The 144,179-nt window shown below is 42.0% G+C and overlaps 2 protein-coding genes across 3 annotated transcripts; one reads left to right on the forward strand and one right to left on the reverse strand.

Moving 5' to 3' along the window:
• The first annotated feature begins 10,111 nt into the window (after positions 1-10,111).
• LOC147640405 (organellar oligopeptidase A, chloroplastic/mitochondrial-like) lies at positions 10,112-95,016 on the forward strand. 2 transcript variants are annotated; one of them, XM_086780188.1, is made up of 18 exons: positions 10,712-11,308; positions 11,526-11,620; positions 25,535-25,702; positions 52,655-52,778; positions 52,953-53,029; positions 54,289-54,432; positions 54,561-54,791; positions 54,910-55,000; positions 55,167-55,288; positions 55,605-55,712; positions 55,848-56,093; positions 56,184-56,329; positions 67,101-67,218; positions 93,082-93,241; positions 93,351-93,382; positions 93,544-93,609; positions 94,381-94,452; positions 94,733-95,016. In XM_086780188.1, the coding sequence occupies exons 2-18, from the start codon at positions 11,546-11,548 to the stop codon at positions 94,811-94,813; spliced, it is 2,061 nt and encodes a 686-aa protein (XP_086636314.1). In that variant the 5' UTR covers positions 10,712-11,308; positions 11,526-11,545; the 3' UTR covers positions 94,814-95,016. The 2 variants fall into 2 exon arrangements, with proteins under 2 accessions (XP_086636305.1, XP_086636314.1); XM_086780179.1 differs by lacking the exons at positions 10,712-11,308; positions 11,526-11,620 and adding an exon at positions 10,112-10,561.
• LOC147640406 (uncharacterized) lies at positions 86,854-88,151 on the reverse strand. The gene is made up of 3 exons (XM_086781852.1): positions 87,986-88,151; positions 87,146-87,893; positions 86,854-87,058 (listed from the first exon to the last, which is right to left on the reverse strand). The coding sequence occupies exons 1-3, from the start codon at positions 88,149-88,151 to the stop codon at positions 86,854-86,856; spliced, it is 1,119 nt and encodes a 372-aa protein (XP_086637978.1).
• Positions 95,017-144,179: the final 49,163 nt, after the last annotated feature.

Genomic DNA, 144,179 nt, shown 5'->3' on the forward strand with positions numbered 1-144,179 from the left:
GAAAATGTGGACCCTTAGACTAAGGCCTTTAATACACATATTTAATTAATTCCTAATGCACATTGGAAAGTTTATTTTGAATTTATGTTTTAGGAAAATTCATCTTAGATATTAGAAGAAGTTTTATATCTAAAAATATCTCAATTCTAAATTATCTCTCTCTAGAATATTTTCTCTCTCTAGAACATTTCCTCTCTCTGGGCCAAAAACAAGGAAAAACAATATTTTCTTACATTCTGAAATAGGGGATGATTACAGGGGATTGAGGTAAAAGCTTATGCATTATTCAAGGCTGAGGAGAAATCTTACAATGTGGCTCCTCCACATGTACCACCAGTACCCTCCCACTACTCAAATGAGATTGGATGGAAGTGATGCACAAGCACATGCATTGCTTGCACTTTCTGTGAAGCGAAGCATTATTCCTCATATTCAGTCATGTAAGACTTCAAAACAGGCATGGGATGCATTTGCTGCAGTATACCAAGTGCGCAATGAAGCATGTGTTGCATGCATATCTACGCAAACAGTTGGAGTCTAAGCACATGAATGAGGGAGACTCAATGGACAGCTTCTTGACCAAGATCAAAGATATTAAAGAGCAGCTTGCTAGCATGAATGAGATATATCCTGATAGTACATTGGTGACCATAGTTCTCAATACATTGCCGGATTCTTATCAGAGTTTTGCCTCTACCCTTAGACTCATAATGAAGGGAAATCCAAATGCCCTTACATTTGATAAGCTAGTTTCAGTACTCTTGCAAGAAGAGTAGTTTAGGCAAAACATATCTGTTATGCGAGTTGGTGACCAAGATTTTATTGCCAGTCAGAAAAGCAAAGGTAAAGCTTCTTCACATGATGGCTATAAGCCAAAATCAGAATCCTCAGGTAAGGATGCAGAGAAAGAAGGCGATAAGCCTAAAAGGAAGGGCAAGTGTCACTATTGCAAGAAACGAGGGCACTACATGAATGAGTGCAAGAAAAGGCTAAAAAGGAGAAAAATAAAGAATGAGGCATGGTTGTGGTGGCTGATGCATCTACACCAAGTGCAGAGAAGAAGGAATCTGCAAGTTTTGCTCAAGATGATTGGGCATGAACAGTACATTGCAGTTATGACCGTTCTGTTCATGATGTATACATGTCAGTGGGCAAAATCAAATGCTTGGTACTTTGACAGTGGTGCTAGTAAGCACATTACTCACAAAAAAATTATTCTCATCTCTGGAATCTATTCTAAGTGTAGGAACCATCACATGTGCAAATGGTTTCTCATATCCTGTTAAAGGAGTTGGTAGAGTTGTGCTCACTGCTGCAAATGGGGGCGCATTTACTCTTTCTAAAGTTTTATATGTGGCAGGCATTATGGAGAACTTGCTGTCAGTTTCAACCTTAGCCTTGTCAGGCTTGATGGTGAAATTTGAGGATGACAGATGTACAGTTCAGGATAGAAATGATGGTTATTCTATCATTGCCTCAGGTACTTTGTTTCATGGCCTATACAAGATGGATGTATTTGAGAAGTTGCAGCATGATGCTTGCTATGACTCATGCTATGAGTGAAATTTATGGATGACAGATGTACAGTTCAGGATAGAAATGATGGTTATTCTATCATTGCCTCAGGTACCTTGTTTCATAGCCTATACAAGATGTATTTGAGAAGTTGCAGCATGATGCTTGCTCAGTCTCTATATATACGACTCATGCTATGAGTGACGCAGAATCATGGCATGCACAATTTGGCCATCTGAATTATGGCAATTTGTTATGTCTTCGAAGGCATGATATGGTGTCTGAGTAGCCAACTCTTGAGACCCCTACTAGACATGTAAGTGAGGGGTGTATTCTTGGTAAAATTCATTGAGCATCATTTCCAAAGGATGGATCTATGAGAGCTGTTAAGAAATTACAGCTTATACATAATGATACATGTGGTCCTATGAGGACACCATCTATTGGAGGATATCTCTACTTCATTACTTTTATTGATGATTACTCCATATATAGCTAGGTGTATCCATTAAAGTAGAAGTCAGAGGTTTTTATGTGCTTTAAGCACTTCGTATCCATGGCTGAAAATACATGTGAATGTAAAGTTGACACTCTTCATTGAGATTGAGGGGGAGAGTATATGTCCAAGGAATTTCATACATATATGGCTGGAAAAGGCATAAGGCATCAGTGTACAATGCCATACACACCTCAGCTAAATGGTGTGCTGAAGGAAGAACAGGTCTCTCATGGAGATGGCACGATGTATGGTGAAAGCCCAAGATTTACCTCATGGTTTTTGGTTAGAGGCAACTATGTGCGCAAACTATATGTTGAACAAATGCCCTACCAAGGCCTTGCAGTCTAAAACTCCTTATGAAGCTGCCATGGTAGGAAGCCTTATGTGGATCATTTGTGTGTTTTGGGTTGTCTTGCTTATGCTCTTATGCCTGAGCAACAACGTGGTAAGCTTGATGATGAGTTATATCTTTGTGGGATACATTTCAGAAAGCAAGGGATATAGACTCTACCATCTGGCCTCAATGCGGATTTTGGTAAGTAAAGATGTATTTTTATTGAAAACTCAGTTCAACCCATGCTTTCATGTAAAAAACAGCAGAATATATGCTCACAGGACATGTTTGATTCGCTCCTACCTTTGTTTAATGGAGGGAAGCCATATGTAGAGAAATTGAATGCTCAACCAAGTGCTGAAATTCAGCCTTTGCAGGTGCAAAATTAGCCTACAAATCAACCTTTTGATGAGGCAATTATTGAGGATATAGTGGATGAGGAGAGAGCAACCATAGAAGAATCTAGGCGTATGCCAAAATGGCTTGTGCAGACATTGAGGAATAGCAAGTTGGCAGCTCCTTTACCTAGCAGAACTCGTACAGGTTTTCATCATGCAGATTATTCTCATGTGGATCATGTTCTCATTTCTATTGTATGTAATGAGGAGGAGCCTGTTTAAGCACAAGATGATGATCATTGGATGCATGCTATGTAGGATGAGTGTAACTCTATACTCAAGAATGACACCTAGTATTTGACAAATATACCTCATGGCAAGAAGGCCATTGGTACTAAGTGGGTTTACAAGTTAAAATGCAAAGCAGATGGTAGCATTGATCGCTACAAGGCCAGACTTGTTAAGGGGTATGCCCAGCAAAAGGGCATTGATTATGATGAGACCTTTACATCCACATCTCGTATGACTACCATTAGGTGTCATTGCTTTGGCAGCATATCATGGATGGAATGTACATCAGTTGGACATTAAGACTGCATTCTTTAATGGTGATTTACATGAGGAGGTGTATGTATCGCAACCTCCTGGTTTTGTTGTGAAAGGAGAAGAGTCTAAAGTATGCACGTTGAAAAAGGCTCTTTATGGCCTTAAGCACGCTCCTAGAGCATGGTATGAGAAGATTCATATATACTTGGTTGCAACAAAATGATTTTTGCAAAAGTCCAACAGAGAGTACCCTCTATGTGTGAAGAGGAGTAAGGACACATTTTTGGTCATCATTCTATATGTTGATGCTTGTAGTGGAATCGGATGTATAAATTTGAGTGTGCTTTCAAGTATCGAACTGTGATACTTGAAATCACAACTCTACAAAAATATGCATCTCCCTTATGCACCCCTTCCACTATATCCCATGCATTTCCAAATAAACCATTCATCTGCTTAGATTGCAATTTCTTGCAAGTAAACATTGCTGGAGTGGCTTGTGGTAGGAGCTTACAAAACATGTGCACAAAAAGATGAAAGGGAGCATACCAACTAAGACCTACTGCTCGAGAGAGCTTTGAAAATTTCAAAGAGGATTGGATATCACTAATCATCTTTTGTTTGAAGGTATCTACACTCCATTTATTTGGGATTGGCCACTCTATACTGCCTAATGAGGGAAATGAAAGATTTTCAAGTCTTCCATAGTCTTTAGGCCTAGAGGGAACTATGTAAGAGTGTATGAAAAAGAATATTCTACTGCCAAGAAGTGTCCTAGGGTTCTTGTTGGGAAATAAAACCTCACCTATGGTGGAATGGAAAGCATTGAAGGTCCCTGTTATGCTCTTCATTGTTTCTCTATATAATTTGATGGGAATATGTCTGCTTATACAAAACCACAAAAAAAAAAGTGAACAACAAGGGTATAACAAAATGATTTAAATAGAACCACATTAGTGACAAAAAAAAAAGTGAACAACAAGGGTATAACAAAATGATTTGAATAGAACCACATTAGTGATAAAATACTTACAATTATAAGGAAACTTGGTTTTTGCCATTTGAGGAGAAAGATGAATGTCTGAAGCCATGTAGACATGTTGAACCACTTGCACCGTGCCTTCATTTTTTCGAGTTTCTTGAAAGCTAGCAATCTTCCCTTGCAATGATGTTTCAAAACACCACAAGCTTTGACTCTATGTGGCCCTCTTGCCTATAAGTAAACCCAATCATTAACCTTGAATCTCTTTCCAACCCAAATGCCTTGCTCATTCCTAGAGTTGTTAAGAACATACTTAGAGATGGAATCACTGGGTCTCCTATTCGATGTTACCATGGCTGAGAACTTGCTTACAAGAGGATAAAGTGACTTAAGTAGGATTAGAGGAGGAATAGGGAGGTTAGAAGGCTGCTAGAGGATTAGACAAGAGCTTAGAGAGCCATTAAACCTTGTAACAAGATCTACAAGTGGTTAGAGAGGGATTAAAGAGGTTATAGCAAGATTAGTAGAGATATGGAAACTTGTAAGAGGGTTAGAAGCTTGCTGCAAGATTAAGGAGAGATTAAAGACACACAAGAGGATTGGAGAGAGATTACAAGCTCACAACAAATATTAGAAAGAGATTAGAAGGTTGTAGGCAACATTAGAGAGGGATTAGAGAGGTGATAGCAAGATTAGTAAAGATATGGAAGCTTGCAAGAGGGTTTGAAACTTGCTGCAAGATTAAGGAGAGATTAAAGACACACAAGAGGATTGAAGAGAGATTACAAGCTTACATCAAAGATTAGAAGGTTGCAGGCAAGATTAGAGAGGGATTAGAGAGCTCTAGGACTAATGGTTTGCATATGTAATTGGTTTAAGAGCATAGAAAGGGGCTAGGAAGCTTGGAGAATCCTTTTTTCACTATAGAATAATATGGAAGCACTTTTTTGGGGATAAAATCACATTTTTGGAGGGAATATTTTTTCTAATTTTTAGGGTTACTTTTTGGCCGTGTAGGTCTTGTGGGGCCCAAGGGAGGTGAAGTGACACTAGTGGGGCTACTAGATAAAAAAAGGTGATGTGATTGGCGTTACTGGTGACAAGCCTAAAGTATATCAATAAATACCCCTACTTTAGGTCCTAAAGCTAGTGGATAGAATGTGCACTCCCCCCCCTCACACATTGGTCCAAACTTGATTGAAATGTCATTCAAATTAATCCTTAAGGGCCCTTTTGGTAGTACATATTTCCCCTGATGCTTATGCACTTGGTTACCATCTCACTCTAGAAGATAGTGCATCTAACCACCCAGGATCCTCCTATCATTTAAGTGTGGGATATGGTCACTCGACTAACACCCAATTGTGAACCTAGAGAGAACTAGAATCTATTGAAACCAACAGTGAGGAATCCAGAATGCTCCAAGAATTGAGGAGTAAGAGGATAATATCTTCTCCTACAAAATCTACTAGCCTTTTAGACTGTGCCAAGGGACTCTTTTGGAGCAAGTGGACGAAAGAATTATATCTTCTTCCATAAATTCCATTAGCCTTTTGGACTATGCCAAGAGACTATTTGAATTACAACCTAAAACCGAATAAGAAACTCAATCAATCACTACGGTCAAAGCAATAAGTAGATAATGCTTCTTTGCTCACCTAAAGCTAGCATGCATCACATGTAACCCTCAAAACATCTAAGACCTTGTTTTGCATTCATATTTTTGAGTCCATTCCACCTCTCTTCTCCAAGAAAACAATCACTAACCATGCCAACAAAGCACAAAAAGGTAAGCTAATTGCTTTCACCCATGAAAACCAGTATGGTTTTTCATGTCACCTTAAAATAATAAGAAAACCTAATTGATTAAACACAACTAGTAAATTGCCTATGTTAATTAACCAAACCAGTCTAACCGTGAAAAATTTTGAATGTAAAATAACTAGTTTTTCATGTTAAGTTATGATCTGAGGAAAAGTACCTAATACTGTATTTTCCTCTCTAATAAATCATATTAACCTTCAAATCGTGCAGAAAGTCACTTCTAATTTCACCATGAAAACTCTATTTTTCATGCATGAAAATTACCTTGATTTTTCACGATAGTAAAAGATCATAAGTTTAACCTTCTAACACCACTCACTAACTTTTATTCATGCCCTACCCTTTATTTCATGGCCTAACCCTTCCCTATGGTTAAAACAACCCAAAATAAAAAAGAGGGTCCCCAATGAAAAACTAAGTCTTTCACATTGTGAAAAACCAACCCTAGTTTTTCACGTCTAGAGAAATTGCTTAGGTAAGTGATTCAATGCATATCATGGTGTTCCACACTTATAGTAAAGCTAAAAAACACAAATACACTTACATTTGTTTATCACGAAAAACTAAGTTTTTCACGATGTTAAAAACCAAAATTTGGTTTTTCATGCTAGCACATATTGCTCAGAAATATTCTTATGCATCATGGTATTCCATTATGTATAATTGAGTTAAAAATCATAAATCAAGTTGGTACTTGTGTTTTTCATGATGTTTAAGTCAAGAGCTTACCTTAGCCTTGCCAAAGCGTGTGTCTTTGAGTCTGGCCTTAGAGCTGAAAATGCAACTTCTCAATGTAGGTGCGCTAGCTCATCTGTCACGTTCTCATTACATTATAACATAGGAATGTAGGTGCTCTAGCTCATCTGTCACGTTCTCATTACATTATAACATAGGAATACTCCGTCACACCGGTGGGATGAAGGGAGAGCTCTCTATGCGTAGATGGAGGAAAAATAAGATAGCTTGCGATTGTTCTCTCTCACAAAAGGCAGGGGAAGAGGAAGAAGCTAATGCAAGCAAAAAACCTACAAACAATCATATCTAGCAAGCATCTCATCAAGCATGCAAGATTCAATAAAGCACAAGCAAGCAAGAGTAGAGAAGAAGGCAAGCTCATAAATATTCTATTGCAATGGAATGATAATGTATCACTTATTGTAAAAAATGACCTACATGCAAGTGAATAGTTTTCACAGTAGGTTGGCCAACTTAAAAAATGGTCAACCAAGGTAAGGCCGGTTTATATGTTCTAATGTTGTCTTACAAGAGGTTCAAGTGAGTAAGATGGCAAAGCGCTTTACGGTAGGTTGGGCAGGTGAAACCATGTTAACCTATGGAGTGGTGACACATGCCATGCAAAAAAGTGCACAAATCATCAAAAAAGCCTTTAGATACCAATATTCAACTTCAAAATTGTCAAGAATGGTGAAATCAACTGCTTTGAATCACCATAAAAAACCTTGAGTTGTTTATGTTGTGAATAATAGAGCACGACCTCTCTCTCTCTCTCTCTCTCTCTCTCTCTCTCTCTCTCTCTCTCTCTCTCTCTCTAGTAAAAGAGTAAAAAAGATGAGAGCACGACCTCTCTCTCTCTCTCTCTCTCTCTCTCTCTCTCTCTCTCTCTCTAGTAAAAGAGTAAAAAGATGAGATAGAATCTTTTATGATGAATTGAGCCTATAAATTTACGAAGAATATGATCGAATATGTCGACTTTGGGGTGCATTAAAAGCAAATATAAAAGATAAGGTCTCTAAAAAGGTGATCAAATCAAATTGGAACTAGTAACTAAACCTCAATATGCCTAATTCGAATGGACATATAGTAATGGCCTTGTAATTTGTATATCATCACCTAGGCAAGAAACAAGGTTTTGTTTCATTTCGTGAAAAGCAAGATTGGCTACCTATTAAATACCCTTTTTCTATGAGCTTTTGAGAGAGGGGGAGTGGTGTTGTAAATCCAAGCTGATGTAAAATTAGAGGGGGGAAATATCTAGACCATAATAGCTCTATCATACTTTAGTTTCATCTCATGTTTCAAAATGAACTAAATGCTCACAGCATGTAAATCTACTTTATCTCAAGAAATCTTCCCCTTACCTATATTCAATAAAGCATCCAATTTTATCTATTACATTTCAGATTCCCAAGACCCCTTTGTATGGGCTTGAGGTGGGGTCTCTAATGTAAAGTTTAAACACAAATGCAAGATCTTTTTCAAAAAAGACAACTTAAGCATATAGAAGACAATGATAGAGCATAGTAAAGTATATTGCACTGCGCAAAGATCTGCTGATGATACATGTGTCCCATATGTGTGCACTCTCGTAATGTTTTATAGATTGAAGAACTCTAATTCTTTAATAACCAAGGTGAGATGTTTGCACATGTGGATGCTTTGGGGGTTGCAATCGGAGCCTTACACAAAGACTTGGGAAACTTCAATTTTCTAGTCTACTTTTTGTAAGCTAAAATTTTCAACACCATAGGTGGTATGATGAATTTAATAGCTTAATCCCCATTAATTAAGAGGGAATATTCTTGGCACAATGTGAGGAGCTTAAGGTGAGCTGTCTAAATTCTAAAAATAATACATCCATTAGACTTCGGCTTCTAATTAAGGGGCACACTTTCTTCTATTAATATTGTATCTACTAGTGTTAAAATATATATGTTGTTTTTACATCATGAGTCACCATGGTCATACAGTACATGTGGTAAAGCTCATGAGTTGTCCCATTGCCTCCACCTAGGTTCAAATCCCATTATCATCATCATCCTATTATGTGAGTGTGGGTTTCACTATTGAGTGAATGATGTGACCTAAGGTTTCTTCTTGGGATTAATCTCCTTTTATGCGAGTGTGGGTTTCACTATTTAGTGAATGATGTGACCTGAGGTTTTTCCTTGGGATCTCCCATGAATTTCAATATTGCTCTAATTCATCAAATAAGTACAAAAATGATATTTTAGGAGCCACTTAATTTCATCTATGTTAATATGGTATATATCACAAAGTTGTGCAAATGGTGCACATATGCATGGATATAACTACCCTCACACCATGCACCTTGCTCTGCACCCATATACATGGATACATTTATCTATATTGTTATAGCTTGCCCTACATCCATGGATACAAATTGCCTCTACTATGGTTACTATAGTTACCTCCCTAAAAATGGCCTCGAGTCAGTGGAGGTCCTCCTATTGCTACTATTATTGCAAGCTGCACTAAGAAAAAAACGTCGTTGTGTCTCGCCCCTTTGTGCAGGCCATGAAAGTTGAGTTAGGTCGTTCAATTGAGAGGAGAGGGGGCTTTCAGCTCCCACACATCACCCTTTCTCTTCTACGAAAGAGGGGCAACTTTCGGCCCTCGCTCATCGCTCCCCAGCCCTCCCTCCCACTCATCACCCACCCTCTCTTCCAAGAAAGGTTGTGAGCTCTGTTCCACGGAAAGGTCTCCCAAACTCAGGACCATGAAAAGTCTCATCATGATGAGCAACATAAATACTACTACTATTACCAAGCATGCATTTGAGTGGTATCGGGAGATCCACCATTGGTTTGGCTCCATCATACACACTTGTGATGGAGTGTTTGCTCATGTGAGGTTTTTGTTGTGTTAATAAGGTGTTATGTATGGATGATAATACACGAATTGGGTCAAATGGGAGTAATTATTTGGTTGCACGACTCATATCCCAGTACAATGGGTAAATGTGATGACAATTATCCTTAAAAATTGAAGATTGTAATTGTTGATGGAGTGTCTCTGCAAGTAACTTCGTCCAACATCCATAACAACCTTGAACCTCCGAGTGCTACAGTCTTGTCCTTGATAGTGTTTATGGTTGGATGTCGTGGAGGAGTATATTCTTTCTTTAACCTCAATTTCGAGCGTATGTACATACACATACAAAAATAAATCAAGTTCCATAAGATCAGGATTAATTCGTATCCATATACTAATTTTAAACTAGATAACTCTAATCTAAACTAATCAAGCACTAATAAGCTAAACTAATCAAATACTAATTAGATTATAAATACTAATTAAATATGAATACGAGTACACATTTGTAATTGTGGATTTTGTGTCACGGGAGGGACCTCGGCATTGACCACGAGGTCTTAAAGACATGAGATGTTTGTCATCAACAACATCAACTTCGAGGTTCATTGCTTTCCTCCTCTCCAGCAGCCACCCCGATCCCTTCTTCTTCTTCTTCTTCTTGTGCTCTGCAATCACGCAAGCTCCACCGTCGCCCCCATACGCTGTCCACCTCGTCCTGTCCAGCTCGCCCTCTTTTCTGCAGCCCAATCGGCCCCTTTCGCATCCCATTTACTTCCTTTTGCAGCTCACTCGATCCTTTCTGCACCATGGCCTCTGTTGCTGTCGCTGCTGAAGAAGAGGCCTCCACTTTAAACAACCCATTGCTGGAAGACTCCACGTTCCCTCGCTTTGATGCAGTGGAGGCCAAGCACGTGGTCCCTGGCATGCGCGCCCTTCTCAAGCAACTGGTATCTCTCTCACAGACAATCACATCGGTGCTTTTTTGTATTTATTTATAGCATTTTCATTGGTTTTTGTAGCGTATATGAGACGCTTAATTGTGACATCGAATTACCTTATTCTTAACAGCCTTATGGTTCCCCCCTTTTTTCTCTCTTTGATGTGAGAGTAGGTACTGAAATACATGCCACCAGAACCTTCGCTTCCAGAGCTATCACTGAGCTAAAGCCCATAGATCAGCGAGCTATACTAGGGCGCTTTAATGCTAAATAGGTGAACATTGGTTCGTGTGTTTATTGGTCGTGAAAACGGCTCACCTATGAGAGTGTGAGACCATCCGGGCAGTCCATCTAGCTCAAAGTTGGTGCTGGTTAGACCAGCCATTCAGACTGCATGAAACACCCTCCGGCCTTGTGTTCACAGCCACAGTGGCTAGGTTTTTTCTGCACGTGATCTCACCCTTAGTGGAGAAATTGCAAAAGAAGATCTTCCCTTGGGTGTTGGCTGTTGTTGTGGAGGCACCTTTCATAAGTGCCAACATGGTGACTGGGCGGTGGGTTTTTGGCCCCATATGTTTGTAGGTGTGTTCTCTTTCAGATCTTTGCAATGATTATGACAAGCCTTCTTATAGCCGGATTTGCATAGCTCGGTCGAGTTCCATGCAGAGGCACATGTGTGGCTGTGCTTAGACTGGGCCATTTGAGAGTTCTATTGGGCATGTTGCCAGCTTGGATCTTGTGTTATGCTGATGCCCGGTATGCATGTTGCTCTAGCTGGAATTCATTCTTTGTTGACTTTGCAAGGTTTGCATTACTCCTGCATAAAACAAGTTAATTTTATTGGGGCGAATGCCGGTACTTATGTATGAGGAGGATGTGGTGGCAATGATGTAAGAGGACATAAGTTGATGACATTTGCTAACCCTTCACGACCCGGCTGTGTTTTCTCTCTGGGGTTTGCCTTGCCACAAAGGGGGTTTCTTCGCTTGATTTATGTCAGGGTACATTATGTGGAAGCATATCACATCAAACTACTTTGGAGCACGAACCAGAGAATACATAGATGAGGTAAAGAAGAAAGAGAACATGACAGGAGAAGCATTAATCATATGAAATTAGTCTATCATATATTGCTGAAGTAAACAAAGCTTACAAATGTTAAAAGAATCTGGCTAGATTCGCGAAGGACTGAATTTCTTATTATATCTAAGAAGATGATTGTGAATAGAGCAAGGAAACCTCTTGCAGTCCTCTTTCAACTATTGAAATAGGTGTAGTACATCGAGTCATGTTTCGTACAGTTTGAAACTGTATAAAATGTTTCATGATATGAAACCTGTTTTTATCAGGACCAAGTTTTGGGCTCTTTTTTTTTGGGGCAGGTGCTAAAATATAGAATTGAAAACTAGCTTGGTCAATTGTTGTTTTTGTAACTTAGTTATCTCTTCACTTTTTTGGATTGAAAGTGAGGTATGTTGTTTTATCTCTAATGGTGAGCGATCTGCCTTCCAACGATTGTCACGTGCATGCCCGTGCCATGGCTAATCCTCAGCATGAACAGTAGAACCCCTGATTTGAGTCAGCATTTAGAGCATCATTAGTAGTAGATGCATTACCATCAGTAGTAGCACTATTAGTATCATCATCATCATCATCAGAATCAGTAGTACCATCATCATCATCATCATCATCATCATCATCGTCAGGGTCACCATTAGCAGCATAAGCATCATCATGGAGGGTTTAGGGAACCAGTCGGCAGCCATACAGGCAGTAGTACCATCATCATCATCATCATCATCATCATCGTCAGGGTCACCATTAGCAGCATAAGCATCATCATGGAGGGTTTAGGGAACCAGTCGGCAGCCATACAGGCCCCTAGGCAGCAGTCGGTAGCCAGCCGAGGATCCTAGCAGCCATTCGGCAGCAACCAAGCAGTAGTGAACCAGCAATGTGGGCAAACATGGGAAGAAGCGCAGCAATTTAAAGAATAATATTTGTCCAATACTGGCCGACAGCAGCATCTGCTGGCCGACCAGCACCTCAGCATATTATATAAGCATACTGTCACGTGCATCCCGCACTTGGATGCCACGTAGACATATCTGAACAAGAAGGTGCAGGACTTGGAGTGGAAACAGGTCCCATGTGAGCTGAGTCCGGGATGAGTCAGCTAGGGTTCCACTCTGTGCGTCCGAGGTTAGGTGTGCATTGTCTTGCACATGAAGCAGTGCTCGTCCGTACTGTGAGTCTCCTTCTTGAATGATGTCAGGTGATCTGAGTATGTGGTTTGCGATCGGGTGCCGGACATTTGGAGATGCATGTAGGTTTGCATGTAGAGAAGGGGCCAACCCATAGGGCTACCCCAGAGCAGAGCCTAAGGCTCTTGATGTGGGCATGGGGGAGGTGTAGAACCACCCCCAAGGGGCTAGGAGGGCCCCAGGCTGTGCCCACCAGCCTTGGCTTGGGCTGGAAGGGCTGTCGGCCAGCCCTAAGGGCCCTGGCCAGGCAGCTGACAGGGCCCCAGGCCCTAGACAGCCAGTCGGCCAGCTGTGGGACATCCCCCACAGCCGGCACAGATGCTGCCCAGCAGCCAGCAGGTGGCCAGCCCTTGCATAGGTGTGAAACGACTAGTGTAACTAGCATTTAATGCTATTTTTGCAAGTCGTGAGGATTTTCAGCCAGCTGACTTCAGTGTGCTGGCCGACTAGGAGCCTGAGGGGGTATTTAAAGCCCAGCCATAATTCAGGTTTGTCATCTCATAATTTAGGACGGGTTGCTGCGTTCCAAGGGCCAGGACAGCCAAGGGGAAAGCTTTCAGTTTGACTCTTGTCCCTAGAAGGACGGTTGGTTTTTAGCCTCCGGAAGTGTGGTCAGATTGCGCTCCGGAAAGGAAGTGCCGAGCTATGACGAAGAGAGAGAACAACAAAGTTACAAACTTCAGAACAAAGTGCACGAGGCAGTCCTTCGAGGCAGCAGGCATGAGTGTACAGGAGATGTTCCAGTAGATGATGCGAGCAATCGCAAAACAGGGTACCAAATTGGAAGAGTAGAAAGATGATGCGAGCAATCGCAGAACAGGGTACCAAATTGGAAGAGCAGAAGGCCCAGATCTTGGCCCAAGAAGAGTGCACCCACCAGCCCCTCTTTTTCCGTCTCCTCCTCCCTCTCCTTCCGTTTCCCAAATTCCATATCCTCTACAACATGACCCTTTTGAAGGGGTACGACCGCAATTGAGCTCAATGCCCGAGTTGTAGATGCAAGCAATGGAGATTCGATAGATGGAAGACCGCACGACTGTATCCTGTTGCTGCTGTGTTGGAAATTATTTCATCCCCAGATGGACTTTCCCATGCATATTCATGCTTGTATTTGGCTCCATATGAAGCCTTACATTGGCATATCTTAGCAGAGGTTATTCAGCATTTTTTCTACCATTTTTTGGGTATTTTTTAGGCATTTTATAGCATTTTTTTTGCTGCACCATACTGTCGGCCTGCTACAGCTGGCCGACCAGCATACTGAGGTACTGTAAAAGGACTGGCTCCCTTTTTTCCCTCAGATCATTTCTCCTTTCAGCTTCTGCAGTGATAGGCAGCATCTACGGGACCTCCCTCATTATGCTTCACATGATGTACTACCTTTTCTGGTGATATTCAGCAGTGATCTCCTTTTCTCCTTTATGCTTGCTATCCATATACAGTGTTGTACAGTTCTTGCAGCATTTCTGAGTGGGTATCTCAGCATAGTACCCATTCTTTCATGGTATCAGAGCGGGAAACATCTACAGGGACCTGCGTTTTCTTTTCCCATGCTGCTGTTGACTGTTTACAGCATATAGGAGCTGTTTACTGCTGCGTTTCTTCATCAGTAACTTGCGTTTTCATGTGGAGCTGCGTTTTCACTCGGGACGGCCTCAAGTGCTGCAATTTCTTGCTACTGTAGGCTGCGTCTTCTGCATAGCTTCTGCATTTTTACTGTTATTAGCTGAAACCCTCTTCATAGGCGCTGAGGATAGGAACCCTGAGATAGTTTGCTTCTTCTATTTTCAGATTCCCACCCTCCCTTCCCTTTCTTTCTTCTTTCTCTTGTTGTGCACAGCTTGAGACGAGGTACTTTGTTTCTGTTACTTTTCCATACTCTTTTGCACTCCAGCAGTGGTGCTTAGCAGGTTGTCACTAGACCACCTGAGACAGAGGAGGATTATTTGTCTGTAGACATGGCTTTAGGAGACCACTTCTCTACAGCCATTCCTTCTCCTATCTCTTCTCCCGCTACATCATAGCCTGGATCCCCTGCTCCCGCCACCCCACAGGTGGTGCCTATTCCCAATCTTTCCTCTATGAGTTTCTCTCATCCAGGTCTTGCTCCCACCCACATACCATCCTACAATCCTCCCCAAGTCAGTGACTCCACGAAGCTTATTAACGCAACCAACTATCATACTTGGTTTTTCTACACTCAGTTGTTGCTGGAAGGAGCCGGTGTGTGGATGGCTATCTCCACATCTCACTTGGTGGACCCTGCTTTGCGAAGCATATCTGATGCCTGGGCTCATCTTATCATCATCCATTGCATGACTCCATCCATTCAGGCACAGTTTGTCTCCTCTTGGAGTAATGCTCATTAGATGTGGATAGAGATCCAGAGGAGGTATGGGAGAGTTTCGACAATGAAGATTGCCAAATTGGAGTCGGATTTGGAGATGCTTACCATCTTTGAGTCAGATAACTTGATTGAGAAGATTGGAGAGTTTTTCCGTATATCAAGTTGCAACTTGAGGAGTACGGGAGCACCATCAACAATCCCATCCATAAACTTCTTGGTAAGTCGCCTGCTTCCTTTGATTCTTTTAGGGATAATATTTATTTCCATGATCCTCTCCCCCCTTTTGAGGAAGTCGTGAGTTATCTCCATGACAAGTGCATGCTTCGCGGAAAAGGCAAGTCGGAGTCTGCTTTTGTTGTCTCTAACAAGGGCAAGGGCAAAGGCAAAGGCAGAAAAGGGAACTCCAACAACAACAAGCAGAAAGTCACCACAGTCATCTTCTGACGACGACGATTTTGACAATTCCAACAGCATCAAGGGTTCCAGAATGTAGGATTCTTGTGAGTTTTGTGGCCGACTTGGTCATTCAGAGGCCAAATGTTTTGCCCAACAGGTTGCCTCCCACAAAGCTATCTTTGCAAGCTTTGTGTCTTTTATGAGGAGGTTGTTCCTTCAGACTCTTTAGAGGATTTTTGCAGCGTACCAGACATGGTCCACCCAACTGGCGCTGAAGAGGAGGTGTTGGAAATTATTTCATCCCCATATGGACTTTCCCATGCATATCCTTTCAGCTTTTGCAGTGATAGGCAGCATCTACGAGACCTCCCTCATGTTGCTCCACATGATGTACTACCTTTTCTGGTGATATTCGGCAGTGATCTCCTTTTCTCCTTTATGCTTGCTGTCCATATACAGTGTTGTACAGTTCTTGTAGCATTTCTGAGTAGGTATCTCAGCATAGTACCCATTCTTTCATGCTGCACAAGAAGACGCTAGGTGACGCGTGGAACACGAAAGATACCTTGCGGTGATAGGTTTTTTTTTGTGTCCAGATGCGGATGCCCAAGATATGTGCCTACCCAAACCCTAGGAATGAGAATAAGCCTGTAGAGTATGGTTAGAACCTTAGGGAATAAGGGGCTTATGCATGGCCAACTTCTAAATAGAACTAGATGTTGCTAGCTCTAGTTAAGGGGAAGAAGAGCTTTGCATGGACGGGGCGAAGGATCAAAAGATATAGGGGGTTGAATGAGAGAGAAAGAGTGACGAAGGAGCCAGGAGAGGAGAGCCGGGGATTGTGAAGAAGCTTTGTAGAAGCTTATTGGAGGGTTTTTGCTGTTTGGTTTGTTTGGATTGAAGGTCGTTGCGATGACAGTGATTGTCTTGTGAAGAGGTGGGAATTGGTGTGAGGAAGCTTGGATTTGTCCAGAGCAGAGGGTGCAGGCATGACAGAGGATCTTGTAGGAGGTTGACGTCCTAGGATCTCTGAAGTGCAGCTCTGTAAGAACTTGGAACATGAGTTTTGCTCAATCATTCCTCTCTGTATCGAAGATTGAGATCTGTTATAAGTAGTTGCTAGTGTTGAGTTTTGTTGTATTAAAGAGTTGCAGGGATTATTCTTGTGGAGAATCCCTCTGGGTTTTGGTGCTTTCTCTTTTTGTTGGAACCCCACATCTCAGGGTTGTTGAGATTGGCTCAATTTTATATACAGAAGGCTTGATTGTGTGTTGGATTGAGGAATTTCTATGCTTTGGTGTTATCTGTGTTATTTTTGATGGAACTTGTTGAAAAGAATCAATTTTGTGAGTGAAGAGTTGAAGTCTGTTGAATCAGAACTGTGTTAAGACAGTTAAAGTATGAGTTAGCAGGATCTGATAGGAGTCAGCCTATCTGATAGGAGTCAGCCTGTGAATTTGGATTAGTTAGCTGATGCTATAGAAGAGTAGATCTTGTCTTGTTGGAAGATTTGAAGTCTGGTCTGACAATTAGAGAATTGTCGGAAGTCAAATGGATAAGTTGGGACTGGGTGGTGGTCCAAGGGTCAGCTGAGGACTGATTTAGGTCAGAAGAGTGTCAGCTACAGTCAGCTGTGCATCAAGGGAGATCAGCTGAGGGTGTAGAAGGGTAGATATGATCTTTTTTGGTTGAAGGGAAGTGGTTTCGGGTTTGGTCTAATTGGCATAAGTCTATCAGCAGCAACATGCAGTCAGTTTTGAGTGGTGGCGGAAGGTGTCTCAGTGTTAGCAGGCAATCAATTGCTGTCAATCTTGGGTTTGTTGTGTTGGATCTTGGTGTTTTCTGAGTTTTTTGAGAGTGTAGTGGTGTCAAAGGACACTGGGGTGAAGAGTTCTGAGTCAGCTGAATCAGCTGGGTGAGCTAGGTCAGGTTTGGTTAGGAGGAGGTGAGCAGGGGAGTGCTGATAGGTTCTGTGAAGTCCTGAGGCCAGTACTTGAGGGTAGTTGATATTGGAGGACTTTTTTTGAAGCTTGGAGGACATATTTCTGACTGGGGTCAGCAACAACAGGCATCCAACTTAGATTTTTAGTCAGCAATTGAGGGATTAGGAGAGAAGATCAGAGCTATTGGAGGTTGGGTCTGACTTGGGAGGACAGCTGGAGGAGTCGGTTGAATCTGTTTGAGGGGTTTTTGGAGGTGTTCGACTATGTCAGTTAAAGGATTGAGGATATCAACTAAGTAGATTGGTGCTCTGGATTTGTGTTGTGCTGGTGTTGTGGTGCTAGTTTATAGAGCCTCCCTACAGTGATGTTTTCGGATGAGCTATAGAGGCAGATTCCCTGACACATCATTGTTGTGGTGTCCCCACTGAGGAGGGCTTTGAAAGCACCCTTCAGATTACTTGTAGGCTTGGAGAAAATCTCAGCTGTTGAGATGGCTGCTAGAAGGATGGGCCTTCTCTATTGTGTGTCAATTATCGTGCACTCAATAAGCTGACTATCAAGAGTAAGTTCCCAATGCCTCGAAATAGATTATATTCTCGAGAGATAACGGGGAGAATTTGAGGTTCGCACTGACCATTAGGCATTATGCTGGATTTAGACAATGCCAAGTGCACAACGGAGTGTCCGTTAGCATCACTGGAGCCAGATCTTCCAGCAATTTGGTGGTATGATCAAGTACCTTCTAGGAAAGGCTAACCCAATGGTCGATGCTTTGAGCAGGAAGCGACAAGTGACGTTGATTCAGACCACTAGACTTGATCTTGTTGGTGCGGGACTAGATGACATGAAGCACATGTACACAGATTCTGAGGAATTCGGTACACAGTGGGGGAACATGCATTGGATGCCACAGGACCATGCCACTTTTTGATAGGTGATGGTTGGTTTTTCTACAAAGGTCGACTTTGTGTCATGAAGTTGTTCAGGGTAGCTCTTCTCCATGATGCCGATGATGCCATCACTGGTGGTCATTGGGGCATGAATTCGACTCTGGAGAAGTTAGAGAGACAATAATATTGGCCAAGAACGAGGCGAGATGTGTTTGTACATGTGCAACAATGTGACGTTTGTCAGAAAGTGAAACCTCCTCGTGGGAAGAAGATAGGGTTGTTATAGGCTTTACCGATTCCCGAAGGATCTTTCCAAGATATATCGATGGACTTTGTCACGAATCTACCTCCTAGTCCAGGTAAGCGTAATACTCAGTGCTGGACTATTGTTGATAGATTTAGCAAATTTGTTATCCTTATCCCATGCAAGGCCAATGTGACCGTCGAAGGCGTTGCCCATTTGTTCATTCGGCATACAATCAAGTAGCCTTTGATGTGCTGAAGTGTCATGTCCACGATTAGCAAGGTAAGTGGGAATCGTATTTGCCTTTAGTTCAAGCTATTTTGAACGATTCCTTTTCTTTAACTATTGGCAGGATTCCATATGAAGCAGCATTTGGAAGACCATTCCAGTCGCTATTAACCAGAACCTCGTCTTCAGTACCTGAAGCAAATAGAATGACGGAGTCTTACCATTAGATTTTGGAGTTAGTGAAAGATAGGTTGGCTAAAGCGTAGGAGGCCTACGCTCAACAGGCCAACAAAGACCGAAGGGATGTGAAGTTCTCGGAAGGAGATTGGGTTTATCTTTGGATCATGAAGCAAAGACTGAAACAAGTGGGCAAGCGATGCCCAAAGCTATCATTCAGGAGCTTCCATCCAGAGAAAGATTAATGTGGTTTCAATGAAGTTGAAGCTACCTCCGAGTTGGACTATGCACAATGTGTTCCATGTCAGTTGGCTAAAACCGTAAGCAGGTCCAATCCCATTAGAAGTGAAAGACGAAGCAGAACCAGATATAGTTGATGAAGCTGAAATAATGGTTCCAGAACAGATCCTTTTGCACCGCTTCAAGCATGGCTCCGGCTGAAGACAAAGATAGTTCCTCATGAAGTTTCAGGACCGAGGGACCGAGGAAGTGATATGGCTTGACAAAGAGTTCTTCGACGGCTATCCGGCTTTATTCACGGACTATTTGGAGGCTATGTAGCTTCCATCAAGTTAAGCAAAAGGGAATGTCATGTGCATCACGCACTTGGCTGACACGTAGACATATCTAAACAAGAAGGTATAGGACCTGGAGTGAAAACTGGTCCCATGTGAGCCGAGTCCATGACGAGTTAGCCAGGGTTCCACTCTATGCATCCGAGGTCAGGTGTGCATTGTCCTGCACATGAAGCAATGCGAGTCCGTACTGTGAGTCTCCCTCTGGAATGATGTCAGGTGATCTGAGTATGTGGTCTGCAACCGGGTGTCGGACATCTATAGATGCATGTAGAGAAGTGGCCAGCCCATAGGGCCACCCTAGAGTAGAGCCTAAGGCTCTTGATGTGGGCATGGGGGAGGTGTAGAACCACCCCCAAGGGGCTAGGAGGGCCCTAGGCTGTGCCCACCAGCCTTGGCTCCAGTTGGAAGGGTTGTCGGCTAGCCCTAAGGCCCCTGGCCAAGCAGCCGATAGGTTTTTTTGTGTCCAGTCCCTAGTGCCCAAGATATTTGCCCGCCCAAAACCTAGAAATGAGAATAAGCCCACTGGGTATGGGTAAAACCTTAGGAAACAAGCGGTTTTTGCATGGCCACCTTCTAAAAAGAACTAGTTGTTGTCAGTTCCAGTTAAGAAGACAGTCGAGAGGAGAGAGAGAGAGAGAGAGGGGGGAATAGCAGAGAGAGTGGAGGATTGTGAAGAAGCTCTGTGGAAGTTTGTGAATATAGCTTTTGTTTGGGAAGAAGACGCGGGAATAGACCGAGGAAGCTTGGGTCTGGTGCAAAGGAAATAGAGGATCTTGTTGAAGGTTGAGATGTCCTAGGATCTTTGGGAGTGCAGCTTTGTTAGAACTTGGATAAATCCAATGTTTTGCTCAGTTATTCTTTGTTGTGTTTGAAGGTGGAGACCTGTAGAGTGTGGCTGCAGATTCCATTGATGTTTGTACCTATGAAGATGAAGATATATGTTTGAAGAGCTTTTGCTGGAATATATTTGTGGAGGATCCCTCTGTTTCTTGGTGCCTTTTGGAACCCCATGTCTTAGCGTTGTTGAGATTGGCTCGATTTCAACTATATGCAAAAGGCTTCCTATGAGTTTGGATTGATGAGTTTTTATGCTCTAGTATGTGTTATTTTGCTTGAGATTGTTGAGAGAAAACACATTTGAGTGAAGATCTGAAGTCTGTTGAGTCAGATAGCATCTGCTGAAAATCTGTAAGTGTAAGATAGGGTTAGCTGGGTATTAGAGGCAGTGAACTGAGGGTGTAGAAGGGTAGATATGATCTTATTGGGTTGAAGGGAAGTGGTTTAGGATTTGGTCTAATTGTTAGAGGTCAGTCAGCCGGTAGTTAGTTAGATTGAGTTTGAGGGTCGAGAGTGTTCCAAAGTCAGCAGATAGTCAGCTATTGTCAGTTTTGAGTCTGTTGTGTTGAATCTTTGTGAGATCTGAGGTATTTGAGGATGTGGAAGTGTCAGAGGACACTGGAGTGGTGAGATCTGATTTAGAGTTGAATCAGTTGAGTCAGATAGGTCAAGATACAGTCAGAGGGGGGTGTTGACAGGTGCTATGAGGTTCTGAGGCAAGGATTTTGAAGGTAGTTGAGGTTGGAGGATTTTTTAGGAGCCTGGAGGACATATATCTAATTGGGGTTAGCAACAGGTATCTGATTTAGATTACAGTCAGCAACTGATCAACTGAGTGTCAGCTGAGAGTTTTCTTTGGTCAGTTGATTGTTAGAGGAGGTTAGTTGAAGAGTTAAGAGTGTAGATCAGAGCTATTGGAGGTCAGATCTGACATGGGAGGACAACTGGAGGAGTTAGTTGAATCAGTTTGAAGGGTTTTGAGGTGTCCGACTGTGTCAGCTGAAGGACAGAGGATATCACCTGAATAGATTGGTACTTTGGATTTGTGTTTTGCTGGTGTTGTGGTGCTAGTTGATAGTGTTTCCCCTACAGTGGGGTGTTCAGATGAGCTAGCAGTCTCCCTCGATGCATCATTGTTTTAACTTTTGGTGCCCCCACTGAGGAGGGCTTTGAAAGCACCTTTCAGATTACTTGCAGGCTTGAAGAAATTCTCAGCAGTTGAGATGGCTGCTATGATGACATATCCAATGTTTCATGGCCATGCTGGTGAAGATCCATAAGAGTTCTTGGCAGGTATGGAACTTACAGCCTTCACCTTTGGTAAGGAGAGGGATGATGATAAACTGATTTTGCTGACTATGTCGTCGAAAGGTGATGCTAAAAGATGGTTGCAGGCATGGAGAGCCCAACCAACCTAGGGGCAGACATATGAGGATATAAGGTGGCTTTGGTATAGCACTCCAAGCAGAGTGAATCCCCTGATGCCTTATGGCAGAAGATTCAAAACTTAAAGCATAATTTATCTGATGTTTTTGACAGGTTCTCTATGTAGACTTGAGGGAGAAGGTGGAACTAAAGAGGCCAGGGACTTTTGAAGAAGCTTTGAGGATTGCCAGGGAGAAAGAATGGAAGTTGCAGAGGATTGATCAGAAGCAAAGAGAGGTCCAAGCTGAAGGAGGACCAGTCATGCCTGGGGAGAGAAGAGTAGAAGAAGGGAGGGTCACTCTTGTGGTTCCCGTAGTCACAGACCAGCTCATCCTAGGATAGGAGACAGGGATGATCCAAGAGGCAGGGGAAGAGGACCTAATATGAATGTACAGTGCTTCAACTGTGAGCCGGATTTAGTCCTTTTGAGCTTGTCTGTGCAGCTATGTGCAGAGGTAGGGCCAGAGCAGCCTTGTGTTTGTCTGCAGGAAGATATGCCCATGGAGAGGGAAAGCCAAGTGATGTTTTCAGATTGCTCATCAGGGAGTGGTAACCATGAGATTAGTGAAAAAGATAGTGAGGCGATGCATCTTGAGGCTATGTACATGGATTCATACATATATTATGAGGATGTTGATGCATGTGTTCCAGGTGTTTGAGACACAAATGAGGCGTTAGACATACTTTTGGATGATGTAGTGTCAGAAGAGTCTCCCGGGATTATATGAGCCATCAGTCTTCAGAGGTGGTTGTTTGTATGCATTTGGGAAGGATTATTTGTGACGAAAGTATGGTAGAACAGGTGCAGAGTGTTGGTGATATGAGTAATGCTGAGCTTGGCTGATGCTCTGATGGATTTTCAATGTGTTGATATGGATTCCAAGTAGGTCTATGCTTCTGCTCTGTACCAGAAAGGTGTAGTAGAAGTCACGTAGAGTGAGAGGTCACCCCTATGGGGCTGACCAAGGGCCTAAGTTACTTACAAGCATTCAGCAACCTTTTATACCATATGAATTACAAGAAAACATGACACCAACTATCTCTGTCTTCTTCTCTCTCCTCTGTCTTAATCATGTATAAATTAGCATCTTGTTCTTAATCAGAGTTAGGGCTGTGGATTAGTGCATAAGGCTTCCATGCACGTAACATTGATATCAGAGCATTCAGGCTTAGCCACTAAGCAAAGTCCCAAGGAGGTGCACAAGTCCAACAGAAGAATGTAGCAGGGTAGCAAATGGAGTGGTCTGCAAACAGGCGAAGCTAGAGGAAAGCATTTCGTGAGGGTTGTGTATGTACTCAGGACTAGTACATCATTAAGCTCTCAAATCAGTTCCAAAGGCCTAGCAATAGGCATGATCAGTTCTGGCAGATGACCCACGGCAGTGTTAAGGGTAAAGGATAGCGGGCATGGGGACAACAGTGGAACAAATGCTTAGTTCTTGAGCAAGACTTGGAAGTGGAAGGTGTTCAAACAAAAATATCGAAGTCAAAGTCAGAGTAAGAAGTAGGAAGTCAAAGTTAGAAGTCCAGGGAGGAAGGATGACAGAGTGTCCACCTCATCATCAAGTTTAACCGGAGGGGATGTCACGTGCACGCCTGTGCCATGGCTAATCCTCAGCATGAACAATAGAACCCCTGATTTAAGTTAGCATTTAGAGCATCATTAGTAGTAGGAGCATTACCATCAGCAGTAGTACCATTAGAATCATCAGCATCAGCATCAGAATCAGTAGTACCATCATCATCATCATTAGGGTCACCATTAGCAGCATAAGCATCATCATGGAGGGTTTAGGGAACCAGTCGGCAGCTGTACAGGCCATTAGGCAGCAGTCGGCCGCAATCAGGTAGCAGTGGACCAGTAATGTGGGCAAACATGGGAAGAAGTGCAGAAATTTAAAGAATATCATAGGAATAATATTTGTCCAATACTGGCCGACAGCATCATCTGTTGACCAACCAGCACCTCAGCATATTATATAAGCATACAGTCAATATTCAGCAGTCATTCAGCTCATTTCATTCATTCATCATTCTCATAAGTCAATAGAAGTCATGTAGGGCGAGAAGTAGCCCCTATGGGGCTGACCAAGGGCCCAAGTCATATACAAGCATTCAGCAACCTTTTTGTACCATATGAAATACAAGAAATCTTGACACCAACTATTTGTCTTCTTCTCTCTCCTCTGTCTTAATCATGTATAAATCAGCATCTTGTTCTTAATCAGGCTTAGGGATGTGGATCAGTACAGCAAGGTTTCCGCGCATGCAACAACGATGAAGCATGATTAATGAATGTTTTGCATATTTGAGGCTTAATTTGGCATTTCCTGTTCATTGTGAGGGAAGAAAAGGGCACATTGCAGCACGTCCCAAGGTTAAGCTTAACTTCTTAACACCCCCCACCCCCCGGGCCAGGTGCCTCCCTTCTTCCCCCCCAAAAAAAGAAATGAAAAAAAAAAAACTCTCCCCTCGCGTCTGTATGAAACTTTTATGAAATGTTCTTGTTCATGTTCATGAAACCACTGTCAACTACTGTAGGATGCACGTATGGGCTGAATTTATGGCAGCCTGCTTTTCAAGACTAGTCTTCTCTCCCCGTAAGACTTGAAGAAGATGCGTGAGAGAGTTCTTTTTATAGACCTCCAAAATAGTCCTGTGTGTTAGCTGCAAAAGTCTGTATTTTTTACATCAAGGGCATGTACACTTGCCTTAGTTTGGTGGACAAATAACCTTTTCCTACGCACATAGCTTCTTTTGTTCCTTTATAGATGATTAGGGCTCTCGACATGAGCTGATTTTTGGCTAGATGCGAGTTCTAGTCAATAGCCCTAGTGTCGCACGTGCATCAAGTGTTGGAGTAATGCATTTGACATCCTCTTCTCCTTATCTTGAAATGATGGGGGATCAGATGATAGTTTGTGTGGAACTTGGTCTAGAAAAATAGCGGTCTTTTTCAAAATATAATACCAATGTGAGGAAAATGGCTTAGAAGTGAGCTGCATTTGTGGCAGTTGTCTAGGTTGCTTTCATGGGCTGGATTGAGACTTTTCTAACTACTCAAAGATGTCGATCATGGTGAGAGAAAGGATCTCTCTATGGTCCATAGAGTTGTAGACCTACTTGTGTTATTTTGCAGTCACATTGCAGTAGCTTGTGGTGGTCTCATAGCACGTGTATTGGTAGGCTTTATGGTTTCACCAAAATTGGTTGCCCTTTTCTTTTCGCTAACCAAGCAAACCAAACCCATTGTCTGGAGGATGAGCAGATCTCTAGAGGAGGTGGAGTGTCCAAAAATCTTCTTTCAGCAGTGTCACCACACCCGCCACCACAGACCCATCAGGGCAATAGCTCCTACTGCCATCATTCTTTTTGTAATGTCTGGAGTTCTAGATGATGCATCACTATTGGGAGGTTACAAAGGCGCACAGGAAGGCCATCATTGGAGTGCAAACACCCAAAGCCATCTATCTCATCCTAGTCATAACGTTTTGTAGAGGCTAGTTTTAATGGCAAAGCTGCCTGGACAGGTCTCAGGCATTGCGCTTTTCAGTTATAACAATCTCTTATTAAAATTATGTGCGTCTTTCCTTTCTCTTCCTTTTATATACTGTGGTGTTCTAAAATCTTCAGTGGTTTCTTGCTGCTTGCAGGAGGGAGACCTGGTGAGGCTAGAAGAAAATGTGAAGCCAACATGGGTAGATTTGGTTGAACCTATGGAAAGCATTGTGGATCGGTTGGCTGTTACGTGGGGTGTGGTGAGCCACCTGAAATCAGTGAAGGACACGAGTGAACTTCGAGCAGCAGTTGAGGCAGTGCAGGTGACTAGTTTTTGCTCGAAACAAACTGTAGATTGATGTGGTTATTTGAGTTTTGTTGGAAATTTCTCCTGCAATGTGAGCTTGGACTTCCTTAGTGCCTTTGTAATGAGGATCATTTTCATGCTTTTGGATGTCCTAAGACTGGTACTTAATCTTGTTAATCTTCTCGATTAAAGAATATATAAATTATACATGAATAGAATTTTAGCTGAAACACCGATTTATGGCAAGCCTAAGGGGGGCTTTGTGGCAAGGAGCTTAGGAAGTAGGCTTTTTAAAGATTGGGGTTAACTTCGAAGGTGATGCCAACTTTTGACCTTCCACATTTTGGTAGTGGGACCTATGCATTCTGGTTTTATAGAGCTCTTGTGCTAATATGCTGGTTTTTAGAGATAGAAAGAAAGAGCAACGGAATACAAACACAGCACACATAATAGCCCTAAACTACTGTATTGTATGTTACATCTGAATTTCCCAAGTACAAAAGATGAGTGAAAATGTTGACCACAATACTCAGCCTAATGCTGTGATGTAGTTTCCTCTTGGCCAGCCCTTACAAGTTACATGAGACAATCGCTCTGTAGACTTAAATTGTAACATGCAATTGGTATGATCGTGTAACGCACAACAAGACCTTCTTTATACCTTTATGTTAGTGAGCATGAAGCAATCCACTTTTATCTTTATTCATAGAAGATAGATTCGAAGAGAGAGAGAATGCAGAGATGACACTAGATTGGGTCCCAATTCATCCACTTAAGGGTCCCCTCCCACAAGTAAAAATATTTTCTTTATTACTTTGGAGAACTTATGTTACAATGCAGAAAACTTACTGAAGATGATTGACAGAGGATTGCCAAACGCAAGGACTATGTGGACCAAATGTCTGTTGCTGAACCATCAAGCGGGTTGAAGACAACTGTGAAGGCACTTCGGAAAAGTTTTGCATCAATGCTAGGGATGGCATGTAAATCAACAAATTAGGGTTTGCAGGAAAATTAGTGTTTGCGTTTTTGCATTAAATCAGCTTTTTGCTCATTGTTAGCTAGTGTAGTATAGAACGTCTAGATTTCAGTCTAGCATGGTTCTAGGGTGTCTAGGATACATGTAGAAGCCTCAGCTTAGGGTTTGGTGTCGATTATGGTAGAAAAACAGCAAGCGATTCTTCATGGAAACCATGGAGGATATTTGGGTTCGAATGGGCATCCCAGGAAAGTGCAAAGATTTACCAAGGAGCATGTGAAGACCTAGATTGCCGAAGGGAACAACGTGAAGAAGAAGGAAGACAAGGAGAAGAAAAGTATTGGAAAGAAATAAAGGAGCTTTTCGCCATGATGAGCCAAAGTACTCCAGTGGAAGGAAGTATAGTAAAGACCAAGGAAGTGGACAAGAGTACCGCAGTAGAAGACCAAGGACAAAGGGATACTAAAGAGGCACTAGAACTGTGAGGGATATGCAAGTCGAGGTCAACCAAGAGGTGCAATTGTTCGAGTATGCAGAGCCACAAACAATTCTAGATTCCATGTGGTTTCTCGAGATCATCATAGCCATTGAGGAGGTGACAGTTCATGAGGTTCCCACAATTATCTCCGAATCCATTGACGAGGAGGAGAAGTCAAGTACTTTAGTTTATGAGGTTTTCATGGAGTCTTCCATGCCAATAGAACTTCCAGAGGCAAAGGAGTAAGTTCCATTGCCCGCAGTTCTCGAGAAGATAGTGGTGGAGACACCATATGGGAGATCTAGTCGATAGTTGAATTGACAGCATGGAGCAAAGGCGCTGCACCCTAGCTCCAAGTTTAGCAAGAGGGGATGTCACGTGCACACCTTAATCCAATGCCACCTAGACATGATTATTCCTTATGTCACCAATTGGCCGACCATTTGGTCCATCTCCAGTTTTTGCGTCTCGTTCACTTGAGGCCAGGCGAGTGTCTCGTGTGAAGAGGCTAGTATTTTGCTGACATGGACGGGAGCCAGACTGGTGCCACCCGTGTGTTAGCAGGATGGTGTCGTATGGACGGGAGCCAGACTAGTGCCACCCGTGTATGACCTGGACCGTGTTCGACCCATGGGACTGTCACACCATGGAAGAGCCGCCTATGGGACTGTCACACCATAGGAAGACTCGTGCCTGGAACTGTGTCTTACCTATGGGACTGTCACTCCATAGGAAGACCAGGTTTTTATGTTTTTATGTCGTGCCAGTTTTGTGCCGACAGATATTTTGTACTTGTTCCATGAACGGGAGATATGTCCATGTTACTATTTGCACATGCACACATATTTTGCATGCTTGAAACTGTTTTCGCATGACTTGTATTTTTGTGTTTGCGTGCTTGACGTGTTACTTACTGAGCGGGGACGCCTGCCAGTGAGTCGTGAAGTCTGCTCTGTATTCTGACGAGCTTTAGTGCATGTGAACAGGTGGTAAGTATGTTGCACATGTTGTTTTTATTATTTTATTTCTAACCTTTTATTTTATAAGGTTAGGTGTTCACATTCACTTAAATGTGGGCACCCCCTTTGGGCACCCACTTAGGGGCCAAGGTGGGGAGCCCCACTTAAGTGAGTGTGGGGGTGGGCATGGTCACCTACCCAAACTCCCCACCCACATGCAAGCGTGGAGTAAACTCCACTATAATTTTATTAAAAAAAAAAGCTCCCTCCTTCAAGCGTAGAAATCAATCGCTTCCATCCTTCAAGCGTTTTCACCAACCTGTGCCTTCTCTCTCTCAGGCGACTGTTTCCCCTGCACTACTGGCTGCAACCAAACATGCTCCCAGGCGGCTGCTGCTGAATTTTTATGTGCCTCTGCTCCTACAGCAACCAAGCTGCTGGCTGCACTTCTGAATAACCAGGCGGATGTGATCCTCTACAGGCGGCCAGAACTGGTTGCAACCAGGTGTGCTCCTCTCTGCAGGCGACTGGCTGCTACTCCTTGCAGGCTGCGCTGCCTTCTCTTGCAGGCAGCTGCGGGTGTTCTCTCCTTTTATCTCCCTTGGCAAAATTAGAGGTCATATATGGGCAGTTTGGAGCCATTTTGGTTGCCCTATAGCAGCTCGAAGATACCTAGGACGTGCACCAATGGTTGGGACATATTATGGACACAATATGAACATATTTTATGACATTTTTGATGACTTTTTATGGCTTGAAAAGTGAAAACTGACCTGATTATGACTTGCTGTCACTTTCCTATATAAAGACAAATCATGGGTCATTCATAATCATTCAAAGACAGAGATTTGTAGAGCCAAGACCAACAAGGGCATGCAGCCTAACAGTTTGGATGAGCCAAGTACATCTCCAAACCAGCGTTTTCCATTAATGCATAGAGGAGGTTAGTAAGCATTAGTTCAAGCATAGCATTCATAGTCTAGATCTACATTGGATCTATGACAATCATTGTAATTACTCATTCATTCAGTAATATATAGTAGGATTAGGTTAGGTAAAGATTCTCTCTCTTCTCCTTCTCTCTACTTCTCTATGTCATGAGCATGTGATTATCTTTATTGCTTTGCGTTAATCATTATTAAGCATGTTTCGGATAGTCCTGAAATGGCAATTTGGGAAATTTGGAGCCATTCTCCTCTTCGATATGGGCTGCTTTGAGGATGCCATTTCTCCTCAGTTGGCTAAAGATGAGTTATACACTTGTACCCCATCATCTGGACGTAGACGCAGGTTCACACTCGGTCTTTGCACTCACATATCTCATAAGGCTCAACAGTTTGAATTTACGGTTTAAAAAGACCACATTCTAGTAGTGAGACTTCATTGGCTTATCTCTTTTGGGGTGTCATATGATTCTCGGCATTCAGTGGTTTAGGGATTATGCACCCGTTCTTGATTAGAGGCAAGACACTCACTATTGTTGATGGTTTTGAGCCAGTCTTGATTCGTGGAGATAGGAGCATTCTAGGGATTCCACGTCATCTCAGAAAAGAGCTATCTAGGCATTCGTGGGGATAGAAGCATTCCAAGCATTCCACTCATCTCACATATCCAATCCCGAAGAGCTATCAAAAAAGGAGCCGAGTGTGCTTTGATTTATGTTCGTAGCTAGGAGTCTGCTGTTCAACCAGCAACCCCTCTGACTCCAAAGCTGGATGGTCTCCTAGCACAGTTTCAAGACATTATGCTAAAGAATGATCTCCCAGCGACAGCTCCCACCAAGTCGTCCTGAGGTTCATCACATTGAGTTGGTCCTTGGGACAGAATTGTCTAGTAAGTTTCCCTATCGCCTTTCTAAGGCATTGGAAGGCGAACTGGAGTAGCAGCTTTCCTAGTTACTTTGAGCTAGATTTGTCCGGTCCTCATCCTTGCCCTTTGTTGCACCTATCTTGTTTGTGCAAAAGAAAGACAAGTTTGCACGATTATGCGTGGACTACAGGGCACTTAATAAGCTGACATTGAAAAACAAGTTCCCAATGCCCAGGATTGAGTATATACTTGAGCGACTCAATGGTGCAAATTTCTTTTTGAAGATAGATCTCAAGAGTGGCTCTCATCAGGTTCGGATCTTTACGACCAGTATGAGTTTTTGGTGATGCCATTCGGCCTCACCAATGCACCGATGATGTTTAACAAGATGATGTCTCGGGTTTTTGTGGAGCTCATAGGAAAGTGTGTTCATCTTTTTAGATGATATACTCATCTTTTCTACTACTGCAGCTTAGGATGAGAAGGATGTTGAAAAGGTCTTACAGTTATTGCGAGACAACGCGCTCTACATCAATGCAAAAAAGAAGAATTTGGAGTAGAAGAAATTCATTATTTGGGATATGTCATCAGTACAGACAGGATTAGTCTCGATACTGAAAAGAAAAGGGCAATTCTCGAATAGGATGTTTCCAAAAATGCTCAAGAGATCCGCTCTTTTGTAGGTCTCTGTCAACAGTTCACACATGGACAAATTTTTTGACCTTGCAACACTTCTTAGTACTAGCGTCACCATGAAACGTTTCAAGTTCGAAACGTTTCACTCTGAAACACGGAGTTTCAACCCGAAACATTTCACTCTGTGATAGGCACCAACTGAAACACCGGACCAAAACGCTTGTATATATATAAAGTCAAGAGAGAGATGCTAGGTCTACTATTTGTTAGTATAAAAATCTCAAAATTACTCACATGATACATTACCACGAGTGGTAACACAAGTATAAAAGAAAACTCTACCATTAATATTTAAACTTTAAATCTCAAAGTTTCAAAAATTTAGATGTTTCACTTTGAAGGTTTCAGTGGGCGTTTCACTGAAACGTTGAAACGTTTCACGTGTTTCAGAGGTTTTCTCGTTTCAAGTTGCCTGAAACGCATTTCACGGTGACCATGCCTCTTACAGATATGCTCAAGGGCGTGAAGATGTGTCGGCAGAAAACGTCCATCACATGGGCAAAGCAATCGAGGCATTCCATGCAGTGAAGAATGTTGCCTCTGAGTCTCCGGTTCTCAAATTGGCTTCATGGGATGATCCTTTCGAGGTGATCACCGATGCCGACAATTTAGCCATTAGAGCCGTTCTCTAGCAGGAAGGGCCCCTAGTGGCTTATTATAGTTGGAAATTAAATGATGTAGGAAAAAAATATTTTGTGTATGACAGAGTTATTGGGGGTGATGACAGCTTTGAAACATTGGAAACCTCTCCTTTACGGGATGGACATTACAGTTAAGATAGATCGTGAGGCACTTAAATGGTTGCAAACCATGCCTAGTGCCCAATGGAGTGATATACAAGACAGATGGGGTCAGATCTTCCAACAGGATTGAATACATTCCTAGAATAACCTTGTTGCCGATGCTCTAAGTCGTAAAGGCACCATCCAAAATTTGCAGGAGTCCACTATGCTTGAAAGCTCGAAATACAGGGAAAAGCTCTCGACAACATGAAGGCACAATATGAGGATTCTTTGGAATTCAAGACTCAATATAGATTGGCCCTTCAAAACCGGGTCACTATACCATCCAATATGGTTGGTTAATTTACAAGAACCGGTTGTGCATTCTAAGGGAAAAGCGATAGGCACTTCTTCATGATGCCCATGACTCTCGTCGGAGGTCAAAGAGGTATCAACATTACATTGGAGAAGCTAGAGCGATCATTCTATTGGCCTAAGATGAGAAGGGATGTCTATCAACATATCCAAGCATTCCAGATATGCTAGAATGAAAGTTTTTTCATACGAAACATGTAGGTTTGCTTCAACCTTTTCCGGTTCTCGAAGGCCCTTTCCAAGACATCAATATGGACTTTGTTGGACCTCTTTCCGTTGCATTTGGATCTCGAAACACACAGTGCATGACCATTGTGGACTGATTTAGTAAGTTTTGCATGTTGATCCCGTGCAAGTAAACGACCATAGACAAAGACATCGCTCGCTTGTTCATTTGCCATGGTACCCCATAGGTGGATTGCCAAGGATAATAACATCCGGCATGGATCCCAAGTTTACTTCAAATTTTTGGAGAGCATTATTCGACAACTTTGGGACCAAGTTGCATCTGTCTAGTGCATTCCATCCACAGATAGACGACCAAACATAAATCTATAATCAGCTAGCATTTGATGTTCTCAAATTGTGAGCTGGTTCTCTCTAGAAGTGTGAATTGCATCTCCAACACCTCAAGCCACACTTTGGTTGAGGTCTTAGCTTCCAAGAGCACAACCTCGGCTCTGATACCATGTTGAAAACATGGACCCTCCGACTTCCCGGGAGGTCACCCATCCTAGTTGTGTTCCTGCGCAGGCGCACTTAATTGAGGTGTTCCACAAATTGGTCTAGCCATCCAAACCCCAAAACCTTAAGGTGTTAGGTGACATCCGGTTATCCAATTTGTAGAAACCTCAACTTACCAAGATTCAAACTCAGTCTCACCACGTGAGCTGGTTCTCTCTAGAAGTGTGGATTGCATCTCCAAAACGGACTCCGTTTGAGGTAGCGTTTGGCTGCCGTTTCTCGTCACTTCTTATGAGAATGGTGTCACCTTCCTTGGAGGCCAACAAGACCACTGAAACTTTTTCAGAGATCATTGAGTCCGTCAAGGAGCGCCTTGCTAAAGCACAGGACGCATACACCAGGGAAGCATACACGAGGCAAGCCAACAAGTCACGACGAGATGTGAACTTTGAAGAGGGGGATTGGGTATATCCGCGCAGATCAGTGACGTCTCTATGAAGCTTAATAAGCTTTCAGATAGTTGGATTATGCACAATGTTTTCCATGTTTCTTGGTTGAAGCCTTACATTGGTCTAGCTTTGCAAGATATTGCAGATGAGCAACAACCGGACGTGGTAGACAAAGTCGGAGTTATTGAGCTTGAATAGATTCTCCTCCCCAGATGGAAGCATGGATCTAGTCGAAGACAAAGATAGTTCTACACAAAGTTCAAGGACCATGATATGCATGAAGTCATATGGCTTGGCGAAGAGTTCTTTCCAGAGTACCTCCAACTTGTGGCAGACTACTTGGAAGGCATGAACCTACTGCTTTGTTGGGTTTTATGCTGTGTATGCACCCAGGGGAGTGCTAGTGATCATCAGTAGGTTACTGGGGCACTTTTTACTTCAGTTAGTGGAGGTTTTTCCCCCCAGTTTTAGCTTAGTTTCACTTATAATGGTTTATAAGTGATTTGGTCCACCTGGCACACTTTATGGTTGGACCATGTGAACACACTTTTAGGTCACATCTTTTATGTGGCTATTGTACTTCATTTTATCACAATCAATATATGAGCAGTCGTGTTCCTCTCTCTCACTCTCACGTTTTCTGTTAGTGTGCCTTCCAAACCCTAACCCTAATAGCCCGAACCCTACATTTGTGGTATTAGAGCAGGTTGGCCTGCCCTGCCAGTACAGTTCCACGCCATCAGCTGCCTTCGAACCCTAACCCTAACTCTCCATTGGCCTTCATTTGGTATCAGAGCTAAGAAGGCCTCCCATTGCCTAGCTTGTACACAGCCGCCTTCTGTTACAATCCGTACTGAACTATCCGTACATCTGCCCGTACACTGTGCGCCGTCTACAGTACCCGTACAGCCTCGCCAGCAACAGCTTCGCCTGCAGCTGCCGTACCTGTTCGCCGCCGTACTGCAGCTTTTGTTCCTGTTAGCGCCGCCGTACTGCAGCCTCCGTACCTGTCAGCGCCGACTGTCACCTGCCTGCGCCAACTGTACAAGACAGCGCCGACTGTACCTGAATACAGTCGACACAGCTCTGGTCGACTTTTTCAGTACGCTTTCGTACCTGACAGCGCCGCCTTCGTCAGCACCTGCACAGTACCTGCCTGCACAGTCGCCTTCAGTTCTGTACAGTACAAGTTGACTGTACCTGCACAGTACAAGTTGAATGTACCTGCACAGTACAGTCAATTGTACTTATTCTTTTGGTGGACTGTACCTGCATATGTACCACAACCTGCCCAATCAACTTGTGGTAAGCATTACGAATTTTGCTTTTTGGGCAATTCTATTTTCTCTGTGAAAATCTACAGGCACTACAGGCAGACTTTCTAGCAAAGAAGTCTACAGGCTTTTTGCACAGTTTTGGGTGCAGTAATTTTGGGCATTTTTGGGGCATTTTGGCATTGTGTACGCCATTTTTGCTGCTCTACTCAGTCATTGGTGCATTGAGCTGCACATTCAGAGGATTGAGAGTGCAGGCATATTTGGATGAACTGTATTCAGTGGAGTACAGTTGTTTTCAGGGTTCTTGCTATTGGGTTTTTTGATACACAGGCACAACATTGTGCATAGGCATAATGGCAAATCAACAGCAGAGTGATGTATTCACATATTTGTCTAAGGAAGACAAATTGGATGGCACGAACTACTCCTTGTGGAGTTTTATGCTGAAAAATGTGCTTGTGGCAAAAGGTCTTTGGGATTTTGTTAGTGGTGATGAACCACGTTCAGGTCCATTGGCTCCAGAGACTCCTCCCCAAGGGGGTGCTCGTGGACGAGGACAACAGGTACAGGCTCCAGGGCAGCCATTGCCTGTTCAAAGAACAAATGCTCAAAAGACATGGGATGCCAGGGATGCACAAGCTTTGTCACTCATTGCATTGTCAGTACAGAGGTCTATTATACCTCATATTCGTTCAGCTGGCTCTTCACAGAATGCATGGGTGACTTTGGAGCAGATGTATGCTGCTCGTAATGAGGCTCGGATCTCATTTTTGAAAAGAGAGCTGGAAAATCAGAAAATGAATGAAGGAGATGATATGTCTAGCCACTTAAACAAGCTGCAGGATTTGAGAGAGCAACTCATCAATGTGGATGAGATTATTCGTGAGACACAGCTTGTGTCCACCATCTTGCACTCTTTGCCAAGATCTTACTTGGCTTTTCATACCTCTTTGAACCTCAGCATGAGGAATGCTGTTGAACCCCTTAAGTATCAGGAACTTGTTGCTCTCTTGCTACAAGAAGAGCAAATGAGGAAGAATATGAATATGAACACAAGTGCTGAACAAGCATTTACTACAGGTCAAAAGGGGAAAGGAAAAACTCAGCCAAAGAGTTCAAATCAGAATTCAGGTGATGGTGGTTCTTCTCAGGATACCAAGAAAGGTGATGGACAACCCAAGAAGAAGGGCAAATGTCATTACTGTAAGAAGCCAGGTCACTACATCACTGAATGTAGAAAGAGGATTGCCAAAGAGAAGGCAAAGGAAGCTGGGATGTCTGTTAATGATGCTTCTAAAGCTCCTCCAGAGACTGCTTCTTTTGTTGAGGACAGGGATTACTGTTTTTATACATGCAGCTATGATGCCTCTTGGTCTTCACAAGCACTCAGTATGACAGAGCATGCATGTACTTGGTATTTTGATAGTGGCGCCTCAAAGCATATCACATCTCGCAGGGATTTGTTTAGTCATGTTGGCCCTGCCCCTGTTGGCAAAACTGTTCAGTGTGCCAACAATGCTTCATATCCAGTTCGTGGCATTGGGGAGATTCAGCTCACAGCCATTGATGGCTCCATTCTCCGCCTTACAGATGCCTTATATGTACCAGGAATAAAGAAGAATTTGTTGTCCATTTCTTCTTTAGCACATTGTGGTATGCAAGTCCACTTTGATGATGATAAATGCATGGTCAGAGACAAAGCTAATGCCTTGACCTTGATGCTTACTGGTACATTATGTCATGGACTTTATCAGTTGGATGCATTTCAGCCAGTGGATCAGTCTGCTTATAATGCATTCACTCTTACTCCAGCTATGGTTGATGCGGAGTTATGGCATGCTCGCATGGGGCATGTAAATTTTGGTAGTCTTATGCTTATGCAGCGACATAACATGTTTACAGATCTACCTCTCATGGAGAAGCCTCCAGATCACATTTGTGAAGGATGTATTTTGGGAAAAATGCATAGGTTTTCCTTCCCACGTGATCAGGCTCTAAGAGCAACTGCAAAGTTGCAGCTTATACACAGTGATCTTTGTGGTCCCATGCAGACGAAGTCATTAGGTGGTTGCTTCTATTTTGCAACATTTATTGATGACTTCTCTCGTATATGCTGGGTCTATCCTTTGACACAGAAATCACAGGTATATGATGCATTTTTGGCCTTTGTAGCACTTGCTGAGACAGAGTCAGGATGCAAGGTCAAGACTCTCCGTTCTGACCGAGGGGGGGAATATATGTCACACATGCTGAATTCCTTTCTTGGGAGTAGAGGTATAAAACATCAGTATACTACTCCTTATACTCCACAGCAGAATGGGGTTGCAGAAAGGAAGAATCGGTCACTCATGGAGATGGCCAGATGTATGCTAAAGGCAGAAAGGCTACCACATATCTTTTGGGTGGAAGCTGTCATGTGTGCTTGTCATATTTTGAATCGATGTCCCACAAAGGCATTGGTTTCTATTACTCCTTTTGAGGCTTGGCATGGCCGTAAGCCTTCTGTATCACATTTTCGTATCTTTGGGTGTCTTGCGTATGCACACATACCCAAAGAGTTGAGGAGGAAGTTGGATGATAAAGCCACTAAATGCATTTTTGTTGGGTATAGCCGTGAGAGCAAGGGCTACCGGTTATATGACCCACTATCCAGGAAGATATTCACTAGTCGGGATGTGATTTTTGATGAAAAATCAGAAATATCCATGGCTGGTTATGAGGCAAATCAGGCTGAAAATGATGTGTTTGAAGGTCTACTACCTATGGAGTTTCATTCCACAGTTGGTGAACCAACTCATGAGGGTATAGGACAGCTAGCACATGATGAAGGTGGTGCAGAAATTCAGCAGCAAATTGAGCCAGAAGCTGAACCAAATATGGGGCAGCAGGCACCACAGGTCAGACACATACCTAGATGGTATTTGACGACATTACAGGACAGCCATTTAGAGGGTCCTCTTGCTGGTCGTACTCGTAGGGAGACACGGACCAATGAGCATGCACACATCATGGATTTGAATCTGGTTATGGCAGCCAGTTTACAGGATGATGATGAGCCTGATTCATTTGTGGATGCACGAGATAATGTGCATTGGAACAAAGCCATGCAGGATGAGCTTGATTCTATTAAAAGGAATCAAACATGGGATTTGGTTGATCTGCCCAAAGGCAAGAAAGCAATTGGTACTAAGTGGGTCTATAAGTTGAAAAGACATGCAGATGGATCCATTGACAGGTACAAAGCCCGTCTAGTTGCAAAGGGCTATGCACAGAAGAAGGGCATTGATTATGAGGAGACATTTGCTCCTACATCCCGTATGTCGACACTTAGGTGTGTCATTGCATTGGCTGCACATCGTGGTTGGGTTGTTCACCAGTTGGACATAAAGACTGCATTCCTACATGGGGACCTCGAGGAGGAAGTTTATGTATATCAGCCTGGGATGAAACTGTCACTACAAGATGACAGTATTTCCTTTGATGCCACTACTTATGCTCAGGCTGTTGGGTGCCTTATTTACTTGTGTAATACAAGGCCAGATATTCAGTATGCAGTTTCTCAGTTGAGCAGATTCATGCACAGCCCGCGGTTGTCACATTGGCAAGCTGTGAAGCGTGTATTCCGTTATTTGCAGGGTACCTTGTCTCTTGGATTGCTTTATCTTGAGGGGGGTGACATGCAGTTATACGCTTATAGTGATTCAGATTGGGCCGGTGATTATGATACCAGACATTCCACTAGTGGAAATTGTTTCTTCCTTGGCTCTTCATGCATTTCTTGGCTAAGCAAGAAACAGACCACAGTGGCCACTTCGTCTTGTGAGGCAGAGTACAGAGCAGCCTACACCACTACTGTTGAGTGTGTTTGGCTGCGTCGTCTCATGAATGATATGGATATTTCAGTGGAGGAGCCCACACCTATCTATACTGATAGTCAGAGTGCCATTGCTGTGGCCAGGAATCCTGTGTTTCATGCTGGCACGAAACACATTGAGATTCACTACCATTTTGTTCGGGAGAGACTCAAGGCAGGAGATATCAGTCTGATCTACTGTCCTACAGATCAGAATGTGGCAGACATCTTCACCAAGGCATTACCACGTCCGAAATTCGAAGCATTCCGCACTGCTTTGAATTTGTTTCCTTTTGGTGGATGATGTACAGTGATCACATATCACTCCAGGGGGGTTTGTTGGGTTTTATGCTGTGTATGCACCCAGAGGAGTGCTAGTGATCATCAGTAGAATTACTGGGGCACTTTTTACTTCAGTTAGTAGAGGTTTTTTCCCCCCAGTTTAGCTTAGTTTCACTTATAAGCAGTTTATAGGTGTTTTGGTCCACCCGGCACATTTTATGGCCGGACATGTGAACACATCACTTTAGGTCACTTATTATGTGGCTATTGTACTTCACATTTTGATCAACTGAATACACTGAAGTCGTGTTCTCTCTCTGTTGCTCTCCACGCCTGTTTGTAGCATCTCTAAACCCTAACCCTAACTCTCCATTGGCCTTCAGATACCAAGAAAGGTGATGGACAGCCCAAGAAGAAGGGCAAATGCCATTACTGTAAGAAGCGAAGTCACTACATCATAGAGTGTAGGAAGAGGATTGCCAAAGAGAAGGCGAAGGAATTTGGGATGTCTGTAAATGATGCCTCTAAAGCTCCTCAGGAGACTGCTTCCTTTGTTGAAGACAGGGATTACTGTTTCTACACATGCAATTATGATGCCTCTTGGTCTTCACAGGCACTCAGTGTGACTGAGCATGCATGTACTTGGTATTTTGATAGCGGTGCTTCAAAGCATATTACATCTCGCAGGGATTTGTTTTGTAATGTATGCCCTGCCCCTGTTGGCAAGACCGTTCAGTGTGCCAATAATGCTTCGTATCCAATTCGTGGCATTGGGGAGATTCAGCTCACAGCCATTGATGGCTCTATTCTTCGCCTTACAGATGCCTTATATGTACCAGGGATAAAGAAGAATCTGTTGTCCATTTCTTCTTTAGCATAGTGTGGTATGCAAGTCAACTTTGATGATAACAAATGCATGGTCAGAGACAAAGCTAATGCCTTGACCTTGATGCTTATTGGTACATTATGTCATGGACTCTATCAGTTGGATGCATTTCAGTCAGTGGATCAGTCTGCTTATAATGCATTCACTCTTACTCCAGCTATGGTTGATGCGGAGTTATGGCATGCTCGCATGGGGCATGTAAATTTTGGTAGTCTTATGCTTATGCAGCGACATAACATGTTGACAGACCTACCTCTTATGGAGAAGCCTCCAGATCACATATGTGAAGGATGTATTTTGGGAAAAATGCATAGGTTTTCCTTTCCACGTGATCAGGCTCTACGAGCAACTGCAAAGTTGCAGCTTATACACAGTGATCTTTGTGGTCCCATGCACACGAAGTCATTAGGAGGTTGCTTCTATTTTGCTACATTTATTGATGACTTCTCTCGTATATGCTGGGTCTATCCGTTGACACAGAAATCACAGGTATATGATGCATTTTTGGCCTTTGTAGCACTTGTTGAAACAGAGTCAGGATGCAAAGTTAAGACCCTCCGTTCTGACCGAGGGGGAAATATGTGTCACACATGTTGAATTCCTTTCTTGAGAGTAGAGGTATCAAGCATCAGTATACTACTCCTTATACTCCACAGCAAAATGGGGTTGCGGAAAGGAAGAATCGGTCACTCATGGAGATGGCCAGATGTATGTTAAAGGCAAAGAAGCTACCACATGTCTTTTGGGTGGAAGCTGTTATGTGTGCTTGTCATATTTATGCTGTGTATGCACCCAGGGGAGTGGTAGTGATCATCAGTAGGTTACTGGGACACTTTTTACTTCAGTTAGTGGAGGTTTTTTCCCCGAGTTTTAGCTTAGTTTCACTTATAATGGTTTATAAGTGATTTGGTCCACCTGGCACACTTTATGGCCGGACCATGTGAACACACTTTTAGGTCACATCTTTTATGTGGCTATTGTACTTCATTTTATCACAATCAATGTATGAGCAGTCGTGTTCCTCTCTCTCACTCTCACGTTTCCTGTTAGTGTGCCTTCCAAACCCTAACCCTAACAGCCTGAACCCTACGATGCCAAGCTAAGCAGGAGGGAATGTCACATGCACCCTGCATTCGAGTGCTATGTGACACATTGGCTCTACATCAGTGCAACATTTGTACAGTAGGAATACCTTTTTAGGAATTTCTCATATGTCATAGCCCCATTGTGGACATGTTAGGCACGAGCTATGTAGGTAAGTCTCCCAAGCCATAAGAGTGTTTGCATGTGTCAATCCTCTTACCCACTTGGACAATTCATCAGATAGGTACATGTATACGATCAACCTGTTGTATGCTACATGGCTGCTGTTGGCTGATTGTATGCGATCCCATCGAAGCGTCTACAAGGCTGCTGGCTGGGTGTTGGGTGATTGTATGCCCCTCCTATATCCTCTTGCTATTGCTCCAATAATGTTGTTTTATCTGCTGCAAATTAGGGATTAACTTGGGATTAGGCATGCCCATGTGCATGCACGTGACATCTCGTTGTACTAAACTTGATGATGGGATTCCACCCTTTGACCCTTGATGATTGCCATCATCCTGTGTCTCCACATCCCATACTTGTCATCCTTCCCTTCTTGGCAACCTTCTCAGTGAAAGCTCTGAATCCACTCTGAATCTGATGTAGAGATCTGTGCATTTGTTCCCCTTTGTTCCCTTGCCTTCTTGGCAACCTTCTCAGTGAAAGCTCTGAATCCACTCTGAATTTGATGTAGAGATCTGCGCATTTGTTCCCCTTTGTTCCCTTGCCTTCTTGCCCTGTCCTTGAACACAACATGAATCCTTCTTCTTGAAATTGATCTAGGCACCCTTGGCTCCACCACTTGGATGAACTTCATCCAGTGGAGTGCTCCATAAAAGCTTATGGGGCAGCCCCAACTTGCTACCAACTCTCATGAAACCCTCCCCTTGCGTTTGCGCAACACCAAGAAGGTTCTGGGGGTTTTGACACATGTAAAGTTTCTCTCCTTGGACCTGTGCAGTTCTGGTGGGACACCAATAGTACTTAGAATATTTGAGCTTAATGATGATACAATGTTGCCTGTGAAAAGATGCAGGGGGGAAGAGAGCTTGAGCTCTTGCAAGCACACACACACACTCACATAACCCTAATAGAGAACACACAAGGTGAGAGGCTGAAAATCTTCTTCTTCTCTACTCAACACTCAACACACCATATACAAGAATAAGAGTACACACAATATGAAAGGTACTCAACCAAATACATACACGGGTTCTCTATAGTGTGAACCCAACTAAATGAGCTGGCGCTATAACTATGCCAGTCTCTAGAATGGCTGTCACACAGCCTGTCATCCCACTGGCCGCATATCACCCAAGATCTCACCAACCATGCCAGTGGTGTAAGTGTGGGGCCTATCCCCCAAGCGGGTCATCAGTGTCCACCGCCTCACTAGACGAGCTCGATATCTCAACACTCCCCCTCGAGCTCAACTCCATCTCATGTACACCAAGTGAAGCCCTGAATCTGCGGAGCTTCTCTGTACCCAATGCTTTGGTGAAGATGTCAGCTACCTGATCCTCTGTGCTGACATAAACAAGGTCAAGGTCTCCTGCTAAGACCTTCTCTCTGATGAAGTGGTAGTGGACCTCTATGTGCTTCGTACGAGCATGAAAGACTGGGTTCCTGGCCAACTGTATACTGCTAATGTTGTCACAGAAAATGACAACTTGTCTATCCACTGATAGACCCAAATCTGCAAGTAGCTTTCTCAATCAAGCTACCTCACATGCTGCCATAGCAGCTCCTTTGTACTCGGCCTCTGTACTAGATAGAGCAACCGTAGGCTGCTTCTTGCTGCACCAAGTCACAGCAGCACTCCCCAAAGAAAACATGAATCCACTGGTAGATCTTCTATCTGAGATACTACCAGCCCAATCAGCATCTGTGTACCCATGTACACATATCTCTGTCCCAGTCTCATAGAATAGTCCACAATGCAAAGTAGACTTCACATATCTCAGTATGCGTCTCACTGTATCCAAATGCGGTTTTCGTGGAGCCTCCATAAATTGACTCACCAACCCAACAACATAGCTCAAATCTGGTCTGGTGATCGTCATGTAGATCAAACTTCCTACTATGCGCCTGTACATAGTAGGATCCTCCAAGATCTCTCCTGAATCTGCACTCAACTTGCCATTCTGATCCAATGGCACAGAAATAGGCTTACAGCATGTCATACCATACTTGGACAACATGTCCAAGTCATACTGTCTCTGCAGTAATCCAATACCATGTGGTGACCTAATCACCTCAATGCCCAAGAAATATCTGAGCTCCCCCAGATCCTTCATCTCGAACTTCTGTCTAAGCAAGATCTTTACATCAAAGATCTCTCCATCATGGTCCCCCGTAATGATCAAGTCATCTACATAGATGACAACAAGCACAACCCCTCTATCACCATGTCTCACATACAACGAGAAATCTGCATTGGCTATATGAAAGCCAATAGTGACAAGATATTCAGAAATCTTGTCAGCAGACCATGCTCTTGGTGCTTGCTTTAAGCCAGACAAGGCTTTCTTCAACCGGCAAACATGCTCGGGGTGACCCACATCCTCATAACCAGGTGGCTGCAACATATAAACCTCTTCTTGCAAATCCCCATGCAAGAATGCATTCTTTACATCCATCTGATGTAAAGACCATTGCTTTGACGCAGCCGCTGCTATCACAACTCTCACCGTTGCCATCTTGGCAACTGGGCTGAAAGTTTCCTCATAATCAATCCCATATGTCTGTGCATATCCTTTGGCTACCAATCTAGCCTTGTACCTGTTTATGCTTCCATCACTGTTATGTTTAACTTTGTACACCCACTTGCATCCAATGGCTTTCTTGCCTTCAGGCAATTGCACTAAATCCCAAGTTTCATTTCCATATAGTGCATCCATCTCCTCATCCATAGCTTTCTCCCAACACACATTTCCAACAGCTTCATCAATGCATGTGGGCTCAACAACCTGCACAACCTTTGCCATATATGCATAGTGATGTGCCACATAACCATCATAGGTAAATCTCTGCACAGGATTTTTCACTCTCCCAGATCTTCGTAGCTTTTCATTCATGGCTTCCATAGCCTTCTTTACACCAGGTGTTCTCATAGCTGGGATCCCAAGCTCCTCATCAAGGCTCATATCTGAGCCACTAGACTCTCCATCAACATGAGAATGCCTTGCAGAAATGTCAGGCATACCAAGGGGCTCAACCACTTTCTCTTTTCCTTTACGTGATGTACTAATCACATTTGCAGGGCTGGTATTATGACGCAGCCTGCCACTCCATGGTCTATCAATAGACCCACTAGATGAGGACTCTCCTGGTCCACTCAAAGACTGTGATTGCTGACCTGCATTCTATGCAACCACACTTCCACTCACATCAGCCCCAACAGCTTCTTTTTCAGCAGCTCATCTCATCAAAAACAACATCCCTGCTTACCTTCAATTCACGTGTAGCAGGGTTATAACACCTGTATCCCTTTTGCTCAAGGGAATATCCAATAAACACACATTTTTCAGCTTTCGGATCCAGCTTAGTTCTCAGCTCATCTGGCACATGTACATATGCAATGCATCCAAAGACTTTCAGATGAGACAAATCTGGTTTTCTGCCAGTAAACCTCTCCTCTGGAATTACATCATGTATGGCTGCAGTTGGAGTCCTGTTCATGATGTATGCTGCTGTAGAAACAGCCTCAGCCCAATAGCAATGCGGCATATTCTTCTCTTCCATCAATGCTCGCGCAATCTCAGCAATGTGCCTGTTTTTTCGCTCAGCAACTCCATTTTGCTGCGGAGTGTATCTGCATGTAAACTGTCTCCGAATACCATTCTTCTTCAAAAATTCAGAGAACTCATTGGAGAAGTACTCTCCCCCTCCATCTGACCTTAGGCACTTTACATATTTCCCTGTTTGCTTTTCAACCAAAACTCTGAAATTCTGAAAGTGAGTGAACACCTCACTCTTCTCCTTCATGAAATATACCCACACCTTTCTCGTGTGGTCATCAATGAAAGTCACATAATACGTGCAGCCTCCCATAGATATGGTCTTCGTAGGACCCCATACATCTGAATGCACAACATCTAGTGCATTTCTGCTCACATATCTGTTACGTGGAAACACATGCTTTGTTTGCTTCCCAAATTGGCATGCTTCACATATTTTCTGCATACCTTCCACTTTAAATTTTGGCAACCCTGTCACAATTCCTTTTGTTTGCATAGACTTCAATCTCTGCACATTTACATGTCCAATCCTTTTATGCCAAATGTCTGTGTCTGCAACAATTCCTGAACCATTTGCAAACATCGCAGCACTCATTTCAAGCATGTCTACATTCAACGTAAACATTCTGCCCACTCTGTTGCCTTTTGCAATCAACCTGCACTTGTCTTTAAAGTCTTCAACATAACAACCATCAGGGTTAAACCGAACCTGCAAACCCTGCTCAATCATCTGGCCAACTGAAACCAGATTCTTTGTTATGTTCGGTACATGAAGTACATCTGCAAGGTACTTCACTTTGCCATCCTGCATAGACAATGACACATCTCCAACATGGGCAATTGGATGAGCAGTGTCATCCCCTGTTTCCACAAAACTTGGTCTTTCTGGGTTTTTCATCTCCTTGAACCACTCCCCATGACTCGTCATGTGGTTCGAAGCACCTGAATCCACATACCATATATTATCTTTTTGTGCTGCATCAACATTTTCAGACATGGCATTCACGACATGTTGCATAACAAACAACCTTTCATTATCCTCATTATTTCTGCTTGAGGATGCATAGTTGTTTTGCTGCACTTTCCCATTTTGCATGTCAGCCTGCTTCTTATAACATTCTGCCTACACATGTCCAGGCTTACCACAATAATAGCATTCACGTGCATCATTATACTGCCTTTGTCAATTTCCACGGCCTCTTTGACTCCCTCTGCCTCTGAATTTGCCTCTTGCACCTGCGTGTTGTTGTTGTTGTTGTTGATTCTGGGACTGTTGTTGTTGCTGCTGCTGCTGCTGCTGCTGCTGGCCATAATTCTGATTACCTGTTCGGCTAACTCGTGTAGAAGGCCTGTTGCTCTGAACTGTTTTTGCTTTGTGAAGACTGTTGGTCTTCACCCAAGCTCTTCTCTTCGATAATCAGCATAGACACCAAATCTGTAAAGTTGGGAATGTTTTCCTGAGTCTGAATAGACGTCTTGAACGCCTTGTATTGTGGCCCGAGACCACGTAGACAGACCTCCACCTTATCATCATCATCTACTGACACACCAATAGATGCAACAGATTCCACAATACCCTTTATCTTCAACGCATAGTCATTCACAGACATGCTCTTTTTCTCCACAGTATGAAGTTCATTCTTCAACTTTATCTTACGTGCCTTGGTATTTGTTTCATAGAGCTTTACCAAGGTGTCCCACGCCTCCTTGGGGGACTTGGCATCCTGAATGTGCCCAATCATGGTGTCCTATATACTAATGGAGAGCCAATACATAACCTTCCTGGCTCCTTGGTTCCAGTCTTTAAACTCTTTCACATCTGCAGCAGTTGGATTTATATCCGGTATCTCCGGTGCCTCTTTATGCTCACCTTCTATGTAGTCCCAATAGCCTTTTCCCATCAGGAAATTCATCAACCTGAACCTCCAAGCATGGAAGTTATTCTTATCAAGCTTCTTAGCCACAATCTGAGTTATCCCATCATTTGACATCTTGCCAAACACACAATTTTACCAGAACCTGCACTCTGGTTTTTCTGCACAAACTGCTGTATTTTCTGCACAGCGGTACTGTCGTACTCTCAAATGTTACCAGTGACTTCGATGTGCATACATACACCCAATGGCAACTGTAGACCTCTTTGCAACACCCACAGTGTCTGCACAGTCAATCTGTCTTCCTGCAGTTCTTAAAACAGAGTTCTGCAGAGAATCGATGACTTACCCGCAGTGCTCGAAATCGCCTGCTTTCTGAAAAACGGAGGTTCAGATGCGTTCGAAACGCGTTTTCGGCCTAGAAAATCTTGTCCGATAGGACATAGTTGCCCTATAGCTTTACTCCCGCGAAGAAAGCTCCTCAATCAGAGATCGTTGCCGGTGCCTCCCGTAGAGCTCCCGACAAGGGTGTAGTCACCAACACAAATTGGGAAGAGTAGTTGAAGCTCTTATCCTCGTACCGCTTCCTGTGGTTCTCTTGCTTGCAGCTCAGTCCTTAGCACGAACCAGGCTCTGATACCATGAAAAGATGCAAGGGGGAAGAGAGCTTGAGCTCTTGCAAGCGCACACACACACTCACATAACCCTAATAGAGAACACACAAGGTGAGAGGCTGAAAATCTTCTTCTTCTCTACTCAACACTCAACACACCATATACAAGAATAAGAGTACACACAATATGAAAGGTACTCAACCAAATACATACACGGGTTCTCTATAGTGTGAACCCGACTAAATGAGCTGGCGCTATAACTATGCCAGTCTCTAGAATGGCTGTCACACAGCCTGTCATCCCACTGGCCGCATATCACCCAAGATCTCACCAACCATGCCAGCGGTGTGAGTGTGGGGCCTATCCCCCAGGCGGGTCATCAGTGTCCACCGCCTCACTAGACGAGCTCGATATCTCAACAGCCTGGTCACCACACCACCAAAAGATCAAGACACGGGTCATGATTTCATCCATGTGTGATGCAGTAAGGGTGGGTGCGTTGGTGGGTGGGTGGATGGTTGGGTCGGTTCTTAGAACCAGCGTGAAGCATTGATACCAATGTCACATGTGGAAGCTCTGGAAGTCTTGTTTCTGCCCATGGCCCTGCATAGGAACTCTTGATGCAAGAACAAAACATAGAGGATATAGAGAGAGAGAGGGATTTGTGTATTGAGTATATTCATATGATACAAAAGGGTACATGGTCTGGCTGCCTTTAGCGACCCCAAGTCTTACTCTAGACTTGACTCTTTGAGGAGTGAGATAATCTACAATGAGAAATGCTGTGCCTTTTATAGGCCTTTGGAGGAATTAATTAACTGGCTGACCTGTTGGCCAGTTCCATAGACACTAATATATATATCCTGCGGACTGGAAGTCCCTAGTCTCCTACACCTGGCCAATAGGGTTCTGGTCGACACTTGTACCCTCCTTACAAGTTACACCTAACAGGTGCTACTGCTCCAATCTTGTTGTTTTATTTGCTGCGAATCAAGGATTAGTTTGGGATTAGACATGTCCATGTGCATGCACATGAGAAGGTCTCGCTAATGCACCGGCCACCTTCAACAGAATGATGGACAGGATCTTTAGAAAGCATAGAGCATACACTAGAGTGTTCTTTGATGACATCATCATGTTTTCAAAGACAAAGGAGGAGCACAGAGAGCATTTAGCACATGTTAGACACTCTGCTACAAACTCTTGGATATCCTTCCTCATGCCTGGCCAATAAAAATACGTCTCTATGGCACTAGGAGTAGCACTGACTCCTTTATGTCCTGCATATGGAGGTACATGAGATTTGGTCATCACTTTGTGCCGCAAACTGTTAGTAACACATAATCTTGAATCCATGACTAGAAAGCCTTCCTTGATAGCAAAATGCCCTTTCTCTTGTCCATCCAATAGCTCTCTCATAATGCCTTTGAAGTCTTCATCCTCAAGATAATAATCTCGCATATTATGTAGCTCTTGATGAAATGCTATTGTCGCTGCATTTACTTTAGGCTTCCTTGACAAAGTATCAGTTGCCGTATTCTGCTTCCTTGGAATATGGGCTATATGGAAGTGAAATAGAAATAACCGCCAACAACTCTTTCTCGTAAACTCCCAATGACTTCTCCTCTGGTCGTAATCTCCTGCTCTCATAAGCTATTGCATGACCTTCTTGGTTAAGAAAAACTCCAATGCTATCTCGACAAGCATCACTTTTCACTTCAAAGGCTTGGATAAGTCGGGTAGAATAAGTACTGGTCCCGACATAAGCTTCTCTTTGAGGCTCTGAAAAGCTTCTTTCTCGGCTTTGTCCCATCTAAACTTAACCTTTTTCCGGGTGAAGTCATGAAGTGGCTCTACTATGCAGCGATCTTCAATAAATCGGCGGTAATAGGCACATAATCCAAGATAGCTTCTCACTTCATGTAGGTTTCTCAGTTTTGGCCAATCTTTGATTGCTTCGATCTTTGTGGGATCCATGCGAAATCCCATCTTTTGAGACGATATATCCCAAATAGTGAATCTCTTGCAAAAAGAACTCACTCTTCTTGCCATTGATATAGAGTTTATGCTCTCGGAGTTCTTGGAACAAAAGGTCAAATACGACATGGGCAAGCAACTAGGATTGTTGATGCCACTGCCAGTGCCAGAGCAACCATGGGAGAGCATTGCTATGGATTTTATCTTTGACTTTCCTAAGTCATCGAATGGTAATAAAGGGATTTGGAACATAGTTGATTGATTTAGCAAACAGGCTCATTTTATTGAAGTCAAGAAAATGATCAAAGCAGACCGCATGGCAAGATTATTTATATCTCAGATCTACAAGTATCATGGAATGCCTACTTCGCTTTGTTTGAGAATTTGGGAACTAAGTTAAAATTCTCATCTTCTTATCATCCACAGATAGATGGCCAGAGTGAGATAGTAAATCCCACGATTTTGGATTTACTCATGTGCTATGTGGGAGAAAAGAACAAGGAGTGGGAAAAGTACCTTCCACTTGTGGAGTTTGCTTACAACAAAACAATGCACAACTCCACAAGTAAGGCACCTTTTCAGATTATAGAGGGGCAACCTAAAGTACTTCCTATTTTCAAGATAAAGGACAAGATATTTGCAGCGATGAATATGTGCAAGATTTGAAAACAGCGTTTTCGAAAGTAAAACAAGATTTAGAAAAGTCTAGAGCTAAACATAAAGCAGCTGCAGATAAGCATAGACGAGAGGTCGAGTACAAGGAGGGTGATTGGGTATTACTAAGATTTCAGAAGGCCAGATTGAGATAGACTACAGGTGAGGATTGGAGAGGCAATCCCATAGGGGCACAGAAGTTCTATCACAAACTTTCCCAGAGATATTATGGACCATTTCAGGTTGAAGAGAGGATCAATGATGTGGCCTTCAAGTTAGTTTTACCAGAGAATTGGAAGATTCATAATGTCTTCCATGTGAGCCTCCTCAAGCCGTACGAAGTACCATTACCTTCAGATCCAATCCAAGAGGATCCACCAGAAGTAGACGAGATGGAAGAGATCTTACAGCCTGAGCAAATTGTGGCGCAGGAAGGTACTCCGAGATCCTTGGAGCTTACAAGGAAGCTTTTCAGTTGGACGCAACTGAATGAGAACAAGATGTATATGCATATGTTTTATTTTAAAAAAGAAATATCTCACCTTGTTTGATTTATTTCTTAGTGGATTGACAGGATGCGGCAATTCATCAAGAGAATCCAAGTACAAATCTTTTGACGTCAAGAGTCTTAAGGACAGACTTGGTATGGTATTCGTTCCTCAGGTCGCTAAGCTGTCTTGCCAACAACTTAGGAGGTCACACTCAAAGTGGTACCACAGTGAAGGGCTAAAGATGACAGATCCATTTTAGATCACTAGGGAGCTTTGCCAACTTCCTAGAAGGTCACACTCAGACGTATTTGAATGGAGGGCTAAGGGCATACATGCCAAAAACTGTTTGTGCATATCATTCATGCCTGCGAGATTTTTTATGTGAATGCTTCATGGATTTCATGCTTGTTCTGTGATGTATTATATGTGGGTCATTCCCATGTGTGGTATATGCATAAGCTTGTGTTTGTTGACCTTTAATGGGTACCATGTTTCTTGGCAGCCAATCTGAGCACAAGATCTGTTCTAGAGTTTTTGAACAGAGAGGTCTATCCTAATGTAATTGGATAGCAGAGTAAAAGGAGATGGATTACAAGAGTTCATACATACAGTTCTCTCTCTAAGACCCCATGAGTTACATACAGAGCCACAGTCGAGGACGACTGTGATGTCAAGGGGGGGGTAATGTCACCAGCACTGTTCTGTGCGACAGTGTGGCAGCAGGCACAAACAGCTGCTCTGTGCGACAGTGTGGCAGCAGGCATGGGCAGAGGCCGGCTGTGGCGTGCGAGGGCAGCAGAGGAAGCAGAGTCAAGCAACAGAGGTCGCATGGGCAGCAGAGGATGCAAGAGGATGCAAGGAGCGTCGAGCAGCAGATCGCGTCATTGTTTCCTCCTAAAGGGAGAACAATTCCTGTATGCTTCCTGATCTGCTCTTTTACAGTTTCACGTGAAACATGTATGTTCCTGAATCTGTATCACTAGGGTTTGATGCATAGTCAGGTTTAAAGGTGTGATGTACTTGCTTTTCCCTATTTGTTTTTTGAACTCACCTAGAGGAGATAGAGTGGGTGCATGAGCATTGAGGAGGGGAGAAGAGAAGTTTGGGGTGCATGAGTATGTGCTTGAGAAAAGATACACGTGTATGCTTGTGTGTCCATGGAGCAGTGGGGCAAACCATGCACCTTTGCTCCAATCTTGACTTGGTCTGTCTGTAGGTTCATCTCCGTTTTCTTTAGCTCCTCTTCCACTGTTGCCACCACCAAAACTACCGGTACTTATTTATTCTCCTTTGCTAATGGTTTCTCCTCTGGAAATGGTGACCTAGGAAACTCCTTGAGAACTTCTACCGTTGGTACTTCTGCAGCACCCATCTCATCCTTCTCCATATTGGATTCAAAGAGACATACTTGAATTGTTGGTGTTGCCACCATCTTGGAGAACTCTTGGATCTTGGCCACTGGTTCTAGAATTGCTGTAGGCTTTGCATACTTGGGACTCTTGCTCAATGAGTGGAACCCATACTATCCCTCGTGTGTTATTGGTATTTCCTTGTTCTTGGTCTTCAACTACAGTGCTCTTATCCACTCTTACTGCTTCTGCCAACACTACTTCATTGCTTGTACTTGGCCTCATGAAAGCTTCCATCATGCGCTTCAACTACTTTAGGCATCGGGCTGTAAATTCTTCATATTCCCATCGTATGCCTGTCTGAATTTGTCTTCACAGTCCTTGGATGCTCAAAGATACTCCTCCCATGAAGAGAAGTTTGCTGTTTTTCTGCAGTAATCAGTCCACAAACCGTAACCCTAGAATTCTACATGCTTGCTAGACCTCCTTGAATCATGCTAGGCTGAAATTTAGACTTTCTAGCACTATACTATGCTGAAAATGAACAAATAGATGATGCAAAAGCACTGATCCAATGCAATCACAAAAACCATAATTTTGCCTACAAATCCTAGAACACAAACCCTAATTTGTTGATTGCATGCAAACCCACCCTAGAGTTGATGCAAAGATCCCTAGGAAGAACCTAGGTTGGTTGCTTTGATACCAATGTGACATGCTAACTATGCGGAAGCATGTTTAATTGATGATTAATGCTAACTTGAACAGATTAACGCTAATCACATGCAAAAAATTGACACAGAGAAGTAGAAAGGAGGAGAAGAGAGAGACTCCTTACCTAACCTACTCCTATTGTATATTACTAAATAAATTAATGAATAATTACAATGAGTTCTTGAGTGATGCATAAACTTGTTACTTGCTTGTTGATTTGCTTCTTCAGATGTTGTGGTTGCTGTCCTTAGTCTTGGCTCTACAACCTCTGTCTCTGAATGTTAAATTAATGACTAATGATCAACCAAACCCTTCTTTTTATATAGACAACTTTAGGTTGGGTTCAGGTCGGTGTTTTCATCAAAAAGTTCATTTGTGCACAACTTGTGTCCCAACCTTTGGTGCATGTCTTGAGCACCTCTAGGAACCTACAAAAATAGCTCGAATCAGACCATATTCTGTCCGTAATGAATCAACTTTTACTATAGGCCAAGGAGTATCCTTTGGTAGCCCACAAGAAGAGAGTTACAGTCTGCATTTGAGCGCACATCTTTTTCCTACCAATAGGAGCTTTTCTAAATCAGTATGGCCTACCTATGGCAGGTCAAAAACTGGCAGGATGATTTGTAGTCCTCACACATGCCATCAGCTTGCATACCAAAAACTATCGAGAAAAGTTTCGGCCTTGTTTCAGACTACATGTCCTGGTTTTTTGTTGTTGTGTTGTAAATCCTAATCAGCAGGAGATGGTTTATTGGTTGACATCTTCTAACAGAAACTGATTTTGTTTATTTGAATTTAACACATTATCTGCTCAACACAAAATTCTGTGGGCAACGTGCATTGAAGTGGCTTGATAGAGTAATGGCTTGTCTGTGTTTTACTCATGATGCTTTGCTTGTTGAAACTGATGCAGCCTCAACACAAAATTCTGTGGGCAACGTGCATTGAAGTGGCTTGATAGAGTAATGGCTTGTCTGTGTTTTACTCATGATGCTTTGCTTGTTGAAACTGGTGCAGCCTGAGAAAGTCGCTTTTGAGTTGAAATTGGGTCAGAGCAAGCCTATTCATGAGGCTTTCAAAGCAACACGTGAAGGCACTGTTTGGGAGACTTTAGCTGAGGCACAACAGCGCATTGTAGAAGGTATCATTTTCTCTTTATTAGTTTTTTTCTTGTTTTTTGTTTATTGTTCCACTTGCATGTGAGCAGTTGTATGGCACCTCTTGATGTTTTAGTTTTTGAACTGTATACCCTCGAAGCAATTTGTGTGGTAAAGAAACTTTGCTACTCTAACGAGACTTTTTCTTTGCATGGAAGGTAAACTTAAGGAGGCAATGCTCAATGGTGTTGGGCTGGAAGGAGAAGCAAAGATTCGCTTCAATGAAATTCATCAGGTTGTTGGCTTAATTCATTGAAATCTTTTTGTGTGCTAGTACATGTTGCAAGTTGTTGGCTTAATTCATTGAAATCTTTGTGTGCTAGTACATGTTGCACGTGTATATATTTTGCACTTGTAGGAATATTTCATTATTGTGGTTTCAAGTTTGCGGTTTGATCACTCAGAGGGGTGATCTCATTTTGGCTAGCTAGGTTAATCAGGGTTGTTAAGACTGACTTACTAAGACATTCCCTTAGTTGTCCTAATTATTCCAAGGGAAATAGATGGCTCTTGGATTAGGCATAGTGGTTAAGGAAGTTAAGTATGGTGCATACACTACGTAAACTGTACGAGTCCTGATGGGTGATATGCATGTTAAGTACGGTACTCTTTTTTGTTACATGTATGTGCACATGCAGACATGCCCATTGATCAGTCAAAGATGAAGCATATCATTATGAAGATGCAATGTACTTCTGTCACAGTCAGGAAATCGATTCTCCTTCATACTGGTTTACAGTGACATTTACTCTCTAGTAATTGGCACCTGCCAATCTGAAGTACTTAGTTTTCATGCCTAGGAGTACGGCATTTATCACTCCTTTTTTTTTTGCCTCTTGTTCCAATTGTGGGTGCGGATGGCCCCTTGTACCTCATCATCTCCCTGTCTGACAGGCTCCAGCCTCGTACATCACTACACACTCCTGTGCAGAAAAGTCCTCCTGTCTCGGCTCATACCTTGCAGCAGCAAAGGCTGCAAGTCTCGTTTGTTTGCGTAGGTGCAGCTACAAGAAGTTCCTTTGTTTATATAGCTAGCAGCTCCAAGTGACAGTTAGATTGCACTTATTCCACACATTGGGCTGCTTGTTGAGTTCCTGGCATGTGGCCAATATCTTTGAACTCAAATGATAACCTCACCTTGTGCTATGCGTTTTAAGTTACCTGCATTAAGTAGATACTTTGGTTTTTTTAGTGTCCACCTTTCCAAGTTCCCAATTAGAGAAAACCCTTTTTCAGTTTAGAGGCATCTTCATAAACTTAATGACGATGCACAAACAACGTCAGTCACAGGGGGGGGGGTGTTGAGTGGGAGTGGGGCAGTTGTTTTTTGTTTTGAGCATGAAAAGTCCAAGCTGGGAGAAAGTATATTATGTAACGCTATATGATTTAAGAAACTTGAGCAGCTGAAATGAAGAATGTAGCATGAAAGCAAAAGCACCTGGTTAGAGCAAACCATTGCCTGAATAATAGTCTTTTTTTCCCTGGGTGATACAGGAGCTCGAAAAGCTATCAACAAAGTTCAGTGAGCATGTCTTGGATTCAACTAAAAATTTCCAAAAGCTGATAACAAACAAGGATGATATTTCAGGCCTACCTGCAACAACACTTGGTGTGGCTGCTCAAGCAGCAGCAGCAAAGGTATAAGTCAGAACATTTAATATGCATTTTGCCTTCCGCATGTTACTCTTGTGCTCCAATTGGGGGTTCCTTGCCGGATCTCTGGCCCAGGGGCATTGCTGTGTGTTGAAACCTCTATCTTCTTGTAGGGTCATGAAGGCGCAAATGCAGAGGATGGTCCATGGCTTATCACATTGGATTTTCCTAGTTACATGCCAGTTATGAAGCACGTTCGTAACCGTGCCCTTAGGGAGGAGCTTTATCGTGCCTATTTGACCCGTGCTTCCTTCGGAGAGCTGGATAACACTCCCGCAATCAACAAAATTTTGGAGCTTCGCTTGGAAAAAGCAAAACTCCTGGGATTCAACAATCATGCAGAGGTATTTGCTTTTACAAGGTCCCAGAGGTTGGGTTCGTTCTGTGATCCTCAGTATCTAGGTGCTGGTTGTTCTGTTGGCTTTCATAGGCATTTTTAGCTTTTAAATAGCTGTGTTTCAGGTCAGCATGGCCATGAAAATGGCGACTTTAGAGAAGGCCGAGAAGCTATTGGAAGATCTTCGGAGAACTTGCTGGGAGCCTGCACTAAAAGGTAATCACGATTCTTGGAAACAGTATAGCTTCTTGTCTGAGAAATACAGTATTTGTTGGTCTGAAAAGTGTAGGATAGGAGGGATGCAGTAGAATGCAACCAAAGTGCTAGTATTGTGTTGATTCATATGTTAAATTCCTGAATTTGGTTGAATTCGGGTGTGTAGATCTAGAAGACTTGAAGGCCTTTGCAAAAGAACAAGGTTCTGTGGAGGGAGAAAATATATGCCTTTGGGATGTCAATTTTTGGAGCGAACGCCTTAGAGAAGCAAAATATAACATTAATGAGGTTTCCCCAAAGTCTTAACCTCAATTTATTTGCTAGCCATCCACGTTCTTGCTTTGATTTGTTTAAAGGCAATCAACATATTTATATAAATGCACGTTAAGCAAGCACTCCCACGCATGCACACCAGCCTGCATGTGCACATACACTCGCATGGCACACTGGCACGCTCACACACGTGGTATTTGTATGATTATGAGCTTTGAGCATCATACCTCCTGTTGAAGACAATCACAAAATATAAAAACATCAGGGTCTGTGTTATAGTGCTCGGTGTGTTCACAGCCAGTGTTTCTTTTCTGGTTGTTGCATATGGCAGGAAGAATTGAGGCCATTTTTCTCGCTACCAAGGGTTATTGATGGCCTGTTTGGGCTTGCCAAAAGCATATTCGGGATTAACATTGAGGCTGCTGATGGCCTGGCTCCAGTAAGTTTGCTCATCATCTGGCTTTCATGATTACTATATGAAGCTATTTATACATATAGACTCAGTTGTTGTGGACTTCCAACGTTGTAAGTTCTGTCCACCTGGCGGTCCGTAATTCTGTGGGGCTGAGAGCAGGTTTGGCATCAGGATGTTCGATTTTTTAAGGTCAAGGACTCGATCGGGGAGACAATTGCTTATTTCTATCTAGATCCTTATTCCAGGCCCTCTGAAAAGCAAGGCGGTGCGTGGATGGATGGGGTTTTGAGCCGTAGCAGGTTACTGGCACCCAAAGGCAGCCTTGTAAGGCTTCCTGTGGCACACGTGGTCTGCAATCAAACTCCTCCTGTGGGGACTAAACCAAGCCTCATGACTTTTCGTGAGGTAAAATCTGGTGAATGCTTCACACAGTACTTCCATTACATGTTTTTTTTCACGAGGATTCTTGTTGGATTTTTATTTCAATATCATCAGGTCGAAACAATATTCCATGAGTTTGGACATGCTCTGCAACATATGCTTACCAGGCAAGATGAAGGCTTGGTTTCAGGCAATCGCGGGATCGAATGGGATGCTATCGAGCTTCCATCTCAGTTTATGGAAAATTGGTGCTACCATAGGTAAAGGATCTTTGTAATCCACAATATTTTCTTCTATGTCCAAGGTGGGCTGTTTTTCCCACAAATTACATAAAGTAAAATTTCTCATATCTCTTGGGCTCCTCATGTAAGCTTAATTAATAAGCAAGCATTGTTATATGTTTCTCAATGACATTCATGTGCATTGGAAGTAGATTAGAGATACAAGCATTTACCAGTTTTGCTATATTATATATGGTTCAACATATGGATATGTATATCAGCATATATGCTTCAACATATGGATATATATGAGCAGATTTGTTTGCATGACATATACTTCAATGTATAGGTTTTTGCATCGCTGGGCATGATTTTTATGCATTTGAAATCTTATGTCTTTTTCCTATGGACATATCATATGGATTTGAAGAAATGGTTTCTTATACATTGATGCCAACTTTTATGGTGTATGTGGAGATTTTATGGGACAGGGATATAGTAGAGATCTTCATTTTATGGATATATCAAAAAATATGCTCTCTATGCCAGGCTATGGCTACTAAATAATTTATGGTGTGGGCATGGCTAAAATTTTTAGTGACTTTATTTCGAGACATGGCTCTTGAACTCTTTGTGCTGGGGACACAGCTATTAAAAGATATATTTTCTCTTGAACTTTTTATGCTGGAGACATGGCTATTAATTATCCCCAGTAGAAGATCCTACAGTGCCAAGTTGATGTCAACTGTAAGAGACTAGATTGATGTCTAATTTGGATCTCGAATTGTAAGAGTCCAGATTGGGTTTGATGTCTCTTCTGAATCGTGAATGGAAGTCCAAATGAAGATTGATGTCTCATCTGGATTGTGAATGGCACAAGCTTAGATGAAGATTGATGCCCCATTTGGATTGTGAATGGAACAAGTCCAAATTGAGATTTGTTTGGATTTGTGAATGGTATGAGTGTAGATTGAAATGCCTGACATTTCAATTTGGGTGCAGACTAACTGTGGAGGTTGTACATAGATATAGCCGTAAGGCCTTAAGTGTAACCTGGTTTTTTAAGAATATATATAAATAACTAGTTCTCTCTTTCAAATAAACAGAAACGTCTACGAATAGGTAACTTAAACGCCCACGGATGGGTAATGCTTGTGAATGGACCATTAAATTTCTAATATTTATGTTGATGTCAAGTGGGAGCATTGGTGATATGTAGACCTTTGTTTGACATACGAAAGGCTCTATATTTTTTACTTGGTGATTTGTTAGTTTTTCATGGTCTCTTGGACATTGTTTTTGCGGGGAAGATATTTGTCACTTGGACATTGTTAGTTTAGTTTTAACATGGTCTCTTGGACATTGTTTGACATACGAAAGGCTCTATATTTTTCACTAGGTGGTTTGTTAGTTTAGTTTTCATCATGGCCTCTTGGACATTGTTTTTGCGGGGAAGATATTTGTCAGGAGACATATTTTCACATGTATATATATGTTATCTTATTTTGAGACTTGCTTCTCTTGGAGAGCAAGATTAGCTTGTGCCTCACAAGATCAAGATTTTATGAAATTCACTTTACTTGGAGAGTGTGACATGCAGAAGATCTGGTAGTCTTCTTTCAGAACAATCAACATAGACAGAGAATATATAGAGAGAGATGGCCGTGTATTCAGTATATCCATATAGTACAAAAAGGTACATGTATTCTGTGGCCTTTGGCCTTCCAAAAGGATAATCAAAGAGCCTATCTATGACCTAACTCCATAGGGGAGTGAGATGTCTAACAATGAGAAGTGTTGTGCCTTTTATAGGCCTTTGGAGGATTACTTGAACTGGCCGACCTGCTGTCGGCTTGTTCCATAGACACCAATAAATCTATATGCTAACGACTGGAAGTACCCAACCTCCTTCACCTAGGCGACAGGGTTTTAGTCCACCTCTAGCCCTCCTCAAGCCTATGACAGAGTATACTGCTCCAATCTTCTGCTGCAAATCAGGGATTAGCCTGGGATTCAGCATGTCCATGTGCATGCACATGATAGAGAGCAAGATTGATTTACGCCCTAGTTAGGCTGAGTGATATGATTTGTGTTTATGACAGAGCAAGAGAATTGTTGAAGACAGTGCTGCGGCTACTGAGGATCGAAGAGAAGAGCCATGGCTATGGAGTGTAAACAGCAGACAGTGAAAGAGAGTGTTACGGAGAGAAGACAAGGCTAGAGAAAGTGAAGTACACGACTGAATGATGTGACTACTAGATTTCTTCAAACAAGTACTAGACCTTTATAGGTACAAAGGTTTACCTTCTGATGTCATTGCTTATGTCAAAGAACAGGCTTGTCCTACAAAATCTCCAAGGCTTTCCTTTGGCTTGTCCTTTGCATGAGACCTTGGTCTTTACAGCAGAACCTTGTTCTGTGATAGCTTCTGATGACCTTTGTTTTTTCTTTCTTTCTTCTTCCTATAAGGCATTGATGATTCCCTCCAGGCTTGGATTAGGTACATTCTTCAAGGTGGTGACAAGGTTGTCATACTCCTGAGGCATGTTTGTGAGAAGCACAACCTTGGCATCATCATCAGTTACTGGAGATTTGACTACAACTTGTTGAGTCATGAGACTCCTCATTTTGTTGACATGTGCAGCAAGAGATTCTCCTGTCTTCAGTCGAAACTCAAGAAAAGTGATTTTCAAAGATAGCTTTGAGTTTTTAGCATTGACACCGAAAAGCAAATCAAGTTTTGTCCAAGCTTGAGCCGGTGATGTCACATGCACAGTTGTGGACATACTTTACCCTCTATATTAGCTAGGATTATGATCTTTTAGGGTATTGACTAGCTATTTTATGTGATTTTTGATGTTGTGCTGTCCAGGGATCTGGCTGACAGCTGCATTGGGACCCAAAAATCTGGACACCCTCAATAGCCTCCGTGCATCTAGCTCTCCAGATCTACCATGCTGTAATACTGGCAACAATCTCCCAACTGGTGTCAATCCTCTGTCTGGGGGGTGTATAATCAAGGTGAGGAACATCTTGCAATAAACCATCCTGGGCAATACCTCTACGAATGAAAATAGCAGAATTTGTACCATTGCCCTCATAAAAAAGCTGCGGACTGGACTGGGAGAGCCAAGCAACTATCCCCTAAGTCACATGCATGGCTCGGCCACTCAATTTCCCCATAAGTTGGGCTACAGAACCCCAAATCTGCTGTGCAGTGTTGCATCCCCATAAACAATGTTGTACAGTCTCATAATCTTCGGCACACCTAGGATAGGAAGGTGCTACCCCGAAAACTGATCTCCAGTGATTGGTGGGGAGACCACCATGTAAGAATAACCAAAAGAAATGAGAGATCTGGCTCCTTCTATATGAGTGCCAAAGTCTATGTCAATATTTGCGTTGTATCATTGGAGAAATATCATAGTTCTCCCAATGAGGCCTAAGAGTAGGGATCCTATGCATCTGTCGAGTGAGGAGAAGCTTGGCATTCCGGACAGTGAAATTGAAAAAAGGAAGGCTTTTCAAAGGATCGAAGGCATCAATCCACTCCCATTCTCTTGGATCCCACTGAAGATATTTGATAGGACTGCCACCATATAACCACAAACACCAAGAGCCATGAGTCACTATCTGAGGAGAAGAGTCAATGAACCAATGCTTCCTCGAATGACCAACAATCCTCACTGGACTAAGCCTAATATTTGGGATGATCTCCTCCATACCACATCTCCTCAATCTCCCTCCAGGCATGATAGAGTAAATGATGCAATCTGTAGCCTCCTGGCCCGGGAGAGCAATGACTAGCAGAGGTATGCCTATCCTCGAAAAAACTCCCAGCCAATTCGGATCATAGTCTCCGTGAAAGGTCCCAAAAAGCCACTCATGCGGAATAGCTGCATCAATCTGATCAATATGAATGCGAGAGCCCGTAAGATGCTGAATGGATGCAGCTCTCCGATCCTCCGGAAGACTCTTAAAGGTCTTCCAAGCAAGAACTGTGTATGCACATCTCTCCCATCCTGACCACTGCATATAACGGGACTGGCTACAATAAGAGGGGAAGATGGTGCCCTGATATCAGCCTCTGTGAACAAAAAACGTGTGCTGGGCATCCAGTCTCTCCCGACCTTGGGGTGTACATCCGAAAATCTGAGATAAGAAAAAATCCTTCCAAGGCTCAGTGTCTGGTAGGAAACCTTTGACAACAAGTTTGCAAAGCAACGCCTTGCATTGAACACCGGGATCGATAATATTCAAGCCCCCCTCTCGTTTGGGCTGAATAACTGTGAGCCAAGCTAACCTGGCACGAGTGTCTGAGATGCCATCCAAACCCGACCAGAGAAAATTGCGGATCAATCTCTGCAATTGGCCAATGCACGCACGAGAGAAGCACCAACAAGAGGCAATAAACCAAGCTGAGGCAAGCATTACCTGATTAGCCACCAAAGCTTTGGAAGCTAAATCTAATCTCTTGGAGCACCAATGGAGGAGCTTCTTCCGGATACTCATGAGTACCGAAGCAAATTGCTGCGCAAGAGAAGTATCAATCCCAACTTGGCATCCCAAATATCTAGCAGTGCATCCTCTGTTGATCCATGTAAAACCAAGCTCTGCACCCCAAGCAACTCTCGGTGAATCACTAACCCAAAAACCAACAGATTTGTGCCAATTAATGAGTGCCAAACATAACTCCTCTAGTGCTACCCGGAAGGAACATAAGCATATATGTGAAGCCTCCAAAAACATGGCTGTGTCGTCAGCTAACTCAGAGTCAACCAATTCCTCTTGACTACGAAGAGGCAACCTCAATCCCGAAATACCAGCAATGGAGTGGAGAAAGATGCTCATGGCCTCTACAACTATGATATATAATAATGGGGCTAAGGGGCAGCCCTGCCGTACTGAACGAGAAATTTGAAACTGCTCTCCTCTATCACCGCAAGCGAGCACACTACTATGGGCATCACGATACATGTGTGAAACTCCCTTGATCCATCTCTGAGAGATGCCCATATGGCTAAGACATAGTTTCCAGAAACGGCGTTTCTGGACCACCGAAACGTGGAAACGTTTCGGGAACGTTTCCAGAAACGGAAACGGCGTTTCCAAGTTTTATTTTTTCCAGGGTTTAGAAACCCGCGTGCTCTCTTTCGCCGGCATTTTGCGCCTTCTTTCCGCCGCCTGTTTGGAGCTGCTCTACCCATCTACCTTGCCCTCTACTCCTCTACCTCCACATCAGCCCTCTACCACGCCCTCTACTTGAGCAAAGATGTATTTTTCAAGCTTTTGTAATGTTTTTATTAATTATATATGTATGAATTAAACCCTAAAACCGAAACTCCGTTTCCCCATTTCTTCCCGAAGGCCGAAACTCCGAAACTCCGTTTCCCGCCGTGCTCCGCACCCCCGTTTCCGAAACTCGTGGAAACTATGGGCTAAGAGTACCCTCAAGGAAGTCCCAATCCACTCTATCATAGGCCTTCTCAAAATCCAAGAGAAGAATGGCTAAGGGTTGATTGCTCGCTTTAGCCCATTCGACGGCCTCCCAAAACAAGAGAATGTTATCAAAGATGCTCCTGCCGTGTAAGAATCCATTCTAAGTATCATGAATGACATCCTGCAAAATTGGCTGCAATCTGATGGTCACTACCTTAACAAGAATCTTATAGGCAGTCCCAAGTAAGGTGATTGGTCTCCACTGGCCAATCAATGTCTTATCCCCACTCTTGGGAATAAGATAAATAAGCCCCTCAGTGAGAGAAGAAGGCATAGAACCTGTGTCCCACATCTCCTGCATAGTTGATGTGATCTCAGCCCCAATCTCATCCCAAAAAGTAATGAAAAAAAGAGGGGAGAGGCCATCCTCCCCTGGACACTTACCATGAGGTAAGGCATGAAGGGCATGACTGAACTGCTGCATAGAAAAAGGGGCATCCAGAGCGGCACACATCTCCTCAGTGATCAAATGTGGCAATGCATTCCAAACCTTCCTCTGTGCCCTGTGTCTCAAATCAGAGTGCGGCTCAGCACTAAGAAGCTGACGATAGAAATCAGTGGTAATCTGTCTAACCATAAGAGGATTTGAGTGAAGAGGATCTGAGTGTCTAACCATGTGAATCCTGCAACTGCCTGACACTATCTCTGGCATGAGATGGGCCGTGAGTAGCAAAGAAATCTTTGTTACATCTGTCACCCATCTATGTCCAAAAGGATTTCTGGGCATGGAAACGGTACTCCGCGCGGTGCTCAAGAGAGTGATGAAGTTCTGCCCTAACAATACATAAAGAATCTACAACCCATTGAGCATGAGGATGTTTCTCGTGCTCTTTCTGCAAGGCAGCCAATCTACGTCTAATAGCCCTTTCTAAATCCAAGGCCTCTTGCCTCTTAGACAGGGCACATGTGTGATAGAAGTCACTAATATCACAGTGAGCAAAAGCCAGGCTTTGAGAGGCCTCTAAGAAATCATGAGATCTCCAAATATCAAGCATACGACGCGATAGCTTTGCATCTGAAAACAAATGATCAGGGATGCGTACATGGGGTGCTTATCCATGGCAATTCGGATCTCTAATACATAAAAACACTGGGCAATGATCCGATTTAGAGGTCCCTGTAGTAATAAAAGTATGCCCATCTCTGTCAAGCGCCCGATCATCCACATAAAATCTGTCTAACCGTGCATAGATACATCCTGCATCTCTTCTCTTGTTAGGCCATGAATAAAGAAGAGTGGATGGACTCCTCAAAATGTCATCCTCATGCCAACAATCTCTGCCATGAAAGGAGAGTATAAACCTCTTCCAAGACGCTCTTTCAAAAGGATTCACCAAGCCCTGATGTCCACCTCTTTTATCCGTTGGCATCTCGACCATGTTAAAATCCCCACCAATAATCCAATGGTCGGCAACAGGCATCAGTATAGTGAGAGATTTCCAAAAGGCAATCCTCTCACCTCTATGGTTAGGAGCATAGAGGTTGAGAATACCAATGCGTGTAGTACCCTGCATAAGAAGGATCCACTGCGCTCTCGCAGGCAAAATGACACCATGTTCAATGATGCAAGGCAAGATCAAAGCTGAAACAGAGATACAGACACCACCCTTGGTACCAACAGCTGGTGACCAAAAGGTGTGTCCCGAGAGAAGCTTGCCTGATCTCCCACACTGGCTAGCATCTAGTTTATGCTCTTGCAAGAGCAATACATCCATAGGTCCACCTGTGACAGCACAATGAAGCTGGGTTTTTACAATTTGTTTCCGTCGACGTGGAAAAAAACCCCCAAGACCTTGAATGTTCCAAGAGACAATCCTCATAAGGACTCAGAGTAGGAACGACCAGATCTCATGGTCTACGAAGGACCCCCTTTAGAGGTGGAAGTACGCCTCGCATAGGTAAGGGAGGGAAAATCTGACGATGTAAACCGTACCTCTCTCTCCCACTCCGGGGAAAAGCCAGGGCTAGTCCTCAGAACTGGAGAGGTACCATGACAATGCGAATGCGCAACATATCCTCAAGGGTACAATCATCCTGTAACTGTAATGTAGCATCCTCTTGTGAAGGATCCAGATCATGTGCCTGCAAAGCCTCATCCTCCAAAGAAGGATCAACATCCAGTGAGGCAAGTGAGGCAAGCGTTGCATAGGGGTTAGGGTGCTCCACAAGGGGTGTGGGTGCAAGTACGGGGGTCCGAGGGTGCCTGCCATCCCTAACCACAACCCAACGTTGTGTGGTCTGCTGTGGCAAAGGAGCAACTAGAATCTCGGCAACTGCAGAAGGTCTCTGATGGGCAGGACCACGCCGCCTCCTAGCATGGCCCCTCAATCTGGGACAATCTCTAGCAATGTGACCCTGTCGACGACAAATCCGACACTGGTTTAGTTTGCTTGCAATGTCCATCCTCTGGTGGAAATGAGATCCGTCAGGTCTCTGAAGCATAACATGATCATCAGTAATCAATGGATCAGGAACAAGCACAAGGACCCCGGGTACACCATCAAGAGTGGCGGTAACGTCCGCGGAAGTTGAGGCGGGAGAGCTCGGAAGGACTGGTACCTCTAGAACGTGACCAAAGGATGCCCCTATGGAAGCTAAAAGCTTCCAATAGAACCGAGGAAGAGCAGGGAACCGAGTGAGACCGGGGTAAGGTGCTGATCCTCCGCCACTGGATCAAAGCCCACCTGGTACTGAAAGAAGAATATCTTTCTAGGACCAAGAGGGAAGGGGCTGCTAGCCAAAACTTGAGAAGCAGCTTCTGAAGAATGAAACTACACCCGGAAGAAGCCTCGACCAAGCAAACAAGTATCCTGGAAGTGCACAATCAGCTCCGAAGGGAGAGCTGCTAGAAGCCATTCACGGGCCTGCGAACGAGAGGGGTGGGAACCATAAACTCTCGCAACAAGGGTGGTTTGGACCTCAAGGTCAATGTCATGCTGAAGAGAGGTGAGCTCGTCTTGTGAAAAATTGATGATTCTCCCAGCTAGTGGGGGTGACGAAAGATTGGCTACGGCAGAAGAAGCCTTAAAGCCAATCAAAAAAATGGGCGGCCGACTTGAATCTAGATAAAATTGCTGCTGAAAAAGAGGCGGGTGCAGAAGAAGGAGGGCAGAGGCGGGAGCAGCTGGGGTAGCAGAGGGGCAGGCGGGGGCAGCAGACGGGGAGGCGGGGGCAGCAGAAGGGCTGGCGGGGGCTGAAAAAAGGCAGGCGAAGGCAGCAGAGGGGCAGGCGGGGGGCTGCACAAGGGCAGGCGTGGGCAGCAGAATGGCTGGCGGGGGCTGAAGAAGGGCAGGCAAGGGCAGCAGAGGGGCAGGCAGGGGGCTGCAGATGGGCAGGCGAGGGGCAGGTGGAGGCAGCAGTGGGCAGGCGGGGGCAGGACAAAGCAGTGCAAGCTCACCTCCTGTTCATGAACGTCCTGTCCCATAAAAGAGATTTCAATTATGTTTCCGAAAATAAAGGATTTTCACTTCATGCCTCGAAAATAATCAAGGGGCTTTTGGTTAATCATGCTTTAACATGCTATACAACATCTTAATACTAGTAATGTACCCTCAATTTTGGAAAATGATGGAGTAGATTAATTGCATGATTGCTCGATTAAGCAAGATTTTGCAAAAAATTAAAAAGCCCCAAATTTTCCCCATATTTTCTTTGTACCTTATGATTGATTAATTTGATTGAATTTGTTGAACTTGCTGGTTCTGTTGATTTGTCGTGGAGCCTCCCCCCTTTTCGAAATGCTTGCTCTTCTACTGAAGTGTTGTGTTCAGCTGCCTTAGGCTATATGCAGGCAGGTGGGGGTTCAGACAGGCAGCAGCATGGGGGCAGTGCTGAGGTGTTGTCGGCTAGCAGAGGGACGGCTGGTACAGTAGAGCAGCTCAGCAGGTATAGGTGGCACACAGCAGCTTATGGTGGGTAGATGCTGAGGCGCACTGTGGCGCTTATGAGCTGCGAGCTGTTGTGTACAGAGAGTAGTAGACAGTTAGCAGTGCCACACACAGTCGAGGAGAGGCGTATGGAGTTGCTGGGCTAGCGGGTGAGATGTATGCGCACCAGGCACATTAGGCGGGCTGCAATGACTCTGATACCTAATGTTGAAAACAGTGGTGCAGCTATGGAGTTTAGTGCATCAGCACACTTCCAATTGTTGTGTCCGATGCATCCACAAATACATGAAACGTCTTGTCCCATTCCGCCGGTATTGAGAACCCCAAGACAGTTTCACATTTGGACGTAGGTGGGACTAGGTCTGGGTGTGTGGGCAGTCTGATTGGACAGCAGGCAGGCCAGAAAGTAAGTATCTGGACAGTGGGTAGGGTTCACACATGCATGCAGCACACATGTGCATGCACACAGGCACAACCAAATAGATGGAACATCCAAAAGCTGATGCAAACTCTTGCCTTACCATAACACAGCACCAGAGAATGCGGCCAGTGAGTCTGTACTGCTAAGAGTTTATGTAATACAAGCAGAAGAAACATGCTTTCAAGTTATTCCTTAATGCCTTTGCCTCGTGAGTATAGGCAAATTGCATGTAATCTGTGAGAGGGTTAGATCATGTAGATACAGGCTGCGGAGTCTAAAAATGTGTGAGGTTGCAGAAGATGACTTAGGAAGTACTTTTGGGGGATGATTTCAGCAACGAGAAAGGAAAGAAAAGAGTGGGGGCAGGCAGGCCGGGCAGTTGGTGCAGACAAGGCGGGCTAAGCATTAAGTTTCAGCCTTAGTCCTTGTTAGTAATAATGCTGCAAGAAGCATGAGCAGCTCTATTCATGCGACTTGCAAGCGTGGGACTATAAGGATCCTTCCCAGCTGCCCCCCTCCTGACTCTTGTGCTTAGAGCTTTAGCGAAAACCTATCTAGTTTCTATCCTCTCCCTTAAGAAGCTTGGAAGTGCAGAAAACTGCAGCAAGGATCAATTTGGATTGATTTTTCAGCCAGCATTCATCCTTTAAACAGCTTTTGGGAGTGACTTGGGTTGCCTGGGGATGACTTCTTTAGTAGTTTGTCAGTTCTTCTTAGTAGCCACTTTGCAGGCTTGTATATTGAGCAGTTTACTGACACCAGTAAAAGAACATACAGTAGTTTAAATATCCATGAGCATTGAGTGCTTTTGAGCTTGTTTAAGTTTTCCGCTGCCTGCATTGAGACAGATATAGTCCTTGCACACTCTCTTTCTTTCTTAAAATATATTGAAAAAGAAATCATACTTTTTAAACCTGTGAAACTGGTGCTGATGATTGTGGGATTGACTTTTTAAGCTGAATGATTTGTGTTTCTCATGTCTTGCTCTTGCTTCTATGCGCAGAGCAACTTTGTTGGGAATAGCTAAGCATTATGAAACTGGTGAAACACTCTCTGAGGAGATATATCAAAAACTCTTAGCTGCACGGACCTTCAGGGCAGCCTCACTCACCTTGCGGCAGGTAAACATTGTGTGCTTGTATTGTGATTCCTTGGGACTTAGTCTCAGGTTTCTTCTGTAGGTTTTATTTTTTATGGAACCATGTTCAAGGTTGATAAGCGGTCAAAATTTAAGACATCATCTGCAGACAAATAGATATTTTTGGTGCACTCATTTCTGCAGATATCATCTGTGCACTCTGTAAGGGATTGGATGTGCGTACTTTTTTCAAATATTGCCATTTTTTAAATTGTGAGCAAGAATAGTTGTGTTTATGAGAAGGTTTCGTAAAGTCAGTCCTTGCTTTCCAATGGATAGATGATGCTTCTCATGCCTTTGATAAGCTAAAGGTTGCTTTGACAACAACCCCAGTAATGGCAATTGTAGATCCCAATCTTCCTCTTGAAGTTATGACAGATGTTGATATTCCAATTGGTGCAGTTCTCATGCAACAAGACCACGCCATCGCCTTTGACAGTCATAAGCATTGAGCAATTCAAACATGTTATCCCTTATATGATAAGGAATTCTTGGCGATTGTTCATGCTTATTGAGCTTGGAAACATTATCTTTCAGGAGCAGATTCAGTTGTGAAGACAGATAATCATTCCTTGATGTATATTTTCACTCAACCAGTTACGAATGCACGACAAGGCAGATGGGTGGAGTATTTGGCAAACTTTCACATGGCTACGGAATATGTTCCTGCTCTTTCTAATGTGGTTGCCGATGCTCTTAACATAGTGTGTTAGGCCTTAGGAACGGCGATTTCTACAGTTCAAATCAACATTCCAACAACTTTTGTGGATCATTATGCAGACGATCGAGATTTTGCAAACGCTTTTCAAGTGATTACGACTCCGCAGTCTACTCTTTCTGATTTGAAGATTTATGTAGCTTGTTCTCCCGTCAATGGATTATTATATTATTAGGATCGCATTTGTGTCCCTCATAACACAAGTATGCATAAACTCCTGGTGAAGGAACATCACGAGGTTCCTTATGCAGCTATTCCTTATGATGAGGATGTACTATTTTGGTCTCATAGGTTGTTTTGGCCTTCTGCTGACGTTTAATACAGTTTTCTTTCTTTCACACACACACTCTCTATCCCTCTCTCCTCTCCCTCCCTCCCTCAAGGCTCATATATACACACTCTAGTCTCTCTCTCTCGCAACTTTCACAATATATATATATATATATATATATATATATATATATATATATATATATAACAAACGCCTCTAACATGCCTCTAATGTCTCTAAAAAATACGAGTCTTTCGAGGCGCGTACCATACTCGCCTCGTACCAAATGCCTCTAACAGCTATGCCCATGACGTAACAAGATTTGGGAAGAGCTTCTTAGTAAGCTACCAATGAGCAACAATACCTTTCATAAACATGCTTACATGTCGGATCATGGATTTTCGAGTGAAATCCTCATCACTAAAAGCAATATCAAACTGGGCAATAAAAGTAAGTTCCTTTGACGCATCATATTCCCCACATGTATCAAACTTAACAGATTTGTCTCTGGCTTTGAAGTCACGAGACTTTGATGCATTAGCCTGCAGCTCAACATGTTTTCTTGTATGCATGTCCATTGGGATAGGCCCTGTGACTGGCATCATTTTAGGAATAAAAGGTGATGCATTGGGCATAGAAATATGTGCCCTGTAAGCATGGCTGGTTGCTTAACATACATTGGTACATTCTCACCCATAACTTCTCTCTCACGAGCACATGAATAGCATGGGAGATACGCGGAATACTTGCATCAACAGAAAATTACAGCCCATGTTGCATGTGTTGTGGATGCACATTTTGAGCGAGCAATGGGATTTGACATACATTTTGACGAGTGCCATAAACATTGCATCCTATATAAGGTGCACCTACAAGGCGTGAAGCCGCCGATAGTTCCTCTCCAACAGCATGAGAGTTTATCCTCTTAGACATGTGCTCTTGTTCAACCACCTGTGGGGATACCAAGACATGTGGGATGGTTGTTTTTTTCCATAGACATCCTTGGTACGAGCCAAGTATGCACGTGCTACATCCCTCGGTTGCATGTGCAATACTTGAGCTATCATGATCCATAAATGATTCAGTTTTCTTGGCCTTCAAACGATCATGTACCAATGGATCCTAGCTGTAGAGCTTCAATTCTTCTTCTTGTGCATAAGAAGAGCCTGCATACGAGTAAGTTCAGCCCTTAAGGCTATGGACTCTCGGGATGGTTGTTCCACGTGTTCCTATTTCTTGGTATGCACCACGTGAGTTTGCTCTTCCTGTAAAGCATGGGAAGCATGCATATCATTGTCCTTGCCTCTTGTGTTGGCATCTTCAACATTCACTGTATGATTGTCTATAGCATTGTAAGTGTAAAGATAGCTAGTGTTCACGATGATTGTCTTTCATGATGAAAGTAAAAGAGAACCATATGCTTTGATACTACTGTAATTCAACCAGTCGATGTCGAATGTTTGGTTGAACACAATGCTAATCAATACACTTAAATACACTAAGATTTGGTGGACAATGAGCACAATACAAGATGTAATTTGTTGAATTGGCAAGAGACGCACAATGAGTCGGAACAGCCAGTCCCTCCCTCAAATAGTGTATATTAATTATGGGAGAATCAAGTACATAGTGTCATGGGCATTTTTAACGAGATTTCCATACCAATGCATATGAATACAATATTGCAAACAATATGGTTGTTGGTGAAGATCTTAAACTCACACTACCCTCTCAAGTGCCCATGTTCCCTATCATCTGCTGTCTATTGTTCCACCCACACATGGTAGAAACATTCTGCAAGAGAGTATGTAGGACAAGAGAACACTACACAAGGTATGCGAACATGGAGTCCTGTTCCTCCCTCCTGCTACTTGCTTCCATAATTGAGCATTAAACCTTACCAATAGCAAGTAGAGTCTATGTCATTGGAAGTCCAATGGAAGCGTTTGGAGTGTTGAAATCTTCAATCTGTCATGTTTCTTCATGACAAAAGTCTTCAAGTGGATGTAGGGAACCTCTGGAAAGCTTCCCCTATGGTTCAACTTGAGAAAGGAAGGCTGAAATTATGGTTTTCAGCCAAAAGACCGGAAATTACAGCAAATAAAAGGGTTGTTTCGCTGAATTTCAGTCATTGGGAGTGTGTAGGAGAGTGAATACGATGTGGGAAGACACACTAGCAAGCTTGGATATGGTGTTGGGAAGGAGAAAGTGCAAAAAATACAACCAAAAGGCCTTATGAAGGGAGGCGCCAACTTCTAGAGAGAGAAAGAGGAGAGATGATGAGATGTCCATCCTCAAGCAGAGATGATGAGATGTCCATCCTGGGAAAGTGAGTTGGGGTGCAAATTGGGATGGACACATGGCTCTTTGAACAAAGGGGATAAAGTTTGGGCGGTGGACATTGAGCTTTGTTCACCTCGAGACATCAATGTATTGTGTGTGTTAACACAGGGCTAGTCATAATTTATAAGTGAGTTAACTTAATAAAGTGTGTACACACTCACTTATAAATTAATGCTAGTTCCTAATGCTAGGTTTTAACCAAGACTTACCACCTATCACATGCCTGATAACCATGTCACCAGACAATTTCATAAGCAGGTTCACGGGTGGATGTTCCCTTACTTGGAACTACACATCAGTCAAACAAGCATGAAAACAGAATTTGCAGGCAAGCACATAAAGATGCTCTGCAATGCAACATTGGTATGGATAATCTGCGTTCGTGTGACTATACTGAAATAGACGTGTTCCAGTCAAGTACTAGAGGCACCAGACCCAATGCAATACCAATTCTCCAGGCATTTTTGGGCATGTACACAGCCAACAAAAAGTCAAATCTATAGTATCACATGCGTGGCATCAATCCGCGGCATATGCAGTTGCTATGGATGCCAGTCCAATGTATATACATAAGAAAGTACGGGTGGACCAGTTGGGTGGCCAAATGGTGATAGAGACAGAGACTAAGGACTACTTGTTAAGCAAGGTTAGGAGGAACTATTGGACACTGAACCATATCTCCATCCTTAGAGCTATCATTGAGGAGGCCAGGTGAAGTAGACAATGGTTTTCTTGTTGCTTTGTGGGGTTTTGAATCAATCTTGAGATTGTGACTTTTTGGTTGCTTATAGGAGCTCAATTTCCCGCTAGCAGAGATCATGTGGGGTGTGATGGCATTGAATGAGTCAGTGAGACTAGTTGGGTTCGAACTCAAGGAGGCCTATCCGAAGAGATCCATAGCACCATTAGAGTCAAGCAAGGTTGCTCACTATTCCTTACATTGTCAGCATTGTATACTGATGAGATCTTGGACTTTATTGACAGATTGGGGGGCACATGTTCTCGACTAGCTTAGACACTAATGCCTATTCTCTTATATGCAAATGACATAATCTTCATACGAGACTCAGTTGAAGGGCTATAGAGACACCTTGATGCACTTTATCATTTTTGTGATGAGAGATCTCACAATGAATTTTGTTAAAAGCAAGATCATGATGTTTAACACACCACGTCAGGTTGTAGACAATCCTTTATGTATAGAGGCAATGCAGTTAAGCTTCTCTTCTCTAGTATGTATACCTCGAGTTTACTTTTGACACTAAACAGATTTTCTCCATGCAGCTAGTCTTCTAGGCCCCTTAGCAAGAGTTTATGCCACCTTAGCCTGGCTAGAGAGAGTTCTTTGAGGCCCACTTTCGTGAGCAGAGCACCAAGAGATGGTTGCTTGATATATTGGTGCGACGTGTTGTGATGTATGGTGCTTTGTTTATATATAGGATGCAACGACACCTAAGGATGCATGGAATGCCTTGGTTAAGCTGTATAGCATAAGTACCAAGGCAAGATAGATGTAGTTAAAAGAAAGAGATGCATAATGTGCAGAGGAATAAACTGAGTATCAGTGATTACTCATTGAAAGTGAAAGGGCTTGCAGATGTCCTCACCTCTGTTGAAGCTCCAGTTGACGACGACGACGACGACGACTTGGTGTTAGTCAAATTGAATGGGCTTGGCAAGATTATGATTAGTTTCAGACATCTTTCCGAACTTTGAAAAACTTCCCAAACTTTGAGGACCTTATAGACCTTCTGATCACTCACTGAGGAGATGAATGTCCGGACTAAATCATCTAACGTAGGTGCAGGTCTTTTACACGGACACAGGTAGAGGTAGAGAATAGATCTTTATCTAGAGGTCGAGGTACAGGTCGTTTTGGAAACAAAAATCGTAGTTAGCAACAACTAGAATCTAATGAACAAACACGTGGAAGAGGCTACTCTAGAGGGAAGGGGAGCCAGAGGCGTCGAGATGCATGGCAAAGAAATCAGAGAGTGCTATTATTGTGGCAATTCAAGACATATAGCAAAGGACTGCTATAAAAAGCAAAATGATATTAAAAGTGGAAAGTTGCAACAAGGAAACTATGCGTCTTTAAGCAAGCAAGCCGAAGATAGAAGTGGGCAGTATTTTATGATATAGCATATGCTTAGTTCCATGACTACAGAATGCACGAAATCTTAGAGATGCATGATATATTGATTTAGGTGATTCTAACTACATGACGAGTCATGGTGAGTGGTTTAGTGTTATATAGAAAATGGAATGTGGACACAGGTGATGATACTACGCATCCTATTGCACAAGTTGGTAAGGTGTTATTGTCTATGTAAGGTGGCATAATGAAATACCTGGTTGATGTACTTCATATTCCAAACATTACAAAGGACTTGGTTTATGTTGGACAAATGGTTGAGTGGGGTCTACAAGCGAGGTTTAACCCTCATGGATGTTATGTAGAAGATTTCAATAACCACGGCCGTGTGGTTGCAAGGGGGAACATGATCGGCATAATGTTTACATTAAATGTAAACATGTCTGAAGTGAAGGCTACAATGTTTGCACATGGTACATGCGTGATTACAGACATTGATATTTGGCATAAATGCATTGGTCATGTCAATATTTTAGTGGTTGAGAAATATGCCGATTCAAAGTAGTGTTACAAGTTTGTCGAAGTTTAAAGTGGGTGGAATGCACAAAGTATATGAAGCATGCCAATTGAGAAAACAATCTAATCTAAGTATGTATTTCCACATGATAAGAATGTAAGTCAAAGACCTTTGGATATAGTGTACTTTGATGTTTGGGGACCAACAAAGACGTCATCAATCAAAGGATGCCACTATTATGTATCTTTTATTGATGATCACGCTTCAAGGCTATGGTTGAGAAAGACAAAAGGCATGCACGTAAAATGCCTAAGATTAGTTAGTGAGGGATAATATTTCTTCAATGAATTTAGTGATTATCTAAGAGAGCATGGGATAAAGAGGCAATTTACATGCAAGTACAGCTTGGAACAAAATGGGGTTGTAGAAAGGAAGAATAGGTATATTGTAGATGTTGCCGTGCATTCGATGAACGAGAAAGGAATGTCTCACTATTTTTGGGCTAAGCAATAGCAACTGTAGTTTTTTTGTAGTATTAACAGAACTCCCACTGCAATAGCTTATGGCATGACACTTGATCAGAAGTTTATTGAAAGAAAGCCAGATTTGACATGCTCAAAAGTGTTTGGGTACATTGCTTATGTACCAGGTGAGGTGAGAAGCAATTTGGATCCCAAGGCAAAAGAACGATCTTTATTGGATATTCCCTGGAGCAAAAAGGTTATAGATGATATAACTCCACTACACTTGAGAGCTAAAAGCATGGATGTTGTGTTTTATGAGATGAGTAGCTTGTATACACTAGTGAAGGATTCCATAGAGGCTTATGTAAACAACAATATGGCTACAATGAATGGAAAGTAGTAATCCCATGTACTTAGTGAACAAGGAGAGTCCTCTAGCAGTGAGTCTATTATTAGACCTTGGTCGGGAAGGTTGTGGTAGAATGCTAGGAATTTTGACAGGTCATTTAGTGATACTACGGGTGTTGAAAATCAAGAAAATTCAAATGTATCATGTAAGGGAAAAGAGAAGGTGGATCAGCCTTTCATAATGCCTGATGTTTGAGCAGTTCATTTCCTTGTTGATGGAGATAGTGGCTTAGAACATAGCCTTAATGAGGAGTTTGAGATCCCAGTTGTTGCTAGACCTGATGTACAAAGAGCCAAAGCAATGTTGAGAATACATGGCAGTGATCTAGGAGTACACAGGTCTATGAGGGTTAGATATCTAGTGGACAGGTTGAGATGTGATGGGTATACAGTCCATTATTATGCATATATGGTCAAAATAGTACAAGAGATATAGCCCACATGTTTTGAGGAGGCACTTGGACATAAGCATTGGGAAGATGTCATGGATAAAGAGATGGTTGCATTGGATGCGAATGAGACATGTGAATTGGTGTCTTTGCCTAAGGAGAAGAAGGCAATTGGATGCAAGTGAGTCTATGGAGCAAAGCATAATTCAGATGGCTCTGTGAGCAGGTACAAGCCAAGGGATAAGCACAGTCCTATGGCATTGACTATGAGACTTTAAGCGTGGTCGCTAGGATGGCAACCGTGAGAGAGCAGTCATTGCTATGGATGCATCTAAGGGATGGTCTTTATATCAAGTGGATGTAAAGAATGCATTTTTACATGGTGATTTACAGGAGGAGGTCTACATGGTGCAACCACCAAGATATAAGGACCATGCATACCCAAATTTTGTTTGCAGGTTGGGTAAAGCGTTGTATGTCTTGAAGTAGATACCTAGAGCATAGTCAGACACAAGATAGGAGAGTATCTTGTCTGTCGTACGTTCATGTGTGTGGATGGGCTATGGATGTCCAAAAGATCAAGAATATACAAGCTTTGGGAATGGGAGATTATCCAATATAGAGGACCAAGTGTTCGTGGCATGGTCTAAGCACTCGAGACGGTTCATTAGACACAGAAATGGGCTTTGGAGCTCAGGTAACAAGTGGAAAGTATGTATGGCGAACTCTTGAGAATTTGGGAGAGATTGAGCAATGAAACGGGTTTCTACATGGTGCTTACATGTATTTCTCATGTGGTGGAACACAAAGAGTTCATCTCCTAAATTTTAGGAGAAGTTACAATCTTTGATTGTATTTCCATTTGCATCATTACTTCTGGAAGTCAACAGAGATCGAGTATTGCCAAAGGACCATTGTGAAATTAGCCATCGTCTAGGATATTTGTAGAGCTGGAGATTGTGGAATTTTTGGTCTTTGGATTTGGGACATGTGGTAGATAAGAGGATAAAAGTGAGACAAGTGTCCTTACACTTGTTAATTCAGCTCTACACATGGCATTGTAGCATTTTCTTGCTTATTTGAACATGAGAGAGTTATCTCTTGGGCGAGTTTGAGCTTCAAGTAGGTTTTGGGAGGCTGAAAACTCTAATTTTTAACCATTTCTCTTTATTTCTAAGCCCATCATAGCTATATCCAGCTTGGGGAAGATGATTTTCACTACTCTACATCATCTTGCACACCCTGGATGGCTGTTTTTCAGCAAAAGCTTGTTGAAATTTCTGGTTGTAAATGGATAATCCAGCATCTCCCATGGGGAGAGTAAGGCCCTCAAAGCTTGTACATGTTATATTTCTCCTTGGATAATGAAATACTCCAAGGGGGAGGGAGGGTCAGCCCATTCCAGCCTCTATGCAGTGTTATATGTGCAACTTTTATTTTTCAGCTTTGTGGATTATTTAATGGTTGTGATAAAATACCAAAATGTTTAATTGTGCTCATGGTTAAGCCATGCACTTTCACTCCCACGCTTCCTGGGTGAGTTACATTGTCACTATTGGATTTCAGATATCTAGATTTTTCACTTTATTCAAACAAGACTGACAGGAGCATTGTGCTATTAGTCATCTATGTTGATAACCTGATCGTCATAGGGGACAGTAATGTTGACATTCATGAACTAAAGATGCTCCTTAAGAAGTTTGAAATGAAAGATTTAGGTGAGGTGCAATTCTTTCTGGATATAGAGGTGATTAGATCACATGATGGGATTTGGCTTTTGCAGAGACAGTATGCTTTGGACATGCTAACCAAGTATGGGATGATAGGTTGTAAGCTAATCTCAGTGCCATTGGGGCCGAACACAAAATTGGTTGCAAAGATAGGTGATCTTTTGGAGGACCCTACTTTGTACATGCACATTGTAGGGAGTTTGATTTGCATGACTATCACCGGGACAAATTTAAGCTATGTTGTTGGATTGGTGAGTCAGTTAATGTAGGCCCCGAGGAAGCTACACTTGGATGCAGCTCTAAGGATACGCGGGTACATAAATTCCATAGTACACTATGGACTTTTCTATGAGGCTAGAGTGTAGGTATAGGTGCATGGGTATACAGATGCAGATTGGGCTTGTAGTGCCTCAGACACGAGATCCACTAGCGGTTTTATGTTTTCTTTTAGAAGTGTTGTTGCTAGAGCAGCAAGAAGCAACCAAGGATTGCTTTGTTGACTAGAGAGGTTGAGTATAGGGGTGCTGCTATGGTAGCATGTGAAGTAGCTTGGTTGCAGAAGCTACTTGCAAATATGGGTGAGTCCATGGATAAGGCAATTGTCATTTATTGTGAAAACATGAGCACCATTTAGTTGGCTAGTAATCCAGTGTATCATGCTAGGACGAAGCACATTAAGGTGCATTATCATTTTGTGAGAGAGAAGGTTCTAGTAGGTTATGTAGATTTGATATATGTCAGTATTGAGGATTAGGCAACTGACACCTTCACAAGGCATTGGATACAGAGAAGCTCCGCAAGTTTAGGAGCTTACTTGGAATGCAGGGTATGGAGTTGAGCTCGAGGAGGAGTGTTGAGATATCAAGCTCAACTACTGCAGATATGGATGACACGCCAAGATTACGGCTCCACACTTACGTTACTGGCATGGTTAGTGAGATTATAGGTGATATGCCGCGAGTGGTTTACAGGCTATGAGACAACCACGTTGGCTCTGTAGAGGTATGGCATAGTTATTGCGCTAGGTCATGTAGCTATGGATGGACCTTGTATGGTTTAGTAGTGTTGAGATATCGAGCTCATCTAGTGAGGCGGTGGACACTGATGACCCGCCTGGGGGATAGGCCCCACACTTACACCACTGGCATGGTTGGTGAGATCATGGGTGATATGCGGCCAGTGGGATGACAGGCTGTGTGACAGCCATTCTAGAGACTGGCATAGTTATAGCGCCAGCTCATTTAGTTGGGTTCACACTATAGAGAACCCTAGTATGTATTTGGTTGAGTACCTTTTCATAGGTGTGTACTCTTATCTTTGTATATGGTGTATTGAGTGTTGAGTGAAGAAGAAGAAGATTTTCAGCCTCTCACCTTGTGTGTTCTCTTTTAGGGTTTTGTGAGTGTGTGTGTGCTTGTAAGAGCTCAAGCTCTCTTCTCCCCTGCATCTTTTCATGGTATCAGAGCCTGGTTCATGCTAAGGGCTGAGCTGCAAGCAAGAGAAGCACAGGAAGCGGTACGAGGGTAAGAGCTTTAACTACTCTTCCCTATTTGTGTTGGTGACTACACCCTTGTCGGGAGCTTTACAGGAGGCACCGACAAACGATCTCTGATTGAGGAGCTTTCTTCGCGGGAGTAAAGCTATAGGGCAACTAAATTGTCCTATCGGACGAAATTGTTGGGGCGAAAACGTGTTTCGGACGCATTACAACCTCCGTTTTTCAGAAAGCAGGCGATTTCGAGCACTGTGGGTAAGTCATTGATTCTCTGCAGAACTCTGTTTTAAGAACTGGAGGAAGACAGATTGGCTGTGCAGACACTGTATGTGCTACAAGGAGGTCAACAGTTGCCATTGGGTGTATGTATGCACATTGAGATCACTGGCTGTGACATTTGAGTGTAGTACAGTACCGCTGCAGAAAATACAGCAGTTTGTGCAGGACAAACCAGAGTGCTGTTTCTGGTAAATTTGTGTGTCTGGCAAGATGTCAAATGATGGCATAAACCAGATTGTTGCTGAGAAGCTTGATAAGAACAACTTCCATGCTTGGAGGTTCAGGTTGACAAATTTCTTGATGGAAAAGGGTTACTGGGACTACATAGAAGGTGAGCATGAAGAGGCACCGGAGATACCGGAGATCAATCCGACTGCTGCAGATGTGAAAGAGTTCAAGGATTGGAACCAAGGAGCCAGAAAAGTTATGTATTGGCTCTCTATCAGTATACAGGACACCATGATTGGGCACATACAGGATGCCAAGTCCCCCAAGGAGGCGTGGGACATCTTGGTAAAACTCTATGAAACCAATACCAAGGTACGAAAGATACAGTTGAAGAAAAAAGTCTTTGGATGCATTGCATATGTACATGTGCCAGATGAGCTGAGAACGAAGCTGGATCCAAAAGCTGAAAAATGTGTGTTTATTGGGTATTCCCTTGAGCAAAAGGGATACAGGTGTTATAACCTTGCTACAGGTGAGTTGAGGATAAGCAAGGATGTTGTTTTTGATGAGATGAGCAGCTGGTATGCTGCTGAAAAAGAAGCTGTTGGAGCTGATGTGAGTGGAAATGTGGTTGCACAAAATGCAAGTCAGCAATCACAGTCTTTGAGTGGACCAGGAGAGTCCTTATCTAGTGGTTCAGTTGATAGACCATGGAGTGGGAGGCTGCGTCATAATACCAGTCCTGCAAATGTGATTAGTACATCACATAAAGACAAAGAGAAAATGGTTGAGCCCCTTAGTATGCCTGACATTTCTGCAGGGCATTCTCATGTTGATGGAGAGTCTAGTGGCTCAGAGATGAGCCTTGATGAGGAGCTTGGGATACCAGCTATGAGAACACCTGGTGTAAAGAAGGCTATGGAAGCCATGAATGCAAAGCTGCGAAGATTTGGGAGAGTGAAGAATCCTGTGCAGAGGTTGCAGAGATCTTTGATGTAAAGATCTTGCTTAGACAGAAGTTTGAGATGAAGGATCTGGGGGAGCTCAGATATTTCTTGGACATTGAGGTGATTAGGTCACCACATGGTATTGGATTACTGCAGAGAGAGTATGGCTTGGACATGTTGTCCAAGTATGGTATAACAGGCTGTAAGCCTATCTCAGTGCCATTGGATCAGAATGGCAAGTTGAGTGCAGATTCAGGAGAGATTTTGGAGGATCCTACTATGGTATGTCCAAGCCATACCTCAGAGACAGTATGGCTTGGACATGTTGTCCAAGTATGGTATGACAGGCTGTAAGCCTATCTTAGTGCCATTGGATCAGAATGGCAAGTTGAGTGCAGATTCAGGAGAGATTTTGGAGGATCCTACTATGTATAGGCGCATAGTAGGAAGCTTGATCTACATGACGATCACCAGGCGAGATTTGAGCTATGCTGTTGGGTTGGTGAGTCAGTTTATGCAGGTTCCTCGGAAGCCGCATTTGGATGCATTGGATGCATTGAGACGCATACTGAGGTATGTGAGGTCTACTTTGCATTGTGGACTATTTTATGAAAATGGGACAGAGATATGTGTACATGGATACACAGATGCTGATTGGGGTGGTAGTATCTCAGATAGAAGATCTACTAGTGGCTTCATGTTTTCTTTGGGGAGTGCTGCTGTGACTTGGAGCAGCAAGAAGCAGCCTACGGTTGCTCTATCCAGTATAGAGGCCGAGTACAGAGGTGCTGCTATGGCAGCATGTGAGGTAGCTTGGTTGAGAAAGCTACTTGCAGATTTGGGTCTATCAGTGGGTAGACAAGTTGTCATTTTCTGTGACAACATTAGCAGTATACAGTTGGCCAGGAACCCAGTTTTTCATGCTCGCACGAAGCATATAGAGGTCCACTACCATTTTGTCAGAGAGAAGATTTTGGTAGGAGACATTGACCTTGTTTATGTCAGCACACAGGATCAGGTCGCTGACATCTTCACCAAAGCGTTGGGTACAGAGAAGCTCCGCGAAGCGTAATAATGTGAATGCATTAAAGCCCGATGTGCATATTGTTCCAAATGTGCAGGGCAACACCTCACATGATAGCAAAGACAAGGTTGTATGTAAAGCTTGGGGACAGCTTAAGGATCAGTCCGCTTTGTTCATGGGTTTATGATTGTGCAACTGAAAACTTCATATCTAGTGGAGGACATGGATCCTCAAATTGAAGTAGGGGCTGCCTTTGTTGGTAGAGAAGTGCAAGTTATGCCTATTATTGGCAAGTTGCGCATACACATTCAAGGCTATGTGGATCATGAGGACTTTCTTGTGGCACCTTTGAATGGCTATGACGTATTATCTAGAAAGCCTTGGCATACACGCATTGATCCGTGCAAGGCTTACAAGACCAACATGATCATCTTCAGGCATAAAGGCCGAGAGCATGTGATTGATGCTGGTGAAGAGAGTGATACCATTTCCCTTGTATCTCATGCTCAAATTAAGAAAGTAATGAAAAAGAGTGTTTTTGCATACTTGATTTTTATATAGGATCGTGTTAAAGAAAATAATGTGCATGTAAACACTCTAGTAATGATAGGCTTAAATTCTTGCAAGAGTACAATAATTGTTTTGCTGATGAGTTACCAAGTGAGTTGCCACCCGTAGGACTGGAAGATCATCATATTGATCTTGTGCCTGGTAGCTCACCACCTAATAGGCCAACCTATCGTGTAAGTGCATCCCAAAAAGAGGAGATCATGAAGCAGGTAAATGAGCTTGCATCATGGAATACCGAAGTTCATTGTGGGAGATAGAGATCCTAGGACTACAAGTCTCTTTTGGCAGGCCTTATTTGATAATATGGACACCGAATTGGACTTCTCATCAGCTTATCTCCCTCAAACGGATGAGCAAAGTGAGGCTGCAAATTCAGCCGTGTTGGATCTCTAGAAATGTTATGTGGCCGATCAGAAGTCTTCTTGGGAGAAGTACGTAACGCTTGTGGAATTTGCATATAACAACACGGTGCATGCATTTACGGGAAAGGCTCGGTTTGAGATTGTTTATGGTAAAGTGGTTTTGCCACCCATCCTTCACACAAAGGATAAGATATTTGCAGCTGATGAGTATGTAAAAGAGACTTGGATATTGCTTTTGCTCAAGTGTGGACACCCATTGCAAGGTCACAAGATAAGCATAAAAAGGTTGCTGACAAGCATAGAAGACAATTTGATGTCAAAGAGAATGATTGGGTATTGCTGAAATTTAAGAAAGAAAGACTTGCAAAGAGGCGTGGTAAAGAGGGTGCATACCCTAAGCTTGCAACCAGGTACTCAAGAAAGAAAGACTTGCAAAGAGGCGTGGTAAAGAGGGTGCATACCCTAAGCTTGCAACCAGGTACTCTGGGCCTTTTCGAGTGATCGACAAGATCAATGAAGTGGCTTTTAGGTTGACATTGCCTAGTCATTGGCACATACACAGTGCTTTTCATGTGAGTCTCCTTCGCAAGTATGTAGGGCAGAGCCTAGTGAACCGGTCATTGAGGATCCAGTAGAAGTGGATGACCTTGAGGAGATTTTGTAACCAGAGCAGATTGTCTATCACAAGGAACACAAGCTTACTACAGGCAAAGTTGTCAAGCATTACCATCTGCTTTCTATTATTCCACCAACACATGGTAACAATAATATGCAAGAGAGCACGTAGAACAAGAGAACGCTACATAGGGTATGTGAACATGGAGTCCGGTTCCTCCCTCCTGCCACTTGCTTTCATATTTAAGCATCAAAGCTTACCAAATTGCAAGTAGAGTTGATGACAGCGGAAGTCTTCGCGATAGAAGCGTTTGGTGTGTTGAAATCTTTGTTTTGTCGTGATCCTTCGCAACAAAAGTCTTCAAGCGGATGAAGGGAACCCTGACAAAGCTTTCCCTATGGTTCAACTTGAGAAAGGAGGGCTGAAATTAGGGTTTTCAGCATAAGGACCAAAAATTACACAAAAAATAAGAGCTGTTTTGCTGAATTTTAGTCATTGGGAGTGTGTGGAAGAGTGTACACCACCTAGAAACACTCTTGGAAGCTTGGAAAACACACTAGCAAGCTTGGATATGGAGTTGGGAAGAAGAAAGTGCAGACAATATAACCAAAGAGGCCTCATGAAGGGGGGCGCCTTCTGCTAGAGAGAGAGGGAAGAAAGAGATGGTGAGTTGTCCACTCTAGGTGTCAGGTAGAGAGGACAAGTGCCTTGTGATGCAAGCTAGAGCGGACACATGGCTGGTTGCTCCCTTTGTACAAAGGGAATAAGGTCTGGGCGGAGGGCTTTGGGTTTTGTCCACCTCGGGACATCAGTGTGTGCGCAAACACAGGACTGGTCATAACTTATAAGTGAGTTTTGGACGCCCAAAACTTAATGAAGTGTGTACACACTCACTTATAAATTAGTGCTAATTTCTAATGCTAGGTTAATGACCAATACTTACCACCTGTCACATGCCACATAACCATGACAGTCACACGCATGGTTCACGGGCAAGCGTCCCCTTACCCGGAACTACACATTGGTTAGGCAACCATGAAAACAGCATGCAATTTCAATTGCAAGCAAGCACATAAAGATGTTATGCAATGCAACATTGGTATGGACAATCCCCGTTCATGAAACTATACCAAAATAGATGTGCTCGAGGCAAATATACGAGGTACCAGACCCAATGGAACACCAATCCTCCAAGCATTTCTGGGCATGTACCCACAGGCAAAAGTCCCAGCCGAAAGCCAAGTCCACAGTATCACATGAGTGGCATCAATCCCCGGCACCGAAAGCCAAGTCCACAATATCACATGAGTGGCATCAATGCCCGGCATATGCAACTGCCATGACGTCAGTGTAATGTACATAAATAATCAGAAAACACGGGTGGACCAATTGGGTGGCCAAATGGTGACAGATGTTCCCTTCATGTGGCCACCTCCATCTTTGTGTAAACCTGCCCCCTATGCTGGTTGACCTTTGCTGAGAGTTCCCTAGCCATGAGATGTCTTGTTCACAACAGATTCTAGGCCTTGTAGCCACTACCCACTCTCTTGTGAGTTCTTGGGAACATCTTGAGCAAAAATCATAGCTTTTTGTGTGTCAGAGGATGGCTGTCCAGCCTGCACTTGTGGTGCTTTTTCTCCTTCCTTTGTTCCTTGCACATCCACGCGGAGAAAGTAGTTGGCTTTCTTGCCAAAATTGACTGGTAAAGGCACTATCTTGTGCACTTCCGCGTCAGCCCATCAATCCCCACATCCATGGGTTCTTATCCTTGTTAGATAACGCTCTAATACCATTGTAAGGTCTCCATAAACCTAGCCAAGGATTATCTAACATAGAACCATAGAGAGCTAGGGTTAGACTCACATAGCTGAGAAACCCTAAGAGAGGTTTCGTAGACCCAACATGGTACGCATCGCATGACTGTGATGGATTGTGGCCATAGTTGCCAGAAATGGTAACGGTGACTCATGAATAAATGGAAACGTAAAAATTTAGAGGGAAACAGAAATGGGGAAATGTCCATTGCAAAAATAAAAAAACGTAGAGGCACAATAAAATTAAAAATATGATTTGACAATGGAAGACATGAGAAGTGTAATAGCCATTACTCATCAAACAGATTGCATGAATCCTAAAAGGCAATTCATACAAATACAGCTCATAATCTAATATCCATAGCTCTCCCATAGAGTACAAATCATCCTCCTCAAGTACACATTGTCCTGCTCAACATGGAGGCGATGAGTCATGAGACAATCAAAATTCTGAAGTGTTGTCGATATCTGAGCCCGTGCATACATCATCAAGATGATCATGTGGATCCGCCAAATCTTCTAAATCTGCATCTATTGCATGTAACCACTCAACATTTTCTTCTTGTAGGTGTATCTCCTTCTCAGGAGATGGTGGACCTAGCTCAATAAAACTCTCACCCATAGGGTATGCATGCCGGCCTAGAAGGCGAAGGTTGCACCTTATGTAGATTAAATCGTTTACCATGGAAGTCGTGAGATGGTTTCTTTTCTTAGAAGTGACATGCCCAAAACACACTCCATAACTGCTCTAAAGGAGAGGAGCTGGCACCTTGGCTCCAAATTCGCAGTGCTAAGCGTTGAAGTTCTGTAGCGTGAGACCGTAGTCCTCCCACCATAAGGCAGCCCCGATCTTAAAGTGGTCCTTCTGAGCATTAGCTGAACCAAATTTTCCTTGCTTACCCCTGTAAAAAGAAAGTTGGGTCCTGACCTTTTGTTTCTCCTCCTCATTGACGACCAGTTTCTCTAAGATGGTGTTGGTCGAGACGTGATAGCACATGATCATGATGACCTTTTGTTTCTCCTCCTCATTGACGACCAGTTTCTCTAAGATGGTGTTGGTCGAGACGTGATAGCACATGATCATGATTGGCTCAGGCATTGATACCCATCCTCCTAAATGTAGAAGATGAAGTTCTCACCTTTGACTTAGCAAAGGGGCTACAAAGCCATCTTGATGCCTTACATACATGGCCGTAGTTAGATATCGGGGTGGTTGCCAGCGTGGAGGTTTTTTCCAGCCACGCTCGCGTGGCCACGCTGGCAACCACCAGTAAAAAAAATGACCATAAGAGAACGCTTTGAATGCGCTGGTTCCACCGCTTCCACCGCCGCACTTATTCCCTGCGCTGGGTAGAAGGTGTGGGCTTCCTGCGCCATCCCCAGCATCTTCAGGCGCAGCTCATTCTATGGCTCCAATGGGCTTCGCTGCAGCAATGGCCCTTCTGTCGCTTCTCGTCGCTGCCATTTGTTGAGCTAAACCAATTCTATATATGGATATGTCCATAGGGACTCGATACATTTGCTAGCTATGACTATCATCTTGGCACAAAATCAGCACATTTATTTACAAAGGAGTTCTTGCACGCTTTGAAGTAAGAGTTTTGAAGCTAAATAACAACTTATTTCATAAGATCTCTCTTTTGTTTTTTTAAACATTTTAAAGTCACTTTATAACATCTCAATGCCCTAAATCCTTGTTTCTATATTTAATATAAAGTTTGAATAGATCTCTACTTGATAGATAAGGTGATGTAGTTAGCAAATGTGTTTCTAGATTTTATGATGTTGTGTCCTCTTCACTAATAAAATATGGAACATAAGTTACAAAAGAGAATTTTGATGATTTCTTCTCTCCTTTATCCATGTGGTCATCATGTCACATTTAAATGTTTCATGGTTAATCATTAATAATTTCAGTACACTTTAAATCGTTCTAATCACTAAAACGCTTATTTTGAAATGCCACTAGTAAATTTCTATGGAGGCCATTATGATTCCAATCATTGATTCAATTTCTAAAAAATGAATTATTCTATGATCATCTCTCTTTTTCCACACTCATGGCTTGATTCAATTCCAAAATTTGGAAACACATTATCAATCAAAGTGTTTAAAGGAATTAAAATTGCACTTTTGTCAAGGTCACAATTCAATATTTGTTTCGAATTCTTTAACAATACACTTTTAGAAAATATGTATTCAAATTTGTAGAGTTTATACATGTTCCTTTATCACTTCTGGCATGTATGTCTTGAGCCATCTAGAAAGAAATAAGAAAATATAATACTCTCTTTAGTCCTCTTGTTTACACAAAATGTAAGAACATATAGAAATTTTTTAATACAAAATAAGGCATAACTTAGTCATGAAAGCCTAGGATCTTATACCTTAGGGAAGATTTATATAGTTCGATGTATTTTTAAAGACATGTATAACTACCCATTTTGTTATCCCTTATTCCTTCCTCCCAAGTAGTGTTAAGGTTATGACTTTATGACGTCGCTTTTTACCAACTGGAGTGAAGTGAGCTAACCACTTGAGCAAGCGCCCACGAACTCGTTAAGCCTAATTTTTGAGGTTATTAGGGATAGGATAAAATGGGCTATTTTTTATACCCTACACTATCTTTTCATCACACCCACCCAAGACCATTTAATATGCACAAAATCTAAGGTGCCATCTTTTGGTTGGCTGAAAAAAGTAGAGATAACTTAGCCGTGCAATATCTCTACACTATATTTTCACCACACCCACCCAAGACCATTTTTTATACCCTACACTATCTTTTCACCACACCCACCCAAGACCATTTAATATGCACAAAATCTAAGGTGCCATCTTTTAGTTGGATGAAAAAAGTAGAGATAACTTAGCCGTGCAATGTAGTTATAGGGGAGTTGCAATGTTCATGAGTTGGCCCTTTGAGGGTTCCACCTTGGAGATGTCTTTATTTAAAAAGTAAAAATCCTTGCCTCACTTCAACAAAGATAATTATATATTTAGTCTTAAAATTTAATAAAAACTTTCAAAATTAGAAATTTCTATTTTCTGGAGGTGTCTTAAAATGGTCCTTTTATCCTGATGCTGTTAACAAGAAACTTGTTTTTATTGAAATTATTTCGTATTATGAGAATGTATTTTAAACCTTCTTCTCAATAGTATTCTACCCACTTAGATATTTCGAGGATGCTTGGATTGCCTTTGCATCACACCAAATTATGTTAATATCATGGTGATGCCATGTTACAAATATTAATACAGAGAGAGAGAGCCTACATTGTACATTACCAAACCTTAGAACAACAATTTGTAAATCACAATAGAGAGCCAATATAGATTTGAAAATCCACCTTCATGTAATATGGGCTTCATGATACAATGGTTATACATTCATACATATAGATGCCATCATGTAATCTGGGCGTCATTGCCATCTAGCTCGATTGTTGCTTGCATTGACTCTTTAACTGCACGTGCATCCAATTTGGCTTGCATGGAGGGGCGTCTACCCTTAACTGTAGCAATGAAGGAGGTGCCAACTTGATTGTCATCCATTGTTTTGCGCTTCTTCCTGTTGATCCCTTTCTCAATGAAAGACTTTGCTCTCTTCAAGCTATTCCCAAAGCCATCTCTAGTTCATACAAAAGACTTTGCAAGCTCAATGCCCTCCTCTCTTTGTGCTTTCAATGTATGTAGTTGCCCAAGTGTCTTCTTCATGCTAGTGGTAGCCTCATGAATAAGCTCGGCATCATCCTGCACAAAATCCACAAGTTGTTGGAAAGTGTCATGTAAATGATTCAAGCTTGACCTCTGTGTAGACTTTGAAGATGCATCCTCACAATTGTGCCCTTCCTCCAAGCTCGCATCATCCTCAAGTGGCACCTCGATGTTGAGGTCATCAGGCTTAATCTCAAGTAGTCTCCTCGGGACCATCTCCAAGGCACTATCTTCATACATGCTCACACAATGTGACACCATACCTTGCTCCTGAACACCGGCCATGAGCATCACCTTGATTTGATGCTTGCATATGTTGCCAAGCTCGGACCAATGGCATGTACAACATGCCCATTGACAATCTGAGTTGTAGACGGTGTACACTTGGTTTGGATTGGAGAGGCTTCGAACATAAGCATCTGCCTTCATGTTGCTACCAATGAATGACACATAATCATCTGGAATTTTGAGAGCTCGTTCATGCGAGCTCTCCACTACCTTCTCAATGGCATTGTTTCTCTTAAATCCCCCTTCCTTCACAACTTGTATGTACCAATAATGAGGTACACAAGCTGTGGTTAGCTTGTAAAGAAGCCAATCCACTCGACGCCCCACCATTTTCTTAGAAGATCCTAGAAATCTGTACTTCAAAACTCCATGGTACGCCTCGATTGCACCATTCGTGTCTTGATTGGAATGTGGCAATGTCCTTGTCGCACGCACCCACATGTCTAACATGATGAAGACTTGTAAGCATATATGACCATAAGAGAACATAACACATTGGGAACACATTGAAGCAAGAAAAATAGCTCATAGTCACCTATTTTAGGCTGCCACTGCATTTCAAAGTAGTGGAGGAACTCCTTCTCACTTTGAAAATCTTCCTTGAACTTGCATATCATTTCCCTAGCTTCATCCTTGGTGAGCTCATATGAAGACGAGGACCCTCCCCGCATATTCATGATGTTACCAAGCATCCGAAACATGGCCGCACGTGTTGGCTAATCTTTCACCTTTCGAATGAGGTGTTTTAGCCAACACCTACGTACATGCCATAAGCACAAGTACACCGGCAAATTGAAAACGACCCTGAGAGTACAAATCCAAGTATTGAGGGTACAAATCCAAGCAATGGTCATAAAGCATTGTCCAAGCACCATGCATTATGTTAGGAAAATTACCTCAGTGCATCAATTTCCCTCTCCGCATCATCCACCATGAAAGCATTTGGCTGCCACGATTTACGGTGATCAAGCATGCGATCTCGAAACTTTGTCAACCAATATCGCACAGCCTCAAAGGTGGCACTTGAGGCAAGAACCCACGCAATTGGGATGCCATTGCGATGTGTGTCAAATACGAGAATTGTATACAAATGGAACTACATCATTTTAGGTATAGTAAGTACAAGTACCTTGACTTGAACACGGCAGAAAACAGACAAGAATTGAAGCATACCTTGTACTTGTTCGTTCCAAATGTAGAGTCCATAGCCAACAAATTTCCATTTCCGAACTTGTCACAAATCTCTCTTTGCCATGGGGTTTGGATCCCTAAAAAGAATTCCTTCTGTACTTGAAGATTTTGCTCCTGGTAAACAAATATCATATCCGCATTTTGTGTACACCATCGCCTTGTACTCTCTGCATCATCATCATGTAGTTGATATGTCTCCATAGCATGTTTCCTTTCAATATTGAGTATATCTTGGAGCAATAAGTAGTCATCCCTCACCATTGGACATTTGGGCTCTTTGCTTTGTCGTATATGCAAACTTTGAATGTGTGCATTGAAAACTTGTTGTGGAGTAAAGCCCTTGAACAACAAGTTAGAAACCCAAACTTTTTTTTCCAATGAAATCCATGGAGAGAGGAGAAGAAGGGTGTTTCCCTCATTCCTACAAGGCTCCCCATGGCAGATGATATCTTCTTTATTTGTGTGAAAGGGATTAATATAAGATATAACTGCGATGCTAGGATCCAAGTATAGACGATTCACCATGAAATGGCATTGACACCCTCGAATGCGCTGTCCTGCTGCCTTGGGTGGCCGCCTTGGCTTAGTCTCTTTCTTGATCAAATTGGCATTTAATTTGGTAGAGGCTTTTACGCTGTCTTCATTGATGGTAGGAAAACCATGTAACTCCCCATCGTCAAGCTCATTTTCATGCACATTACTCTTGCATTCTACATCTTTTCCACCCGATTGTTCATGCACATGGCATACACGTTTGGAAGCACAACGTGTCCCAAAAGCACACCAATATCTATTGGCAATGATAATTGGGTATAAGTCTAAAGCCTTGCATGCTAATCATTTAAATAAGGTAATGGAAAATAAACACTTACATGGTGCTCTCAAGCCATGAATCCTTGAATGGCCGTATTAGCGAGCCTGGTGTGCGATGATGGTGGGAGTACCTCGTAAACGTTGTAGGGAAGTCAGGATTTTGTGCTTCTCTGTTCACAAACTCACCAACATGAGCCCATGGAATACGAGCTTCTCTTTGCACTTTGTAATTCGACCTTTCATTGTGTACCAGTCTCCATTGTATTCCGGAGACATCAAAAAGACCATGCGTGGGAACAGGGGTGCCCATCGATTGTTGCTAAATGAGCTAAAATGTCTCGCAGTTCCTGCTCTTCTGCACAAAACCACCACCTTCAGAATTATCGACTAAAGACATCAAAGCACAAGACATTAAAGGTATAAGCTAAACAAGCTGTTAATGATCTTAAGTACAATATCTACAATGTAATGTTCTCATCATACAAGTGCAAAAAATCGAATGCAAAAATCGAATGCTGCTCTTCTCTGTTGGTTTATACACCTGTTGGTTTATACACCTGGCGCATCTTACGTGGTGAGACGCTGCAAAAGCTTGCGCTGGAGATGCTTGCTGCAGAGAGCATGGGGTTAGCCCTCTTCAAACGCCCTCCCCTTGGTGGTCTGCCGTGTTTTCAAGAAAAAAAGCAAGCGTGTGACCAACAAACCGGTGAGTGAATCGCTGCTCCCTGCTGCAGGCTTCCGAATCGCAGAACTTGCCTACCATCAGTATTTACGCCCGAATGGAAGAAAGCCCACACCTTCTACCCAGCGTAGGGAATATAGAATTGGTTTAGCTCAACAAATGGCAGCGACGAGAAGCGACAGAAGGGCCATTGCTGCAGCGAAGCCCATTGGAGCCATAGAATGAGCTGCGCCTGAAGATGCTGGGGATGGCACAGGAAGCCCACACCTTCTACCCAGCGCAGGGAATAAGTGCGGCGGTGGAAGCGGTGGAACCAGCGCATTCAAAGCGTTCTCTTATGGTCATTTTTTTTACTGGTGGTTGCCAGCGTGGCCACGCGAGCGTGGCTGGAAAAAACCTCCACGCTGGCAACCACCCCGATATCTAACTACGGCCTACATACATGAGAGGGATCTCACTGTTGGTCTTGTTAAGACCAAGATTATGATTTTTAACACTTCACACGAGGTGGCATCCAGACACTTGTTAATGCGACACACCTCACATGCAGTACACAGAAGATAGCATGTACAGGCACGTGGGTAGGCCCAGGTGCCATGTGGCAAGGTGTCGACCTGGCCGATAGCAGTAAAATAAATCGACCAGCGTATGGATGTATATATATACGTGGGTAGCCAAATAGTCATAATCATCTATGTTCCTTAGTGTTGGACTTCATAGAGCGTTTCTTTGAAGGCGAAGTGCTAGCTAGGAGCACTTAGAGCGTTTCTCTTCTTGTACATAATACATACGATAGTTTACAACTCATGTGTGCTGTGTGTGATTCTGGAGTTATGCAGCAATTATCTCACCTACCACCAATCAAGCTCAAAGATCTACATTACCCAATGTAATTCGTTGTCATTAGAGTGAGTAATACAAGGATAGCAAGGTGTATTAAGGGCTGATCAATAAGCCAATTAGGTTTTGAGAAATTGAGTTAATTCTCCCATGTGTTGAGTTCATCTAGTTCATTCTAAGTTATAGTGCACAAGCATTAATCTTTCATAATACAAGCATTCTTGAGTCTAATCTATTTGTTATATTCTGTTATAAAGTCTCTCTATTTGTGTGTATTTGATCTTGGTATTCAATCAAGTCAATCTCTGTTTTATGAGTGCTTTCAAGCAGTCCACATTGCTTTCAAGCAGTTAACAGTGCTTTATAGCAGTATTTCCAATTAGTGCTTTTTAGTACCGTTTACAATGCTAGTTAGCTACTGCAGCATCTTAGTACCATCCAACACTCTAAAAGCAGTAAAAAAGGAGTCTACAATGTTATCTAGTGTGTACCACTTCCTTGAACATGGTATCAAAGCACAATCTGTGGTAAAGCCTCTATCCTTGAGGCACAGCCACGGATGCAGGGGATTGCTGCCTTGTCCTTCATTCTAGATGAGATTTCTATCTATACCTGACTACAGGGTTTCAGCCACATGGCCACCTCATATTGTATTCATAGTAACAGAAAACGGCTATTTCCTAGCCATAGTTGCAGAAACTTCATTTCTTTGGATGCAGCGTTTCCGCTTCCTAATAGGATTTCCCCCATGCTTTTCCCCCACTAAGTTTGATTTTCACCAATTTTCCTTTTTATCTCTTTCAAATTATGATCCATCCAAAGTTTCTTTACCTTTTCTCTCAACTTTTTTCATCATTTTTATTTACATCTACTATAAAATGTTCTAATGTTCAAGATGTGCCGTTACCTAGCCATTTTGGTTTCCTAGTTTCACGTGGTTTTCGTTACAGAGACATTCTCTCTCATATGCTAATAGCATAGCATAGTCACAAGAAACGTTACGAGGTTTTTTTCATTTTGAGGTTTTTTGGGTTTTGTTTCGAAAGGTTTCGTCCCTCGGCTAAGAAACCGCGAGGCTTCGAAAAATCAATAAATTCATGAAGTATAAATACTTCAAGAACTTCTAGTAGCCATCTAAAAACATAGTGTAACGATGAAAAAGTGGTGTCTTCTCACACATCTCGGGGAACCATCCTGATTTCGGTGAGGCATTATGGCAATTTTGCTTAATTAGATGCCACAAGTGGTTTAATCAAGGACTCTTAAGAAATTGAAGAAGAGAAGGTAGAAATTGGGAAAGATTTAAGACATTGAAGGATGGTGTATGAAGAAAAAGGGGAAAGAAGAGAGGAGAAGAAGAGAAAAGGAGTAGCAGAGCAAGGGAGAAGAAGAGTTGAGAAGAAGAGAAAGGAAGAAGAAGAGGAGAGAAGAAGAGAATGAAGGAGTAGAAGTCAAAGAAGTAGCAAAAGATGGAAAAGGGGGGAGGGGGGTGAACAAAACCTGAAATTTGGGCGAAACTCTCATACTGGAGAGGTTTCGAGGTTTCGAAAGCTAGAAACTGGTTTATTTGTTACTATGATCATAGGTAGCCAGTCTCTTGGTTTTTCAATGTAATTTGCATGACATTAGTTTCCTCTCTTTTTTTTTGATTGGGCTTAGGCCCAGGATCCTTCAATAGTTACCGTTTTTTCACTGCATGTAGGCGCATTTCAACACCCGTAGGCGCTTTTTCCCGCATGTAGGCCATGTTGTGGAGGGAGCATCTAGTGGGGGTTTGAACCTAGGACCTCCCGGTCCCAAGACAAACATCTCACCACTTGAGCTACCACCTCATTCGTTATTTTCATGGATCTATTGTACTAATTTTCGGTTTCATTGACCTTTTGGGTCTGTTGAAGACGTTAATATGACACTCTCTCTCTCTCTCTCTCTCTCTCTCTCTCCCCCACAGACCCCAAAAAATAAAAATAAAAACAAATAAAGAAGTAAATAAATAAAGTTCCATGTTTCCTCTTACAGGAGGCCTATATAGAACCCTTAGCATTTCTATTCTATTTGATAATGTCATCAAAGTGACTTGCATTTCATAAAATCTTATTTCGCAGATACACTTTGCAAGCATTGACCTGGAGCTACATTCCAAGTACATACCTGGCGGTGAAGAGACCATTTTTGATGTGGACAGAAGAGTTGCACAAAAGACTCATGTTATACAACCATTACCAGAGGACAGATTTCTTTGCCGCTTCGAACACATTTTTGCAGGTGATTTCGTCAAGAGCAAGATGGCGATAATACAAGCACAAGATTCATAAGATCTCTTGAGATTTTTGAGGTTCTACTTTAATGTTTTACCTTCTGCTTTTTGAAACAGATCGTTATTCTGCAGGCTACTACAGCTATCAGGTAATTTTCCAGCAAGCTTATTTTATCTCAACAATTTGGGAAAAAAAGTGGTCTTAAATAAATAATACACGGGATGTTTTTTTCTTTGCAGTGGGCTGAACTCAACAATTTGGGAAAAAAAGTGGTCTTAAATAATACACGGGATGTTTTTTTCTTTGCAGTGGGCTGAAGTTTTATCGGCAGATGCATTTTCAGCTTTTGAGGAAGTTGGTTTAGATAACGAACAGGTGAATTGTTACCTTATCATTGCCTCATTTCTGTCTGTCTGTCTGTCTCTCTCTCTCTCTCTCTCTCTCTCTTTGTTCTGTAGGATGTTCTGTTGAATTGTTACCTTAGCATTGATTCATGTGTGTATGTCTGTCTGTCTCTCTCTCTCTCTTTCTCTTTGTTCCTCTCTCTCTCTCTCTCTCTCTCTCTCTCTCTCTCTTTGTTCAGTAGGATGTTTTGTAGAATTGTTACCTTAACATTGATTCATTTCTCTCTCTCTCTCTCTCTCTCTCTCTCTTTGTTCAGTAGGATGTTTTGTAGAAGTGTTACCTTAGCATTGATTCATCTCTCCTTCTCTCTCTCTTCAGTAGGATGTTTTGTTGAATGTTTCTTTTGCTAGACCACATATTTCACTGAAGACCGCCATGGTCTTTATGTCATGTATTGGGTCTCATAGCGTAGTCACATGGGACGGGGAACGGGGACGGAAAAGATTGAGAATGGCCATTCCCTATGACTATAGAGTGACGTGGGACGGGAATGGGAACGGAAAGATGCTGCCAACCCCAACATTCCCGAGTCTAAAAATGCACATTCCTTGTGACTATGTCTCATAGGTCATTTTGGCCTTCCTTCTGGAGATGTTAATATAATAAATCTCTATCTGTCTCTCTCTCACACACGCACACACATTTCTACTAGCACACCCACCCACCCCCAAAACAAAAAAAAAAACAAAAACTAAAGGGGCAGACCTGATTGTGTTTTTTCACTTGTTTATATGATAACAGGCTTTGAAAGAGACTGGCAATAGGTTCCGCGAGACTGTCCTTGCCTTGGGTGGAGGCAAACCGCCACTGGAGGTCTCTCTCTCTCTCTCTCTCTCTCTCTCTCTCGTATTAGAAATGGTGTCGAAATTTGGTCCTTGTATTTACTAAGTAGACAATATAGGGTTGTGGCAACAGTAGTTCATGAGCATTTAACCTTGCTTGGGAATGGAAAATGGAAGCAGCTTGTGCATGATTTATGTTCCTCTCTTTGTCATGTCCCATAGATGAGCTCAATTTGTCTTGAATAATCACAGGTTAGGTTCAATTTGTACTTCGCTTATGAAGCATTTTGTGGACTAAATGGAAAATGCAGGTGTTTGTGGATTTCCGTGGAAGAGAACCATCCATAGATGCATTTCTGAGACACAATGGACTCTTGAAAGTGTCTGCATGATGTTCTCAGGCATCATTCTAAGGATTCTATGTGTATATGAGGGCAATCTAGCTCATCTTGGATTATGCAATGCGAACGACTACGTTGGAGCATTTTGGAGAATATCCTCACAATCTTATGTCCATGTTCATTTATGATTTTTTTGTGTACTTAAAACATGATGGAGCATTTGGAATATTTGAGAAAGGTTTTTTAGTGAGGAAGAGATTCTAGGGTTTCTTTGGATCCATGCAAGTGTGTGTTATGTGAAGGCTTTTTAGTGAGGAAGAGATTCTAGGGTTTCTTTTGATCCATGCAAGTGTGTGTTATGTGTTTACAAAGGAGATCTTCTTGGGCATGCCATTTCTTGGGAAAACAACTCTCAATAGTGTAAAAGTGCTTGCAAAAACAAAGTCACACAAAACATGCACTTAAGTCCAATAAAACATCAATTATTATAGAAGGTTTATTCTCAACTTTGTTATGAAGGTTTCATTGAGATTTTGAGAAGGGGACACTATTGCATAAATTGATGAATTCTAATATTTCAATATCCAAGGCTAGATGCAGATCTATGGTCTATGGTATTTTATGCGCATTTGGATGCTTTGGGGAGATTGCAATTGGAGCCTTATGTAGAGCATAATCCATTAATTAAGGGGGAATATTCTTGTGACAAGCTTAATTTGAGTCGTTTAGAGGCTAAGCACATCTATTAGACTTGTAATTAAGGTGCATGATTCCTTGTATTAGCAGTGCATTTACTAGTATTATAACACATGTTATTTTTGCATCAAGAGTTGAGTCGTGAAAAATCTACTCTTAAATAGATCTCTTAATAGGTGTCTAGCCAGCCAAGTATTAGGCTATAATGCTACTTAAGGATTAATTATATGAGAAGTATCATTTATTCATACATTAAATAAATATATAACTCATTTGTAGTTCTTAGATCACTAATTCCTTTCAATACTCTCTTCATTAACCCACCTTATAAACTACTATTAATTAGAAACCATTACACTTCATATTTCACACACTTACTCTTCTAAATAAAATATTCGCTTTTTCTTCTCTGATTATTGTCCAATTTCTTTTGCATAATTACCCAGAAATATCTCAAAAGATTGTTAATTTTGATAAAATGTTGCCAAGCCTTCTAGGATCTAGATTTCGTCCTTTCACTTGCAGCAGCAATGCACTAATTCTCTCTCGAATCATTCCTTAATTAAGTCATAATGCATAAGAAAGCATGATAGAGATGGATAAATGAAGGCTATGGGCAATAGATAACCACCTCTTAATTAAGTCTAATACGCAAGAAAGCATGATAGAGATTGAAAAATGAAGGCTATGGGCAATAGATAAATAGCATAAGCATCATTATTTCAGTCCCCACTCAGTAAAAGTGCTTCTGATTAGCCTTCTAATCTCCCTTCTTCTCCACAACTTCTTTGCATGCACAACTACCTCATATTCTCCATGAAATCTTGGGCCACGTTCACATTCAACTCATGTCTCTTCACATCTCATGTTTGACCAGTCAAATTTTGGTCCTAAATGCTTCTAATAGCTTATAATTAATATATTTATGCATTGCAACTTATCCCCCATGATCTTGACAAGACTTGGCAACACCTAGCATCTCGGTACTTTATTACATTTTTAGTGGAACTAGTGAAAAAAACATTAAAATACTCCAAAAATGAGCTGAATGTCCTTAAAGTAGGAAAAAATACCCAAAATAATAAACATGGAACAATACCTGAAATTTTCTATTTTTAAATCAAAATAGCTAATTTTGTTAATTTTTACTTCCAAAATTACTTTAAAAAAAGCTAAAATAACTTAATTTTTACTAAAAAATAGTTTCATTAAGATTTATCATTTTTTCCCACTTAATTGCGAAGCATTCTTGCGAGAAAAATCTTGAGTTCTCTTCTTAGCTTCTCTCTTGCTTCTTGTCAATTGCAATTGGTCACACATAATACTCACCAATAATCTAGCTCTAGCAACATAGTAATATCACACAAAATATTCATTAATTAATACATCAGCATTACCCTCTTTAACCATTCCAATCCATAACTAGCCACATATCCTTAAAAAGATGCTACAGAGATGAAAAATAAAGCTTTCCTAATCAGATACTAACACTAATCCAACCATGTTTAAGCATTACTCCATCAAGTGTCTACAGTTATGACCTAAGTTTCTAGCACAACTCTCTAGGTAAATTAGCCCTAAAGCTTATAATCTAGTCCCACAACTAACAATGTTTAGTAATCATATTTTTTTCTTTCAAAATAGACTTCCCAAGGCTTCTTCTTTTTATATTTTTAACCACAATTTCTTTTACTTTTTTTTAAATCTACGTAAGGTTCTATCCCATGGAAACCAAGGTATGGGTCTCATCCTCATTACGAAAACCAAAGAGCCTACCAAGAATCTTGCATGGTAGGCAAAGCTATGGACCTTGGCAGTATTGGTCTAGATCAATCACTTTCAAAAATAGAGCTTGGAGCAATTGGTGAAGCGTGTGTGTGTTTGGGATAAGGTCTCGTTGTCGTTGTCGAGTCTTACTTCCAGCTCTCATCCGTAAGGCACTGCTTGGTACAAATAAAAAATCTCGCATTATTAAAAAAAAAGCGCTTAATATAAGGTCTTCATGACAAAATTGTATGGGAGAGGATAAGGGTATAGCCAATCAAGAGGCGGATATCTTGAAAAGAGGCCAATCATGACCAACTTGTAATCCCAGGAAGAAGTCACAATAGGCGGGTCCACGTGAAGAGAAGCAACCCATTGTTGGCGGTAGCCAAGGCGTCCACGTCGTCTCACGAAAGCAGAAGCAACGGTAGCATCTCTTCCACGCACATTTAATAATTTCCTTTTTTCTCCAAGGGTAGAGGTTAGTTTATATGCTGGCTATTGAAATCACATAAGGACCTATATATTCCAAGGGAGTGTACCGAAAGCTTAGCCACATGTATCTTGAAACATTAATCACTCTATCTTTTTTGGTTGCATGTCACCAATCGCTAAGGGGGGGACTCTTGTGATAGTATCTTCTTGAGCCAAATCATTGTAAGTGTAGACATTGCCCAAATACGCTCTAAATTCGTGGTGGTATGACTCCCTAATCCCATCATTCGTGGGTGGTAAGACTCCCTAATCCCATCATGCCGCCTCAAGAGGAAATTTTTAAGTTTAATGGGACCAGATTTCACATGTGGCAATCAAAAGTTATGTATGTGCTCATGAAAAAGAACTTGTGCAGATTGATACAAGGGGGAGACACGCAGGCAAGCTCGGGAGATATATGGAATGAGAAGAATGAGAGAGCTTTGGGACAAATTGCACGTGCACTTGATGATGAGGTAATTCACCACATCATGGGGATTGTCAATGCCAAAACAAGCTTGGGAGGAGCTCAACAAAACCTTTGGTGTATTGAAGACAAACACTGTAAGGTCCATCTACTTATGCATGCAACCATTGGCAAAACACTTGATGATGATGAAGCAAAAGCTATCTTGCTTATTACGAGCTGTGAGAGGAAAGAGGACTATGTTAACATTTTCAAGATCTTGTCTAATAATTCTAGCATGTTCCTGAATGATGTGCAAGCCTCGTTGCTCGAGCATGAGAAAAAGATCAAGATGAAGATGAAAAGTGCATCTACATCGAGAGACCAAGCCCTATACACAAACAGTCTCTCTCGAACAAAATGATAGTGAATCTCAATGTGTTTCGTGCGAGCATGAAACACAGGATTCCTAGCCACAGCAATGGCACTCTGACTATCAGTATAGATAGGTGTAGGCTCCTCCACTGAAATATCCATATCAGTCATGAGACAACGCAGCCAAACACACTCAACAGTAGTAGTGTAGGCTGCTCTGTACTCTGCCTCACAAGACGAAGTGGCCACTGTGGTCTGTTTCTTGCTTAGCCAAGAAATGCATGAAGAGCCAAGAAAGAAACAATTTCCACTAGTGGAATGTCTGGTATCAAAATCACCAGCCCAATCTGAATCACTATAAGCGTATAACTACATGTCACCCCCCTCAGGATAAAGCAATCCAAGAGACAAGGTACCCTGCAAATAACGGAATACACGCTTCACAGCTTGCCAATGTGACAACCGCGGGCTGTGCATGAATCTGCTCAACTGAGAGACTGCATACTGAATATCTGGCCTTGTATTATACAAGTAAATAAGGCACCCAATAGCCTGAGCATATGTAGTGGCATCAAAGGAAATATTGTCATTTTGTAGTGACAGTTTCATCCTAGGCTCCATAGGATTACTAATAGGCTTGCAATCCTGAAATTTAAACTTCTCCGGGTGGTGGAAGTGGATGAAGAGGAATATATTTCTTCCAAGGAAGAGGGTACATAAGAGGTCAAGGAGTGGTTTGCCATGCTTGTGGTGGCAACATGGGTCTCTTTGCAAGAGATTGTCTAGAGAAGCACCAAGAGGAAGCTAGCTTTGTGGAGGCTTCCTATGATGAAGGTCTCCTTTAAAAAGAGGTATCATGGGTCACACTATGTGTGTTTGGTTGTAACTCTCCTGTAGTCCACCTCTGGTCACTGATGATGTAGGGCATGTTGTAACTCTCCTGTAGTCCACCTCTGGTCACTGATGATGTAGGCCATGTTGTAACTCTCCTGTAGTCCACCTCTGGTCTCACTGATGATGTAGGCCATGATACCTCCTTTAAAAAGAGGTATCATGGGTCACACTATGTGTGTTTGGTTGTAACTCTCCTGTATTCCTCCTGTAGGCCATGTGGTATATATGAACGAATGTATGTACTTGGTCAAGGTTTGGTCCATCCAACTCAATGTGTTGGGATGTAGGAACCTGGAGCCCTAGTCTAGGCTGCATAGATGGGTGCATAGGGACTAATAAGATTACAAATATTGTAGCTTTGGGGGGGGGGGAGGGGGGAGGGGGTTGAAAGCTACCACGTATGTGTATGTATGAACCCATGACAAAATTGTATGGGAGAGGATATGATTAGAGGACAAGGGTATAGCCAATTAGGAGGCCGATATTTTGAAAAGAGGCCAAATATGACCAACTTGTAATCAGGCTTCGATTCTATTTAGAGAGCCTATGATAATGAAGGAATGAAGTGCCTTGAGTCATAATATCTTATCTTGTTTTGTTCTCTCTCTCTCTCTCTCTCTCTCTCTCTCTCTCTCTCTCTCTCTCTCTCTCTCTCACACACACACACACACACACACATAGACACGAGCTCAATCCCCTTCCCTCTAATTGTTATCAAGTATAAAATACGATTTGGTATGTACAGAGGTATAAGGTCTTCGCCTTACAAAAATATTGATGCCTAAATATGAAACCATAAAAGGTGTTCACATGTCTTCCAAAATATCCCATAGTGATCCAAAACATGTTCCTCCTGAGATTAACACATAATCTACCACCAATAGTTACCCTTATCCAAAAATAATATTAGTCTCACTAGTGCACATAGCTGATTAAACATATTAATTTTGACCATATCTTACCAGCGCACGTAGCTGGTTAAACATATTAATCCTAGTAGACATCATACAAGTGCACACAACTTGATTAAACACATTAATCATGGTAGATAATATAAAAGATGCATCCAAAATAAAATATCCCAAAATATTATAATGGGAATCCCCATAGAGGTTACAAATGGAATTACAAGTACAACCTTGTATAAATATTGATCGAATAGTAGAAATACTCAAGTTAGCCTTTGACCACTTAGCAGTCAAACCAATTGAGGAACAGAGAACTTCGGCAAGCTACTTTTTAGAACTCTATCGATCACCACAACATCGAGGATGAAGTTTCTATAATTTTTCTCTATTCGCGAATGTATATTCATCACCAGTAGATTCAAACTCATAGACACTGAGTTATGTGTCCTCCAAATTTTTGAGAAGCTTAGGGTACTAAAATATTTTGTATTCTATGCATCCCCAAGACATCTACGGCGGTTAGATCACTCAATTCATCCCTCCCTAAGTGTAGGATTCGTCATTATGGTAGATTTGACCCAAAATTTTCTGGGATCAGTGATTCCACAAAATGTTATGCCTTGGATCTTACCAAATAGCCTCCCAAGTTTGTCCTAAGGAGGATAAATAATCTCTCAGAAAATATTGTAAATCAACACATAACCTTGTTCACAAACTGCAATAAAAAGTGAATATTATCTTTTGTACCTCTTTAGTTTTCCTTAAATTTGGCGTTAAAGCATATTCTTTGTTTTTTTGACGCCAATAGGATGATGAAGCTGAAAGGAAATTCTTGCTTAAGCAGATGTAACCCTCTTCCTTCTCAGGAGAAAAAAAAGATTTTGCCAAAGATGTTGAGGTGTGGATAGAGTCTATGACCAACTATTTCTCTCTTGTTGGCACTAATAAAGCCAACCAATCCACGTTGGCCCATTTTCAACTAACCAGTGATGCTAAGCTATGGTGGAAGGAATGGTGTAGGGAAAAGAATATCCAAGAAAACAGTCACCCCCACACCTGGGAACAAATCAAGGGAGCTGCAAGGAAATGTATTTGCCTCTAGACTTTGAAACCCTAAAGATTAATGAGTTCTATAGCCTCAATCAAAAGAGCTCATCAATGGATTCTTACTACTCCCAGTTTGTTAAGCTCAAGAAGTACGCTCCATCTATGAGCTTGGCTCAATCCATTAGCCGATTTGTGCAAGGTTTAAACCCTCCCCTCCACCATCGGCTAGAATCCATGCAGCCGACTAGCCTTCAAAATGCATTTTTTAAAGCTAAACCTTTAGAAGAAGAACTAAAGGATAAAAATAGCAACAAATTAGGAAGAGAACTTACCTTGAATCGTCCAATTCGAGGTGACCCTCTGGATCACCCTTGTTAGTGGTCAAAATTCAAGACCACTCTTGCCCACTCTTGTCCCGCCTAGAAACCCTACAGAATGACCTAGCATGACAAAGTGGAGTGTGTTAACTGCCATTAACTAGGTCACCATTGTTGTGCTAAATGTTCTCATCCACACCAAGGCTCCTAACCTTTCAAAATTACCTCCTCCAAACTTTCCCAGGAATCCACAAACTGATCATAGAGGAAGATCTACTTCCATTCAACAACTCAATCAAGTAAGAAATGGAGTTCAAGGCCCCATATATAGATATCATGGAAGATTTTGTGGAAGAGGAACGGTTGCTAATGATCCAAGCTAAGGAAGCAACCCTTGAAGATGAAGAGGAGGATAGAGCCCAAGTTCATATGCTACGAGACGATAGTGCGCACCAAGGTGAAAATCGACAATTTTCAATGATCCACAAACCAACATCTCTCATCATGCTAAACATTTTAAATTGTGGATTGATTCTAGAAGTACTCATTCATTTATTTCACCAAAGTGTATCAGATACTAGGTCTTAATCAAAAACCATCCAAGAAAATGGTCATCGAGTTAACTAGTGGCACGAAAGTAATTTTCTAATATATTATGAGTTTGATCTTGATGGCAAACCAACCAACTACTACTTCCACGTGGGTGATGCCCCAAGGTATTTATGATATTATTCTTGGAATGGATTGGCTAAAAGCAAAAAGTTCTGCCATCCACTATAAGAGTGGAGAAATCCCATTCAAGGATGGCAAAAATGAAGTAGTGGCTTTAGGGAGGACTTGTAGACCCACTAACTAGCAAAGGGTAGTGAGATACTAAAGGGTCTCATGAAGAATCAAAGGGTCTTTGTAGTAAAAATTAACAAGGTAGAGAAAGATATTCTAGGGAGTGAACCTGATTGGCTACAAGACTACAAATATCACTTTGTAGAGGAACTTACCGAGATGCCTGCACAAAGTGAAATTGACCACAAGATTGATCTTATTCATGGAGCACAACCTATAGCAAAAAGAGTATAAAATGTTGGTACTAGAGTTGATAGAACTCAAGGAAAAACTCCGTCTGATGTTAGCGTAGGGGTTCATTAGGCCAAGTATATTACTTTGGAGATCTCCGACCCAATTTCAAAAGAAGAAGGATAGAACCTTACAATTACACATTCACTATAGGGGTCTAAATCATGAAAAATAAGTATTCAATCCCTAAAATTGACGAGCTTCTAGATTGATTTCATGGAGCCAAACTCTAATATCACTTTGTAGAGGAACTTACCAAGATGCCTCCACAAAGTGAAATTGACCACAAGATTGATCTTATTCATGGAGCACAACCTATAGCAAAAAGAGAATATAAAATTTCGGTACTAAAGTTGATAGAACTCAAGGAAAAACTCCATCTGATGTTATCATAGGGGTTCATCAGGCCAAGTATATTACTTTGGAGATCTTCGATCCAATTTCAAAAGAAGAAGGATAGAACCTTACAATTACACATTCACTATAGGGGTCTAAATCAACTCACCACAATGAAAAATAAGTATACAATCCCTAAAATTGACGAGCTTCTAGATTGATTTCATGGAGCCAAAGTCTACATAAAGATTGACTTGAAGTCTAGTTAGAGTCAAGGAGGAAGACAACATTCAACTCCATATACAGGCATTATGAACACACTATGATGCCATTTGGATTGACTAATGCCACAACAACTTTCAACAAGCTCATGCAAGATATATTCACGAGGTAGCTAGATAATCATGTCCTAGTGGACTTTGATGATATTATGTCTACTCTAAGGATGAGAAAGAGCACGAAGCCCAAGTTAGAGAAGTTCTAGAAATCCTAAGGGAGAAATAACTCTTTTGCTAAAAAGGGTTAGTGTACCTTCTTTGCAGACAAAATCAAATATTTGGGATTCATTGTCTTGAAGGATAGATTTTCATTGTCTTGAAGGATAAATTTTCAATGCTTAGCCTATTAGAGTAGTATAGGTATGTCCCCTTTCAAGTCTTTATATGGTCAATATTGTATAACACCATTAAATTTGTCTAAACCCATGAATGGAGTAGAAGCCTCTAAGTAAATGTTGGAAGACATGGATTAACAAATGAAATCTATCTAGAAGGAGACCATAGCTGCCCAGGATAGACAAAAGCACTACGTAGATGCTAGAAGAACTCGACGATTATTCAAAGAAGGAGATATAGTCTTTCTAAGGGTATGTCCAAAAAGAATCTCTATATCTCTAGGAAAGTCCAAAAAGTTGAGCCCTTGATAATGTGGATCTCATGTCATTACTAAAAGAATCAATGATCAAGCCTATGAGCTATTGTTACCCCCTCATTTTTACAAATCCATAATGTAGTTCATGTAAGCCTTTTTGAAAGCCTATGTACCTAGTCCTGACCATTTATATAGGTAAATGATGAGCATTATGCCATCCCAAGGTGCTTTGGAAATTCAAGCAAACAGAATCCTTAGTTCTAGAGAAAGGACTCTCAGAAATAGAGTCATTAGGGAACATATAATTTAGTGGAAAGACTTCCCAGCAAAAGATGCCACCTAGGAAGATGAGTCTAAGTTGTATCAAGATTTTCCTACCTATTTTTAAGATGAGGACATCTTGATTTCTTTAATGGAAGAAGGATGTAAATTTTTTTAAAAAAAATTCTCTCGTTGGCCTATGTGACTCTGAAAGATCCTACTTCTTGTGAGTGTTCTCCTGTGTATACTCCTATATACACTGCATAATGTATTCTCTTACATAGCATTAGAGCTCTGGAGGATCGATATAGAGGTTCTTTTCTAATTATTGTCTAGTAGTCCCTTAGAGAAATGGCATCTTCTGAAGACCTTGCCCACCACCATTCGATGCTAATGGAAAGCTTAACAACACTAATTATCCTCTCTAGAATTTCAAGCTTAAGGCTATTCTTTCCTCCTAAGAGCTTTGTGACATTGTCATTGGTGTTGATGTTCACCCACTGCTAACAAGGGATGCAAATCACAACCCTGTACAACCTGTTGCAAACCTTGTCCAAGCTTGAAGGGATTCAAATGATCTCTGTGCCATTATCATGTGATGACCATGGTTTATCATGTCTCCACAAAGCTGCAAAAGCATGAACCTTGCTGTAGAGCCAATATGAGACTACAAATCCCTCAAGGATTCAAAATGTCAAAAATCAGCTTCAACAAGAGAAATTGAATGAAGGTGAAACGGTGGAGGTGTTTCTCACCAAGCTGCAATCATCAGCATAAATGTGTTCTCCCGAGATCTTGCTTGTTATTGTCTAAGGGTATTTCCACCTAAGTATGATATTTTTATTACATCTTTGAATGTTGGTGCCATACCTACTACTACTCCTCTCAGATTTGAGGAGTTTAGCTCATTGCTTCGAGATGAGGGGATGAGGATACAGAGCTACAATGGTGGAGACTAGGCTTTGTCTACTAACACAAAGAAGAAGGGTAAGGATTCTAACCCTTCAATTTTTTTTAAAAAAAAAGTTAAATGAGGAGTTTATCTCATTGCTTTAAGATGAGTGGATGAGGATGCAAAGTCGCCAATGGTGGGGACTAGGCTTTCTTTGCTAGCACAAAGAAGAAGGGCAAGGATTTTAACTCTTCAAATTAGAAAAAAAAAGGTTAAATTATTTTACTATAACAAGAAAGGGCACATGGCCAAAGAATGCCAAAAAAAAAGTAAGCAGATGCCAAGAATGGCATTCTAAGGACTAAGGAAGGATCCAGTCATATTGCAGAAATAGAGCTATTTGTTGACATTGAAGAAGTGTGTAATGAGATAGCTAATGTTTGTTACAACACCACATGATGATTATTGGATCATCAATAGTGGGGCTTCTACTAATTATAAGGATTGGTATTCCTCCCTAAAGCCTATGGGAGATGACATCATGGTGGTAGTGGGGAAATGATGAAAAGTTCCCAATAAAAGATCTAGGTACTATTTCACTTATGTCTAAAGAAGGTTGTATAAAAATTCTATCAAATCTTCTTTGGGTTTCAGATATGAAGAGAGCCTCCTTCTTGCCTTAGCCATCATCGACCTTGACTTGAGGATTCACTTTGACAAGAATGGTACATTTATTCTTAATGGAGATGATAAGGTCATTGCAAAGGAAATTTAGAGGAATAACTTATATGAGTCTAGATCGACTTGAGTAGCATCAAACTTTGGCATGAGAGATATGGACATCTTAGTATGTAGACTCTTTCAGTGATGGGTAAGCTAATTTGAGAATTTTATGACAATCTAGATGTATGTGAAGCTTACATAATGATGGATAAGCAACACTGAAAATCCTTTTTACAAGAGGCTAGTTTTAGTACCAAGGCTCCTCTTTCAGCTCATGCACATTGATCGCTATGGAAAGATGAGTACAACTACACTTGGAGGTTCTTTCTATTTTTTCACATTGATAGATGATTACAGTAGGAAGATTTGGGAGTATTTTTGTAAGCAAAAGTCTCGGGCTTTTGGAAAGTTTAAGGAATGTCTTACATTGGTTAAAAAACTAAGATGAACAAAATTGAAGCAATTCAAAACAGACCGAGGAGGAGAATTCATGTCTGATGAGTTCTTAAGTTTTTGTAAAGAAAGAGGCATACTGCTCACAGTCCAATAAAATAATAGAGCACAATAATCGTGCTTTTATTGAGATGGCAAGGAGAATGCTAGCATAATTACAGTTTAAGCTCATGTGGTCAAGTTCACATAATGGATCGACCTTTGTAAGTTATAGTAGGAGAATAATTTTCCTCATAGTATGTACTCTTATCTCTTTAGTTTATGGTCATACAGAAGAGAAGAGGGTAGAAGAAAATTCAGCCATCCATCTCTCTTGTGTGCTTGTCTACCCTTGTGTGTATGTGTTTTTGCAAGGAGCTCAAGGTTATAATTGATGGTAGATTTCTTGGATGATCCGAAAGAAGAGGTCCTGGCTACATATGTACATGATGTATCCTCAGAAGGCTTGACCTGGGATATTTTTAGTTTGGTTGATGATACCCTGATAGCAATGGTAGCCCACCCGAAAATGCCCTGGATGCATGCAACAATGACAAATGCTCATAATGTTGTTCATGGTGATTCCGCTAACTTGGTGATTAATTGGGAAGATGTGGTGCCCAAACACAGCAAAGCGGAATCAGTAAAAGCTGCATGTCTCCCGGATGCTCAAGCATGGAAGAGGGAGGAGGAACATGGAAATGCCCAGGCAGATACTTTATTAATCTGGAAGGCCCAAAATTCTATGATCTCCGAGAATGCTAATGAAAGGCTCAGTAAGGAAGCATTGGATTTCTTGGAACAAGTGCAATGTGCCATGATGGCAGAAGGAAGAACAATGGGCAAAGATAAACTGCATGAAGATTTCCTGAAAGGTATGGCTACCTTGGAGCAGCGTGATAAGGTATGGCTACCTTGGAGTAGCATGATAAGGTTGAATCGCTTGTATACAATCTTACACCTATTGAGCAACAAGCTCTTCAAAGAAGATGCAAATCTAGATAAGCAGAGGTGGCTGGACAACCCCATGACACCCAAGACAAAGCTCGAGGAGTAGCATGTTTGCTGGATGGCCGCTCAAATGAAGGAGCAGGATCTATACATTGTGGATGCTTGAATGAATGCGCTTGCATTCAACAGTATGTTTCTTCTAAAGATGCTCAAAGGGATGAGCGAAAAAGATTGCAGCATGCACACATGAATGAGGTGTAAAAGGTGAGGCAGTGGAGGAGCGGTGTGGCCGAGAGAGCCCGAAAAAGCCCTCGCATGTCGAGACCCATCATACGAATATGCCAGAAAGCATAGAGGAAGAGGAAACGGAGGATCACAGTTGGTTGAGAGAGCCCAAAAATCCCTCACATGCTGAGATCCCTTAGATGGATAAGCAGGTGAATACCCAGAATACAGCTTATGCTTGATGATGAGTAGAGGAGATTCGAATGATCCAGATGGTAGACTTAGCCATGATGATGGGCTAGTTATGCTAAAGGTTGAGAGAGCATGGGAGGAGCATGAAGGTCGAAAGAGCTAGGTGAGGCCCTTGGATGTCTCTAGCCTTGTATTAGGTTTCCCGCATGGTGTAGATAGTCTAAAAAATTCAGTTTTGAGTTTCCAATGACATGATGACATAGACTGGTTTGACATGTTTCTTGTCGCGATGACGGTGTGCCTGTCCATGGGGTGATAGCCTTGCAAAGGTTGATGTAGCTTGGTTTGATGCCTTGCTGCAAGAGGATGTGGATCATATAAATAATGCTTATATGCCAAATACAGTGTAGCATGGACTGAGTGTTCTTGATGAGCCTACACAGCATGATGAAGATATGGATAGAGTGCTTACTTGGCTGCTTATGCACACACTTTTGTGCTATTCAGCAGATTTCTTCGAAGATGAGGTTCCATGTTCATCAAGTCGAGCTTAAGGTGTTGTGCCATTTGGTGTACATTAGCATGTAGCAGATGCTGGAGCTTCATCACATATTTTTCTGTTGAGCAGTGTTATGCCTACCCCATGTCCACTCCGTGCTAGTGGAGTATGGACGTACTAGTGACCACATGGTTTTATGCTTTCATTTTGTATGATCATGGCTAGATGGCCTTGTATATGATGGGCTCCCAGCCCTGGCATGTTGCCATGAAATGGTTGCACTGTACTTGCACTAGCTACATATCATGTGCACGATATTGCATGGTCCTATCATTGTGGGTTCGAGTTGTCGGATTGGGAATTTGACCCACCAAGCATGCCAAGTGTTAGCCACCCATAGGCTAAGGGTTGCCTCTCGGACTAATGACCATAGTAGTAGTCGGTTAGCCGCCCTACCACAACTACAAGTCAGCACCATCAGTGCCAGCCAAATGGTAGCTAAAGGTCATTATTACTCGGCAGCACCTCCTACATGCCTTGCCAATGCATCTTACCATCCAGAGGAAATCTTAGTACTAACAGATGCAAGCAAGCAAGCAATATAAAAGGATGAGGAGTCCTAAGCCTTGCAGAGGCTGGCTACGCCAGTTTTGTATCATTTCTCCTCTTAATATATATATATTTGCAAGATTGTTGTTCTCTTTTTTTTTGTTTAAGCTTCATTATACATGAGTCATCAGGTTATATTTCTAAGGCTTTGATGTATGTGTCCGGTTGTTAGTTCTCGAAAAATTTACTCTATAAGTAGTGTGTTCTTTTTTGTTGTTGAGTGATTAGGCAATCTGGTAGTTATTCTAGTAACCCGTAAGTTGTTTTTGTTGCATGATTCAACGTTGCGTTAGTATGGTGTATGTTGCATGCATAACCAGTGAACTTCAGTAGGTTGTCGAGGAAATAAGCTGTCAATTTCCTCGCTACTAACAATGTTCAGTTTGTATAAACCACCTGTGGTTTAACAATCTAGTAAAAATAAGCACAATCTATTTATCTTATTCTCTATCAAGGACAATCATCTTATTCTCTATTAGAGAAAATCATCTATGCAAATTCAACATTAAGGCCCCTCATCATTGCTACAATGGGCACAAAAAGCAGATTCTTGTGAATTCTTGGATAAAAAGTACATTTTAAAGACAAAGATCCTCCCACCACTAACAGTAGTGAGAACTATCTCACCAATAATTTTTTTGCAACGATAAGAGGCATTATTGGTGCATGTTACAGTGCGCACATTATTCATATGTTGTGCTTAGAAGCATCGCTGTCAAAGAAACCAACTTTCAGAGATAGTTGGACTAGCTGAGACATGTATCCTATTTAAGATTATAACTACAAATAGGCATTAGTGAGAAGTCTTGATAAATAATGACAGAGTCATATTTTTTAGAACTCTAATTGTTAAAGGTAGAACTGTTAGAACCCTTGTTGGATTCCTTTTTTGCTTTTCCTTATTTTTAAGTTTGAAAATTTTTCAATTGCATGGCCAAGCTTACAATACTGAAAGTCACCTTCTTTGGCTATTCATCGAAATCACACTTGGCCTCAGAAGTTTTATTTGAATTGGTCTTACATTGAAATTTCTCGCCCTTATCATCTCGGTTGCTAGAGCGTGATCACTACTATCAAAGACATTCTTTCTGGACTATTCCTCCCACAATCTCTTGATAGGTAAGAGAGGTGCTACATTGCCTCTCAAAGATAGCCAACGGGAAGTATTGAAACCTAGATAAGACTCAAGCAGAGGTGCTACATTGCCTCTCAAAGAGAGGTGCTACATTGCCTCTCAAAGATAGCCAACGGGAAGTATTGAAACCTAGATAAGACTCAAGCAGAGAGTTAAGGGTGATATTAATCATATCTTTTTCAAAAATGACTTCATCAATAGTGAGAAGTTGCTCTCAAGTCTTATAATATTGTTACATTCATGGACCTCTTTTCTTACATATTTTCATTATCAAGTTACCTTCTGAGATAGGTAATCCTTGCATCAATTTTAACACAAAATATAGTTTCTAGAGTGTTCCAAGTAAGCATGGATGTTCTACAAGAGTGCAAAATAATAGACCTTTTAACTGACAAGGCAATCAATGCCAAATCTTGAGCAGCATCATGTTAATCCCACCTTCTTTGGTCATAGTAGTGGCTTGAGAAATTGGATGCTAGATCTATTGGCCTTAATCCCTTTTTTGAGGATTAGCAAGCACAACTGTGAGACGGGGTAACATGACCCTATACCCCTTTGCAACAAGAACAATTATGACCATAAAACTCCACAAGGAGTAATGTGACTCATCTAATTTATCCTCTTTGAGTTGTTAGCCATACCTGACTGATGGTGTATATGAGAAGGAAAGACAAAAATAGATCTCGAACTGATGCTATTGAACAATCTATAAACTACTAAAAAATTAGCAATAGAATCAGATGATGCCGTGAGAAACCTGAATCAAATAATCTAAGAGGTAGAATTAATCAATTCCAAAAAGTAAATTTGGGCAATTTCAAAAAGTGGAATCAGTCAACGATTTGAAAAGTAGAATTGGACGAGCACAAATAGTGGAATCACTGAAGTTGGATCATTGGGAGGAAGGATCATTGTACAATCTGACTTTTGGAATCACGATCAGAAAAAGTATCGTCGAAAAAGTGGAATCGAAAAAAGTAGAATCTGTCAAAAAGTGGAATCACCGAAAAAAGTGGAATCAACAACTTGAAAAAAGTGGAATTGGTCAATCTCATAGAGTGGAATTAGTCAATTTGATCAATTGGATCGGTCGAACAAAGAATGATTGCAAATCGAACGATTGTACCCAAAAAAATAATCTAGGATGAAAAAAATCCAAGAAATGGTCGATTCTATCTAGCACTAATAATGACGCAGTGGAAAAGTGGGATCGGATCTTTTCATGACCAAAATGGTCCAATTGTGAGAAAATGAGTCAAGGTGAGTCGCTTGGTGAATGAGTTGAATCCCTTATACAAAGCAATTATAGTGGAGGTGTTACATTAGAGCTGTCACTTGAAGTAGAACAGTCAATTCAAGATAAGGAAGCCTCCTTCACTATTCACAGAGAAAGAAAGCTTCAATGGAAAGCTTCAAGTTGAGTTCCAACAAACACCTGATGAAAACCAAGTAGAACAAGCTGAGTTCAAACAAACACCTCATGAAAACCACGTAGAACAAGCTATGGAAAGCTTGAACGCAAGCCATGGAGAGCTTAAACATAGTGTAGAGAAAAAAATGCCAAAAAGCAAGCTATAGAAAAGATTTGCTCTAATACTAGTGATAACTCACATAGAATGGAGAGCTGGACTCACACACACACACACACACACACAATGCTCAAAGACAAGAACATAAGAGTGTAAAGTGTGAAGGAGAATGGCAAGCTCAAAGAAGAGATATGGAAGCTTTCTATAAGTACAAAGAGATACAAAGAGAAAAAAGTACAAATGAGCAACAACCCTAAACTATGAATAAAGTTTCTTATATACTAGCCCGTTCACACCTGAATATACAAGCTATCCCTAAATGCGCGGTCACACCTGAATATACAAGCTATCCCTAAATGCGCGGTCACACCTAAATATACTAGCTAACCCTAAGGTGACCGTTCAACCCATGGCGAAAACTGAGTGGGACAAAAGTGCCCATGGCATAAGTGCATGACCTCATGATGTAGTACTACCAAATATCACTCTTGCAAGCACACCTCGATTTGGGGGGTTAAAATGTAATGGGATTTTTTTGCTCAGGTTCCTGACACACGTTCGGCTGGAAATGTGTGTGCATGCCCATGTTCGTTTACATTGGCTTTGCTCTTTTCCATTTGTAGTTGTCGCGTCGTCACATCGCATTTGGTGTTGGGTTTTTTTGGATCTCCGTGGACTCCCATCGAGTGATCTTTTTTCCGAGTTCTTCATTAGATGCCATCATTGTTTTCTTGTAAATATTATTTAGGGTCGGATCTTATAAAAACCAAAGGTTTTCTTGTAAATATTATTTGGGGGGTCTTATAAAAATAAAAGGTTTTCTTGTAAATATTATTTGGGGTCAGGTCTTCTAAAAAGCAGAGGTTTAGTTTTTTCCCTCTTAAAACACCATCATTGTTTTCTTGTAAATATTATTTGCGGTTAGGTCTTACAAAGAGCAAAGGTTTAGTTTTCTCTCGTAAAATGCCATGTATAACCATGTTTAGGGATAAAGTATAGAATTTTTTCTTATATTAGATTTTAGAAAGCTAAGTTTGAATGCTTACGCTATTTAAAACCTTGTGACCTATTTGTAAAGAGAGGAAGAATTGGACTTATGTAATTGGAAGAAGAGAAGAAGCGTAGACACATTTATAAGAGGATAAGGCTTTGTTTTTTCAAAAAAAAACTTAAGAAAAGCTTGTTTTCTTTTGTGTGTGTATGCCCCTATGTGCATGAAAGAGCGAAGAGCCTTTGTTTTTTTTTTAAAAAAAACTTAAGAAAAGCTTGTCTTTTCCAATCATACATGTGAGAGAGAAAGAAAGCTTTGAGTCACCTACATGGGCACGATATATATATATATATCCGTCTCAAAGCTTGCTATGCATAACATGAAGAAGATCAACTTCATCACCATTGTCATCATCATTAACATCACCATTGCCAATGTTATTGACTATACGAGCAAGTGCATCAAGCAAGGTTAGAAGTCATTCCTTAATTCTATAGACACGCAAGCTACATACGTCTTCTTGAGCTAGTTGAAGAGCTCAAAGCTCTTACTTGTTGGCCTAGATTCAAGTTGGCTAGTTGGAGAGCTTAAATCTCTTGCTTGTTGGCCTAGGTTCACGTTGGGCTCTGTCGCCTTCTTGCTAGTTGGAGAGCTTAAAGCTCTTCCTTGTTGGCCCAGATTCAAGTTGGCTAGTTGGAGAGCTTAAATCTCTTGCTTGTAGGCCTAGGTTCACGATGGGATCTATCACCTTGTTGTGGTGTGGTGTTCACACTTTGGCTTATGGTTTTGGCATTGTCGGTGTGGTTTGGCCACTTTGGCCAAAGCCACATGTTGGCTAGCTTCTCTAGTTGTTTTTGGTAGCTATTTGGTGGTAGTTTGTGCACAATGAGCTATGTGGAGGCTTCGACTTGGCCGGCTCCCTAGTGGAGATCCACATGGTCATTTTAATGTTTTCAAAAAGCCACTAAAAGTAATCTTTTTTTAGAAAAGAAAAAAAAATCTAAACGGCCCTTCCATATTCCAAAATTTTAGAGATCATCCTGTGAAGGGAGAATTTTTTTAAAGGAGCAAGGATGTCTTTTTCTTGAAGTGTGTTCATGCATGTTTGGTTCTATTATGTGCAGGCTTTTCAACATCAATTTTTTGGTAACTAATGAAGGATGGGACACTATTACTAGTGGTTTGCTAATAGACTACTATTAACCACTCCGGTTAATATCATTTTTCAAGTGTGGTCATGCTTCTTATAACTTATCCTTTTGAAATCGTGCAAAGTTCTTATTGGATAAAAGAGATATGGGATGATTGAGCTTACGGCTTGTGGTAACGCCGGTCATAGGAATGAGCTATATGTACATACAGCCAGAAATCTAGTTTTGGGTCCCCAATTGTAAATGGGCAACTTGCCATTGTAAAAAGTGAGCTCATGTATATAAGACATTTTATGGACTATGAAAAGGGACAATCCCATTTGTCTCAATAATTGAGTCTTTCTCTCTCTCTCTCTCTCACTCACTCTCTTGAGCTTATGGTCGCTTGCTTGCTTGATTTTTGTGTATGCATGGTAGGGATGGTGTTAATATTGCTTCTCTCCCTTCTCTTGTCTTTCCATCAAGATCCCTCTTGCATGCATTTTGGAATTGAGTGAGGGTAGAGATTTCCATATCTCCCTTCTTCTTTTCTCTTCACCTAGCTTGTGAATCTTCACTTGTGTGTGTGACATAAGTGGTGGTGGAGTGAGCCCCTAGCGGCCTCACATAGGGGAGTTAACCCTCATTAGTTGTCCAAGTGCTATTCTCTGAATCGACCCTTGCATGGTTCTTTTCTCTTCTTCTCTCCCACTCTTGTGTTCAAGGTAGTATGTTTAGGTTAACATCTTTGGCGCCGCCTAGGGAGAGCACTTAGCTTAGTATCCTCCACACATTTCATTTGCTAGAGTCTTCATTTTGCTCGGTTGGAGCACAAATCCACCGGTTGTTGCATGTTGTTTGAGCTTGTTGTTTATTTGTTGATTTTGTTTACGGAGCTATGGAGATCAATGGAGCATTGGAGCATCGAATCCTTCATCAAATGTGGGAGACACAAGTAGGTGTTTGATTTTTTCTCTTGAGATTCATATAATTTTTTATTTTTGTTCAACTTTTGCTAAGTTTGTACAAATAGCTTAATCATCTAATAAATCTCAATTAATTAGATTTCCTTATGCATTTTAGGTATCAATAGGTAGCTAGGGACTAGCTCTAGCCCCCCATAAAAATAAAAACTCAAAAAAACAATTGAGAAATGCTTAAATCAGCAGAAATCAGAGGAGGAGAGTGGGCAAAATTTGCACTCTAGATGTGTTTTTGTGAAGTGTACGCCCGTTCCATTCTCAGTGCCACGGTCGTGGCAAGTTTTCCATGCTCGTTCCATCCTCCTGTGCATATCTTTTGATATCTCCAGCCTTCAACTTGGCAGAGGGTATTCAAAAGGAAATAAATTACATTAATTGAGCATAGATTGCATTAAACAAGGGGTACAGTTACACTGCTAGGGAATATTTATAGGTGGCTGCTGTCAAACCTATATCATTAAAAATCTTTAAAAATTGAAAGCGTATGCATGTACCATTTAGATCGTATGCCCATACCATCTAAAGCACCTAGTCATTCCTTCTTTGTAGCCATGCCTATGGCAACTTTACCACGCCCGTTCCTTCTTTCTTGCCACAAAAGCGTACACCCGTACCATCTTCTCTGCCACATCCATGGCAATTTTGCAACGGCCGTACCTTCTAAAGCATACACCTATTCCATCATCTTTCACAAGTGCATAGTCATTCCTTATCTGAATCCACGTCCGTGTCTTCTGGGAAGGGTACACTCGTGTCATCTCTACCACAACCATTCCTTCTAAAGTGTATGCCCATGTCCTCAACAAAGCATACGCCTGTACCATCTTGAAAGCGTATGACCGTACCATTCCCAAAAAAATATCACAGGTCTAGCACTCTAATTTCGCACATTCATCCACCTATGATCGGGAAAATTGGTGCGAAACAACCCTCTTTTTGACAATATAAACTCTCCTAACTCTCCCTCGCTCATAAGGTCGAACCCATCAATCTCAACACACCTTGGAGCCAAAAACAGTGCTAGTCTTTGATATAGCACCACAGTGAGAGTGAAGATCATCCCAACATAGGATGAGTTACTCCTGACCTTGAGATAGGAGAACTAGAGGCTTAGTGTCTGGACATACCACCTATCCTGGAGCAAGGCCCTCCATTCACATAGAAGCCTTGCTTTGAGGCTCCGTAACTTTATCCTGGGAAGAAACGCACAGTCAAACAAGCCACATCCAAGAGGGAGAGAGGTATGGAAAACCAATAAGAAAGAGGCTCCACACCACCTCTAGATCCTAGAGCAAAAATAGGGCAAAGTGAGAGTCATCAAACCCAAACTCATCCATCAGCCCCTGGAGGGCCATGCCCACCTTAGGGGTGGCTGATTCATATATCGAGCCCAAAGACCAATACTAAACCTAGGGCTAGAACCAGCTCTCTAAAGGGCCCGAGACATCATATCAAAGAGAAAGGGCCTACCCGATCCCATCATATTAGCCTAGGGTACCAGTATAAATAACCAACTCGAGGACCATGCCCAGGGTACCACATAAGGCCACATGAGGCATAGCCTAGTCCTCCCATGAGACAAGGACCCCCAATGGTCTACTATCCACATGGCCCAAATCCTCCACCTATTGTTCCCCAACCAGCACCTACTCTAGCTAGGGACTAACCCCAAAATGTTAAGGATGGCCATGGAAAAAGGGAGGGGGTAGCCTGGCATCACGCCCCTAGCATTAGCACAACTAGTATAGGGACCCAGACAAGAGTGGAACAAACACACTAACATCTCAAAACTAATCACTAAGTTTGATACAACTGGAGACCCCATACCACATTTAAATATGTTTAACCAGATATGCAAAGCCTTCGGCCATGTGGATGACCAAGTTAAGGTGAGTACCTTTGGCCTCACACCCTAGATGGTAAATCTGGCCAATGGTTTAGGTTTTTTAAAATGGAAGATAAGGCCACCTTCAAAGCCTTAAAAGAGGCCTTTAAGGTTGGATATTCTCGTCAAGGAACCAAATGGAGTCCTGTTGAGCAGCTACATAATGTTAAACAAAAGGATGGTGAAACCATTCGAGATTACATCAACAGGGTCAGATATCTCCACTCCCATAGTGCCAAGGACAAGTTCCCTGATGAAAGGCTAATTAGGAGATTTCTGGAAGGCCTAGATGATGTACCCCTACACAATTCTTTATATGCCTTGGCCCATACCTACTTCGTGCAAAGCTGTAGGAGTGCTATGGACTTCCAGGATAACGTCAAAGGGAACACATACCCGAGAACTTTACGAGCATACATCTGAAGCTTCATTCAAGACGACCAGCACCAGATCTGAAGGAAAAAGCAAGTTCACCTCGGGACAACAGGTCAAGTAGTTGGCTGCTACAATAATGCACCAAATGACCCAACATTAGAGAACCGGCCAAGGGATCAGGTTGGTCAACCCCATCTCTACCCTAAGACAGAGCTAGTATGGTGCCCGATTTATAGAGCTAACCATACTTGCACGGAGTGTCCAAATCTACAACCCCATCCCACCCTCTATTGTACATACTGCCAAAGATGGGGTAATCATGAAATCACAAACTGCTATCAGTAAAGGACTGCTCAAGCTCGAGCCCTACCTCAAGCCCTCCCAACAAACCCAAGGCAACCGTGGCCTTGCCAGCACCTACACTTCACAACATACCTCAACCAAGCCAAGAAGTGGCCCAAAGAGGAATTCTTAAGGTACCAGAAATGCCCTTACCACCCCCACTACTCCCACCTCAACCCCCATTGCCAAGAGTCACACAAGTTTGTCAACTAACCCTAATGGAAATTTTTGAAGAAGGGAATGAGAAGGAAGTTGCTGAAGGTCCCACTACAAGCCTCTAGAGCCAAACAATCCACCCTCCCAGATTTTAAGCCATTACGTGATGGAGGGCAACCAAATGTTCCCTGTATACTTAGCCGCCCCAATTCCACGAGGACGTGACATGAATACTATGGCTAAACGACCACCCATGCAATGTTACCATTGCGCGCAGGACCTCACCGAGTGGCTAAGTCTCCAATAAAAAAGGGACGAAAAGTACCTCTATAGGCATTGTCGCATTAACCCCTTTATGCGCGTGGGGTGTGGGATTGACCACATGTATAAGGATTGTCATTGAGACCAGGGATAGCAAGAAAAGTTCGTGAAGCTAATCTCAGCACCAACATTGACTTGCTGAGTGTAGGAGATGGCTTCATTCTACGGTCTCTCTCAACGCTCTGACCAAATTACAGAACAGACAGAGGGCCATAGCTCACGCTCTACAGTAGAAGAATTGACCTCGCGAGACTAAGGACAAGCAAAGATTTTATCTTCAAATAATTTCTCGAAACAAGCACGAGCAACTAGATGCTTGAGAAAGAAAACCATGAAAATCGACAAAGGGGATAGCCAGGTAGTTATTAAAAGTGGTTCGAAAGATGGCACAATCACACATGCATCAACCTCTTGGTCAGAAGAGGAACATCTGCTACCTTTAGCCACCCAAGCAATAGAATCGATTGACACTCACCAGGTCACCAGGTCACTAGGTCCTTAAAAAGTTAGTTGAATACCCTTATCCCATTGAGGAAAAGGAAAGGCTCTTAGCAGCCCAAGAATTAGTCAGGGGCTGTGAAGCTCAGATAGAAGATGAGCCCCCAACTTCTTACCTTGATCCATTCGCCTCGGTCTCTAACTTTGCAACCTATTGAAGATGCTCAGGTATATAATAGAGATCTCCCAGAGCAGACACCCCTCATACCAAGGAAACTGGGTATCTGAATATCTCAAATACGTGGGGGATGACCATCTCAAAAGAATAGACACAAAGGCCCCCATCCAAATACCTTATACAAATAAGAGCTTGAGGACAAGCCAAGGTGACCTTCCTCATGGAACAGCCTCTGCTCCTAGAGACATTGCAGGTCTCTCTTCCTTCCTCTCTTCTCAGGATCCAGATCCCCATTGGCACCTTTCTTCAAGGTATCCCAAGCTTATGGAATGATCTGAAAGATTAGATGGATGCCTCAGGGTAGGCATGCAAGAATCCGTGGAGCTAGATAGCTCTAATGATGAGACTAAGGAAGATGGACTCATTGAACCCCACGATATCACTAGCACCCCCACAGTTCGAGTCAATAAACTTGAACAATATTTTGAACATGATGAGCTCAATGTTGCATTGCCAATAACCTTCAATGGCCTCAAGGTCACTGCTGCAATCCTAGATGGGGGGCAAGAGTGAGCATTATTACCAATAATGCTAGGAAAAATGGGGGCAAGAGTGAGCATTATTACCAATAAATGCTAGGAAAAATGGGGGGCACTTGCCATGGATGACACGACATTATTGGGGTAAAACTCACTGACGGAGCCACCGCTAGACCCATTGGTCTATTGAAGGATTTAAAAATAAAGATCCTTGAAACCACCTTTCACCACACCTTTGTGGTGATGAACTTTGGCTGACAAAGTGAGTTTCATACGACTGCATCCTTGGACGACCCTTTATGAGAGAAACTAAAATGATCCATGACTGAGATATCGACCATATCTACATTTGGAGGAAAGATTAGACAGCTAAGATCAACCTCCACACATGGAAGGTACATCCCATGAGTGGTCGACCCTTCATAGAGGACTCAGTAACAACTACCAAATCCACTACAGTCCACCTGTGTCAAACATGCCATAAAACAATAGATGAGGAAAAGGATAGCGAGGAATGTGCACCTCTTTTGGAGCCAAAAGACTTTGAGAATTGGATGCATATCCTTGTTACCTTGGACATACTTCCAAGGCGCACGAGAACCAGGTCTGCAACAACAGCCAACGAGCAAGAGATTACATCTATCTACATGCTTAGTACTGCATACTTGCCTAATGTCACCACTCATGAACCTAAAAATGTTGATAAGGCAGAACCATCATGGGGAACATGCTCACATAGAACTCACAAACCCGATGGATTCCCTAGCCAAGAATGCTATGCTTTCTTTACCAATTCAGACACGTAGGGGCTAAAATAAGTAGGGGTGGTTGAAGCACATGAACACTTCAACAAAATATGGCAAAAGGAGTTCACAAATAACTCCCTCTTGGTCCACATTGCCGCCCCCAAGCCGATAGAACCCATTGACCCCCAACCCGAACCCCAAAATCTTTGTTGCTCTGTGTGTGCAAATCACGCAATAAGAAGTTAGCGTTGGTGCGAAAAAAGAAGCCAAAAATTTGAGACAAAGAAAGCACTAGGGCAGAAGAGACCAAGCAAGTTCCCAAACACTTCAAAACCTTCTAGATAGCTGATAGATTTGTGTAATATGACTCGGCCCAAAGGACCCACAATGGATAGCCAGTGACCTCATATGATGGTCCAACCAAGGTGAAAGAAATTAACTTGGTAGGCTGAGGCGAAGTCTCGAGGGGCAAATATACATTGGGGATGATCTCTCGACCAAGGAAAAGACTAAACTCATCACTCTACTCAGAATTCTGGGATTTCTTCACTTGGAAGTACACGGAGATGAAGGGTAGTCAAACACACCATTTTGATGGTTGATGGAGCAAGACCGGTCAATCAAAGAGCTTACCCCCTATGAATCCAAAGTACTCCAAGATGGTCTGGGAAGAAATCAATCAACTCATTAATGCCAGATTCATCTATGAACAGGCTCACTCTGTCTATGCTAGGGGGCACTTCACGGTAAATAATATTGCACGAATGCAAAGTCCTCACAGCCGGGTTATAGTGGCCCACCTTAATGATTGATGTGCAGCAGAATATGTCAAGCGGTGGGATGAATGCCAACAAGCGGCAATTCCCCGCTTTAATGTTAACAATCCTACTATGGGATATTAAGCATAAAAATTAATGTGGATTAAACCACACAAGAAACTCCATGACTAGAGAGAGAGATATTTCACACTCAACAATAGCTCTATTGCATATATGTTGTAAACTATATAATGATATAGGCCTTCCAGCTTTATCCCACTTTGCACATCATCATGCCATGTGGCACTCTCTTTTCCACATCCTTTATGTGGCTCTCAACATTCACACACCATACAATATCATATGCGGCATTCTTAATATTATCTTACCAATAATATCTTGTACCTCTAGGGTGCATTCACATACTCAAGCCCAAGGTTCACTCTCACACATTTTACATTGCACATTTCAACACCCCTCCTCAATGTAAACTTGGGTGTGTGCATACAATCTCTCCAATCAATTTGACCAACTCACTTCTCACCCCCAACAATTTGGCATTGCCAATCTCAACACTCCCCCTCAATGAAAATGGTAGTGTTCAACAAGTGTGTGTGCATGTGTCTACCATCCTAGATACGAAGTCCATTGTGAGCCCACGCAGAACCACTGAGTCCACTTTGAACATAAATGTACGGGTGGGAACCAACCCATGAGGTGTGATGCCTATGCGTGCAAACTCAATGTACACCACATTTACAAACAATTCCGAGCACCCATGGTCTCAGGCAGTGGACCCTCATAAATCTAGGTGAGAGAAAATACAATCCTTTTTATGTCTGCAAGCAAGGGCAGGGTACCCACAAAATCCAAGTGGTGGGTCAAAACAATTTCCATGGCTTCATTTTTATAAGCCGATATTTGCCCCGCTATTTCAAGATGATACAAATTTTATGTGATAATTACAATTCTTCTTGTGGCCACAGCCAAGAAGGGGATCCCTATGTGATCATCTTCTTGTGGAAAAATACAAGTCGGGCGCTCTGATACCATGTTAACAATCCTACTATGGGATTTGATCATGGTGGGAAAAACATATATTAAGCATAAAAATTAATGTGGATTAAACCAAACAAGAAACTCCATGACTAGAGAGAGAGAGAGAGAGAGAGAGAGAGAGAGAGAGAGAGAGAGATTGCACACTCAACAATAGCTCTATTGCATATATATTATAAACCATACAATGATATAGTTCTTCCAGCTTTATCCTACTTTACACATCATCATGCCATGTGGCACTCCCTTTTTCACATTCTTTTATGTGGCTCTCAACATTCACACACCATACAATAACATATATAGCATTCTTATCTTACCACAATATCTTTCACCTCTAGGGTGCGTTTACATACTCAAGCCCAAGATTTATTCTCACACATTTTACATTGGCAATGCCAAATTGTTGGGGGTGAGAAGTGAGTTGGTTAAATTGATTGGAGAGATTGTATTCACTCACATTTTACATTACACATTTCAACACCCCTCCTCAATGTAAACTTGGGTGTGTGCATACAAGCTCTCCAATCAATTTGACTAACTCACTTCTCACTCCCCAGTAATTTGGCATTGCCAATCTTCACAGCATTCCCCTAAACCCTATTGCATCCCTACAACCATTCGAAAAGTAGGGCATTGATTTCATTGGACCCATTAATCTTGTGGCTAGACACACTCAAGCTTGATATATAATTGTAGCCAATCCATCTCAGTGTGTCGACCTTGTCCATGAAGCCCTCCAACTTCTCAGAATGGAACAACCATACGTGAGCCTCACCAATGCCCCACGTTTGACTCGTGGCACCTTTCAAGGAAGCACCACCAAGGACGGAGTAGAGTGGGGAAACATAACATAGGAGGAGCTCGTGATGCCGGCTAGGGCCCTCTCCTTTTTACTCACAATGAGATGGATGGATCCCTTTAGCAGGTATAGCCTCTCAACACTGGCCGCCAGGGTTCACTAGGGCACGCATGTAAACTGGCCAAATACCTACATAAGGAGCTGCATTCAGTATGTGCCAACCCCTAAGAAAAGCTTGCAGCTGCATCTCTCCTCACCAAGCTCCTCTACCATGCGGTTGGATGGGAGGAGCTCCCCAGGGCACTACATCCAGCAAGGCTCGATGTAGTGCCTCTCTCTCCCCCCAATCCTCTCCCACCTCTCCACTGCCAAAGCGTCATCACTCGAAACCCAAGCAAAAGGAGCAACTTTCACCCAAATCTAGCCAGGGCCCACTAGCCAAGGCAAGGCCCAACCACATAGGAGCTAGAAGTTATTGAAGCCCAACGCAAGGCCACTGAGGAGGAGACCCAGTGCTAAGAATTTTATGATCATAACCTCTTTGAAACCCCACCCCCCCACAGTCTCTTCTTCAAACCCTCCTCATCAGTTAGAAGTTGGCTCCTCATCTCCCGCCTCTTGTCACACCAAAATATTGTAGAAACCCTCCACTCGGCACGCACTAGTAGTTTTAGATCACGAGAAGCCTCCTTTGAGAGTGTCCGCACATCACATGGGGAGGTGCCAGACTTCACGCAGGGATTCTCACACATGGCCCACGCACTCGTCACTCAGATGACGGACTACATATATAGGCAGTAGGAGATAGCTGTAGTGGCATAGCAACAAATGTTGCTGCGAAGGCATAGGAGAGGCAGAATGCGGAGGATCTCTATACAGCCACCCTAAACATTATCCATCTCCAGCAGGCCCTAGTGGATGAAAAAGAGAAAATATTAGAAAATCCCCTCTCCTCCCTTTTCGAGCTCCAGAACCAGAGCTACAGGCAGCACGGGAGGCATAGCAGTGGGCCCACCATGAACTCTCACTCGCCTAGACCGCTACACAGGACTTCCAACAAAGAGAAGCAACAGCTAAAGAAGCCCTCACCCAAGCCACCCTCAACTTCTAGCGCTATCGTGAAGTCGTAGAGGAGGCTCTTCATCGAAAGAGGCATAGCTAGAAGCCGCTAAAGCACGAACCGCCCAACCACCACCCACACCATCTGGCCCTGTCTCCAGCACGATCGAGAAAAAGGTAAATATGCTGATGGACACCGCCATAGAGCTCCTCTTCTTGCCATACCTCCCTAGAGCCCATACCAACTCCTCAAGCTCCATTTTCAAACATGATCCACCTCTCAATCTACTCCAACATGACATATTCCTCGACAAACCCCTCTCCCACACCACGTTCTCCTATATCCTAAACAAACTACCACTTCAAAGCATCGCCCTCCTGGATTCCTTCTTTTTTCAAGGCTAGATTTCATTCACACACCCCACCATCTTCTTCGACTTCCCTTCCCATCCCCTCTAAGCTAACCTCATCCCAACTGGTCCCATCTCCTCCGCTTTGGAAAGCCCACTAAACAAAAAAACACCATCAACCTCTCCGTCCCGAGGTGGGCTATGCCCTTACCCCCTACCCACCACAACAAATAGTTCACGCCCTCCACCGCTACCTCCATTTTACAGGCTGGGAGATTGTACATGCTGCCTACAGATCCCTCTGGTGCGATGAGCTCCCACCATACTGGCCTCCTCATACTCTACCGACGATGCCATCTACAGATGGAGGTTATACAGGCCACAGGCATCATGCGATTCGGACTCACATGTGGCATTCCCCATGGAGTTCACCCCTGAAGAAGCCGCGGAGGCCAAAGCATTCTTTTGCTCCCATTACTCCTCTGATGATAACGATAACAACAACGATAACGACAATGGCACAAAGGAGGAGCACCATGTACCCAACCCCCTCAACAATCACCACCCTCATCTCCCCCACATCAACCTCCTCCTTCCTCTTGGGTAATCTAAAATTACATCCCAAAGCCTTGTCCAAGTTGCATATGGTGTAAGTGGCTAATGGATCAATGATGGATTGTACAATGACATATAAGGATGTAAAAGTCATGCTTTCTAAGGAATACACATGCCATGTGGATTTGCTTGCATTAGATATGGGTCCAATTGACAGTGTGCTTGGATGTAATTGGTTGTCCACACTTGGGACATTCTTAATGAATTCATAGCATGGATTTATGAACTTTGTGTGTGGGGATCAAGCAATTGTAGCATGGTTTCTCAAAGGTCTCTTTGATCAATGCCAGTAAGCTTAAGAAGGAGCTCAAGAAAATGGGTTGTATATATGTACTACAGCTTTGTCAATAGAAGGACAATGTGGAAGAGAAAGGTGTTTCAAATGAAGGAATGAAAGGACTCTTTGCAATAGTTCAAGGATGTGTTTCAAATGCCTAAGAGTCTACCACCTAGGAGAGAAGTGGACATTCTATAGTGCTTGACACGAATGCCAAGATGGTCGTCAACAAGCCACCATATAGGCTCTCAAAGCTAGGAAGAGATGAAGTTGCCAAGCAAGTGAAGAAACTTATGAACATGGGATGGATTGAACCAAGTCAATCACCATTTGCATCTCCCGTACTTTTGGTGAAAAAGAAAGATGGCTTATTCCAAATGTGCATAGATTACCATGACCTCAACAAGATTATCGTGAAGAATTGGTATCCAATACCTCGCACATTGATGACCTCTTAGATGAGTTGAAGGATGCTCACTATTTTTCAAAGATAGATGTGAGGTTGGTATACCACCAAACAAGGATGAAAGAAGGGGATGAGTTTAAAACAACTTGTAGGATGGAAACAGGGTTGTTTCAATTCATGGTGGTTATGCCATTTGGCCTTTGCAATGCACCCACTACTTTCTAAGCCTTGATGAAAAAGATGTTTTAGCCATTCCTTTACAAGTTTGTGTTGGTATTCTTTGATTATATCCTCATCTATAGCAAGAGGATGAGCATATTTTGTATGTGAGGAAGGTACATGAGGTGTTGAGGAGCAATCAATTGTTTGTTAAAGGAAAGCATGAGCTCATTCATGGCAAGTGAAGTTGAGTATCTTGGTATTGTAAGCAAGGATGGCGTAAGTGTTGATCCCCAAGAAGAAGTGTGTGAAGAAGTGGCCAAAACCTAAAAATACCACTGATGAACTTAGATGGTTTTTGGGTCTATCCTCTTTCTATAGGAGGTTTATTGAGAAGTATGCACAAGTGGCAGCGCCTCATCGATAGGCTCAAGAAAGAGTATTTATTTTGGGATGCCATTGTTGACAAAAGCTTTTAAGAGCTGAAAAGATTACTCACTTCCACTCCTATCTTCTTGTGTCTAGATTTCTCAAAGCCATTCACTATTCATGCGGATGCTTGTGGAAAGGGAATTGGTGCCGTTGTTTATCAAGATCATGGTGTCATTGTATTTGAAAGACAAAAGCTTAATGAGAAGGAAATGTCTATGCATGTATACAAATAAGAAATGATTGACATATTGCATGCAATCAAGGAATGCCATCATTATCTCTATGGAAGCTGATTCTATGTGAGGAGTGATCATAGGTTATTGAAGTATTTTATGTCTCAAGCCACTCTCACACCCAATCAAAGAAGGTGGTTGTCTACACTTCAAGGATATGATTTTGAGATCACATACACCAAGGGGAAAGAAAATGTGGTGGCAATGGTAGATACACTTTCAAGAATGTGGGCATGCTCGGTTTCAACCATTAGTGAGGTGCATAATGATTAGGTTGTAGACATACAAGAGGAGTACTTGTTGGATAAGGAGACGTCTCAATTTCTTAGAAATTATAGCAAGGTACTCATGATGAGTTGCCACATTTTCAACTTCAAAATGGTCTCATATACTACAAGAAAAAGGTCTACTTAGTACCTCATTCATCATACAAGCAAAAAATTTGGAAGAAATGCGTGGGGTCACTTTAGAATTTTCAAAACCTTTGATAAGATTAGAAAGAGATTCTGTTGGAAGAGAATGTGAAAGGAAATACATGCATTTGTGTCAAAATGTATGCCTTGTCAACTTAACAAAGATCCTACTCATAAGTTGAATGGTTTATTGCAACCCTTGCCTATTCTCGAAAGCAAATGGACTCACATTTCTATGGATTTTGTTATAGCATTACCTTCTACAAAGAGGAGTTGGGAAGCACCAAGGTGAAAATGGGCAGTTTTCAGTGAGCATCTCATCATGGTAAACATTTTAAATTGCTAATTTATTATGGAAGTACTCATTCATTTCTTTCCTCAAAGTGCATTAAATAATTATGTCTTAATAAAAAACCATCCAAGAAAATTATCATTGAGCTAGCTAGTGGTGAGGAAGTAATTTCCCAACATACCATAGGAGATCTAGAGTTTGATCTTGATGGCAAACCAACCAATTGCAACTTCTAGACGATGCCCTTGGATATTTATGATGGTATTCTTAGAATGGATTGGCTAAAAGCTAAAAGTGCCACCACCCACTATGAAAGTGTAAAAATCTCATTCAAGGATGCCAAAAACAAAGAAGTAGTGGCTTCAAGAAGGACTAGTAGACCCAGCTTATAGCTAGTAAAGGGTAGTAAGTTACTAAAGGGTCTTAGGAAGAATTAAAGGGCCTTTAAGCTTGAAGATGCCAAGGCCTCAATGACTTCATGAAACTAAGCTAAGGACCAACCGGGTAAGGGATACCATCTATCCATGACCATCTATCCATGGGACGAGCCAACCCGGAATAGGGTATTGAACATACCAGTCCCAATTTCGAAAGGTACAGACTCCCAAACAAACACAATATCTAGAATGTTTGAGGAAAATGAGTTGGGGGTGTCCATCCATTCCTTCCCTATGGAAGAATACGAGAGACACCTACATGGGAAGAACCCTCTATATCCCATTTTGGATTAACAACATGATCCTCAATTGAGGACATCAATAAGTGTCATGAAAAGGCACAATAAAGGTTGTACATTATGAGATATTGACCACCCAAGGCCTAGTAAATAATTTTTGGGTGTCCAAGTGTGAATAAGGACCAAATGTATATAAGGCATTTTCTCATAATGTAAAGACACAATCCCCTTTACATTATGAGATATTGACCACCCAAGGCCTAGTAATGGGTGCCCAAGTGTGAATAAGGACCAAATGTATATAAGGCATTTTCTCATAATGTAAAGACACAATCCCCTTTGTGCTATTGAGAGCTCTCCCCTTGTGACTTGAGAGAGATTGAAGGAGTGAGAGCATTGTAGCATTGTGCCTCTTTCATGCTTGTGTACTTATGCTTGTGTGAGAGAGTGAGAGAGAGAGTGATTGGCCTATGTGATGGTGTGAGCGACTCCTCGGTGACAGTGCGGAGGTGGAGCGTGGAGTTTGGAGCTTGACAAGTGAGCTTGGAGGCCTCAAGGGACTCAAGATTGAAGCATTGGTAAGTAACCTATGATGGTTGTGATCTATTGCTCATCCATTAGGTGAATGTGTAGAGTTCCCTCTTGGAGGTGTGGTAGCCCATAATAGTTGCTTTGCCACCCTCAATTGTCGTAGGGGAAATTCTATTGGGGTTTCTTGTAGTAGGGGAAATTCTGTTGGGGTTTCTTGTAGGGTTGCCCTTTTTTGGGTTTGCCTTAGGGTAAGATCTCTTTTGAGGCTTAGCCTTGTTGGTCCTCAGTTCTTTCACAAAATACGTTGCTCTTATGATAGCATCCTGTAACATGCTTGGCCTCATTGCTTTGAGGTGGGAATCTAAGGGTTCATTTAACCCTTGGTAGAAACAAGGCACTTGCTGGGAAGTAGTCATAGCTGGGGCATACTTCTGAAGAGTGATAAATTTGGAATAGTAGTCCTCAAGAGTTAAGCTGCACTGCCTGAGACTAAAAAACTCATTCATCTTTATGGATTCGTGGGATGGGGGAAGATATCTTTCCATCACGGCATGCTTGATGTCTTCCCATGTTTGAGAACGCTCGGCAACTCCCTTGTCACGGCGGCACCATTGTTTCCACCAGAGTTTAGCATCTCCGACGAGGCGGAATCGTGCAAGCATAGATTGATTCACTGCCCTAGTACCGACAGCAGCAGCAGAGAAATAATTGTCCATCGCTTCAATCCAAACTTCAACATCCTTCTCAATCTTAGAGCCTTCTCCTTTAAATGAGGGAGGTTGCATTTGCTTAAGCAGGAGCTTCTTCTCCTAGATATCCATGTACAATGCATTGGGAAGTGGATCGTCAAATCCATCATTGTAAGATTAAGTTTTTAAGATTACAAGATTCATACTTTGCATAACGTTTAAGCTTTTTTTAAAGTAAAAAGCACATGTCCGCCCACAACATATCACACTCTAGCTCGCGAATCTGCTTGCCCCCCCTAGCGTGCACATGACACAGAGTCCCCCCCTTCTTCCGAATGGTTGTCTCTATATGAGGTGAAGATCTAGATTCTCTAAGATGTTTCTTTCTTTTTACTAATAACAAATGGATCTTTTTCGAGTGGAAAAGAAAACAAACTGATGCTGGTCGCGCAGACCAAATTTGATACTTAGGTTTTGGTTTAATGGAAAATCCAGGTTGTTAATCACAAGCAAAGAGCAGCTTCTTGCATTCAACACTTCTGGGGGGGGAAGCATGCCAAAAGAAAAGGAAAAGAGCTAGAAGAGAGAAGGCAATTAGAGGCTCTAAAATTTATTTCTGAAATGCCTGGGGTGTGAATGACCAAGGGATCTAATGGGAAATGTGTGGGCAAGATGGGCTAATGTGAAAAAGGAATGAAGGGTTAAGATGTAAAGTAGATGGAGGGTGGAGATGTAAGTGAGAATAGGGTTTAATCAAAAGGTAACTAAACGTTCTTCTTTCTCCCTCTCACACTTATTCATCTCACACAACACTCACAATTGCTAGGTGAGAGCTGTAATTTTCAGAGGAAGGCTAAGAGCTACAAAGCTCTATGATGCTGCCCTTTCTTTTTTTTTTAAAAATACCATGCATGCTTGTGTAGAGTTGCTTGTTGTTTTTTTGTTTTTTGAAGACAACTGTGAAACATTGTTTGATTTTTGAAGGGCTGTAGACAACTGAGTGTTTAGTGCTACTCTACACAAGCAATGTTGAGTTGGTTGAACCCTTGAAACAAGGCGATGAAGCGAGCTGTGTTGCCTTTCTTGCTCCTTGCTTGCGAAGTAAGATTTCGGCGTCCCTTAATGCCTTCTGTCTTTCAGCTCAGACCCTTGAGCACATGACCTTGCAGCAACTATACCAGCACTTTTTATTTGCTTTTTGCACCAGATTTGTACGATTAAAGACAGGTTTTCTTAAAGCTTTCTTGAATAGACTTTGTAGAGTTCTACACAACTTCAAAAATCTACACTCTCTGTTACTTTTTGTTGATGTCGGTCAGTGACACACAAGCATATATCCAATAGCTAGCTTGCAAACTGTCTGCATAGATGCATTTCACTGGTTTTTTCATGCATGCATTCAACTGTCTAAAAATTTATCAATCTTGGACTGATTCAGACCATTCTTCCTAAGCATTCATCAAGATTTGCTTACAACTGCCCTGATTGCAAAAAGATGTATAACTATTTGACTTGTTTGCTTGATATCTAGCAAGATCTGTCAATTCTTGTATAGCAGTAGAATCCCTTGGTATAAATGGTAACACATTAGCTTGTTAATGATCTAAGTTCAATTCTGAGAAGGATTGCTATGTCTTTGAACTTTCTTGCTAAGATCAACTTACTGAACACTTTTTCTTTGACAGAAACAAGAAAATCAAGAATAGAATGAAGTTTAGGATAAAGATCACTTTACTGATGTAAAGTTTTGCACCAATCTTGCTTTAAACACTTAAGTTCTTCACTCTGCACTGTTTTCTTGATAATCTTTATGGATTTTCTTCATAAGCTTTGCACTGACTGTCACTGTTTCAAGGAACTCTGCACAGTTACATAAAACTTTGCACAAACTTTAAGAAACTATACAAACTTCAATGAACTGAAGTAATCTTCAATTTTTTGCACAGAATCTGCAACTGTTATAATAATCTGCACCAAAATTCTGTTCTACATAGCAATCTACACTCTGCACAGAAATTTGAAAACTGCATAGTAATCTGCACTCTACAGAATAATCTGCACAGAAATCTAAAAACTGTACAACAATCTTTGAAACTGCAATAAAATTTTTTGCAAAACTACTTACGAAACTAGCTTCTTGTAAATCTACTCCAAGAACTCCAAGATTTTGGAAAATAGAACAAAAGTAGAGGTTTAATGGATTAATAATTGGAACTGTAAGCTCTTTAAGCAAGATAATGCAAGAAAATCTCTCAATTTTGGTTGCTAAAATCTATGTAAACTCTAATTCGAAGATCAAGAAAATCTATGTAAACTCTAATTCGAAGATCAAGAAAATGAAGATCAAGAAGTTCAAGAACCAAATAGTAAACTAGATTAGGGTTCACAAAAAAGTGTTTAATACAAATTTGAAAATGATTAACAGAAATCTCTTTGCTAATTCTATCTCAAACAAGAAATTAGCAAATCTGAAAACTGTGTAAAAATCAATTTTAAAAATGATTAACACTAATCTCTTCCTAAGCAAGGACTTAAGCCAAAGGCTCTAATCCTAGGGATCTAAGCCCCAAGAGCTCTAATACCAATTGGAATGGAGTGAATCATAAAGCTCAAATTAGGGACAAATCATCATGGATTAATACAAGATTAAGGATAATCTCATACAATGGCCATGATACCTAAGTGAGTTAACCTCCCACCAAGAGGATGGAAACAGCCTTCCATAGGCCTAGGTTGAAAGCCATGAGGCTCCAAGAGTCACATTGAGATGACCAATATCAAAAGATATCAAAAAGTATAATGATCAAAAAGGTACAATGTCCATCATCCCTATGCCTCATATAGGGTCCCCTAAAGGTACACATGTAAATGTCCCTAAGCCCAAGTGCCTAGGCCCCATTCCACATATGCATGTGCACCCAAACCTACTACTTCATTACAGCAACAGTTCCATCAAAGCAAGCTATGTAAAGCGCAAAGGATATACATCGTGCAGATGATGGGTGGTAGGAAACCAAAACATGTGGCAATAAACCCAAAATAGTAAAAAGAAGGCCAACGTAAGCACATGCAACCTTCATCTTCATGTAGCAAAGAGCATAGCACAGTCATCACTTTTATGTAACAGCAAGCAAGGAAAGGCTCCCTTCAGGGTAGTTGAGAAAAACAAACTCGCATAATCATCACGCCTAGCAAAGGTACAAGAGGGTGGTTATTTACTGAAAGAGAGAGGCCCGGCATCAAAGGAGTCTTGAGAAGAGATTGGTAGAGCATATCAGTAGTAGCAATAAGCTTGGCTCTGAGGAAGAGATATGGTGGATGAGGCTACAAAGGTGGAAAGTAGAGAGTGGCATTGAAGAGATCGCTGTGTAGTAGACGATGGCGTTGAAGGAGAGCCTATCAAGCGTGGCATTTCCAATAGCCACGCCCAACACTGGCAAGTTTGCCAGCATGCAGGAAGCTTAGGCAGCCTACCATCAATCGCCAGCTAGCTAGAGAGAAAAGCAACAAACAACAAATCACAAGTGCACAAGCACAGCAAGGTGGAAGCGTAGGTATACTAAGCAAGAGGAGTCTTGGCTATGGCATTTTTTAAGCAGATAAGAGCACAAGAAAGAAGGCGAGGCAAGGTCAGCAGAACCGCTAAGGAAGATGACGACCTGGTACAGGTGGTAGGTCCCAGATCTGCTCGCCGATAAGAAGCTAGGTGTAGTAAAGAGTGCATTCAACGCAGCCTGCAACATGAGCATCGAATGGCAGGTTCAAAAAATGCCAGAGGCAAAAATTCGAATTAAAAAAATCATTTTTTTAAAGGTTAAAGACCCTTAGTTTATATAAGGGTAGATTCACACCAAACTCTCCTTTGGGCCTCAAGACCATGTTCATATGGAACATGCACTTTAATTCACACACATGAGGTCCCGAATGGAGCCAAAAGCAAAAATGTAAGTTACACACACAAAAGCTTTAATTGCCTTGAAATATCGAGGAATATCAAATTTACAAAAATAAAGTCATGGATGAATTTCTTACATAGCTTCGCTGCCCGCTGCTGCCGGCTTTGGCCAAAAGGCATTGTATTTGTTTCACCCATGTATATGAGGGCAACTGTGCCCAAACCTCTGTGCTCAAAATGAGAATTTTTTGTAATCACCCATTGGTATGAGGGTTGCCCTGCGCGAGCTCACTAAAAAGCTCAAAATGGTTGTCATGATGTGTGCATGGGTGATGCACGTGCAAGGTGCATGCGCGTGGGTTGGTTCCCACCCGAACTTCTATGTTCAAATCAGACTCAGTAGTTCCGCTGTGAGAGTCAACTCAAAATGAATTCAGTGTCTAAGATAGTAGACATGCGCACACATGTTCGTTTGATGGACACTCCAATGTATCATTGAGGGGGAGTCTTGAGAGACACATTGCATTTGGCAATGCTACATTGGTGTTATGGATGATGGGTGAGTTGTGGAACACCTCGATTAAGAGGGGGTGTTGAGAGATGTAATCGCGGTGATGTGTGTATATGGGAAGTACCCTAGAGGTGCAAGATATTATGGTAAGATAAGAATGCCACATGTGATATTGTATGGTGTGTGAGTGTTAACCAAAAGAGTGGAAAAGGGAGTGCCACATGGATGATGATGTGTAAAGTGGGATAAGGCTAGTGGTATAACCCACCTTAAGTTTTATGCTTACTCTTGTGTCTATCCTCACCAGGATCAATACCATTTTAGGATTGTTAACAGAAGAGAGTGTGATTTTGAAGGGAGCTTGGTGGAAAGGGATTTTCTTGGATGTCTTCTCTCTCTACTTGAACCATCTCTCTCTAGCCCACCCTCCCTCTCTCTCCTCTCCACCCTCTTCCCTCTCTCTCTCTCTCCTTGTCCCACCACCGCCCAACCCGTACTACCCTCTCTGTCCTTCTCCCCCCGCCTTCCCTCCCCTTCCCTCCCCCTCTCTCTTCCCTCCCTTTCACTCTCCCACCTTCCCTCTCTCTCATTCTCTCACACTCCCTCTCTCTCCTCTCACTCTCTCCCTTTCTCTCTCCCACCCTCCCTCTCTCTCCTCTCTCTCCCACCCTCCCTCTCTCTCCCCTCTCTCCCTTTCACTCTCCCACCCTCCCTCTCTCTCCTTCTCCCACCCTCCCTCTCTCCCTCCCTTTCGCTCTCCCAGCCTTCCCTCCCTCCTCTCCTTCTCCCACCCTCTTCCCTCTCTCCTTCTCTCGCCCACCCTCTCTCTCCTCTCTCTCCCTCCCTTCCTCTCCTTCTCCCACCCTCTTCCCTCTCTCCTTCTCTCACCCACCCTCTCTCTCCTCTCCCTCCCCCCTTTCTCTCCTTCTCCCAGCCACCCTCCCTCTCTCTCTCTCCTCTCTCTCCCTCCATTTCGCTCTCCCACCCTCCCTCCTCTCCTTCTCCCACCCTCTTCCCTCCCTTTCACTCTCCCACCCTCCCTCTCTCTCCTTCTCTCACCCTCCCTCTCTCTCCTCTCCCTCCCTCCCTTTCACTCTCCCATGCTCCCTCTCTCTCCTTCTCCCACCCTCCCTCGCTCTCCTCTCTCTCTCTCTCCCTCCCTTTCACTCTCCCACCCTCCCTTTCACTCTCCCACACCCACCCTCCCTCTCTCCTTGTCCCACCCTCCCTATACATAATCTCTTCATCTAGATGTTATTACATGTGGATGTTATTGCATCTAGATATTATATGTGCATGTGATTGCATGATACTCCATGCCCTTTGCACGTGATTTCATATCATTTAAAGCCTTTGCATGTGACGGCATATTGCATGTGAGTACAATTAACAACAAGGTATATAATTTCAAGATTTATACATACAAGCTATCTACTATGTCTTGCTAAGAAGCATGAAGAATGTAAATTTATTAAGGTCAATAATTTTTTAATTATGATCGAAATCATAGCCTAATTATTTGAGAGGAAAAGGGAGTGAGAGAGAGGGAGGGAGTGAGAGAGATAAGAACATGATATTGTTATTTAAAACATACAATAAACCAAGAATTTGACATAATTAATCAAAACAACAACAAACCCATAATTAATACAAAAGACAAGACGATCTATAGTTGAAACCACTTTATTCCAAAAAAAGGTTATTACATAAGCTACTGCAATCTAACATTGTTTAAAATTGAAAACAAATATAACTACCTACAGATCCTACACTATACACTTTTTTCGATTACTTTATTCTTTAACTCCTCCCGTAGAGGCTCCTCCGTCTCTTCAGCAATATATCCGAAACTTCACCAAGTACCAATGGTGCTTCCAATCTTCATGTTCCACATGAACAAATCTCCAGAATCAATAGGCTCATCTGCTAGCATCTTTGTCCAAAGATTGCGGGCCTCTGCCATGATTCTGAGATGTTTTGTTGCATCTCCGCTAGTTTTGTTACATAAATCTTTGCAAACCCTTTCCAAGGTTTCCTTCAAAGTATAGCTAGGGCCATTAGAAGAAGCCATTAGAGATGAACAAAGGTAGTTGATGGTCGTGAGGGTTGTAAGGAAGAGAACGATAGTGAGGGAGAGAAATACAATGAGAGGGCGAGGGAGGCAACAAGAGGGAGAGAGAGGCAATAAGATTTGGAAATGAGGATAAGAGTAAGAGGCAGGGGTTAAATTTATAGATACGTAAAGCAAATAACAAAAAGCTACTTTGCATGGTTACCCACTAAATTTAGAAAAGTAGATGCATGGCTTTTCTCTAAATTTAGAAAAGTACATGCATGGCTTTCTCTAAATTTAGAAAAGTAGATGCATGTTTATCCATCTTTTTTTTTTAAGTAGATGAATGGAATGAACATATTCAAGCCATTGATATATAACCATATTAATTGTCCTAGTAAAACATTAAAAAAACAAAAAGTAAATAGTCCTTGCTAGAGAATTAAGACATCGGACATTTTACTATTATAACATGAAGGATCTTTTCAAAACTACAGTACAATGTCATCAACAGTACTAGGTCCTTTTCACATTGTTCTCCTAGTGCTGAACATTCTCATTAGGTCTTCCTTTTTTAGAGCGGGTTGATGTATAAACATATTATGATTCGCATCTAACCCATAGATACACAAATATACAAAGTAAAGGGACTTGTATGCACAATATGGTCATCGAGCACCTACCCTGATTTGAAAATTGGGACATGTGCATTATGGATTCTTTCCCATAGTCACCCAGTAATTTTCATTGCACACTAGTGATTCCTCAATCTCAATTACAAACAATTCCATCTACCCAACCTTAATGACCAAATGTTTAAAGACCGTAGCTGTACTTGAAATTGCTGAATCTATTCTCTTGACTACCATATTTGATATGCCACTTCTGTACCTTGTTGACTGTTGGCCTACATCATTTGCTTCCTAACATTGTCCCTTTTGTAACACAAACCCACCAGCCTCCAATTCTTGGATCTCATCCCCACAGTCCAGGTTTGTACCTCATCCCATTGGCCAAACAACCGCCGAGGGTCTAGCAGGTGATTGACCAATGGTGTTACATACTCTCCAAGTGTGATCCACACTGCTGTTACAAAACCACATGAACTGATTCCTTTTCCCCCCAGACCATTCTCTCGTACCATAGAAAGAAGAAGCTGGAACATCTTACCCCCCACAGTTCTTGATGCTCTTTTTTCACTTGCCATCTTGGCCACCTAACCATTCTTAGAAAGTTACCTTGTTGTGTAGAGATGTTCGATGTATAGCCCACATTGAATCGTATATGTCACCTAACCATTCTTAGAAAGTTACCTTGTTGTGTAGAGATGTTCCATGTATAGCCCACATTGAATCGTATATGTCACTTTCCATAATTTCATGCACCTCTACTTCAGTTGTCTCTCCCTCTGCATTTTTTTGACCACCTATAGTTAAAGGAATAGTGGGTGGAAAGCTTAATCTCCTATCTTGTTTCTTGCATGGCTGGTTTTCTGTGTGTGACATACTCTAGACGATGTAATGAGTTATCTTTCTCAAGATTTATAACTGTGGATTTTCGATGCCGGCTAACAGTAATGTTATCACCAAAAAAGTTTGGTTGCACGTACATTGGTGTGCCACTCACTACTTCCCCACACCAAACTACTAATGCTTAACAAACTTGGAGCTTTTGATGTTTTGGCCTTCTCCATCAACTTTGTTATTGTAGGGCCTACTCCATGATATTACCTTGCATAAATGCATGCTTCTTTGTGGATTGCAAGAGGGCATTAGCAAGGTCTAAAAACAGTTGCATCATATAAAGAGATAGTTTCCCTAAAACCCTCTCCTGCTAACCAACTTGCATGCTTTGTTTCTGCTAGATTGGTGGTTGGCATGTGTGGCACACAAGCATCTTCGACATCCCACAATAGGAAATTAAGTTAATTGCAAGCTCCAATCGCATTCTATAACCAGATAGTTAAGTTAACAATTTAGATTCAAAATACAAGCTATTCTTTTCGAGAACCAAGAAAATAATACTTACCCCTACAAGATGTTTCCTCCAATGGGGATATCTAGTATGCCACCAACTAACCCAACAATCCATGGCTAGTAAGTTTGCATCAGCGACTTTACCGTTCATCCACCATGATCTAATGTGTCTATATTTTAATAGTGTCTCTTCCTCACTCAATGCACAACGCCATTGAGACGACATAGTCGCTTGTGCTCTTCCTGAAAATTCCTAACTACATATTGTACTGTATGGATGTTCAAGCTTTGTTCCCAATGAAAAAGACACGAACGCTCACGACCTTCCACTATATTCTTTGGTCTATTATTATATAAGGATTATTCCATAACTAACTACTATATAATGATTATTACATAACTAACTCTCATATAATAATTGCATAACTTTTATATCTCTACTATGATCCCAGTTTAAGCTATAATCTTTTTGTCATCTATTTTATGATTCCATCCATTTTTATTTCAAATAAAGAGTACATCCTTGTATTGCCCAACAATACATGGGAGAATTTGAAAAGATTCAAAATGCAACATCTGGGCATATCTATCATCATCATCATAATAAGGGTCTCTCCTTTAGGTTTTGCCACAATTTTTCCTTTAGGTTGGGAGGTTTAGTAGCCTTCCAAATGTTGGGAGGTTTAGTAGCCTTCCAAATGTTCTTATGCTTACAATGTATAAACTTATAAATGCCTCCACTTATTTTCGACATAGAGAGACAAAGAAGCTCGCCAGTTCCATCATACTCCTCCATTCTTCGAAGGTCCTTAAGTGTGTAACATAATGCAGTATCACCACATTGTGGAGGAATGTAATACACCACATGCATAATTTCAACTATACACGTCATGCTTAGCATGTTTGTGTAAGTATGAAAAACATCAAGCATTATCAAAATACCATAACTTAGAAGTATGGGGGGGGTGATTAAGGGTGCCCCCCCCATTTTCAAAATACCATAACTTAGAAATATGGGGAGCGGGGTAACTAAGAGTGACTCCCCTAGTGGGTGGGTGCACATAGTTGGTGACCCCCATCCCCCACTAAGGGCGATGATCGCCCTTAGTGGGGGTGGACTAAGGGCGATCATCGCCCTCAGTCACACCCGTGTCACCGTACTAAGGGGGGTGGACTAAGGGCAAGCGACCATCACCCTTAGTCCTCCCTTAGTCACCCCCGTGTCACCCTACTAATAATAAGGATGATGGTCATCCTTAGTGGGGGTGTCCACTAAGGGCGAATGTCGCCCTTAGTCCTCCCTTAGTCACCCCCGTGTCACCCTACCAATAATAAGGACGATGGTCATCCTTAGTGGGGGTGCCCACTAAGGGCGACCGTTGCCCTTAATGGGCACCCCCACTAAAGGCTCTCCCTCCCAAACAAAACGCACCCCCCTACAATGCGGCAGCCCTTCGTCGCCCATAGTGGGCACCCTGTTAAAACCCTAAGATCTCTCTAAATAACTGTTATACATAAACATGCATAAATCAGGCATAAACTCATCCACCTGACCAGCCCCGAGCCCAAGGGATGCACACATGAAATATAATGAAGTACATCATACCTTTACCTTGATGTCCCATACCATCAAGAGGTATAACTCCAATCCAATAGCATATAGCTCTAGTGTGAAATGGTAGGTGAGTAGATATAATCCTCTACACAAGAGAATATAACATAACCTAGCCTCAAAATAACATCAAGAGACCATAACCTAAGCCTCCCTTGAGTGTGCCCCATGCCCCTATTATATAGGAGGGTCCTCAAGTGACTCTTGACTCTCCATTTCCCATGTGTGGCCCTTGGATGCCTGACCCTAACCTTAACCCTTAAGGTTAGTCCTAACCCATGCTCCACTAGAGCTTGTTCCCATGCTCCCATGCTCACAAGCCTAATGTGGGTTAGCCTCCTAGTATATACACACATAATGTGCATACAATATACTTCCCCTCTCTTAAAACATTGCACCCTTGCAATGAAAAGAAGGAGAACTGCACTGAACAATATCAACCGACTCTCAAGTCAAATCCTCTATTTTCCTATGTTTCCACCTAATTTTAACCTCAGGGATTAGTCAACTACAAAGTTTCCTTTCCCTGAATTCAAGTACCTTATCAGGTTCATGTGGAACATAGGATAATTCTTCGACTTCAACGAGTTCTTGAGGAGTAACTATGTTATCCTCACCTCCCAGTTTCCCTTTCAATCTATTGATATAAAATACTGGATGAACTCTAACATGTGGAGGTAGTTTAAGTTCATACGCAACCGTGCCAATCTGATGTATAAATCGAAATGGACCACAATATCTAGGAGATAAATTCGAGCATTTTCCTATTGACAAAGTCTGAGAATCTTTAGGAACATTAAAATAAACCAATGCTCTTAGTTCAAAAGATCGAGATGAGCATCCCCTATCAACATAAAACCATGCCCTATCCTGAGCACTCCTGATAGAATCCCGAGCTTCGATCAGCATTTCTTGCATATCACGCAAGAAATCCCTCGATGCATCAAGCTCGATGTCCTTAAGACCGAAATCAATAGGTGCCCTGGGTTGATACCCATACATAAGCATGAACGAACTAAAACCAGTAGCCGTATGTTTAAAACTGTTATAGGCAAATTCCATCATTGGAAGATTTTTTTTCCAAATTAATGCTTTTCTAGAGACATAGGCACGAAGCATATCCTCTACAATCTGATTCATACGCTCTGTTTGCCCATCAGACTACAGATGATCAGAGGAATTGATACTCAAAGTAGTTTCCTCGTTGTGAACCATTCGGAATAAAATAGAAAGACATGGCATTATAACTGCAAGAACTAGGGATCCATCGGCGACCCGACATACCCATATCTGCACAGGGAATCATCGACGTCCCAAGTTACCCATATCAACATAAGGAGTCATCAACGTCTCGACGAGATGAAACACATATGTACATCTGTAAACCATCAGGTGGATTGTATAAATCACCTAGATCACAAGATTGGGTGCAATCTCCCCCCCCCGACATGTGTGGCTCCACTCCCACACGTGGTATTTAAATCATATTAATAAATTTAGCCCTTGGGCCATAAATAGCATAGCTTTTCCAAAATTGGGCTTTTACAAAATTGAACCTTAGTCCAAGGCATTTAAAGCATCTCATAAAAAATAAACCTTGCTCAACATATGTACAATGGGCCAAACCATACAAAATTAAATATTTAACACACATGTGCTTAGCTAGATAATCTCGTCCAATGTCCACCTTGGTTGTCTCGAACTCATGATCTATACTCAACATAATCCACAATGTTAGATCATAATTACTTTGGAATCATTCACAAAAATAATTCTAACAAATAGAAATCACTACCATGCTTCACACATGAACTATACATCACACATAATTAATTGGATTCACTCCCATGATAAAATATTCTGAAAAATCTCACTCTCGTGAAAGATGTACCTGCAATCTTAAAAGAATGGCGTAATCCAAAACATGGAAGCACTATGTATACACAGCAGCAAAATTGAACCTTTGGGATGTAGAGATATACAAGAGATAGATGCCCATTATTCCTTGACTTTTCAAGTGGCAAATTTCCCAAGAGCAAGAAGGAGATATATACTCGGGCTTATAAAGCAAAGCAATCAACCATGGTATGAAACTATAAAATTAGATATTTCACTTTAATTTAAATATTATTAGAGATATTTAACTTTGGGATGTAGAGATATACAAGAGATAGATGCCCATTATTCCTTGACTTTTCAAGTGGCAAATTTCCCAAGAGCAAGAAGGAGATATATACTCGGGCTTATAAAGCAAAGCAATCAACCATGGTATGAAACTATAAAATTAGATATTTCACTTTAATTTAAATATTATTTCTTATATATTTTGTAATGGTGAATTCTATTATAAAGTCTGGAAGTCTATGTGATAAATCACATATTCAAGGCAAAGGTAAAGGTCTCATAAAAGATGAAGGGGATGATGAAGATGAAGAGGATGATAACGCGATGAAAGGGAAAAAAGTGCCAAAAAGGATGCAACGAAGGGAAAGGTAAAAGGAAAGTCACTACAAGAAGGGGACGACTCCAATACCTCTCCATCAGAATATGATGAAAGCAATTCTGATGATAGCACACACAAGATTGAGGCAACCCCAAAAGTTGAAGAAGTTGGTCATGCAGCAACACAGGTGTAGGGCACTCTTTTACTTGTGGTTCATTGGTATTATTGTTACATTGTTTACATACTAACATATATTAAGTTATGGATTCAAATAAGCTTGGCAAAGAGGTGAAGCGCTAAATGCACCATTGCGACCAATTCATCCACCTAGCCTAGGTGACCTGACTCCAATCCAAATGAATTTGCTAGGTATGATTTTACTCATTGGCAATAATAATGTAAAGTATTTATGTGGTGCATGCACTTACAAAATGTACGCTTTGTAGAGTGTCTCGCCGTGCCATGATAGTAGTTCTTGGTGCTCCTAGTAAACATCAAAGTACTAGTTCATCTACCGTTATAGAAGCCTCGGTATTAATAGATGTAATAATCAATTGTGACCACATGTGAAATGATTGTAAAGGTGTGTCTTTTATATCATGTAATAATAATTGATATATAACTCTACTCAACATGGTGTGGCAGGACATCATTCTACAAAGATGATGGCATGTGTTGGGGATCCTTTGAAGATAGGTCTTGCACTTCTGAGCTAGTAGTGTCCACCAGAGCTAGAACATGTCTTTGATATGTTGCTGAAGGCCAACGTAGGAGACATGACCTTTACTGTTAAATGTGTCAATACAAACACTGCATGTGATTATATTATAGTGAGGTTGCCCTCACAAGAGGTTCTATTTATGGTTTCCCTGATGTGGAATCTCTACACATGTGAGTGATGAGATTATTTTCCCTTCATTAAGACCCTGTGTGTTGTTGTGCATATGTTGCGTGTGTATATCATGCTTGCGTTTTTTGTGTATGTCATTCTAATTAATGTCACATAGATGGAGAGGAGCATGCATTGCTTCAGACTTGTGAGACCATCTTAGACGACAATGGCCCTATTATTGTCATCGGTACTATGTACCGAGTGGCAACCATTATATCTCACACCAAGCATTCTGGCTTCTCTTTGGAGACCTTGGTGAATGTGCGATGTACAACACAAATTGGAAGGACCTTTGGACAAGAGGTAAGCAACACTAACCACATAGGTTTCCATTGAGCATCACTTTTTACTACAAAAAATTATCTCATACTCTTGTGTAAATACATACCTTGGTCATTACTACCTTCATGAGCATAGTTGGACAAAAACATACACAACCTTTCTCATCTGATTATATCATTAATCCTTACAATATGATACACTAGGGTAGACGCCCAGATGGGACAGTATGGCGAGGTATAGAGTTAACTCTTCATGTGCTCCTAAATAAGGGCCTTACATTTTTTTGGTGAAATTAAGAGAGATATTTTCTTTGCAAGTGGATCTCAACGTGGATAGGACTTTTGGGATAGCTTGTTGAGTTGTCATGTAAAGCAAGGGCAAGTATTAGTAGAGCTTTATGCTAGATGTGGAGATTGTGCTATGGTAGCACAAAAATTAGGCATAAACATTGTTTGTATTGATCTCGAAGAGGATGTAGTGGAGGGTGTCTTGATGAAGATTTCATTGTAGTGTAGTAAACATATTTATTTGTGAATATTCAAGTGATTCCATCTACAGTGATATTTATATACATACAAACCGATAAAGAATCGACATTTTTTGTATTGTGTGGATGAATAAGGTAATGAAGCATTTGTAGACTCGAGGATCTATATACAAAACATGAGTTAAGTAAGCTTTGTTGAGAAATAAGAAAGAAGTATAGAGAGAGTGAGCAAAGAGAAGGACAGAAAGAGTGAGTGAGAGAGAAAGCGAGAGAGAGAGATAGAGAGAGAGAGAGAGAGAGAGCAAAGAGAAGGGAAGAGAGAGAGGGAGGATAACGAGCTTGATGTGCAAAAATTTGGTGCATTTTCAAAAAAGTGTGCAGAAATTTACTATAGTTTCAAGAAAGTGTGCAAAGTACAGTGCAGAGTTGTGCATAACTGTTGTACCAATTTTGCAGATTTCAAGATTTTATGGGAGTTGGTACAAATTTTCAAATTTCAAGCAGCAGTTTGAGAAGGTGCACATCCACAGAAAGCGAGCAAGTAGAGTCCTTGCAGAGGTTGTAGAGAAGAAAGGAAAAAGCCCATTGAGAACCAATGAAGCACAAAGTCACAACAAAGTTAAGCGACTTTCTCTCTACAACAGGCGTTCAATCATCACATAGGAGCAAGCGTTCAAGACTACATATTTCTAAGGGTCATCGTTTTCAGCACATCATAGTTTTCAGCTCTAATCTTGTGAAGGCTGCCTCCTAGCCTCTCCAAAGAGCCTTTTTCACTTTTGTGCAGCACAGAGTGTAAATGCAGATCACAGCAGCACACGCCTGTGCAAACCAGCCTAGCCAGTTCACTCGTTCACTTTCAATAGCTGCGGCAGTAGCTTCATCGCCTCACATTACCATTGTAGGGTAGCACGATCTCATGCAAGCGTCAAGAGCATCGCTCAGGCGTTCATGCACAGCTGCTCTGGTCATCCAGGTCCTCAAGAAACTTGAACGTGACCAGACCTGCAGACAGAGGCCAACGACGGTGAGGTAATGATTCTGAAGGCTCAGCGCAGTCAGTAGGCAGGGCTAGTACTGTGGTATTTGGCATTTGGGAATTTTTTCTAATTATTTAGAAATTTTTAGAGCATTTTTATGGTTAAAAATATATATTTTATGCATTTTGGTAGGTTTTCCACGGTGATGCTATCAATTTTTCTACCAAAATTTCTGCTGAAAAACAATATGGAGCAGCCAATTGATCCCGTGTGCGTGGGATTCTTTTCTCCTCTCAAAACTGAAATTTTCTTCTATTTTCCTCTCCCGCATGTGTGAATACCTCTTATTAGGTATATTTTGATTAATCTTAATTATAATTAAGATTAAAAAATTTAATTAAAGCTTAATCCTCCTCTTTATTAAACAGAGAAGAAGGGGGTGGTGAGAGAGATTAGATTGAAGAAGAAGGAGAGAGGGGAGAGGGGAGACGCTCCTCCTCTCTCACAAATAAATCGCAACACACCGGGGGGGGGGGGGGGGGGGGACTACACGCTGCCGGTAGAAAATCAGCCCTCCCCCCCAAAAAAAATTTAAAGCTTTGAGTTTAAAGCTTAATAAAGCTTTTAATTATTTTTAAAAAAAAACTTTTTAAAAAAGCTTGAAAAAAAGGAGAAAATATGAGATTTGAGAAAAAAAATCTCTCTAAATTTTCTATTTTTTTTTCTCTTGGAGCCTTTTGGCTTTCCACTTTCTCGGGAAACCTATTGACTTTCCGATTCCGAGGATCTTTTGACCTTTCGGATTCCAGAAACTTTTGACCTTTCACATTCTAATTTTTTTTTTG

This window comes from Cibotium barometz, chromosome 3 (assembly GCF_041138505.1).
Source record: "Cibotium barometz isolate CiBa-2024 chromosome 3, ASM4113850v1, whole genome shotgun sequence".
Taxonomy (NCBI): Eukaryota; Viridiplantae; Streptophyta; class Polypodiopsida; order Cyatheales; family Cibotiaceae; genus Cibotium; species Cibotium barometz.

Coding starts and splice junctions, on each gene's coding strand:
- LOC147640405 (XM_086780179.1), top strand. CDS start 10,421: ATGGCCTCTGTTGCTGTCGCTGCTGAAGAAGAGGCCTCCACTTTAAAC. Junction 56,330..67,100: donor GAAAATTGGTGCTACCATAG/GTAAAGGATCTT, acceptor TTCTATGCGCAG/AGCAACTTTGTTGGGAATAG. Junction 93,383..93,543: donor CAGGCTACTACAGCTATCAG/GTAATTTTCCAG, acceptor TTTTCTTTGCAG/TGGGCTGAAGTTTTATCGGC.
- LOC147640406 (XM_086781852.1), bottom strand. CDS start 88,151: ATGTTTCGGATGCTTGGTAACATCATGAATATGCGGGGAGGGTCCTCG. Junction 87,894..87,985: donor GCAGTGGCAGCCTAAAATAG/GTGACTATGAGC, acceptor TCATCATGTTAG/ACATGTGGGTGCGTGCGACA. Junction 87,059..87,145: donor AGCATGAAGAAGACACTTGG/GCAACTACATAC, acceptor CTTTGGGAATAG/CTTGAAGAGAGCAAAGTCTT.